This window comes from Scophthalmus maximus, chromosome 6, assembly GCF_022379125.1.
Source record: "Scophthalmus maximus strain ysfricsl-2021 chromosome 6, ASM2237912v1, whole genome shotgun sequence".
In the NCBI taxonomy this organism is placed as follows: Eukaryota; Metazoa; Chordata; class Actinopteri; order Pleuronectiformes; family Scophthalmidae; genus Scophthalmus; species Scophthalmus maximus.
Window position 1 is genome coordinate 9943750 of NC_061520.1, and position 144179 is coordinate 10087928.

Here is a 144179-nt window from a genome sequence, read left to right on the forward strand (position 1 = left end):
GATTTCTCAGAGCCATCTCTTTTCATCAACGCAAATCACGTCTTAATGCGATAATCGTTACGAAATCATTAAAAGATTCTGATCAGAGGTGTAACGCAGGGGTTGGAACAATTTCTCCTGCTGAAAAAAGTGCCTTTTATTCTGGCATTTCAGAACAAAAATGCTAATAGTTTCCATTATTAAAACCTCTCCTATGTAAGTCGTCTTGCACCACCGTGTTCTCGACCAATTTTTAGCTGTAATTTGTTTAAAACTCATTCATTCACACTCATACAGACAACATCAGTTCAACCAAACAGTCAAATTAGCAAATTATTTTTAAAATCATATTCATGACCAGAAAAGGAGGAATTAATCAGAAAGATAGTTCATTGAAATAAAAACCTCATGCGTTTGCATGACAGGTGATTGAAACAGCAGCTTTACAAAAATAATAAAAGAAAAACTCTTGGCGATGAAGCTGTGAGAGTCGAGTTTGCTCTCCTGAAATCCCTGAAATAAGATGCATCCATAAAGTAATACACCACACACCCACACGCGGACATGTTGACTTGTTTGCTCTCTTTCTGTCTCACACCCACACACACACTCAGATCTCTGGTGACAGCAGATGGACAGGTCTGTGATTACCGTCCCCACCTCTAAACCTCACAGGTATAATAGTCCCATTCCACCAGTCATTGTGTCGATACTGAGATGTCAGGCAGTGATGAGTGATATGACAAATTCAGAATAGAGATATGGGAGGGGGTGTCATGTTTCCCAGGGTGATCAACATTTCATTTTTTACGTGAGGATGAGCTGAAGAGGGGGAGGAGGATGGAGAGAGAGAGAGAGAGAGAGAGAGAGAGAGAGAGACAGCCATTATTTGTATGATATCTACAGTTTGTCTTCATTACCCATGGTCCATTGCTCTCCAGGATGTACTCGTGGCTCATCCATCAAAGGGTTGTACGGTGATAGATAGATCTAAAAATAGCCAAATGAATAACTGCAGGTGTAATGTAACCGGTCTCCCAGGAGAAATCTGCGAGGTGAAGGCCCTGAATACAATTAGAACCTCGGTGCTCATGAAGTCAGTGAACGAACGGCTGACCATGAGAGTTATTCATACTGACACTTTAGTCTACATTTGGGATTTCTGTTGACAAAAAAATGGACTCGGGAGATGTTGACCTACAACATCCTCTCAGTAAAGCAGTGAACTATTAACTTTTTGTATCTGAATGGTAATCTGCACACTAACTCCATGTGTGTTGGTTCATCAGCCGCCTTCACTACTCCCTGTATACCCACCTGGTGATCACATTTGTGTGTGTGGGAGGGGGGGGGGGGGTTTCAGCGAGGGGCTCTAAGCTGTTATTTGTCATTTGTCATTGCCTTCCAAAGATGATCTACACGGCTACAGGCGCAAGAGCTGAAGTCAAGGGTCATCAACATAATTGGGATTCATCCTCTGAGGCCCCCAAAATGTCAACACAACCAAGTAATTAATCTAATTGCTCACTTGTTGAGATATATTGTATTTCTGTCCAGACAAAACCAACGTTTCCATCTCTGGCGTCATGTTGCTAGCGCGGCGAAAAAAATTACTTGGAGGAGCTCAGAAAAAATAATGTGATGAGTAAAAGAAACCAACACTGAAGGTTTTACATGAGTTTGCTTGATGCCCTGAACATCCACAAAAGCGCTGTCACTTATTTTACCTGATTGGGTCCCGCCAATACACGCGCTTGACCAATGGCCGTCTCAGCTGTCAATCGTGGGGTGCATCCCCTTGTTTCAAAAACCAAACCAAACCTTACCAAAAAAAAATCAACACATGAACACTTGAAGGGGATGTCATGGTGTCCATCTTTATATACAGCACATACATCTTTATATCCTCCTTGTTCCAGCCCTCTGCCACATCCAAAGGAGGGTCTTGTTCAGTTCAAACGAGTCAGACGAGCGTCTTTGTAAACAACTCGACGGAATAATAGAACAAACTGGTGAAGTTCACTGGGAGAATGCGGTTTAAAAATCATGCAAAGGCAATATTAGCCTCGCAGAGTGTTCACATGTGTTGCTGCCTTGCTGGAGCACGAGCTCTTACGCAAGCGCCAGTCTGTGACAGTATTAATATTCAGCAAACCAATATCGACCCTCGCGGCTCTACTGGCAAGTGCGCAGGCCTGCTGCTGGCAGGTCTCACTCACTACTGGGTGGCCTGGTCGGTAGCCGCTCAATGCTCCTCCCTTGCCAAGCAGAGAAACCTATTGGTCTCTCCAAGGAACGCAGTAAGGTGGGGTCAGAACGTGTGTGTGTGTGTGTGTGTGTGCGCGCGCACATAAGGGTGTTTGCAACCCGAGCTGAACTGTCGCTCTCGTGATCTGATACTGTCATGCAGTTGTTGTGAATGTAAATATTACCTTCTGTCGGACACCAGACTAATTGTCGCGTGGGGATAAAAGAGACCCCTGAATTCAAGTGGCCTGAATGGATGCAGCGGATTGGCTGCGGCTAGTTTGTTGAACCTGAGTTTGGGGTCTGTTGTGCTCGGCTCTTTGTTTCGCATTTCCCCTAGCTTCTTTTCTCTTCCCTTTCCCCTCGCAGTTTCTTTTTGTCGTTGGTGAAAATTGTGCATCAATGCGGTCTAAAGCTTTCCCAGTCAAGTGACCCGTGTTTAAATGTTCCAGGGGCGCGTTGTTGAATTGCTCAAACAAATTGCTGTTGAAGATGAAGATGTGGGATGCTGTGTCCGTTGAGCTGGGGGTTTCTGCACTTGGCAAAGCGTTTCCATCGCGGGGCGCTGAATGGCAGATCTGGCTCAAGTTATGACTTTCTTCGTCTCTTGTCAGTCAATTTGAGTCCTTGTCTTCAGAGGGCTCACGTCCAGACATTTCAGGTTTTCAGAGGAATTCTATCCATTCAAATTCCCTCTATAGAATGAAGCGTCAGTCAAGACTAGCCTTCATGCTTACTGTTTTGATTCATCAACATTTTCCCTGTCTCAGTTCCAACACAATTGGCCGACTGATGCTGTTCTCCACGATCGGAATTCTCAACACATGTTCTTTTTCGGCACATATTAACCTGGGTATTCAACAGGATTCTGCCAAACCTTTTTCTTGAAGAGTAAAAATCACACCATAATAATCACAATGTCACAAAATGTCCATATGATCGTCAACAAACTAAAAAGAACACATTTTTGTATCAAGGCGACTGTTTGAACCGTTATTGTGGTTGCTGGTGATTTGTGTCATTCCTATTCAAATGTTGTAGGTTTTAAATATTAAATGAAAACAGAATTTCACTTTGGTGATATGATTTGCATCGGATATTTATCTTTTTAAGTCACAAACTGACTAATATTCTAAGCTGATGATTTCCTATTCTATGTTTTGCGAAAAATGCTAAAGTCTTGATAAACTGAAAACTTGATTTTGGTTGGTTGGTTGATTGGTGATTTTTAAACAATAATCCATAAGCCCAAAGAGGTGAATCTCTGCATTAGAAAACTGACCAACATTAAAAAAAACAGTGCATGGTGCTTCTGAAGACGCATGTTACATTGAGAATATTTCTGTAAAAAAGGGCAAATGCATGAACCGAATTGAAGCACTTTTCAGTCCAGAGTAAAAAGATATTTGCTACAGAGATGTTCAGGGACAAAATGAGCAGCGTTCACAAAACTGTGACCAAATACACAGTTACATAACATCATGTGAGAAGAGGGCGAGAGAGAAGCAGACGGACAGATTCATCCAGGCTAGCCTTCTCGCTGTCCTTCATTTTTCATATTGTTATTAGTCTCAATTTGAGTTATTAGTCTCAATTTTTATTCTCTCCACCTCGACCTCTCACATACTAGACTTCTTTCATTCAACCTGTCTAATCTCTTAGCCAATTGTCTCTCTCTCTCTCTCTCTCACTCACAGCTTCTTGTAAAAAAAAAGGTTTCTTAGCAACAAGTCTTTTTTAGTGTCATGACTGGACAGCAAAGTGACCCTGTCCCTCCTGACTCACACAGCCAATGAAACCGCTACTCTGTGCTCCCTTGAGAGCGAGGGCGGCCAATCACTTTGAAGCATCCTGCTCGTTCTGGAGTCAGTGGGCCAGAAGGAGAATGGTTGAGGAGAATGACCTGTCACTGTCATGTCAACAGACGGTGTCTTGACAGCCACTAGAAAACGTCAAAAGTCATTTTTTTGTGTACTTGACCCACACTCGTGACACTGCAGCTGTACGCAGCGCTGTGAGGACTAATAGATGGGATCATCAAGCAAGCAAAGTGCAAAGTAGCGAGAGGAATGTGAGCATGAGTTCGCTGAAGCCTTTTACTGTGCCTGCATGAAATTATCAAAAGTTTTACTATCATCAAGCGTTCCCCCTCCGATGATGTTGTACAGGGCAACATAAATAAAGGACTTGACTTTGCCTGAAAAGCACAGTGAGCGCTTGCCAGCCGCTTTGGGTGGCCATACTTTTTATGCAGGGCACTTCCTTTAAGCTTCGAATGACGAGTGACCCTTGCGTGAAGGGACTCTTAGAGACTAGGTCAGGCTTTTAGAGTCAGGGGAGTTCCTAGTGCGCCGGGCCTATCACGCCTGGAAACCAGGCGATCAACTTGTGTATGAGCAGACCTTACAAATCCTACAGACTCCCCCATTGAAGCCCTTAAGGAAACAAATGGTGTTGTTTTTTAAACAGCATGTGTTATTAAGACTTTATGACAGGCTGATCATTCATCATTAGCTGCTGACGACCACCATCCAGTGATTTTTGAATCAGGAAATCCATTCATATTGTACACTGGGGTGCAGAGTGACTTCTGGACGGAACAAAGAGGTGTGAGTTGGTATGCTGGGAGCAAAGCCCCAGGAGCAACTGCATTGACAAAGGGAGGCCAAACTGTTGACATCAATTGATGCATCAAACAGGGTCACTGCCGCTTTGATGACCAGGACATGACTTCCCACAAGTCTTGAACCAACAAACACCTGAGGAAAATGGAAGTGTTTAGCCTATTGCTGTAATGTAATTTGCATTGTTGTGTTGATGTTCACGCTGACTTCAGCCCATCACATACACTACACTTTTGGGGGCAATTACAACACGTGAAAGTTGAAAAATAACCTTGTGGCCAAACGGTGAAATAGTTTCTTCCAAATATCTCAAATAAAATATATCTGCGATAAGCTAATTTTGACCAAATATATGAACCTATTGGTTTGGCTTGACATTGTTTTTTTATCATATTGTGTTTAGGTATAAACATCAATGAATTTCTCACCATCTCTCTTTTGTCATCAAGTGGAATCTTTAAAGCCAACTTAAACTCCTGTGTTTAATCAACATCATAGATAAAGCAGAGGGCCGTGTGGCCACGTACCCTACGCTGTGGCCTACGCTGGAGTCTACGCTGTAGCTTGTTGTTCACCTCCCCAGACATTTAACAACAGGTTGCAGCGACGCAAACTGCAACAACTGTGATGGGTTTTCTTGACAGCGTGTGTTGTGCATGTCTCGCAGTGGCAGTCGCAATCACAATCACACAATTCACTCTCCTTTGGCCTAAATGAGGTCAATATTTGCACACATCAACTCCACCATTGTGTGCTCTCTTGTTCAAACTTCAACAGGATCTCTTCAGATTCAGTCTCAGTCAAGTGGCAACCCACTGTGACGTCACCCATTGGTTTGTGAGCTGACGTTCTGAAGACTTGAGTTTAGCATTTTTGACCAGCGCCATCTTGTTTTTCGAAACCAGAGGTAGGAGCAGGGGGTGGGTCTGACTGAGAACTTGTCCACTGTGCGCCCACCTACACGTGCAACCGTGCAACTATTGGACAGTACCAGCTTTCAATCACACTGTATCATATGCTTCATTGTGTACGGTGCTTTATCGTCTATTTCACTCTAAATGAGACTGCAATTTACAAAATGAACATCATGCTCTATTGAAGAAGACCATAAACTCCTCAGGAAAATAATGACGTTATATAGCGACTGAGAATTAGAGTCATTGTCTCATAGACTTCTATAGAAACTGACTTCTCTTAGCAAACAGTGAAGTCGCCCTCTGCTGGTGATTCCAGGGAATACAGGCTTCAGGCACTTCCAAATTGGCTCCACTTTCTGGACCTGGTGTATATACCAGTATATGATTGCAATTTTTTGAAGTCCTATACAGAGTGGCAAAGAAACACCACTGCCAACTAGTGGTTGGTGGTGTAATGGCAGAGTGAAACACACAACACGCATGCCATTGGCTCTTTATGATCCTCTGCAGAATTATAAGGCTTTTTAAACAAATACTTAAACGTAAATCAATGCAGAAATGTACCTCTAGAAGTGAATTTGTAGTAAGTTTGGTTTGAGGCAGACATTTGTTTCATTACTTTTCATTGGTTATCATTGGTCTGACTGGTTGCATACTGAATCTATGACTGTGAGGTACATGGACCTCAAGGAAAAGAGACTCAAAACGGTTGTAAAATAAGTTTGAAATAAATCCGAAAAGATATCAATTTATATCAGCTATCAGTCAAAACTGGCCATTGTGACACCAGGGAAATGGCAACTCATCTAAACATACGACCCAAAGTATAATTTCCTATATTAGAAAATAGAACATGTCATACAAATGTACACATTAGGGCCAGGCACAAGAAGAAAAAAATGAGAGGAGAAAGGCCTTTTTTTTTATCTTGCATGTAGAGAATAAAGTCGAAATGTCGAGAATAAAGTTGAAATACTTCGACAATAAAGTCAAAATGTCGAGAGTAAAATTGAAATACTATTTTGATAATTAAGTCGAAAATTGTGACCCGGAAGCACTTTTCAGCAGCACCAGACAACCGGATGTTGATGTTTTGTTAGCCAGTTTGCTCGCTAACGCTCGCTGCTAACCAAGTGGTAAAGTGTCGATATTCTTATTGACAGATTGAATGTGGAAGAAACCATGCGGGACAACGAGTGTTCGCACATGGACGTCGACGTGTGTCCTGACACGATAACGTTCAATTGCCATCAGCCGTTCATGAATTGTGCGATGCGTGCAGTCACCGGAGCTAGCGTAGCTTTGCTAACGTCAGTTCACGTGGATGTGCGACGGCTGAACTGGACTGGTAACACAACACGGACGTTGAGGGCTGTTTCCACTTTATTGTCGACATCTCGACGTTAATCTCAACATTTAATTATTTCTTCTAGAAGTTGTCTTTCAACTTTATTCTTGACAATTCGACTTTGTTCTCGAAATGTTAAGTAAATAAATAAAAATCACCCCCCTTATGTCTTCTCCTTGTGCCTGGCCCTTATACTCTTCCGTACATTTCAGCTCTGTTAAAGCAAGATTACTTTATTGTTGTACCATCCACTAGAATACCTGACTTCATTTCTACATGCCACAACAAGTGCCGCATATAATAACTATCATCGTTGTTATTGGATGGTCCCAATTTCTGTTCTGTTTCTAGACCGATCCATTTTACAGTATGTGCCAAAAGTCATCTACTTTAATCTCTAACGTGACATATGTGATTACTACATTGCGTTTTAATTCTCTGTGTTTTTGTATCAACTCAACTATCACCTTCTTTTTCCACCCGTCCTCTGCTCGCGTCACCTGGCTCGGTGTGGCGCCAAAAAGTGATCGTGTGCCAGGTCTTATACTGTATTCTTCTATGTCCCATTTAAAGCTATTTCAACAATCAAAGAGAGAGAAGGTAAAATAATGCACTCATAACATAAATTGCAACGATGTCTTTATTGTATACACAACCCATGTAAATTACAGTCATAATTATGAATCATTGCAGTGATATTAGACATACAAATGCACACAAACATTAAAAGCAACCGGGTCGTATTTCCTGTGAGCAAAACCATGCCTGAACACGAGACGTTAACGTGTCACAAAGACACATCTTCGACATGAATACGGACATAAAGGTGTGTCCACCATGTGGCCGTTGTGAAAGTGTGATCCACATGACGCCAGTTTCTGGCGGACGGTCACTTCTTGGCACCGCACCTGGGTCGGTGACCACGTGGCTCTCGTGCGCTCGGGGGCTCGGGGCGCAGTCGCAGCTTCTCCGTCGCCCGGTGCGAGATCCACCGCCACTCTGCCGCGTCTGCGATCTGCCATTGTGCCGACGACGAGCGACTCAGCGAAACCACTTGCACTTCAACGCGGATCCAGATTGTTCTCCGGGCCCCTCCGTTGACCCCCTCTCACACTCATCCCCAGCCCCCCTGTTCGGGCTTAACCGTCCCGCGGTTTGTAAAGGCGATTGTTAGTGCGCATCACCGCGGAGCCAAAGGGAGCTTTGCCACTGTTCCATAGGAGACTGGTGAGTTGGGCCACTCGGGTTAAATGTCTCCGATTAAATGAAACTGTTGTTTGCAGTCGGAATATTCAAGCTCTCCTTTGGTCTTTTTGATTGGCATGTGATTATAACTTATCATGAGTCTGTTGGCTTACATACAGAAAGTACATCATGAGGATTGGGTTGATTGATTGTTACGCCTTAACTTCGTTTTGACAAGTTATTAAGTTATTTTTATTCTTAGAATTGTAGTTGTGTGACATATAACTATTACACAGAAGTTTCTGGTTTAGTTAGAGTTTACTTTTTTTTAAAAAAAATCTGTACTCTTACAAGCGTCCTCTCTCTGGTTGGAGAACAACCATGCCCAATATTCAATGCTGTTCTATTCTATACCTTACTTCAAAACATATAATGAATGGGCTATCATAGTTGATTCCGCACTGCTCCTGTTTTATTTAGATTCGTGGCTGATTTAAGAGACATGCTCTGACTTGATTTGAACCTTCACACACACACACACACACACACACACACACACACATTGAATATTCAATGGCTGTGGTGATGCATTGACCGGACTGTCCCATTTCGACTCAAATTGTCCCATAAAAGATTCAACTTGAAGAAAGTCACTGAATCCATTTATAGTTATAGTGGTTATGTGGTCGGTCTCTTTTTTCTTCTTCTTCTTCTAAAATCTTCCATTTTTCTCTCTCTTTCTCTCAGCGGGCTGCCGGAGAGTCATGACAGCTGAGAAGAGTGGGCCGGTTGTAAACGGGAAACCAGAGGATGGGAGAGACACGGAAGGGTCCAGCTCCAGCCTAGAACATGGGCAGTATAACGAAAGGGGCCAATGGAACAACAAGATCGAGTTCGTCCTGTCTGTGGCTGGAGAGATCATCGGCCTGGGCAACGTGTGGAGGTTTCCTTACCTCTGCTACAAGAATGGAGGAGGTAGGGAGGTTTTCCTTACATGAAAAGAGAATGATGATGATGATAATAATAATGGTGTATTTGAAAATTGGTGCGCATTAGATAAGCTTCCTTGCAGGAAGGAGGAAATACGACTGGTCCTGTACGTGTAAGAAGGGACTAGCCAAATATTATCTGTGATTAGATTTGACCAATAAAAAAGAATGTCATTGTTAAAATGAACATTTCTGAACAAAAGAGTTAAGACAAGCTCCTTTATCTTCTTGGAGCCTTTATTATTTCATCCATTATGCACAATTGTGTCAATAAAGGAGACGGGTTCCCTCATTAGGCTCCATTAGACTGCACAGTATGGATCCTCCTCATAATCTGCAAAGGTCACCCTGCAGTATGAGTCTGGTGTCACATTGAGTGCTTTCATCTGAATTCTGTGAATTGATCCCTGCATGGGAATTTGCAGTATGCTTTCTCTTTGGGTTAAATGTTGAACTGTTCTGCTTTTGGACGGGTACAGATTAAGTGGTATTTCCCCCCGCCTCTCGCCCAGTGTCAGCTGTTATTGACCCCAGCCCCCTTGCGACCTTCAAAAGATAAGATGGATGGATAATAGATGATGAAGTGATATTCATGTTCTGTATGTATTTTCTTTCGTAAAGGTGCGTTCTTCGTTCCGTATGTCATCTTCTTTGTGTGCTGCGGTATCCCCGTGTTCTTCCTGGAGACTGCCCTGGGTCAGTTCACTACTGAAGGAGGCATCACCTGCTGGAGGAAAGTCTGCCCGCTGTTCGAGGGTGAGTACAGACTCACTTCATATTGATAACACTAATATTTAAAAAGAAAATTGGAAAGTAGTTGAGCCGATGAAACTCATTTCTTGCACACACACGTACACCAAATATTATCATCTAATTTTTACCAGTTTCTATCAACTGTACCGCCTATTGACTTCTACAGGTGTCTTACTAACATTTGTCGGTTGTGAAGTTTGCTGTAATTCTTTTAATCAAACCATTCACATTCAATTCGCACAGGCATCGGCTATGCGACGCAGGTGATTGAAGCTCATCTAAACGTGTACTATGTAGTGATCCTAGCCTGGGCGATCTTCTACCTCTTCAACTGCTTCACCACTGAGCTGCCTTGGGCTGCGTGTGGGCACTACTGGAACACAGGTAAGGGGGAAGGAACACTGGATGAGACTGATTTAAGATTGAAAACTCAGATGTGTCACAATCTTCATGTATATCTGCAGTATGCTCCAAAAAAAATAACACCATGTTGTTGTTATTTGTCATAGAGAATTGTGTTGACTTCTATGGAGAAAATGCCACCAACATCACAAACCCCAATGCAACTTCTCCAGTCATTGAGTTCTGGGAGTGAGTACACACATTTCATACCTCTATTTGGTTTCACTTAATCTTCATCTTCTGTTACAATTGCCTTCCATATAAAATAAATGAAATGTTGTGTTTGTGTTCGCAAAGTCACATTAAAAAACACACAATAATGCTGCCGTTTAAATCCACGGGTATAAAATATCAACGGAATGTCATTAATCCTATTGTAGTCACTAATTGTTGCCTAAAAAGTCCTGCTTTGCTGTCAATTTCTGCCACATTCTTTAAAAAGCTGAGCTTCCGGCAAATCCAAACTGTTTCACAGGACCCCCCATAACCTTCCCCCCAATAATTAGTCAGCCCTTTTCATATTTGTGTGTCAGCAGGCCCTGGTAGGCCAGCTGTCTCCCAGCTAGAGCCATGTGTGTGGCAGCAGATCAGGCCTTGTGAGTGTGTAATGCTGACCACACGTCCTGTCTCACTGCCAGTGGCCGTGTTTACACTGCCCGGTCAAATCTTGTTTTCAACCCACTGATGGATGAATCTTTTTAAATTATATATAAGTATCAAATCAGTGAAATGTAAATTATTGTGTGTATTATTGTGTCGTGTTCAAATTCAGTGATGAAAAATTTCAGATTTGAGCCAGCAACAAAAACCAAGTCCAACCAACATGTTGTTGGCAAAAATAATAACTAACCAAGCCAAGACAGACTGTTGTGTTTTTCTTTACTGTATATACAGCATTAAACCAACAGCAGTGTTATGTGTTAAACAAGCTGTGCTTCGCCCTCTGTATAAATTCCAATGTTGATTTTACTTTCCATCTTGACAATTAAAAACACAAAGATCATTTTAGATCCTTGACGGCCCTTGCTGAGTCTGTACAGCATGTGTGTGATGAAAAGACCAAAAATACATGTGCACATATGTGCAATAATATTACAACTGCATCACTAAAGATATATCAGCATTCACCCCAAAAATTAGCACACCCACGTTACAAGTAACACACCGATGATATGCTGCTCCGTACAGTCATATAATCAATTCCCCTACACTTAAGAGCACGGACAAGTATATTTACACACATTAGTGTTCACATCTTGCCCTTTCGGCTGACCAGGAAGGGACTGGGGGGGGTGTGTTGGACGTAGCCTGTGGCCGGCCACCAAGAACATGTCACGATGATCAATGGCTGGTCAGGAGCTGTGAGGGTGAACTCGGTGGCAAAGATTTGGCAGCGCCCACGTAACTCTGGTGGCTCCGACTCTCGCTTCTCATCCTCCGTCAATGCTTTTGCCTGGCTGTGCTTCAGCAAACAGGAAATCAACTTTTGATTCGCCAGCTGCTCGACAATCTACGACGTCATTATCGCTGATAACGTGGACTGCATCTGGCGTTCACGTACCTGTTGTAGGCACCTCACAGTACAAAAACCCCACGTTATACATACTACGGCATGCCAAAGTGTTGAACTTGACAGACATTTAGACTGGACGTTTTGCATTGTATCCATACTGTGATAACAAATTGTCACTGTGGTCAGATCCTGCAGGCGTGAAAACTATTCCCACTGAGCAGCACACTGAAATTTAAAATAAGCCATAAGCCAGCTGAGTATCCACAATGTCAGCAACCTGAAGACAGACTTGGTTTTGTAGCTTCTGTATGGCCAGCTGGTTCACATCTGTTTACCATGAGGATGTTGTTCATCTGGAGGCCACCAGAATGTCTGACAGCTGCTTTCTTGATGATGATTATCACAAAACACGGGGATGCAAAAAAAAAAATCATGGATTTCTTGTCCTAAAGGAGGAGTTCTGTTTAATCAAACCCTGAAGAGTGGAAGTTCTGTCTGGGGGTACAGAAAGCATTCACCAATATTCTTAAGGAAACTGCTAACCAGCTGCACAAAGACATCACTATTCAAATTGAGCAACCTCAAGCAAATATTTATTTTTCATCATCCTCACTGTGCTGTAACTTATTTAAACTTATCCCCCTCGGTGCCTTTCGACTCCTCTTAAACTCTGCGGAGGCTCCGTGGAGCTGTACTCCTTCAGCTTCTTCTGAAAGTGTCTACAACGTCAAACGGCAGCATGAATGAAATGACATAAAATCAAACTGAAATGTCTTCTTTTTTTTTTGTGCCAAAACAGACGCAGAGTGCTGAAGATATCAGATGGTATTGAGCACATGGGGGGAATGCGTTGGGAGCTGGCAATGTGTCTGGCCTTGGCCTGGTTCATCTGCTACTTCTGCATCTGGAAGGGACCCAAGTCAACTGGCAAGGTAAGACAGAGTAATGCATGTTTACCATTGTGTGTGTCTGTGTGAGTGTGAGAGCCTCATGTTTGTATTTCATGATGATTTCACGTTATATTGTATGTGCTTGTACCACTCCATCCAAGTCATGATGGAGGAATTTGCATGGATATGTCTTTTTGAATGTGTGTTCATGCTATTTTGGTGCTGCAAGTAAGTTTTTATTCCCTGGGGCAATTTTCATTTTTTCTTAAGATGCATTCAGACATTCACTGAAGTCCAGGCAAACCATCCTGAATTTTTCTGCAAACACAAATGTTTGCAAATGTTACTGTGGACATTTCTTTTTCTCGAAACATCTCCCGCCAGCCCAATCAGGAATTGTTCCCATTCTCTCCTGCTGCGTCGGTCATCTGTGCAAAACACACCCAATTTTCAGTTCATGTCTGAAGACAGCTTATGTGTAATGTGTGCTGTTACCACTCCATTCAACTCATGATGGAGGAACTTGCTGCTGCCAGTTTTATCTTACACACCACTTGCATTTCCCTTTCTTGTCCTCAAAACAACTCCCTCACAGGAAGTGGCACCGTCCACTTGTACCTTTTCTCCCGTCACCCTTTGCATTTCAATGTCCTCTCCTGGAGTCTTCTCTAGCAGCCTTGAGGAGGACAGTGTGGAGTCTGCACCTGAGAAACTCCTCTCGGATTCAATGAGCCAGAATGAGTAGAGACGGACAGAGAGTGAGAAAAGGAAGGAAGAAAGACACTAAAGAAAAAAAGGGAGAAGTGTGTGAGGAAAAATGAATGGGTTCACATTCTACATGACGGAGGAAAAAAAACTACGAGGCAGCAATGCCTATATCTCCCTGAAGTGTCTTTTGTTTGGCTGTGAAGTAAGAGGGGAGAATGCTTCTCCATGGCCGGGCTTTAGCAGCTGGTCCAAGATTGATTCCTGTATTCACTGGGGGAAAGGAGAGTGTTCATGAGGAGCATGCAGAGTACATCCCCGGCCTCCGCCTCTGCTGCCTCTCTCCCTCTCTCTCTCTCTCTCTCTCTCTCCCCCGCTATGAGAAATTAACCACAGCTCACTCATTGCAAGAGGGAGCTGCTTTCTTCTCCACAGACCCTGCGGCCCATTCAGTTCCGACTCCGCTAAGCTGTTTGCTTTTGTTGGCCGTGTTTGCCGGCCATTCTCACATCTAAGCCCTCCTGTTAGATTTACGGCATGGCAGGGGCGAAATTGACCGGCAAATTTGTGGTGGTTTAAATGTTTGCCCGTGGTGAGCGGGAAGGAGCATGCGGAGCATCAAAAGTTCATGTAGAGATTGGGCATTGTCCTTTTGATCTAATGAGGGACGGGGAGAAGCAGGGAGAGAAGATTTAGGATGTGTAATCGTTTTATTTGACAAATTAAAGGAGGGATCCGTTGGGCAGCAGACAAGTTTTCCCACACTTTCCCTGTAGGCCAGGCTAGGATTAACAGAGCTTAAAGAGGACAGTCTCATTAAGTCCCGTGGATTCTGACTGTTCAGACACTGCTTGGTTAGGATTATATGTATTTCTATAAAGATCATTCAGGTTTTTACAGTTAATGATGTTGAAGCAGAAAGTTTTAAAGATGTGAAAAAAGATTTACGTGGCGTCTTAAATCATAAACATGTTTGTCCCCACACTGTGACAGTGGACTTCTCTGGAGTTTGATTTAGTAGTCCACTGCTTCAAATTCTGCAAAGCTTGTATTCATAAAACTGCTGCTTGAGTTTGCACAGTGGTGTGACCAGTGGGTTTATGGGTAAGTGGTGTGTGTGTGTGTGTGTGTGTGTGTGTGTGTGTGTGTGTGTGTGTGTGTGTGTGTGTGTGTGTGTGTGTGTGTGTGTGTGTGTGTGTGTGTGTGTGTGTGTGTGTGTGTGTGTGTGTGTGTGTGTGTGTGTGTGTGTGTGTGTGTGTGCGCGTGCATGCGTGCATTTGTGTGTGTTTAAGCTGGCATGTGTGAAGGGTTAATTTTATCTGTAGTATGCGCACACCCATTTTTATTTTGTGAATGAAGTTTTGTGTGTGTGTGTGTGTGTGTGTGTGTGTGTGTCTGTGTGTGTGTCTGTGTGTGTGTCTGTGTGTGTGTCTGTGTGTGTGTCTGTGTGTGTGTGTGTGTGTGTGTGTGTGTGTGTGTGTGTGTGTGTGTGTGTGTGTGTGTCTGTGTGTGTGTGTGTGTGCACTTCTGTGCATGCTTCAAAGAGAAGCACATTTTCCCACACTGCCAGCATCACTCCTCTGGGCTTCTCCTGTTTAAGAACCGGGGCCAGATGAGCCTTCTTTTCTTTTCAGTCCCCTGGCCTGGCTCTGTTCTGTCCTGTTCTGTCCTCAATTGGACTTTGACTGGATGCCAGCGAGCCAGGGGATGTACGTTGCCCGCCTCTGCCTTCCAAGAGGCCAGGATTTTAGTTCAAGGGGGTTTCTAAGAGTCTTGAGATGTGGAGCACAATTCTGCAAATCCTGAATAGCTCAATAAAAGAGGGAATGTTGGTCTGATGCTTTGCGAGCCCTAGCTACTGTACAGAAGGTACTGTATGTGTGGTGCTCTGGTGCTGTGCATGAAATCCTATGAAACGTCTTGTTAGATTTGCTAGATGTTGTGATTTTTTTTGGTTCTAAAAAAAATCCACTATAGTTTTCACATTGTGACTATGTGTTCATGTGCACCAACAATAATTTCAGTCGCTGTCCCTCGAAACTTGTGTTGTGCCCTCTCACCTCCATGTTTTTGATATTCTTTTTCTGCATTGTCTTAAGTTAAGTGAAAAATGATTGCTGCAAGTTTTGGCAATTACTTATTAGCTGCTTGCAGACATGCACTGAAGTCCAGACATTTCCCTGAAATATAGGGGCTGTATGTGAGAATGCAAATGTCCACAAATATTTCTCTGGATATCTTCCTGCCACCCCCTGGTAAAATTTCTGGAGTGAGCCAATGTTTGAAAACAGAAGGAAAATCTCAGGAAAATCCCAGGCGAATGTTGAATGATCTGGAAGTGTTCCTGCTGTTGTGGACGCATGTGACTTGGACAATCTCCTGCTGCGTTCTTCATTTCTTAACAGCACACTCCTGAAAATGTCCGGAAAGTTGGGTTTCGGAGCTCATGTCTAAAAAAGGGCTATTGTCAACTTTGTTTTTCTGTTATCTATACATGAAATAATCTCTAAAATCTGTGTGTATTTCATGTCTGCAGGTCGTATACGTGACAGCTACCTTCCCTTACGTCATGCTGTTGGTCCTGCTAGTCAGAGGAGTAACGCTGCCAGGAGCATATGACGGTATCAAGTTCTACCTCTACCCAGACATTTCGCGTCTCTCGGACCCTCAGGTAGGCCTGGATGATCTGTATTTGTCTTCTACTGGGTATCAGTGATGGTCCTTTAAAATGTAGTGATATTACACTTAATAGCGAGTGTGGCGCCCTTTAAATAATGCCACCTACTGGCAATGAAAGTAATAGTCATTGTTATTTTGATACTGGTGTCACCTGCAGGCAGTTAGTGTTATTGCTGCAGCTTTACAGTAGCACTGCCTTTACCTTTTTTTATTTTATGAAGATACCAGAAAAAATTAAGTCAGGGACTACAGAGGTCATGCATCGGGCCACCAAGTGCAGTGTCATTGTTCAGCAGAAAATATGCTGCTGTCAGCAAAGCCCATACATTTAAATTTTAAAATGTACACGTAAGACATCCACAAACTGCAGCTACGAAAAATAAAAATAATCACTTTTAATGCGGTGGCACGTGTCAAGGTTTCAAAAGCTATTACCGTCCTTGCCGGTAGATGTCATGCACAAATTCTACAAATAAAGCGCTACACTGTAATTGCTATAACTTGTCTTGGTGCCGGGGCGACAGGTTGGACAGGAACTGATTATGTTGTGCTCATACGATGACTGTACTGATGGGAAGCAGGAGGGGTTAAAGAGAAAAGACTGTTGGGAATGCCTTAGTACCCCTGCCTCACACCCACCTGTCTGGAGCTGAGTAGCTGCCAAGGGGGACAGGTGTTGTTGTTGTTGTTACTCTAATCCAATAGGGGACCAGTCCTTTTTTACCACACCTATCACCATTCATGCACTATTTTGTACCAAAAACACTTATGTACGGCACACACACACAAAACAACTGCTTATTTTGCCATTCCATGCAGAAAGAATGATGTTTGCTTCTCCTGGAGCAATACAGTCAAAACATCTGTTTCATATAGTTTGACTGCCTTTATACTGATACCAATACTACTGTGGTTTTACACATAGCCAAGATTGTCATATAGCAAGGCTGGCACTTCTTGTCGGTGATGAGATGAGAGGTCTGAGAACCTGGTGGAGGTTGACACATCAGGATTTGAGTATAATAGAGGTGGTGCATTAACATAGAAGTCAAACTGACAGAGCAGACGCCTTGACCTTGTCTGGAAAGAAGCAGACAGCTCGGGTCGCTAGGCAACAGTGCACCAGAAAATTTGATTGGACGGGGGGTGTCATGACAACGTGAATTTAGACGGATGAAGAGTTTGAGTGAGAAAGAGAGAAGAGAGAGGGGGGCGGATGGATGGATGGATAAATAAATAGAAAGATAGATCGATAATCCCTGTACTCCTACGATGCATCTTTTATGTAATACATTTTTGTGTTTACAAAATGGGTGGCTCCCTCTCAACTTGCACATTGGCCATATTACAGAATTTCCAGAATCTAGAGGCTTCAATTTGATCACTGCTGTTCAGAGACCCACCCTGTCTTACCAGTGAGATTCACACAACCTGTTGCGCAAAAGAGTTCCTTCTGGTGACAGAGGTATGAAGAACATCGAGTATCATGACATATTACATTGTAGTGTAGCTATTTATAGATGAGAAATACAAAAGCAGACAATTACGCAGCAATACAGTTAGAAAGGAAGCCAGCTCTGTTTAGTTTAGAGTAAACCTATAAAAGAGTATTTGATTTTATGAATTTTTTGGGGGTCCACAACATATAGCATGATTACTGTGAGGTTATGGTATAATCTTTTGTGCTCACACAAAACGTGAAGTAATGAAATAAGTGGTTTTTACTTAAGTAAGAGAAAGAGAAACGGTGATAAAAATTGGACAGAGAATAAGTGAGGGAAAAAAAGAATCAACAAAAAAAGCATAACAGAGAGAGAGAGAGAGAGAGAGAGAGAGAGAGAGAAAGAGAGAGAGAGAGTGAAGGAGGTGATAAAGAAGCACTGCTGTTTAGCAGAGAAAGACTTACTTCTGACACCAGTGTTAAATTAGCTTCATCAGGGACAATCGGGGCTCTGTTCTGTTTTAGTGTGTGTGTGTGTGTTCCCCCCTCTTTTTTTTTACAACCCTGAACTCCATCATGCCTCCCCTCTTCTCTTCTTTGCCGTACCTTTCTCTCTCTGGCTTTCTCTCCCCAATTGTCACATGCTTTACAACCCGTAATTCTGTATTCCTCTTTTCTCCTGCTCTTTTCGTGGCAAAAGCGGTTTGTGCTACTTATTTAACTTTCCAAAAACAGAGAATGTCAGGATGTTGTTATCTGGTACACAACAGATCTACAAATAAGTCCTTTGATTTCTCAACCCAAAAAGTAACTTGTGCCATTCTGCAAAGCAGCTCCTGTCTGCAGCGACACAGAGGAGTGTCAGTAGTAGTAGTAGTAGTAGGAGAAAACAGGAGGAGTGAGAGGTCCAGTCGACATCACAGCTTCTGATTGGTACAAGTCTGTAACAAAGCCTCTGATTGGTCAAGTGGATCTAAACTGGTCGGCTAGAAGTCCGCTTAACAGTAGCCTTTTACGTCTTGAAAAACGGGATGATGATCATCAAAGTCATTCAATGTTGGATTTATCATCATGGACATAATTTAATAGAGTAACATATGCTAGTGCCCCTCATCTTCCCACCTTTTTTATCCTTAGATGAGACTGTACAGTATTTTCAAAGCTTGACATTAGGGTAAAAATCTTTTGTTGTTATGAAAAAAGAACTAATTAAAAAAAGGGTTAGGGTTTGGGGGGTTAGTTTGATGACAACTGGTTTGCACTGTCGTCTCACATCAAGAAGTCCTGGGTTTGGACCACCGGTTCAGTCAGGTTCTTTCTCTGTGGAGGTTGCATGTTCTCTCTGAGCTCGTGGATTTTTACCTGAGTGAGCCGGTTTCTTTCCTCAGTCCAAAGACACGCAGGCTATTTAGTGACTTAATATTTCCTGTAGGTGTGGCTGAGCGTCAATGGTTGTTTATCTCTATATGTCAGTCCTGTGATGCACTGGCTACCTATCCCAGGTTTACCCTGCAGCTGGCCTGATGATAAAAAAAACTTTGTCTATAAAAAATGTATGTGGTATTTTATCAACCCAAAGAATTGAAGAAACTCGATGCACATTGGAGACCAATACTTCACTTGGAGTTAGGACATAAAAATCACCAATACTAAAATGACCAAGTTGTTGCATAGCTACAATATGCTATCTGTAAAATTTCATCAAGATAACCGGTCTCATTGAATCTCTGTCCCATTCTGTATCAATTCCTGCTAACTGGGTAATGTACTTGCCTAACGCCCCCCTCGATTCAATAATGTGTTTTGCTTGTTGTCACTTCACTTGGTCATTTTGAGTAACATTCATTGACTTGTGTCTCAGAAGTAAAGTTGGGAGTGATTTTATTCTATATACACATAAAAAGATAGGGACGTGAGGAGCACCAAGAGTGATACATTTAAATCATAAGAACAATCTTACACCCAATGTCATCCAGCTTTCACACTTTAGAAAAAGATTCCTGGAGCCACAGTCTCAACATAACCAAACAAAAGCCGGCAAATTAGGCACAACATCAACAAGGGATTCTCCCTGAGCCTGGGCCTTTAAGGTTCCGCCGCACTGTGCGGCCATCAGCCGAGGGTGAACCAAAGGGAACATTAATGAACATTAGGGGAGAAAAGGCCTGTTCTTCCACAGGAACAGTCCTGTGTTTGTGAGGTCACAGAAGTTACCGTGGTTACTCCCAGGAGGGAGCGAGGACCGTGTTTTTGTTAATTGTTCCTCAGTGGGGAAATGAGATTAGTGGCTGAATGGTGATGTGAGAGCGTTTTCAAAGAGCCATGCTGCATTAAGTTTGAATTCGCTAGCATCCCATGCTATCCCGTGGGTTCTAGGATCCTGTGCTGCACGACAAACTAGTTTCATAATGCATTTTATTGCTGTCTCATTCAGGAATCTTACACGTGTAAATCCCCATGGTGACCACCAATAACAATACTTATAGGCTATGTAATCATGTCACTAGTGACTACAGTAAAACACATGCAGATAGTTGGGAATTGATTTATTTCATCCCACAGATTTATAATGAATCCCAATTCGCTGGAACTATGTAAGTGTTCATATTGTGTTCTATATTTTTAAAACAAGTTTTTTTTTAATTATTTGACCTCAACTGAAACTCACTTCACCTCTCTACTCACTATGCCCCCCTACTGCCAATCATGTTTTTGAGTTAGACAAGTAAGAAATATTGAATTTCTGAAGACGCCATAGCTGTCCACCATTTATTCCCATCAAACAGTGGAAAGGAAAAAAGTTAGTGAAGCGTAATATGAATATTTAGGCACTTGGAGACTTTGGAGCTTCTTTTAGGATGTTAATCCATGATTCATGCTGCTCCACTGTGTGCCTCTCAGAGGGGAAAGAAAACGGTTGAGCTGAGCCATAATTTCATTACGAAGTCACTGAGATGATGAAAATCAAGTAGATGAACGGTAACAAAAGGAATGTGGGCTTTCATTAGACCAGATGAAAATTCACCTCTTGACATACCATGGTAATCTCTTGTAAATGCGGAAGCCTATTCTATTCATTCAAATTCTCAGGTTTAATTAATTCCAAGGAAAAAATTACACAAAGATTTTTTTATTGTCAATGATAATAGGCTGTGAAGCATTAATGAAGGAGAAAATTAAAAAGTAAGCTGGATTAAGACAAAAAATCAGATGCCTTAAAAGTTTCTGAAACTTTGATTTGTGCGAGTGTGTGTGCATGTGCAGGCGAAATTGAACGAGTAGAAAGGGGGTGTGGTTTAGACTGACACCATTTAACCTCAGCCTCCTGTTACATGTCAGGACTTCCCCCTCTCTCTGTAAATATTTTCTTATATGTATCTTGAATGTCAGTCTCCTCTGTAAAGATGAAAATCCCTAAAAATAGCCTAAAAATGGCTCGGTGAGGTGTCACTGGATGATGTGATGAGCATGACACAGATGTGAGTCATATGCTGTGAACCACACAGTCACTGGATCTCAGCCCAATGAAGCACTGGTAAGAGAACAGCAGGACCATGATGAGTTCAGACACTTGGAGAATCTACATCAAGCGGCAATGAAGCTGCTCTGGCGGCAGTAGTGAGCCGACACTTTGCTGAAACACTTTCCTGTTCACTCACTCACCTATCTGTACATGTGCTGTATCTCTGTGGCCACTCTCCCATCAGGTATGGGTGGATGCAGGAACCCAAATCTTCTTCTCATATGCCATTTGCTTGGGCTGTCTCACTGCTCTGGGAAGTTACAATTCCTACAACAATAACTGCTACAGGTAAGAGTGTGGCTACTTGTAAATTGTTGGCTGGATGATAATAAAAGCCACCAATAGAGAAATAGTTAAAAAAATTTAATTTTAATCACTGTATATTTGTCAACACGAAGAATATGAGGACACAGGTATAACCCTTCTGGTGAAAGGTTTTCGTATTCCGTCCAGCGAGTGTGAACTCTTTCTTTCCGTCTTGCTCGTCAGGGACTGCTTAATGCTGTGCTGTCTGAACAGCGGCACCAGCTTTGTCGCAGGTTTTGCCATCTTCTCCGTCCTGGGCTTCATGGCCTACGAACAAAATGTCCCCATCGAAGCTGTGGCAGAATCTGGTGAGAAAACGACAGACAATGTGATGTCATGTTTCCGAATGGAGTATCGACTTTAGGAATTTTAACGTGGCCATGCACTAGATCTAAAGCAGCTACAGTAGACGAGAGAAAGCCTGTCTAGAATCGCTGTTGCTCCCATCCATCATATTCTGTTAAAATGGATAAACATAACCAGTTATATAAGTCCACATTCTTCACATAGGCTCTTAGACCACCGCAGTATGATTTATTCAAGTCAGTATGAATGATTTAGTGAATGTGACGGAGTGAGGGATGTGAAATGTTTGTCTTAGAGCATGGTGAGGACAGTGCTTAATGTTTCAGATAATATGTTTCTAAGGGTCTTTCACCAAGTGTAAGTGCATCACCTCAACTCATCTCATCTCATCTATATTTCCTTAGAGCAGGTATTGTGCTACTTTTGTGTCCCTGCTCTTACATTGCAGATAAACACTGATGCGTATAAAAAAATATCGGAATCTAGTAAACCACCACTTTGCTAATAATAAAAACGAAATGATAAATAATAGAAAAAAGTTCCATCGGGCCTAAATGATTTAGAACACCCCCTAAAATTAAAATTAAAATAATCTAACAGGGAAGGAAAAAAAAGGAAAAGTCTTGAGAATTACCACATAAAAAGTATCCCAGAGATATGAACTAAACATAAAATAACATGCAAAGACAACAACAACAAAGCCACATTAGAGAGATACAGTACAACAGTCTACTAAGGCTCCTGTGTATGTGTATGAAGTCAGTGATGTCCATCACGTGGCTTCACGTCCTTCTTTCAGCTCATTACACAAAGTATTAAAAAGCATTAAAAGCTTAAAAAGGCTATATTTGAAAAGCCAGAGCTTTGTGGTTATTAATGTTTTCAAAACTCTCACCTCACCTGCACTGATTTTCTTCTTCAGGTCCTGGTCTTGCATTTATTGCATACCCCAAGGCTGTTACGATGATGCCTCTGTCTCCTCTTTGGGCTTGTCTCTTCTTTATGATGCTCATCTTCCTTGGCCTGGACAGTCAGGTGAGACCTGCATGTGTCAGAATACTAATATTGCTGAGACAATTTGGCTATAAAAAGAAAGTTATAGGTTAGGAATTTGGGTAAAATCTGCAAGTAAACAAATGATGCTTGAGTTCCCTTGACTGAAGTATAAGTATGTGTTCATACAGGACTTAGAATCATGTGTGTCTATATTCCTTGTGTTCAGATTTGGCATATTTCATGAGAAAACATCTTGGCTGTATTCCTTGTTCTGTAGCGCTGATCACAAAGTCATTTGTTTGTAAGGGATGCTCTTACAGTGCATGTACATTATTGTAAATCACTTTGGACTTTAAGCCAAGAATGATTCATTTTAATTCAGTTCACACCTTTTAATTATCGAATTAGAACAGGATAATTTTTGGTAAAATATTTATTACTGTTTTTTTCAGCTAATTGCTGATGAAAAAAACTGCCCTCACATTTTATGGGGTAATAAAGACTGTTGTTGTCGTTCCAGTTTGTGTGTGTGGAGAGTTTAGTGACAGCTGTGGTGGACATGTACCCAGAGACCTTCAGGAGAGGCTACCGCAGAGAGCTGCTGATTCTCGGCATGTCTATAGTTTCCTTCTTCATAGGTCTCATCATGTGTATGGAGGTAAGACTCATAGTTACATCATAAAAGATAAAGGTACGACACATGAAGCTTGTGAGTGATGTTAAACTGCTCACAGTTTTCAGCAGTTCTGTTCTTACTTGTTTTGAACAGTTATGCTGTGGGTGACCAGCGGTTGGGGGAATGTAGCTATAATTAGAGTGAAAAGATTAACTACAGTAGTAATTTGAGGAATAAGAAAAAATCAAGTAAAGAGCCATAGATAGGAAATACACATGGTAGTAACAAAGAAGATGGAACGTTTACATACGTGATGCACTTCTATAGTATTTTTGTTATTTAACCTACTGTTTTGATACTCTATTACAGTTCATTGCTAATATGTTCTACTTTTTTATTAAAGTATAAGTTAAAATAAGTTTTTATTTTTAATTGTAAAAAAAAGTTTGTTTGTTTTTTACTTTCACATGCATAAATGATATTGATATTTTCATATATTTTACTTGCTTTTACCTTCATATTGTGTTTTTTTTATTCTATATAGCCATATCATCATCAACACCATCATCCTCATTATCATCATCATCATCATCATCATCAAAGGACAAATCTAAGATTAAATCCAGTCAGGTACTTTGCAGATTATTCTCATTAATCCCTTTAAATCGAACATTCAAACCTTTTGTTTGCATTATTAAAATAACTGAATCATTCAATCCAAAGTCTAATAATAAACTAAAACCATCCGATCCTGTGATCCACTGCCTTCGCTGGTTCAGTGTTTACGAAATGACCCAGTGACCGGGACACTGGGCACTTTTCAATCCTGAAGGTTCACAGTTACTTTACCCACCGAGAACAACATCTGTGTCACCAGCTCTGCTGTGCTTTTAAGACCTTTCATCTTAATGTAGTAACAATGGAGGAGAATCTGGTTCCTCACACTGTCAGGGTCTATCATCCACTAAAAGCTTTTCATCTCTCCATATGCACTGCACTCCATCCAGAGCCACTATAAACACACTCCACTGTTCTCTAGTGGGCCATAATTGCCATGAAAAAGAGAGAAAGAATTAAATGCAATGTATTTCTGATATTTGTTCTTTCTCTGTTATAGGCAGCTGCATTATCCAATGACTTGGCCTCTGTTTGTCATTGCACCCATCCCTGTCACCGCTACATGCATGTCGTTCCTCTGCTTTTACTCATCTCCCACCAGCAGCCGCACTCACGACTCTTTATTCATCTCTACACGCCAAAGAGCCATCATGAATAAAATGTCACAAGGAGCCTGGAGTAGGATTTAGCACAGTTCAAAAGGTCTTCTGGGAGTGTGGCGCAACACTTGGCTGAAGCGCAGGCATAGAGACAGTCAGTGAGACATGTCGACGATATTTTCTAAGCTGTTTGCTTACTGTTTTTCAGCTGTGATGTAACACTACTCTCAGATTCACGTGAGATTTTATTCATAATGGCCCTTTTAGTGGAGGCAGGGAGGAACAGATAAGTTGCCTTGAATGGATGTAGGGTAGGTATAGTGGATGATAAAAATGTGAGCACAACCAATCGTACCGTACTTAAACGTTTGAAAGAGTAGTTTGACATTTTGGGAAATGTTCCTCATATAGCTTTCTTGCTGAGAGCAAGATGAGAAGACAGATATCACTCCTACATCTAAAGGCACTTTCAAATCTGCAGCTACAGTAGAAGAAAGATAAAACAAAATGGTAGAAAACCCAGCATAAAGTACAAACTGATCAGATTTGCACATTAAGGAGCAAGCTTTAGAGAAGCAGAGATGCAGATTGTGTTACCTTTGGGCAGAGGCAACATTGATGTTTTCCTCTGATTTCTGTCTTAATGCTGAGCAAACCTCACCTACTGAATGTGAACACGAAAACACAGGATGCTACTTTATGACTCGAGGCACTGAGCCCTCATTTCGGTAAATTAAAAGAAACATCTGTTCTGGGTGACAGTGTCGATTCGGGCCATGTCATCAGTCTCTGACAAGCTAAATGAATCTCACCTGATCGACTTCATATTTGATGTTACCCCACGGAGTCTGATGCTCATGTGACAGAAAACTGACACCTGTCTTCTCCTATCAGGGAGGGATGTACGTCTTCCAGCTGTTTGACGCGTACGCTGCCAGCGGGATGTGTTTGCTGTTTGTGGCCATATTTGAGTCCATATGTATTGGCTGGGTGTACGGTAAGAGCAGAGACCCACACTTAAACATTACAAGAGATCTCAAAGCAGGGTTTTCCCAGTTTTTTATTTCTCTCTCTCGTCACTTCAGATTCACATTTGTATTTCTTCCATCAACCGAACAACTGTCAAGACATTTCCTCAAAGATAAACAGACCAATGTTCAAACACGTTATCGTGCTTATATCCTTCCAGCTGCAAATATATTTCTTCTCTGCCCTCTGCTGGAGAATAGTCTCCATGCAGCATTTACTGTGTTGAACAAGGCAGACAAATTCTATTAACTGAGATATTAAAAACACTATTATGGTATTACAGCCATGTGAAATGTTAGTAAGTAAGTAAATACAGTGCCTTCAAGTGTGCACATATCGTGCTTTAAGAAGTTTCATATTTGGATTTCATTTAAATATCAGTGCCTTTACATTATTTTTCACCGAATCCAAGCAAACAATTCGACAAGAAGCCCATATATACGAATTCAGTTCAGTAAATGCATTCTGCAGTGCAGAATGATGTTGAGTCCCTTGATACAAAGTTTCAGAAAGGATTTAATCTGCATCCAATCGGCTGCTCTGATTAGACAGGCTATATTCTGTCAAGAAAGATCCATCACGTCATTACTTCTGATGATCCATGCAGGAACTCTGAGTGACACTGAATTGCGTTTCAGGTAGTGACAGATTCTACACGAATATTGAGGACATGATTGGCTACAAACCTGTCTTCTTCATCAAATGGTGTTGGATGATCTTGACCCCGGGCATCTGCGCTGTGAGTCCACTGCAGACACAAAACCAAAAAGCAGCAGAAGCATCAACAACCGCAAAAATAATCAAGTAGATGAACACAATAGTGATGAGGAACAGATACATACAAAAATTGCTCTCATTCTTTTGAGTATTTTTTTTATGTTTAATTTGGAATAAAAATCATTGAATTTGCTTTATTATTAGTTTTTATTCATCTTTTTTATTTATTTTTATTCATCCTTTATTTTACCAGGAATATTCTTGCAAGAAGATTTCTAAAGAATTTACTCACCACATAGCTATTGCCATATAGCCAGTAACACTAAAACATACTGTTTTGGGATTCATGTTTTGAATTTCCTATTGCAATCAGGGGTGTTTCAAGGGACCTGGGGGGGGCAGACATCATACCGGGGCCTCGTAAGTGGTTTCTAACCATAGTGTTGTTGCAGTCTCCTGTACAAAGCCGATCCTAAAATTGAAGGGGGTTCTCACAAAATTGTCGTTGCTGTGGACTAATGTTATTCTGACAAAAGGTTCTGGGGGCCGCCTCTCAGCTCAGGGCCCAAGGTAATTGCCTGCTTTGTTGCAACACCCCTGATCTGCAAGGATATTCACTGGGCGCATCACATATGCAGCTTTGCTTAATCACTGTATTTCACAAAGACTATTAACATATTACACATTTATTCATTAACAACTGCTTTGGATTTTTTTCTCCACATGAATTATACATGAAGTCTCTACTGTGTGTGTGTGGCCTTTGGACTTACATTTACTAGACCAGTATTTATTACAGCAGCATACTGACTCTGAATTCAAAGTAGGCCATGTGACCTTTAGAAATAAGAAGGAATTTCTTTCTCACAATATAAATATAATGTAATTTTTTCTCTGCCACAGGCAATTTTCTTGTTCTTCCTGATTAAATACAAGCCCCTGAAGTACAACAATGTGTACACCTACCCCGACTGGGGTTACGGTATCGGCTGGTTCATGGCCATGTCCTCGATGGTCTGCATCCCTCTAGGGATGATCTGGATGATCTGGAAGACTCCTGGCACCTTCTCTGAGGTAAGAACACACACTAACAAATCCTTTATATATTAGAAAGTTCTGCATCAAATAATGAGGAAATGACAGGCAGGTAGTGGAAGATGCTCGGCTTTGAACTGCATGATCAGTGGCCTCAAACCAGCCCCTGTAGCTTCTTGTGTGAAACAAAAGAAAAATGTCCTCCGCTGTCCAAACCAAGCATTGCCTTGTTTGTTTCAAATATATTTTCTCAGACAAAACCAATAGAGTAGATATTATTTTCTCTGTCTTTCACTCTGCCATATTGCCCGTCACAAGAGCCTTTGATTATAATAACCTCTCCTCCTCCCTGTTTTGTTGCACTTGAGCAGAGCAAATTGTACACATTCATCAGATAACCTCCTAATTTTGACTTCATGGTGAACAATGTCAAATGTAGAAAATACAAGTTTGTGGCCTCATTTGAAAAATAATTTAAAATTCAAGATGTGGATGTTCTTTCTGCATTAGTGATTGAATATCAGGTACTTTTCAGGCCAACAAGTATCCATAACAGGGATCTTCAATGGGTTATCCTCCTTTGCAAATATATTGTAATATAAAGAACGTAACTGGTGTTTACATCTTTACTCATTCAAAACAAATATGGCCAATATCAGCAGACATTGTCCTGCTCGACTTGAATTGACTGCTTTGCATTTGGGTTAAGGTTTTTTAACTAATCAATTGCCTACCTTGAAATGAATGGGCCTAAAGAAAGCAGCAGCTGTATCTCTCCCGACAGACTTTCTCAGAGGGATTGTGACACAGTTGGATCATCTCCCATTATTGCTTGAGGTGGGGATCAAATAAACAAATTGCAGGTTTCTGATATGAGTAGACCAGTCCTGGCCTCTAGCCTTTGATCAACCTCAGGCATGGTGAAAAACAGTATAATTATATGAGTGATGTTTTGGTTTCAGGCTAGTGTAGGAATCTTGGTGCAAAGATTAAATTACAGTGGATTTCTTTAATTTTGTTTTATCTCTATGTTTCATTAGTGTAATTTTGACAGCTTTGTGTAGTATATTGATATCACAGCTGGTTTGCAAGATAGCTGGCAATTTAGTATGAAATTAGTCAGATACCTATTATTTAATATGACATGTAATTGATGTTGTAGAACAAACAAATCCCTGGCTTTGTGTCTCAGTGCTATCCTGTTAACTTGGGTTATTTCCAAACTGAATAACAAAGATGAAACTTGAAAAAATAACTATTATACTAACTGTACCCATACAAATTAATAAAAGGTAATTTGATGTTACAGTAGAGCAAAAAAACATTAATTGCATATGTCGACCCAATATTTGCTGGCACAGACACAATTTTATCCCTTATCATATGCATACATTATATTGCATATTACTGCTAGTAGAAGAAGCATTGTGTTGGGACAATGAGATTGAAACTTTCCTCTCTCTCTCTCTCTCTCTCTCTCTCTCTCTCTCTCTCTCTCTCTCTCTCTCTCTCCCTTCTCTCTCTATCTCTGCAGAGAATAAAGAAATTGACGACTCCCAGCCCAGATCTGAAAATGAGAGGGAAAGTCACCGGCCTCAGTCCTTATGCTGCCAATGACGCAAAACTTAAGGTTGATGGTAAAATATCCACCATCTCAGAGAAGGAGACGCATTTCTAACCGACCGCCTGTCTCGCCGACCACGCTGCCTGCCGTCTTGACAATAAATCCGACAACTGAAAACTACAGCGAACACACAACAACAACAACAACAACAGTATCCACAAAACAGGAAATGAAACAAATGCCTCGGAGTGATATTTTTGTTTTGTAAAAAAAAAAGAGAACAAGAAAAACAGATATCATATGATTATGTAGTCTGCTTCTGTTTTGCACAAACTTTGAATAACACATTGGTTGTTTTCATTTAATATTGTGACTATAGCAGGTGTTTCTTTTCTTCTCTAACATTAATATTTTTGAAATCTGTTTGATGACATACAGTATGTGGTTGAATCTTGTCCTGGTACCTTGTCAGTACTGGCCACACTACTGTTTGTGCCTTAGAACAATACCAATGTGTTGTGTTGTAAAAGGCTTACACTGTACGTTTATTGGCAAAGTGCTGTGCTTCTCTATTAGGTACTAGGTACCCAAATGTGACTATCTGAGATGTAGCATCTTGGGGACCAGTCTACATAGTTTTGTGTTTTAGAGGATACTACAGCAGGTTTTTGTACTGAGGCTGTAGGAGGGCACCAAATTTCCCAGGAAGCAAAACTTTGAGTTGTGCATAAAGGGCTGAAGCCATTGAAATCTTGGACGCTGTCAAACCCAGCTGTGGCTGTGAGGGCTGTGGATCCTTTTTAAGGCCTTCAGTGATTCTCGCTTACTTGAATTCAGTGTTGTTGCTAAGCAACGCATGCTTACTGGATGTAATTGAGTGATATTAATAGGTTATTGTTCCTCAAGTTAGGATGTATTGCGCCCTTCATGGCTTTGCAGATTTCCATGGCACTGCTCTTTGTGAGCAGATGTCTCTGCTCAGGAGATTTACAGTAATATTAAAGGACAGAAAAAGGTTTAAGCGATGTAAAATATATCCCCTCGGTTTTTGATTAATTTTACATCTGTTAAGTTTGAGCTGAATATTTGTACATGGTTTCAAATAGCAGTGAGTGACTCGCAGGCTGAGTCTAAAACACACCTCTCTCCTCCAGCTGCCCTCCTATAAGTCATGGATATCCATCATTTCACAGTAATTATGCTGAGTTTAACACAGGGTGACAGACAGACGTGCTTCCACCCCTACTTTATTTTATTTCCTGTGCCGCCTGTAGAGGAGAAGATGGACGCCCATCAGATGAGCTTTTCAAAACCCATCTGTCTTCTTATCCCCCCTCTTTTTATTCCTTCCCCTTGCCCCCTTCTCTCTTTTCTCCCTCTGATCCTCAGCTTGTACACCTCCTCCATCTTTTTCTTCTTCTATATTTGGCTTCTCTTTATCACATGGACAGCACAAGGCCTTATATTAAAACTGAAGCCACTGGGTGCTTTGTACTTCATCCCACAACTCTACATCAGCAATACTCTTGCTACTGGTTAGTGTTTCTATGACCTTTCCTCTGACATTGTAAAACCTAACCCAAACCCACAGCTTTTAATTTTTGCTGTCTTTGCAGGAGTGGAAGCCCACTCTGCCCCTGTCATTCATTTAATTGTGGTAGAGACAATGAGCTGGTCTCATTGATCAGATCAATCTCAGTCCATTACAGACCCATCAGATCAGCACTGGAATGACTCTTGAGCTGTCCCCTCTCCCTCCCTTGCTTTGTCCCGACTTTCTCGCTTCCCTTCCTTTCTTTCCTTTGTCCTTGTTTCCTGATGAAAATGCAATCAGAGGAGAGCATCTGAGGGGGTGAAACTTGAAATGTATCTCTTTACAGTTTTTCAGGAGGAGGCAAAGAAAGCAGGGGAAGTAATAAGGAATTGATGAGCTGGGGAAGTGCGCGATCGAGTAAGTAATGAGGGAAATAGAGGAAGTGTTCAGTGACTGAAGCCCCTCCTGTCTAAGCTGTGACATCCTCTTAAACATGTGATTGGTCCCTCTGGTGTGGTTGCATTGTGACATTGTCACCTCCTCACTGATGTTTGTGCAAGGTAATAGTTGTATGCCTTGGAAATTATAGCCTGCTGTTTAACACTGATTATGTCGATGTATATTTTTACATCTCTTTCTAGAAACCTGCGGTCTATTTCTTGAGATGAAACATGTTTAAAAAGAACTGCTGTAATAAAAAAAAGGAATACATCCCTTGTTTTGACTTTTGATATGCCGCTCAAAAGATCTTGTTATAGAAATATAATGAAAGGTGTTTTACTGTTCTGTAATGTACTACACACATTTTGGTATTCACAGAACACACGACTGTCTGCTTACTCATTTTTAAAAATAAATATTATGAAGGAAAACTGAGTATAGACTCGGGTGTGTTTTTTTTATTTGACTTAATCCTACTGTTGCACTGTGCAGTTATCCTGAAATAGGGAGATACTCTTAGACGCTGACATTTCCTTCTCAACCCCCTCGGAATGGTTTCATGACTATTTGTGAGGAAAACTATACTTAAAATCATGTGATCAGATAAGATAAGATGGCATTTTCCCAATTCCAAAACAGCAACTGGATCGTCAACAAACTGTTTCAAGATATAGAGCCAAGAAATATAAGCAGGAAAACACAACAGATAATGTTTTATGTATAAGCATTTTGTGAAACGAAATATGCACAAGGATGTAAAGGCCAAATGACTGAACGGATAATGGCGTGATATTAAAAAAATTGTTTTTAAACGTCAGTTGATATCGAATTCATATCACTGCATCTTGGCAGTCTTCTGTACATATGCGATCATAGATGTCATTGCTGTGGACTAACATTGTCAGCCACTCATTGGGGCCCCCTTTCCGCTCAGGGCTCCAGACAACTGCTTACTTTGCCTTCCCTGTTGCAGCAACCCTGGCCTTCACTGCAGTGTAGCTCCAGTCAACCTCAGCGTGACTGCAGGTCTAATTAGAGCAATAGGCCTTTTTCTTTTACAGGAATCACTAGAGATAAAGAAAATGAATGGTGGATGATGAATTCCATTTAGCTGCTTCAGTCTCAGTCATGTGTCTTACAACCTCCATCTGGGCGTAAATCTGACATTGTACCTCAATGACGCAGCTTCTGCCCTATTTTCCCCATAGACCCTTACAGAGATTTGCTGCATCACAAATATGTTTGTTGGCCTCTGAGTGTGTGTGTGTGTGCGTGTTTGTGTGTTTTGAGTAGCCAGTGTACATTTTTACGTGTGTATGTGCAGTCATGCGCATACATCCAACTGGCACTGTCTTGACTTGATCCCTGGATGATGTGAAGTTAATCTTCTTTTGTTGGTGCGTCGCGTTACTGCTGTATGAAAACTTCCGAGGACACTTAATGGGCTGAAAAAGTTTCTGGACTCTGTAGACAAGCAAACCCATTCAAAGAGTAAAATTAGGCTGTCAGTGGGGGAAAGTCAGTCTCTCGCAATTGCTGCTAAAGGACATTTTTTTAGATTTTTCTTTAAGAGATAAGACTAATCTAAAACCTTTATCTCAAACAGTGTGGTTGGCTGAGAGACACACGCTGTATAGATTATGAATAGAATTCCCCGAGGCATTTTATGAGCGACATGTTTTATTCCAGTTCTGGAAAGGAAAAATACATTGTCCACATTAAATGTAAATTTTTCTTCAAATTTACTCAATCAAACCATGTCTGTGAGGTGCTATATCTGAATTTTCAGTGTAAACTATTTGTTGTTAATATTTTGACTACTCCTAACATTGTTTTCAGTGTTTACGTCAAGATAGTACACTTCCAGACCGATAGGTGGCGCTCTGACGCTGCTGTGGATGTCATCGAGACCGCGGCGACAAGCTCTGCGCATGCGCAGTTCAAGAAATCAAGGACCTCTGGCGCGAGGCCGCTGTGAGTCCACAGGTACTGAAACACTGTTGTCTGTCGCAAACTCGCTTCACGGTGTAACGAGAGTGTTGTAGCGAGGGCTTCGCAATGTTTGAGCATCATTTCGAGAAGTTTGAGATGTGTAGTAAATGTGTTTAGCTTCCTGTTTGTAGCTAACTGCCTCTTTTCACGAACTCCGGACTCGCAGTTCGTTTTGTAGGTGTGCGCACCTGATTCAAGCACACGGGAGGAAACGTGTTCTAAAACATTGTTGGTGGTATTAGCCAGCCACCAGTGAGTAGTGTGTGAGGGACATGATATCATGAAATGATTATCACGTGCTTGTCACTGGCAAAAAAATGTGGCGGTTGTGCTGCGGTTAAGTGCAAGTGTGTGTCAAGCGTGCGCGCGCGTGTGCAGTGTGTGCGCGCGCGCGCGCGCATGTGTAGTTCAAAATGTTATAGGACTGAATGTGATTATATAAGAGACTGTAGGAGTGAAGTGAGTGTGTTTTGGGTAATTTTATTTTTGCATATGCATTTTGAGGTAATTTTGGTTGTGTAGTTAGGTGAAATTATTTTTGAATTCATATGTTATTTTCATTCGTTCATTTATCTGATTCCATTTGTCTGTGAAACAGTTCTGTATTCTTTCGACAGTCGTCGTGTGAGTTGGAGAAAAGATGTGACTTGAGTGTTGTAGCTCAGAAATAAAGGCGCTCTGGCGTGAGGAAGACGCGAGGCTATTGGTCTTCTCTCTTCTTAAACCCACCGCCACGCTTTATGTATTGGTTTACGAAATATAGACCTCCAACCGGTGAGAGCAAGGAATCATGTGACGTCTGTTGAGCGATGCCAAAAATGTCAACAGACGAGGGAGCAGATCGCCTGTGATGATGATCCCACAATGTCTGTGAACAAGTGTTGCCCTTTTTTGTGGGAAAATTGGAAAATATCGAGTACTTTGAGTCAAATGATCGTTCATCAGCGGCAGCCTTGGTTGGTCACAAAAGGAGCTTCTCTCCGTACCACGGTATAAACCCCACCCATTGTGAGATAATCGGTTGTGATTGGACTGGCACGTTTTCTGCTGGTGGGAAATCACTTCCCAATGGATGGGATCGCGACCGAGTCGGGCAGAGCGAGTGAAATGAGCTCCCAGAATTCATCTGGGTCCCAGGCTAGCTGAGAGTGGCTCAAAGGGAAACAATGCAAATGGAAGTAAAGAGCTGAATAGAAGAGTAATCATTTGCTGATGCCTTGGCACTAAAAGCAGCATTTCCAAAAATGAATATCGAATACATTTATCACTGCAGTTTGAACAAAGAGACAAACAGAACCAAACAACCAGACCACACGGTGAAATCTCAGTGAAATTCACATGAAGAGAAACAATCATGCAGACACTTGCAAGTGAGAGCGGGATTAGTAACCACGCCAGGTGACAGGCAGAGAAAAAATGAGACAACGCAAGCAGACATAACTCAATATACGATACAGAGGCAGTTACGCAATCTCACAGTGCTAACAGGCAGCCAAACGCGAATGCAGATTTACAGAAATGATGGCGACACAGACTGATACAGATGCCGTAAGACAGACGAGCAAACGAGCACGGCAGCAGATATAGAGGAGCAGTCAGACGGAGGGAAGAAGAGAGAAGCTGCACTCTTCCCTGTGGTTATGGAGAAGGCATTGCAGATTAGTTGACTCACGCACTGTGTTCTGGGGCAGCGCTTCGGGACAGAGCCAAGATAGAAACACACCGCATCATGGCCAAAAGTCAGCCTCGCCTAAAGATCACAGCAACCTAGATTCTTATCCTGATCTTTTGATAAAGAGCAAAAATGGAAAAATGTGCGAGAAAATCACTTCACTTGCACAGATGACACGGTGAATAGTAAACCAGATACCCATTCATTACACTGTAGGTTTCTTACTTCCATCGCCTTCTTGTAATTTTGATGTTATTCTGTGTTCATCTTAACTTCAAAGACAACCATTTATTCATAGTCCCACAGCAATTCAAGCTGTCATTATAGCAGGCCTAGGTTTAGTTTAATTTACTCCGAAATTGTGTCATTATATTCTGTTTGCACCAATCCTGACCAAAAAATAAACTTCTTGCTCAATGCAGGTTCAACCTCAAGTCGTCCACCAAAGCAGGGTTGTGAATTCAGTCCTCAGCTCCTCCCGACACAAAAGTGTCCCTGGGCGAGACACAGAACCCCATATTCATGACGAGTGATAATGGGTGAGTGAGAGGCAAAATTTTGGTTAAGATATGAGTGTAGCCATTAACTACGGCTCTGTGGAGAGGGCATGGACAAGAAAGAAGTACTTTAGCGAGATCTCGCAAAACTTTCAATGTGCTTCCGGGTCAGCTCAGCACGGCACGGAAACCAAACAACCGGACTTGGTTGTAATTTCTCAAAGAAGCTTCACTTATCCAAGAACCGAATAAGCTTCATGGATGAGGTGAACCGTCTTCAAGAAATTACAACCAAGTCCTGTTACTCCTGATTTGACAGCCTCTCGGAAAACTATGACAGGGATGAATGAGAATCTCCACAGACACAACGGCGAAATTAAAACAGCAAATTAAATCAGTGCTTGGCAGAAGACACGGTTGTAACATAAGTGAGAGACATCTGAACTATTCACGGTTTTGCAATATCTCGCAAAAGTACATCTTGTTTTTCTTTCTCCACGTCCTCTCCGGCGCTCCGTAATTTACCATTTTTGCTAGCGCGATGACTTTGTGAAAATTTGTGTTTTGTTCTTGGCTTTAATCTGATGCAAATTATGTCTTGCATTGTTGATAAGCACCCAGAGGCTGGACACGGGGGCAGCCAAGGAAGGAAGGAAGGAAATGCCAAATGCAGACAGGGAAGTTGGAGGAAAACTGTAATGATAAAGTGCAAACTCAAAGAGCATAGAGCAATCTGACATAAAGGAGAAATGTGGTAATGTGTAGAATACAGATGAATAAAACCCTGCTACTCTTTGTTACCTCACAAAATGGAGGGATTGAAGATAAGTTTAAAGGCACAGCTGTGCAGTAGTAAATACCAGTAAGGAGGTCAGTGATTGAGTTAGATTATTGTGAGACATTGTTTTGTTACGGCTGATTCAAAAAGGTTAGACAATGTAATTTAAAAAATACCCTGATATGTGCAGTATGAAAGCAGGAGCATAAAACTTACCATACAGTGCTTTTATCAAACGGCTCAGAGCCTGAAATCAGCCAGAGGTCACGTTATTCATTAAGTATAATCATTTTTTCCCCTTTTCATCCAGTGCTGCTGCTGCAACATGAAACCAGGGTTGTTCTTTTAATTTCAGCAGGGGGCAGCAAATCCCAAACTACCATGACTGACCAGGTGAAAAAAAATCTAAAAAAAATAATGCGTGTGTGCTTTTACATGTGTGTTTGCACACACATGCAGAATAAATATGTTTTTATGGGTGGGTGTGTAAACATACATGTACATACATTCTGGTCACGACAATATTTGTGTGCACAGGGAGCAAGTGTGTATCTAAACTAATGGTTTGCATGCTCAGGGCACCTGACATGACATCATTTAATATTACGTATATTTCAGCCGTGCATGCTTGATGCTGACAACCTTCTCTCCCCCGAAGAGCACATTACATATGCCATGCTCCGCACACGCATGTATTGAGTGTCTGTGCTTGGTATGCAGGCACAGAGCCTTGTCAAAACAGAATGAGAGACACCCGGAGATTGGATGGCCAGTGTTGGGAAATGGATGGGTGAATTGAAAAGGCAAAAAATCAGAGGCAAGAGCAGGATGGGGGGGAAAGGAAATGGAGAAGGAAGGGGCTGGATTGAGAATAATCTTTTGAGTAATAAAAGGAGGCAAAGCAGAGAAAATGGTTTCCTGCACCTGGTGAGAGAGAGAAAGTGGAGAAGCTGGACAGAAAACTCTGAGGTCAGAAAGGGTAATAATGTTCATTGTCCTTGGTATGAAATCAGTACACACTGCTCCCAACAGCAGCTGAGGAAAGATACCAGCAGCATTCGACTCCTGTTGTTTTTAGAGAAGAATATCAAATTAATATATATGAAATATATATTTTGTGAAGAATAAGTTAATTATTTAGAAAGCATAAGAAATACACTGTAAATAGCTATTAGTTGCAAACAATCAATTATTCATTTTACATGTTATGTTTGGTTGATACTGTAAGTGTGTGTGTGTGTGGGGTGGGGGGGCTATATACACAGCCGAACAGGAAAGTGGGCCACGAGAGAATTAAAATCAGACCCTGAATAATTCTGGAAAATCTGACTTGAAAGAGAAGTCACAGTTTCTGTACATCTGCCAAATAAAATAGCCCTGAAAAATATAACATATACCAGTACCAGTCTCGACAAGCAGGTCAAACTCTAGAAAACCAGCATATTACAGGAAATATTGAAATAGATAAAGAAAATATCAGTGTGGATAGCAGCTAGTGGCGAGGTTGCAGGCGACCTCACCCTCCCTTTCAAAGCACATAGTTGAACCTCTGATGTTTATAAAATTAACGTGTTAATCTTTGCGTTAATTTTCAAATATTTAATGCGTTAAATAATTTAACGCATAAAAAATTTTTGTTGAAAGAAACAGGAAGTAGTTTGAGCCTATGCTCTGTGTTGTGCGGAGGCAGAGAAATAACTTGACGTGTTAACATGTGGTTACGTAGTCAGCTCGAGGTGCAATCGTCATCTATTGCAGTGAAAACGCACAACGAGACAGATAAGAGCACAGAAAAGGCAGAAAATATGATTGAAGAGTGTTGTTGTGGTTTCCAGGTTGACACACTCACTGCCCGTCACATCACAGCTTACAGGAGATGGCACCCTGACGTGTCTAGATATTTAACCTGCTAGATATCTGGTCACGTTGGCGAGGCCTCGGTGAGTCACTTTGGCCTTGATGGTTTTGTTGGAAATCTATAGTTCACAGGAGAGAATCTTTAGACATTAGTATTTGAATTTAAATACTTCCTTTGTTCAATTTTGAATGTGCAGTCTCTGCTGTGGAATCGTTAAAGTTCTCTGACACAAATGTAATGAAATACATTTAGATGATTACACATTCTGTCATTTACCTGTCCCGTCCTTTACTTGCTCTGTAATTGACACATTCATTTCCGCTGACATTATAGAGTCAATGAAAAGCTATTACACTGCATGGTGAACCTTGACCCACATGTCAACGTTTTCTTTGTATAATGTGCAGCACACATTAGCATTGTGTGTGTGTGTGTGTGTGTGTGAGGTAAAGTGTGTTACAGGGGTAAGGGTGTCAACTGGGACCCGACTCGGCACCTTCTTTGAGTTCTCAGTTCATGGGTCAGAGGAGAAGATGCCTGAGGACACTCCAGGCATCTTTCTCTCCCTCCATCGCCCTCCCTCTCCTCTTCATTGGGCAGTAAATGAGGTGTAGACTGGGATACTCGGCAGTACCAGCATCTATCATTATCATTACCAGGATCTTTGATGCAATTGGAAAACGTATATTATCAACCAAAGGAGCAATCCAATAACAGAAATTTTCATTTTGTGTTTAAAATTTAAAAAAAAATTCTACCCCATGTTGTAAACAAATGGGGCAAAAACACTCATGAGGCCTTCTTACTTACAGTATCTATTCACTCCACAGTTTTTTGCTTCGTTGCGATGCTCACTGATGAATAGTGGTGAAATGGGCGACTGACTGCGTGATTACAGGAGGGAGGGAATTAAGGCAGGCCATTTAGGAACCTTTTTATATATTCTATGCAATTAAAAAGTTTCCATAGTCCATAAAACACTAAGTCAGATTTCTTTTGCTTGACCGTTTGTGATAAATGTGAGTAGGGGGGATTTTTTTTTGCTCTTTCATTTCTTATTTTTTAGATCGAATCAGGCAGAAATGAAGAGAACGGAAATAAATAAATAAAATAAATCACAAAAGATTGTCACAGGCATGAAATGTATTAAAGTGACCATGATTGTTTGTTCCAGGGTGTGATTATGAATTACTTCGCTTTATACTACATGCTATCATGTCCATTTGAGCTCCATTTGTATTGTACAGCGTACATGTGCACACGCATGCAGCAAGTGTATCTGCCCCAATTCATGTGCGTTTGCTTGGTCGACTCAGTGTGTGGTCTACATCCGTTGGGTTGGCCCTGTGCTGCACGGTTCTGCAGTAATGGGTTGTGGCAGCTGTGTAATTTCTGTCTATTTATCCCTGACCTTGGAAAACTCTTCCTCTGCAGTGCAGGTGTCATTTGTAAGACACATACACCCACACGCAAACAGCAATAGAGGAACAAACAAACTCAAACAAGGATTTTATGTACACAGCTACTCAATTTTATTCCCCTCACACAAACACAAATATTTAAACATTCGTAAACCAATTGGCACATGAATATCCACTATGAACCCCCACCACCCTCCATGCACACACACACACTGGGTGTTAGTAGGTCAAGTCACCATTCAGGGACCAGCCAGTGACAATGTTTCTAATTTCACTGTCAAGTAATGCTGGCTGGTTGAATGGGTAACTGATTAGGTGGAACACTGTGGTGTAAGTAGAGGCTCAATTTGATCTTGTATGCCTTGATTAATAGTGTACATGTAATATGTATACCCATTATGGACAGTAATATTAAAACTAATCTGTTAGTCATCATAGGTTCATGTGGTATCCTTGTATGTTTTAGATTTACTTCTAAACTTTTATTTGTGATCAGCTCCAAATACTGGAAAGTACCATTGACTGTGTATATTTAAAGCAGAAATACACAACTTTTGGCTTTAACTTGACATTATCAAAACTGATGGCACTGTGTAATGGCGACAGAAAAATTGACACCATCCACTCTTACATTGGTTTCCCCATAAGTCTTGCTTTCAGCCTGTTATTCTCTCCGGTGCGCGGACACAGTTTCGGAGGGAAAATGCCGACTCGATTTACGGCACAAAGGAACTGCGATTCCTCCATTGTGTAACCAAAACGAGGAAGAGAAAAGCGTTCTCCTGATATCTATGACGAAACTATAATACCACCTGGAACCACTAGGTGCACACATTTTGTGTGTTGCTCCTCTAAGACTGTTCTGTTTTTCAAGTGAGTTTAGTCAAGAGCTTTTTTCCCCCACTAGAGCGACACTATTAAGAATTCAATAATATTAGCTGTTCATCGGAGTTGATTTTATTGCGCCAACGGCTTTTCTCTCTTTCTCTTACTGTTGAAATTTACCGTCCGACTTTCCACCTTACACACTTTTCTGTCATTGATCATCGAAACAGTCAACACCTTCTTAGGCGTGACCACCATTATCACACCTCCCACTGCTTGAACTGCATTTACCGTACGTGTGTGCCACTGACACCAGGTCTGAGGCGACCGCTGACGGCAGGAGAGCATCAAACCCAACAGAGAAGTTGGTGGTCAACCTTGTCTGTATCTTAAATTATATAATTATGTCCTGTTTGACAAGCGATTGTTCCACTGCCTCGTGTCTGTGGACGTGGTGTTTGTGACCACTAAAACTAGGTCCATCACTTTTTTCACCCACTGCGACTGTGTAGATCAGAATTACAGTTAACATGCTCCCTTTTCACTAAACGCTGTTTACATCAAGATCTCCTGTTGAGTATTTTGTTGTTTCCTAGGTTTTTTGTGTAGTTTTGAACCAGAATTTTACAACCCTACCATTTATCAATAACTTCATACGTGTGACAAGTTCCCCTCTCACCATCCTTTACTGCTCTAATGTTCTTTTTATTGTGCCGCTCATGTTCCATTATCCAACCCCCAGAGGAGCATAAAGGATGTGTAACTGCATTGGACTTCAAATCCTTAGTACCAAGTGTTAATAAGGTTTTCCAGCAACACTGGTTGTACAGTATCTTTGCGCAGTCGTTAAACTCAAATCAATATATATATATATATATTTTTTATTATCCTTTCATACCACGTATGCCTTAGCTGGAAGCAAACCACTGTTTTGTGAAACCGCTAAAGCTGATCCCCTGGTGTATAACAAGAAAACACAACCACGGTCAGATCCCTGAGCAGAGTAACCAATTCCTTTGTCCATTTATTTTTATCTCCATATATTCATGAATTGAAGCCATACATTTTTAGTATAACAAGACATTATCCAATCAACTTTAAATATGTTCTACCAGATGTGTCCTTGAATTCTTTTATTCTGCCCAGAGCAAATTAGCAACTTTTAGCATGTCCATCCACATCTTTGCAACAAACCCATCTTGACAGCTAGAAGTGAAAATCAGGTATTCACTTATCAATAGTGCACACACCAACAGCAAATGCAGTTGTATTATTTATTCATTCATAACACAAATTGTTTCATGAAAAAAGAAGAAGAAGGAAATACAACATATTTAACACATAACCTACAAGGCAAACCTCCTCGCCACGAGTGCATTTCAGGTTATAACCATGTTTGGTTTTGCCATTTGAATTATGCTTCAATCAGATGACCTGGCGTGACCAAGGCCACCTTGTATGGCAACAAGAAGACAAGTTTAGCTTTGTCATTTGTTGTTGTTGCTGAGAAGCATCAGAGCTCTGGGCCCTTTGTACACAACACCAACATCAGCTGGAGGATTTGCTTGTTACGTCGCTAAGCCAATCAGCCCCGTTAGATCAGGAGGTGATGATGAGTAGAGAGAGGGAGGAGAAGTGTGTGTGCAAAGGAGAGAGAGAGAGAGAGAGAGAGAGAGAGATGCTATCTGTCCAAAAACACCTCTGGCCATTCTAAAATGAAACTCCTCATCATGGCTGTGACCTCTTGCCCCTGTTGTAAATCACAGGATAATTGAGGTTAACAGTTTAATTTGACCTTTCGAAGCGTCTGCGTGGCTTCTGCTGCAACCTTTCCTGCTGAACTGTAAAAATATACCTCTTGAATATTCTTATCTTCAGCTCCAGAAGGGTTGTAATGTGAGGCAGTGTATGAAATCCACGCCACAGCCAGAGAACATCACATGGAGGGAAGGTACAAAGCTTTAAAAAAAGGGAGTTCTCTGAACTGAGGGAGATATCAGTGGCAAGTGTCGCGATTAGAATCTTTTCCTCTGTCACCCTCACATGAAACAATGCTCAGTGTTTAGTGGTTCTCTCTTGTAGATATATACGTGTCATCCAGTGCGTCACATTTTGCGAGCTTACCCCCATTCACTTTTACCTCCGTCCATGCCGAGAGGACATTACAAACTAAATCTACATCCACCTTTTAGACTCTCTGGAGAAACAGTGGTCGGCCAGAGGAGCACTGGAACGCTCCGTAATCACAGACACCGACCCAACCTGGTCAATAATGTGTGGCACAAAGAACACGCGCGCACACATTCACATGCACGCCCTCAGGAGTCCAGGGACTTGAAAACATGCATGTCAATGCGTTTGGCTGCAGGCACAGACACCTCCCTGCGAGTCACTGTTCCCGCCACCCGGTCCCAGCGCAAAAACACCTATCGCTTAGAAAGGTCACCATGTGACGCCAGCAGCGGGGAAAAAATAAATGAAGTGGTTCCTTGGGGTGGCATCTGTCATGAGGTTTGGGAATGCGTTGTCCTTAGAGTGTGTGTGGGTTTTTTGGTTGTGATAACCACTTGATAAATTATTGTTGTAAAAAAGTAAGATACTTTATAGTGAAGAGTGTTTCTGCTTTGCAGAAATCTATGCTAAAAAGCAATCAGAAACAAAGTATATTGAAGAAAATGCAGGTTGCAAAAATCAAGTTTTTCTTTTTCTTTGATAAGTTTGATGATATAAATTGTCCCTTTAATCTTCCTGAAACGCAGAAGCACCCAAACTGATGGCTTGCAGCTGTAGTGAGGACTCGCATGCATCGCAATGTGAGTGAACCCTTTTCATGGCGACCTGCACAGCCACCTTTTACACCCACAGTTTCTCTTCTATTCTCACTCTCACGGATTTGCTCTTTCTTCCCCTCTGTTTATCTCGCTGTCCCTCTCTCTTGCTGTCTGCTGTCCTATTTTTATCTCTTTTTACCTCTATTTATACATCTTCTCTCTGAATAAAGTCTGATTAATTTGAATTATCATCATGAGACCAGATCCCTGCAGTATTTGGCAATCTGATTAGAACTGCACTGTCTGACATGTTGTAATATGTCGAGCAGTGCTATTCAACAGACCCAATGGAGGGACACTATGTGCAACATTTCCCTTTTATATAATCTAAAATACTTTTAGCACTCCACAAAAGGATGAGCTTGAGTGTGAGCCATTTTTGGAAATACGTTCCAACACCTGTCTTTGAACTCACACATTAACTACGTCAAATAAAAGGGGAAAAAATCATTGTACGAGTAATAGGACTTTTAGGTGGAGGTTGACATGAAACACTTGAAAAGACTTCACCGGTTGGAGACTGGAGCTTTCTGTCCCACCCACAGTGTCTGTGCATAATTCAACTATTATCTGAAAAACGGAGGCAAGGTGGTATGAGTGTGTTTGTGTGTGAGAGAGAGAACCGATAGCCTGCAGATGGAGTGCCTCCCACAGTTGTGTTCAGCAGATATGAAATTATTCCACATACAGTACGGCTGAAGTAGAGCATTTACTGTACATCCCCGCATTGGCATGTGGAACACTCTAAAGGACATGCACACTGTGCTATATTTTAGAAAGGTGAGAGCTGATTTTTTAACATGGCTGGCAAAATGTATGAAATATTCATGAAATAATTTTTTTTACCAGAGACGGAGATTGTAGATTAAAAGAGCAAAGCTCATTTTGCTGACTGACTGTTTAAACAAAAGATTCTGGATTTGTCAAAGGAAAGTCATGTCCAGGTGAAATATTATCAAAAGCCACTTTGAAGGTACAGATTCAAGTTTTTAACATTGAATTATTTTACACCTTCCCAGGAAATAGTTTAACTTTTCTGATGCATAAAAGAAAAGGATCAGGGCAAAGGCGCCGCCAGTCTCAGTGCAGTGAACCTTATCTGCCTGGTCAGAGGGAGCAGAGCTGGATGGCAGCTTCACTTCAGGAATATTACTTCCTCTAGAGGTTCATTTTTAAACCATTTATCTTTCTTACTTTGATACTTGGTCTCTCTTCCACCCCCCAGTTCTAACCCTCCTCTTCTCAACTCTCTGTGTCCATTTGTGATGTTCCCCTTCTTCAGTTTCCTCGCTTGTCTTCTAGTCACATGATGAATCACATGGTGCAGTTTTGCCCCATTAATGGAGCCCTGTCACATAACGACTCACCTATCGTCATCAAATCAGAATAATGAAGGTTATTAGTCATTTTGCCTCAGAAACATGCTTTACAAAAAATTCAAAATAAGGCATTTCATGTATAGTTTACCTCTTCATTCCTCATTTTCTCACTGGCTCTTGCATACATCCCCTGAGATGGAGGAGGAAGTCTATGGATCTACAAGCAATGCTATAGCACATTACCCAAATTCCCTATGCCTAATGGTGTGTCAACATGGATAGACTATTAATGTATAATGATGTGCTTTGTGATAACGAGTGGATTATTTGGTTTTATATGCCATGAGTGGCTGCACGGAAATAACACGGGGGGGGAAGAGAGGAGGCTAATTCGCCCCTAATTCGATGCCCGAAGCGGTCTTATCTGTTTTGTTCTTGTGTGTATGAAGTGCCTCTCCTCTCCTGTGAGTGCAATATGGTGAAAAGCTATTTTAGACCCCGTGGATGCAGTGCGAGCATCACATCCTTTCAGATTTCCTCAGCACACATCAGATTGTGGACAATTTATTCGTTCTGCTTAATTTTGCTGCACACCCCATGCATCAGCTAGTCACTTCTTCTGTTCCTCCTGCGCTGCTATCTGACGCAATGGATTGCATGTTCATCCATGTGTGCCTCGTTATTATAGGTATGGATTCACTCAGTTTAGATTGGCTGTAAGTGATAGTTCATTGTCTAGTACACTGACTCCTCGTGAACTCTCATCTCGTGAGGTTAATTGAAGTGGGATGTATATTCACTGCAGAGTCTTTCATGTCTCTAGTTATATATAAAGTTATGGACACTATCAAAAACAAAAATAAGGTTATTTTTGTTGAAAGTGAAGGTGTGTCACATCTGCTGTTTTCCCTGTAATTTTGACATCAGACAATTGAAATGTGAATGTTTCAGACTTCTAGGTTATTTTATTATATATATATGTTATATTTGTTCCAATTTTCAGCTCTTGGTAATTTCATATCTCAATTTCAGTTTGATTATTGGCATCATCATTTCATTCTTGATCAATTCATGATTCAAAATCATAGAACTATTTTCATTGCAGTGTGTGCCAAATTGGCCCACTAGTCCAAGTTTTAAAATTATTTGCAATGATTTTGAAACATGTTAAACTCTGGGTGTTTGATGTATTCACAAACTAGTAAAACAAATTATACATTTAAAAAAATATATTTTAGTAATCTATGAATCGATTCAGCATCAGTAAATTCATATATGATTTGATTTGGGCGATTTTGTGATGTTGCGGGCATGTACTATATTTTAGCAAGATGGAGCTGTGAAATAAAGTAAAGGCTTGCAGGAGATTAAACAATAACGGAAAAAGCATTCTGATAACATGCCATGTATCTTATCTTGGAAAATATTTCATTTATATTTACAGTAATATGCTACAATGACGTCACAAACTGCGTCAGAGTCAGTCTGTCGTAGAGACAGCTATTGCAGTAATCGCTCTCCTTGAGGCTATTCCTTATTATTGCGCATCTGCAGAGATGAAGTGGTGCACAAGGATGAAAAGATGCAAATTCTGCTGAACCCTCTACTGTGTCCTGTCTCCATAGGGAAATGGGGAAATGGCCTGCATTTATATGGTGCTTTTCTAATCTATCGGCCAATTACAGGACAATGTATGTCTCACTCTCACACATATTCATACAAACATTCACACAGTGGTGAAAAAGCAGCAGCAGTGTTTTGCTCAAGGACACTGACAAACCAGGAACCTTCCAAAAACACAGTTGCATATATCTAAATGTAGCTAATCCAAATGTGTCTTTGTCACTTATTTTTTAAATCTACACAGAATGCCCGCAAGGGAACTGAATTGTTCAACTGAAGTCATCTTCAAGTCAAGTGATATTTTATCCAAAGTAAATTTAAATAAATTGTTAATATTCATGTTTTTGAACCCATTGTTTTCACAAAGCAGCCATGCACTACAGTAACCTTTGTTTCAAAAGAGAAATCATTCCAAAGTGTGGATGTCAATCATTCAGTATTCGTTTACAATCACAGTATACATCACATGACTTAGTGAGGCAAATTGATTTTCCCATTAATTGTAAAAGACAGAGAGAGAAATATTCCCAATCTAAAATTCCAGCACAAGAAACTATCATTGATATTCATGGATATTAGCACTGAGAAATTGAGAAATCCACTGTAAACTTGGGGAACATATGAATTGATTGTGAGCTTTTACAGCGTCATGGATGCTTCACTAGAGGCTACTGATCAACAAATGAAAACAAAAAATAGTTATTATACTACACTATAGCTGTAAGCAGCATTATTTTGACCAGACTGCACTGTAATTTGATTATGTAGAATAAAATGGAACATGTAACGTTGCATATGATGTTTTTTTGTGAACTAATTAAGTTTCAAAAATGGATATTTAGGGGAACTGCACAGAAGAATTTCCAGGCAACATGTGTCATGCTGCTTATATGTAAACTTAAAAAAAATAAATATATATATATATATATATATATATTATATACTGTACAGTATGTAGGCTTTTTATATCAGTCTATTGTGAAACCATTTATCTTCATCGTGCTTGGTTGATGCAATGTAAAAATAACAATTGGATGAAATGAAATGTGTACGTGATGAGATGCAGCAAAGAACAATATCACAAATGACTGATGTCTGATTTTGGCCTCAAAAATATTACACATTGTAATGTAAACTGTTTTGTACTATACACTATCTAAATAGTGCACAAGAAACAATGTCCTGACAATAACTTTTAATTTTTAATGACACGATAGTGGAATAAAGCTAAGAGCTTGCTGTCAGCATTACTCATCGGCTCTAAAGAAACATGATTCTAAATGTCAATCCTCATGTGTGAAACTTTTTTTTTGTCAGTATATACAGTTGTCCAGTGTGGTTATTAGCTGGGGCCACTGTCCTCTTCTTACCCTTTCTAAATGGCAGTGTGACGAGAGCTGTAACTCCAGGACTAATGAGTCAGCATCACGCATCAACTGTGTTCATTTGAGGTCTTCATCTTACCCTCCTCTCTCTCTCTCCTTTCGTCGTTTTTTTCTTAATTTATCATTATGATTAATCATTACAATCTGCTCTCCTCCTCCTCCTCCCTGTGCTATGAGTAAAGCATGCCAGTCAAAGCCTAGTAGGCAACTGTCACTGTTCATGGTAACCTCTCAGTGATGTAGACATGCAATGGTTAAGCCCGCAGCAGTGCCTATTAATTGTCAGATGCCTGTTCCCCCTACAACCCATCCTCCTGTACTCTGTTTCCTTCCACTATCTTTGTTCCTGTAACTCGCTATGAATCAATTTTGTCTCACGTTGTCTCTTATGTCCAGTTTATGTTGTTCTTCATTTTTTTTTCTATTCTCTCTTCACAGACCAACTGCACATTATTTTCCTCCCAAGTTCCTTTTTGCATATGCTGCTTTCAGAGCCACTGAATTGCCTTTTGGCAATTTTTTCTGACTCTCCTTAATTTTTCTTTTGCAACCCTCTCTTTTCATCTCTCCATATCACTATGCTTTTTCTCTCCTTGACCAACCATTGCTGTGGACCAAAGGAAGTGAATATGAGTAGCTAGCTTCAACATAGGAGATACATTTATTTTTGTATCAAGATATCCTCCTACAAATTCACATATTTATACTTTTGGGATCTGCTGCTTAGGGCCTGTTCTTGTGCTGCCACGATCAGAGCCTCAGTGCTATCCATCATGCAGGCCCTTTCCTAACCAATGATAGGATTTCTTGATGTCAGCCACTTCCTCTATCTGTCAATGATACATCCCTTGGAGGGACTTGGTCTTCCACAATATTTTCGCATCCTCCTCATCATCCTCTGTCTTCTGCAGCCTGAGGCACTCTCTTATCAGTTCATCCCATGGGGGCCATCTTCCTGATGTGTTTTTACCCTCTGGAGGTATTTGATTGGGGCTTATCTCCCAGCATCCTAATTGTTGCTCCCACTGACCTGTAGGATACCCATGTACTTGTAGTTGTCCTGTATGTTTGTTATCCGGCCTACTGGTTATTCCACCCCATCTCTTTCCCACCATGCAACCAGTCCAAACGACATCCCCCGATGTCCTTACTGTAGATCCTGATGTGGTGCATCAGTGAGAGGACGTCTTGTTCAATCCTGGCGAACAGCTTGATGTCATCCATGAATAGCAGGTGGCTGATAGTCACTCCACTTCTGAATCTGTATCCATACCCACTCTTTTGGATGATCTGGCTGAAGAATTTCAGCAGCCACACTCGACAGTGGCTCGTGTGATGGCCTTGAACACTTACAGTGTTATTTTCCACAACTACATTGAGTTCTTGTTGAAGGTTATCAGTGCACTGTCTGCCTTGTATAGCACTCTATTATCCATGTGTGGGGCATTGAGTCGTAGGCTACCTCCAATCTAATCTTTTCAACCTTGTGGCCAGTGGCTTTCTTGGCTTTTTCTCCAAAGGGGACACTCTAAAGTGCATGTGATCCTATACCCAAGTATCTCCAGGATTACTGTTGTAGTGGCTTATTGGTTTCCATGAGGGTGGTAGTGATGAAACTGAGTAACATATTAACATCTGCAAGTATCTCTTCCAGTGAGTCTGTGATCATGTCTAGCACTTTTGCAATCTATTTGAAAAGTTACTCGATTAGTTTTGAATTAAATGAAAGGGCTCAGTGTTGTTATATGTCACAATATATTACACTATCTGGCTGCACCCCTTCATACGCCTGTAGATACTTCAGGCAAGGTTAGCTCAGCCCCTGTGTGTGTTCTGCTTCAGCTGGTGGCTCAGCCACAAAACACCCGCTGGAACCTTTTCACTTGTCATTGTCAGTGTACATCACAAGTTAGCCAGACAGACAAACAATCCTGAGAGCCATGTCATAGCACATCTGCTCCTCATACTAAATGTCTCTTTAGAGGCTCTGAGATTACGAAACGCCTGTCTTTTTGTCAAGATAACCAAAAGAAACTGAAACAGAAGGGAACAGATTTCTCTGGGAATGACACAGATCTTGCACTTGGCTGGAACCAGATGAAAAATGCATGCTAAAACCTAAGAAAACTGTACAAGAATCAGTGGGATAAAATAAAAATAATCATACAACAACATCACCATATAATCAAAAAGTGTTACTTCTTATAATCGAGAGAGAAATAGATCCAATTTCATTACTTATTCCTTAACATGGTTGATTCTGTTCCCCCAGTTATTATGCAAATTCAGTTTCCTCATACATATTCTGCTAGAATGTCTTGTGACTAGAATACATCCATATCCTGAAGAATGAATCACTGCATAGGGCAGAAAGACGATGTTCAAAGTAACAATTTGTCACACTGATTATCATTTATCTTTCTGTGATCTGTCTTTGCCATTAAGCTGTAATACACAACCATCCTTGATCATGGACTCAGTCGTTAAATCACTGATAAGATTATAACCTACCTAAACTCCAAGTGTGAGAGTGTTTGATCTCTTTTCAACCATTATTTCTTCTCACTGTTTCTTTGTTAGGACAAAGAAAGATTGAGCTATTTTACCACTTTGTTCACAAAAAACACTGCAAAAAATATAAATGCCAATTGCATTATTTAAAAAAATACTACTACTGACTTGAAAAACGAAAGTGCTATGTACAAATATGTACATATAAATATAGAGTCAATGGTCAATTGTTCTCTTTTAAACAACAACGATAATGAGTTTCCCAACCTTTGTTGTTGTGTCTTACCCTATTTTTTTTTTTTTTTTTTACTTCTATTTAGAGCTGATATGGATGTTTGTATGTATGTATTTTAGCTTCACTTCCCTTTATTACTATCCCAAAATAAATTTGGATTGCAGGCAGGAATTAACACAGGTCAGGGAATTATTTAGCCTTTCTCATAATAAGATACTCAGCAGTTAGCATTGTCATTATGAATAAATTGGTGTTTTAAAACTAACATATAATTTGATTTGTGCCACCTTTTGGTTGGGCCATTAAGTCAATATCTCCTCACGACTACTAATATGATCCGAGGACATATTCATTCATGTAATGAACACTAATGATAATTTTATAACATGTTTTTGCAAATGCTTGATCTTCATAACAGTAATACTGTAATGACGGTGCAAATAATTAAGTCAGACATAACGTACCAGGCTGCACTGTGTTCCTCATTGCAAAGTGCAAAGGCAGAGCCTTTACGACAAAAGAGGAGCAATATCATTTTGTTGCACCACCACAAAGTTTTAAGTGTCTTTGTCTCTTCATCACTTGTTCAGAGTTTGGGGTCGATTGATCTGTTGATGGATGGTGGGGATTGTGTGTTTCTGCCTTCATAGATATGCTAGCATAGTCATCAGTCATGCATCTGTCTAGTGTCTAAACACTCAACACAATTTTCACACATGCTGACAGAGACAAGGACAGTGATTTCATCATGCAAAGCTGTGTTGACCACTACAATTCCCTGTCCTAAATGCAAAGGTGGAAATCTGTGCATCTGTCCTTTAATGTATGTCTATCCAAAGAATAATCTTTCTTTTCATTAGAAAAAATGTATTCAAACAGACATACCAAAGCTAACACTGCAGTGCTACATGGCAGTTGTTTTCCAACAAGATCAGAATATGATGTCAGAGTAATCCAGGGGCCCTTTCAATAGTTCATTGAAGACTGGTGGATACGTAATCAGCATTTGTGGTCCTCCACAATGAAACTTTAATATTAAAAGCACTCAGCAATCCTCCACCTATATGCTGTTTCAACAATTCCGGGATCCAGATTTGGATCCCAAAATGTATCACCTGTTCCTGTGCCTGAGACCTATCTTTGAAAAAATAACCTCCTTGGCAGGGGTAAAAAATATAAAATGCACTGATTTACATATGGAGCAGAAACCTCACCAGAACAAGCAATTAGAAACAGTCAGACTAAATGGAAAATACTAGATTTATACTCACCTTCCCCTTTCCACAATTATTTGCACGCAACACATTAAAAAACACCCGATGGCTTTAGCCAACACAGAACACAGAATTCTGCTGCTGGCTGTGCATGCAGTGTCCTTCACGTTACATTTTCTTCAGCACTGATGAACAACTTTGTGCATGACTCTCTTTGAGTGCTTTGCTGATTTATGAAAGTGTTTGTCTGCAGAGTGGGGTTAAAGTGTACCACTTTCTGACAGCTACATGTTAGTTGTAATCCGTGTGTGTTAGAGGAAGCAGGCTCCTGGCTTTGTAGAGAAAAAAAAGCTCTGCTTTGATCGACAGAAGAAGAACACCAACAACAGTTTGTGTGTGTGTTGTGGTTCACAGCTGTCCACAGCGCCTGCTTTGTTGCTGCTGATCGAACGGTTAACTTACTTAACTTTTACAATACGTGCACTTACTAATACTATTTTAATGATAATTATATGAAGTGTGTCTAGTGTTTGGCATATTTTGCCAGCAAATCACAGACATTTCAGTTAAGTTATCAATGCTGTGGTTATGGGCGCTTCTAGTATTTTAATCTGTGCTGTTTCTGGCTCCGTAGTACGGAAGGGGATTAGGTAATCCAAACAATAACTGAAGCATGTATTGAATCCCAGCATGGACATTCATACTCTTTATCAGTTCAGTTACACTCAATCTCAACTACCCAACGCCATTGTCTTTAGTCAACATACTAAACATTTGCCAACCATCACTTTTACAATTTGTGCAGTTTATCTTACAATTATTCATCACCTTTTTACACAACTCATCTGTATGTTCTGTCCCCCTGTCTGTGTGTGTGCATCACAATGGTGTTGCACTGTCTCACTAATCATTTAACCCACATCGCAGGTAGTGCATCCATAACTCGGCAACACACGCTGGCTTGGTGACGTTTTGTTTATTGTAAATATTAAGGCAGACTTGGTTTACAGTATCCTTGGTTACTGTTACATGACATACACTGGCTCTTACTGTTTTTCCAGGTCTAATAGGAAACCCTGGTTAGCCTGAGGTGGAGCTGTCCACTTCACTGTAGTGCTGAAAGTTATGCATTACATTACATTCATTTGCACCATAAGGACTTGTTTTCTTTCTGTTCATTAATACATAATCAAGGGTACAACTTGCTTAATTCATAGCGATGTATTTGTGTTTCTAGATATGAATTCTGTACAATCAATAATTAAGAGATCTAATTTTAGAAGTAGCTGATGTCAGTGAATGTGAATGCCTCATTTGGTTTTAAAAACTGGATTACACTTCAATTGGTGGCACATCAATTTTTGATAATTGAAAAGAAGGTGACAGGATGCTATCATCATTTAAGTATACTTAGCATGTAGCTAGTATAGGCAGCATAAAGTTTTGTCACGGTTACTCAAAAAAACTTAAGGAAATCTTTTAGTTTCCCTCTTCCCCCCTTCCGGTGGTCTATAAGAAAACAATATTTTTCTCTGTGAATTATTTCTAAGAACTGAAATTCTTCACACCGATTGAAGAATATGTGACAAATTCTACAAATGAATTTAACTTAAAAACCCAACGTTACTTGAGACCAAGAAGTTATAAATCCGTCAGTGATGTAGGAGGCTTTGCTCAGTCTTAATTTTCTATTATTTCCTTGAGTGGGTGTCCATTATGAGGGCAATGACTGGTGGATTGGCACCAATCATCCATGTGGCAATCCATTCATTCATCACCATAGAAACAGCCTGGGTGAATAGGGGATAAGTAGGGGAGCATGGAGAGATTGCTGACACCTGCTCTCCCCACACACACACACACACGCACACACACACACACACACACACATTCTTTAAAGCAACAAGAAATGTCCGCATGTTTTATTTGATTTTCGTAATTCTCAAGGTGAGTATTTGTTCCTTTTCTGTTCTTTGCACTTCATTAACCCAAAACTGTCTGATTTCACATTTTCAGACTATACAGCAAAAGATTCAACAAGACTCTTCTCCAAATGTTTATGATGTAATATCTTGAGGAGAAATTCCTCAGTGTCCTACAGACATGTCCAACCTGGCCACAGCTCCTCGACTGATGGTAAATGGTTTTTGTTATTGTTTTTCTTTTCTAACCGTCCTTATCGAGAAATTTGTAGTGAACCAAACAACTGAGCTGCATATTTTTCTTTTCCCCACCACATCGCTCTTTCTTATTCTTCTTGTTCCCACAGATGCAGCCTATGAAAGATGAAAACTCCTGGTTTCATCATGACAGAGTGAAATCATAAGAGTGAGGTACAGAGGAAGTGAACAGAATGTGTGTAAGAAGAGGAGAAGACCGGTGCAGCATTGATGAAGCTGCATGTCTGACACACTGTTGCCTCTCTGTTAAATGATAAATATTTCAGGACGCCCTGGTAAGTGAACCAGTACAGGTAAGCTCATGCACAAGCAGGAGTAGTAGGCTGAAAGTGGAAGCACAAGCAAACAAACACTCCAACACACGGTGGATCAGTTTGTGATGTGATCCACCAGGGGACATGGGAAATGTATTCAGCTAATGATATCAAGGGAGCAGCAACATTTGCATTGCAAAATATCACAGAAAAATGTTCAAACTCACTGTCACCTTGGTATACACGTCACCTTTTAAAGCGTCTAATGGAGCAATGCTACAGGAAAAGCTCAATTCACCCCCCTGAGTTCACCCCAGAGGAGTTAGTGGTGTGTAGAAGGTGTGTGATTGGTTCATTACACGGCCAATTATGCCGAACTAACCTACACCAGACATGTGAGCAGCAAACCCGTGGTCCTGCAAGGATAACAAGACGAGAACTACACTGCACAGGACTTACATGAAGACAAGAAGGTTATCTTTGGGTTTTTTTCATATTTTTTCATAAATGTGCTTCCTGAGACGCCATTTTTAAAAGAGTTAAATATCCAGTAAGAATTCACCCTTTACATAATCACATGCATCCAGGGATTCATAAGCAAGCAGACTCATTTAATTCATTATGTGTTATCTCAAACCTGTTCACATGAAAAACTTACTTTGTTGTTTTGCACCAGAATGTCAAACATCTTAATGTAAAAATGTCCAGATGCCATTTTGGTGGATGCTTTGATTCAAGTGATTTCTTGCTCCATGTGAAAATGTAAATTAAAAGGACACACATCAGAGAGAGAGACATGGGTTAGAAACACTGATTGCAACAAACAGAGTGGGAGGGGTGGTCACAGTTTGGCACCTGCCAGAGATGCTAACACGCAGAACTCTGGAGGTCCAGTATATAAACAATCTGAGTTAAACAGGATTAGATTATCACGAGCAACATATTCCAACTGTATATGAAAAAGCCTCATCTTGGGAACAATTAAAAGTCTGTCCTTGAAATATATATATATATAACGCAAAGACTTGGATGAAGAAAAAGGTTACAAAATGCAAGACAATAAAAAGTCCCATTTCTCTTTACTGCACATTTTCTGCGGTCAAATATGAAAACAGAAAAAGGTGGGTCTGAGATAGAGTATATCACACTGCTGAATTCCATATTGTTTATCTCGTTTACACTAACAGTTGTACAATATACTGTGGCATTAGTTTTTGGATATTTTAAAATAGTTCTTAAAGAAATAATGTTATAAAATCAAATTAAAAACTTTCTCTTCTAATTAGCATCTTGCTTTTAATGACCGGCAGACTGCCGATCGTATACTGTACGCTGCCACTGATTTTGGAAATCGTGAGACCATGAACGTCTACAGGCTTTAAGCTGCAAAACAACATAAAGCATTTGATGGAGCAAACCAAATTCAAATTAACCTCTGGAAACCTCATCTGAGGATTCATTATCGGCATTCTATAAAACTTAACGAGGCCTGTTTCAGCAGCTGCTGCGGCTGGAGGAGCGCACCGGCTCTGAGACTCGGAGGCAGCCGCCTCCGCCTCCTCTGCTTCTCTGTTTTCAGCCCTCTCCCTCTATCTATCTGGCTCCTCTGCCCCAGAAGTCGAGCCTTTGCATCAGCTCTTCAGAGGAGGGTGTTGGTGAATTCTTGGCCCTCAGTTCACTCGGATCTCCGCCTTTTTTTCCGCTCAGTCCGGATGCTCACGGCTGCATCCTTCGCCTCAGAGAACTTCAGCCCATCGATGTGCCGCTCATCTTCCAAAGAGGCAGGCAGTTAATGCTTTATTTAAGTCCAAGGCCCTTCTCCAACTCAGTGACCCTCTACCCGCAACTACAGCTTGCCTGAACACATTTTCTTTATATTAATTATTGATCAAAGGGATATTCCCTAAATCCCAGCCACCAGGTTGTGCCTGACCTTTCTTAAGTGACCTTGACCTTGACCCTTTCCCCCACAGAGGTCCAGCTGGATTTGGTCAAAAGACCAACCAAGCAAACAGCTTACTGCTCTGTTGCCTAGCAACAAATCTGTGAATATAACGTTTATCACAGCGGGGATTTGCATTTAAAATGTTGCGTGAATTGAACTAATTTACTTTTCTCCACTCGGTTGCTTCTGAAAATGTTGCCCACTCATTTTTTCCCCATTAAACCCATAAACCTTTTCACATTTGACCCAGTAATGACATAATTCAATATTTCTGATGACTATCTCAAATTACAATTAAACGTCACTGTAACCCTCCAAACTGCAAAGGAAACAAAATGGCAAAAGCAATATCACAACCTCCACTCTTTCTTCTCGCTCTTCCTTCCTCCCGCTCTGTGGCGGCGGCATCAGCGGCCATGTGACGAGGATGCAGATTCTCTCAAAGCCATTAAGTCTAAATATCAGTCCTGACTTTCGGATCACATTCTATCTGCCTCGATTACACTGACTACGGGTAACAACCTATAAGAACAGTTTTGTAGAGATGAAAACTACAAAAAGACGTCCATAGAAATGTAGGTTGATATGATAAACGAGTATCCCATAAAACTCCACCCTTGTTCAAGTATGTGACAGATGACTATTACTATTATAATACTAATACAATACCATAGTGTCCAACATCCTGGTTATGGCTCCGTCCACCGAGGCCTCTCTCAGTCCAGCGAGCTTGTCCCAACTATGATTTATAATTCTCTAGGAAACAACAGATTGATGTGAAACATTAATACAGTTGTACAAGCAATAAAACTGTCCTTCATCATAAATTATAGCATAACCACAGGCCAAAAGTGTATTGATATTCCTATAATACAATCCACTAACCCCCTGGACAAAAGGAATAGTATTTTTGTTTTGATTTACAACGGCAGGTCAACAATTCCTCTGGTGTTCTCAGACAAAACTAATAGAAATCAATATTTTGACATTTAACTGTATTTTCTTTGAGATATATATATTATATATATATTATATATTCATATTCAGTGTTATCCATTTATTTTTTCATTTCAAATAAGCACATGGAATTAAATCATGTGGAAAAAGATGACTCGCAGTAGAATGACTGAGTTTTGTGTTGACTCATATTTATCGTCTGATGTGTTTTTGTTTATCCTTTGCCAGTTTGGTGGTTTTGTGAAAGCTTCCCAGATTAAAAAGGGCTCTTTCTCATCCTTTGCACGTATACTTTTAGCTTCTACCTTCAGGGCATAACAAGCAAGTGCCACAAGAAATGTGTACAGCATGTCATATTTTATATTTGTTCTCATTTATAAACTAATGCTTACTTTTCTTTTTTGTTTTCACTGTCATTCCTGGTATTGCATTGTTTTACGCCATTATCTTTTTCACCCTGACAAAGAAGTTCCTAACTTAATAATTAACTTTCATTAACTTTAATCATGTAATTCTCTTATACATATATACAAGGCGATTAATTTCAAACTGTACAATGAAATTAAATATTGATCTCATAAATAAGTGTAATAATAATCAGCCCTGAAATTTAAATATGTACATTATTCATGACTTTTTAACCATGATGTAGTTGTGGGCTTATGAATCATGACTAAGTTTTTTGTACAATCAAATACAGTGCCTTCATCAAAATGTTTGCACATCAGCTCTGGTAGCCCTGACATCTTTCACTTCTGACACACAATCCAGACATTTTGTATAATATCCAATTTGTACATTTATTTGAAAAATTGTAGCACAGTGTGACAATAAAATTTGAATTTTCAGCTCTCGAGCGACGAGAGGAGCTGCTTCATAGTGTTAAATCACCTCTCCCACTCTTGAGCAAAAGGTCAAACGTGGGCACATTTAAAAATGCCATATCTCAGTAATTTCTCAAAATTATCTAGACATGTGACATGTTTACATCTCTGCTCTCTGTAAAGACATTTAGCAGTGTAGAAGTATATTTTTGAGTTGAGGTATCTTGTTTGTGTACCTCAGTGGTGCTCTCTGTCATCACTAGTTCTGTCTCACAGCGCTCCAGCGTTTTCAGGCCTACATACATTATCACCATGGCAACCCCCCCTGGAGCTGGCCACACACAGTTGATGGACATTTAGTCATTACACAGCTTCTGCGGTCCTGCACCCCATTTACACCCGCCGTTAAAATGCATGATGGGCGAATGAATTGCAATCAGATGGAGCACGACCACATGAAAGTACAGGTGTAAAGACGCATTGAGGACGGATTGTGATCCAATCGGGCCGAACCGTCTCGGAGGTGGTGGGCGGGACGCACTGTTAAGTAGCCGAATACAAGTGTAAAGAGTAAGACCACATCACGGATGGCAGCCATCTTCTTCTCTCCTTTTTATTGTTTGTTGTTTTTTGGGGGGATGTGAAAATGTAATACGGGCAGAACAGATTAGATTTTAATCGGATCTCAGCATGGACAGGTGTGAATTTAATCTGGTTGAAATCACATCTAGATACGATCTGGTTATAAGAAACACATTTTAATGCCAGTTTATCTTGTGCACAAGCCCCACAATCCCACTATGATGTCCTCAGAAATTGCATTTTGTAGTTATTAATTATTACTTAAGTAGAAACACACCGGATGACAGATGTCTTTGGAGTTACTTGTGTTGCATGTTTAGTAACACAGTATTTACTCTAATGTCACACCAAGCGCAGAGTAAAGAGTAACTCTAGATGACAGTACACAAAATGTGCAGTAATAATCTTCTAATACTTTTTCTATATGAGGATTTGTATTTAAATATTTTACTTGATGTAAATAAAATTGCATAGCCAGGAATTTAGACATACAAATGGTACATCTTCATATCCTTGATTTTTGCAGTAAAATAAGTGCAGAGCCTGCTGCTGTGCAGTACAGAGCTCTTTTGATTGCAAACATAGGAACCCCATGCTCTGAGCAATATTGACCTTTTGGTGTGAAAGCCCTGTTAGCCGTTTCTACACGACAGGCGTTTGAGTGGTCGAATACTGCGTACAGTATATTCCAAGATTGACAAAGATAGATCTGGCACCTATTGCTTATGTAATAACACTTATATTTTGAAAATTGTCAAGTTGTTGTAGTAGAAAAGGTTGGATGAAATCCAAAAACAGACCACAGATGTGCATGCAGCTCTGCTTCTTCTGCTTTGGGTTTCTGCAAGTACAGGGCTGCTCGCTCATTAGTCAGTGTTTGCAGTCCACGAGTACAGCCACATATTTTCAGCATGCATATTTTGGGCTAAAGTGGGATCACTCGCTCCAACCGATGAGGTTAAAATCACACAAAGTAATCAGTATTTTAATGGGGAACTATTACAATTGGCTTCTGAGAGTCACCAATCACATCAGATCATCATAATCACTTGTAAACCTGAAGAGGTTTTGATTCAACCATGAAGCAACGTCATTTAATGTACTTGCTTTTCCATATCTGCCCTGAATGTGGAATGACCTCATGTAATGTGCAACTATACATAACATTGACTGGTGTTGCTTTCTGCATCTCCGATGTTGGGAGAAGAAGCCTTTCAAATACATGTTTGGAATGCAATGTTCACTGTGATGTGTAAATCCTTTTTTATTTTTATCTATTTATTTTTGCTAAAATAATCACCACCTCCTCAGAATGCAGTGCTCTTCACTTAACACACAATCACACAAAAAACGGTCAAGTGAGAGGTGGCAATGAATAAACAAACAATGGGTAAATTACCATTAATTACCATTTTAATGCATCATTTTTTCATTCATAAGCTCTTTCATTAAAGTGTGTAAATAAAAGCGCATTAGTGACACAGACGTGGTCACATAATGGGCCTGTTTAACATTCGTGATTCTAGAGTCCACCACTTTAGCTGAGATTGAAATGTGTCCCACTTTGCATGGATGGTCATAGTTTTTTTTGTTTCCCAGAGGATGTAATCTACTCAGATCAATGACCGCTGACTCTTCCTCTTGTCTAGTGCAACCATTAGGTTGACTGTTGTGTTTTTAGTGAATTGTTTAAACAACTAATGGATTGATTACTATGAAATGTGCTACAAAACTTCATCAAAAATCGAAAAAAAACTTTCTTTAAAACTCGAGTTTAGCATTTTGGCCAGCGCCATCTTGGTTTTTTGAAACCAGACATTAAAACCAGAAGTAACCATATTTGGAGGAGTGGGGTTGGGCCTAACTGAGAGCACGTCCACTGCACTTTCACCTTTACTTGCAACCATGCACCTATTGGATGGCACTAGCTGTCAATCACACTGTATCCACGCTCCAATACATACCTTTTTTTATCTTCTATTTTACTGTAAATGGGACCATACGCCGTGACTCCGACTCCCTCCCAACCTTTCAGTCATGTCTTAGAACCCACCTCTTCTCCTCTTTTTTTTCTTGTTTTGTCTTGTTTTGTATAAGCGCTTTGGGTACTCGAAAAGCGCTTTATAAATCCAATACATTTTTATTATTATAATTTACTAAATGAACATCATGGTGTATTGAAGAACACGTGAAACTAGCAATTGAGACCATAAACTAATCAGCAAAATCTTTACTGACTCAAAATCAAGTTGAGAAGTATGGTCATTTTCTCATAGACTTCTATAGAAACTGACTTCTCTTTTGCAACCGGTGGAGTCGCCCTCTGCTGGTCATTTGAGAGAATACAGGTTTCAGGCACCCTGAATTGGCTTCACTTTCCGGACACAGTGACTGTGACTATTTTCATACACAGTCTATGTTTGGAACAGGAGCTTTAACAGAAACGTCTCCTGCCATGCTTAATATTCACCCCGTTATTTACATGATGATACGGTGAATTTAATATGACATGTGGCTGATATCACTCATGGAAAATACGACCTTTTGCATCAACAGTGAGAACGCACATTGACATGTTGTACATGTTTCTGCTGCAGCGTGGTTACCTTGTGCTTCCCTGGTCAACAATACTGTGATAAATCATGACAGGGGTCAAAACAATGTCACGGCTCATTTACAGACGATACATCATTCATCAGATGTCTACCGGCTTGACACGTCTCGTGATATTTAGGCCATGACAGTTACTTAATGTTAATTGATGAAGGAAAACGACTTGCATGAATTTACAACCAGTTAATGGTCAACTGATGGTTGCGTTTTGAATCACCAGTAATTCTGGCATTATTCCATAAATATTGTTTAAGTTACCGACAGAAAAATCTAGTTTTCCAGTATGGCTGCTGCTACTTTTAAAGATGACACTACAATACAGCTGAAGTTGGCTCAGCAGGAACATTTTGGCATTGCTTTCCTTCTTCCTTCTTTCCTCATCAACTTCTACATTTCTCCCTGACTGTGAGAAGAGTGAAGGAGGCCAGTATTTGTTTTTACTTTGCTACTGTGTTTTCACCCCCCTCCCCCCCCTTTTTTTTTTTTTAGAAATGCACCCTGGGTTCTTTTTGTGAATCACCCGGCAACAGAAACATCACTTTGTCTCCATCTTTTCACTGCAAGCGGAAACGTCGCGCCAAGGCTCCTCTGGAGAGGCCTAGCAGCGTCCTACCTGACTGACTTACCAATGAAGAGCCAGACACAATCTGTGGGTCTGCAGTGTTACACATAACTGGTCCTGACAACAGTCCCTCCCTCTCTGCGCCACCCGAAAAGAAGAGAAGCTTTTTAGCCTCAGGAGACGTGGAACAGCGACGGCATAGGGCCCTGTCTGTCTTTCTGTCTCAGACCCTGTCAGTCTTTATCTGTTGTTCACATGCACAAACACACATTCATTTCCATAAGCTCTCAAGTGCAAAGCCAAAATACAACAATGCACCCAAAAAAATCTTATTCGCTTTCTATTGATTGCCAAGCTTTGAAATTGATTTGGAGAGTGACTGCAGGTGATTCCTGCACGTAATACAGGTTCAGAGATAAGAAGGTCTTTCAATGTGATAATGCCATAAGACTGTAATAATATGCAATTTTGTTGATGAAGAGACGGAAGTATTTTTTGTTAGGTTTTTAATCTGTTTGGAGAATTCTCAGGATACAAGAGGTCAACGGTGAAGCAGTGGAGTGTCTGCTGTCTCATATCGCTGTCGCAAAAAGAAAATGAGGTACGTTTGAATTTTTACCTCCATGGTTGGTCCACTTTTAATTGTCCAAATAACTCAACAACTGTTTGATGGATAGTCATAGATCAGATTCACATTCATGCTCCCTCAGGATGAACTTTAATCCTTTAGGTGAACCCTTAACTTTCCACATAGCAACATTGTCACATCTGAACTGAAAAATGTCAAATACTTTGGTTCATGACTAAATGATTGCAAAACGTATGACATTCCCATCTGCCTCAGCTGTATTTCACACACGGTGAAACAGGACAAACACTACCTGGATTAAACATACGCATGTTGTATTGTAAATGCAAGTATGCTCAAGTGCTGACGTTAGCACTTAGCTCAAGGCTCAAGTGCGGTGGATGTAGACTCCTAGTTGTGCAAAGACATCCTCTCCTCACAGCTATGTGTGCATTCATTTCCGTTTATCAACGCACAATATTTGTTTTGCATGCATTTAAATATATCCTGCTGGAGTTGCAGTTTTCCGAAAATGTACACGTGGGACGAAGTTTTTCATGTTTCCATCACACACATTTGTGCAAATCCTCGGAGGAACACAGACAACGAGAGGGAAGATATTTGTAAAGGCATCTGTAAATGCATGTATGCTTGCATTACAAAATGCATCTGTCATCGTTATCGCTGTCATCATCACCCGCGTCGCCATTTTGTCGTTCTCACATGAGCGATGATCTGCTCTACAGTCTCGGAGCATCATGTTTTGTCCCCTATGTCTGAGCAGTGAAACTGACAGGGGGGACAGCTGTCTGGCCGAGTGTCTGCCTGTACTCTGCTCTCTATTACTACCACCTCCTTCTGTAATTACAAGCTCCACTGCACACAGGCTCACAATCAGGTGGGGCCCGGGCCACAAGCTCAGCTCCACCAGCTCTCGTCTGTGTGGCATTTTGAATTCCCCCCATACGAGAGCTGCGGGCCAACAGGAGGCTTTTTGCACATCAGAGGTGCCACAGCCTGCAGGCCAATCAGCCGGTTGGGATTAGAAATGCAAAATTTCGTTTTGTATCATTAGAAGGCTAGCTCACCCCTCATTGGTTCACCATCTGGGCATTCATTCCTTCTCTAGCTGTGGTGGGGATTTTCAGTAGTACCTCAGTCGGCGATGCAGAGCCTAAAGCATAGCGGAGGGAAAAAGATGGGAGGGAAAGATTTGAGGTGAACACGGGGGGTAGCACGGGAAGCAAGATAAATAAGGAGTTGTGGGGGCAAAGAAGAAAAAGAAGAATATAATCAAATGAACAGGAGAAAATGGAAATGGTTGAAGGAAGGCATCGTGGCACTCTGGACACAACACACAGTGAAACACAGACCGAGATAAACTTGAGGATTAATATTATTATTCATCAATTATAACCAGACAGAAACTCACACAAACGCCGGCACACAGTGTCTCATATAACAAAAAACTAAAATGTTATGAGTTTTCTAGAGAACAAAGAAACTCATCTTGGTTGGTCAGTACGTCCAAACATATATGTTTCTATAAAATGGCCAATGGCCAGATATACATTCACATCAAGTTGCAACCCACCGTGACGTCACCCATTGGTTAGGGAACTGCCGTTTGACCAGCGCCATTTTGTTTTTTTTGCAACCAGACAAAAGGGCGGGGGTGAGTCTGGCTGAGAGCTCGTCCAGTGCGCACCCGCCTACACGTGCAACCGTACACCGATTGGACGGTACTATCTGTCAATCATGCCGAAGACACGCTCCAATGCATGCCGCGCTTTGTCGTCTACTTTACCCTAAATGAGACTTTCATTTACGAAATGAACATCATGTCGCATTGGAGAAGACTTGAAACTAGCGATTGAGACTACAAGCTCTTGAGGAAAATGTTCACTGATGTTATGAATCAAGAGAATAGGATCATTTTCTCATTGATTTCTATGGAAACTGACTTGTGTTTTTTGCAACCAGTGAGTCGCCCTCTGCCGGTGATTCCAGAGAATAAAGGCTTCCGGCATTCCGTATTCCCATTCCAGTGACCATTTCCATTTATTATATACAGTCTATGATTCATATCATAAGAAATAGGAACCTGGGGGACCCAACCTTCGGACACCTAGTGCCACTCAGCATTACCATGTCGACTCTATGTGATTGGGTCAGAGTTGAATCCTTGGAGAGGAATTAATAACCAATCAGAGCGAGTGTGTACCTTATCTTACATTCACCGTTTTTGTCACACTAATGTATGTAATGCATCCATAACAGTGACATCATGACAATGACATTGCATGTGATGTCACCTTACATTAAAATGAAGCTTCACTGGCTTCAGTCACACATCTGTCATTACCAAAGACATAGGAAGATTTTCTTTCCTTAAACATTAACATTGGTTGTATCCTTACTCAATGTCACAATTTAAAACCTTTAGCTGTCAAACTCCGAAAGAGTCTAAATCTCCCAGTGAGACCCTAATAATTTATTCCGATGCGGGGGTTAAAGTCTGCTTTGAGACTGATCATTTGGGATGTTCCACAAGGGTATTTCCTTTTGGAAGACGGCGGGCTAAGAAGATTATAAGCACAGTTTTCAATTTATCTCACACACCCTGACTCCCTTTATTGGCCGAGACCTTCCTTATCATGTTTTGCCAGAAGCTACAGAGGAAGCCTTCGGCATCGCCCACATCTGCGACTTTGGAGTGGATGCATTTGATGTATAACGTTATACATCAAATTATTACTATTATTTTTACCCTGAGTGTGGCCATTTTTCTGTCTTTCTTTTCTTTTTTTTCACACAATATGTTTCCCATTAATTATCCAAAATGTGGATGGATGGACATTTTAGAAAATTGAAATATGATGGAAAGAAAGCGTGCAGAACTTGATGGAGTCCTCTGTAGAAATAACTTACAGCACAAGCAAGTTGATATCCAAATGTTACGTAAGCTATATGAGTCTTGGTGTGCATCAACTGGCCCTTGAGTGAGTGAGTCAGAAGGGGGGTGGGGGGGGGGGGGGGGGGGGGTTGCTAATGTTAAAAAAAAGAAAGAAAAAAAAGACCTGCAGGAGTAAGGATATAAAACCTTGAGACAAGAGGATGCTCCGCTCTCAAACCCGCTGCCATCTCAGTGGTGGAAATGTTGGCGTTGGGGAGGGTCGACTTTGAGGTGACATTGGCGCTGTGCAGATGAGAGTGAGGATCCTTTGCGCTCCATGTTACGTCCCTGCTCGCTTCAGCTCAGACGGCGGCAGCTCCTTTCCCCGTCTTCTCTCCCCTCCTCTCTTTCAGCACCACTCCCTTAAGGACAGCACCTCGCTCTCGAAGACGCATTTTGTCCGCCATCCTCCCCCCCTCAGGATCGTATGTGCTCGCTCGCTCGCGAAGTTTCCACATCGGTGTTATCCTGCAAAAGTGCGAGGAAGTAACTTTTCCTTCAAATTCGGATTTCCCCAGCGGGAAAACACCGTGGCGAGGAAAAACATTTGACTTGTGAGTATTCCGTTTGGATTTGAATAGAAAACAGAAGTGTGGTTTTTGTGTTCGAAGACGCATGGCTTTCAAACGAGCCACGGAGGAATTTTGGCACGACGCACGCAGATGCGCTGAATTTGGCAATGTGCGCCTCACTCGACGGCGACGCAGAGTTGTCTCATGAGGGTCAGTGGCGCATCTGATGCGCGAGTCCTGCAGCCTCATGCTCGAAATGTGTCAAATGTAAATTCTGAACCCGGAATATTCACAGTAGGTGTTAATATGAAATTGATTTAATATGAATATGAAAAAGAAGATCTGAATGTAACCGTGTTGCCCGGGTTTGCTCCTCGCAATTACGCACGCGGGGTACAGAGGCGCGCGCTCCAGGTTCCATCCACGACGTTTGGCGTTTTTAAAAAAAGTTTTCAAATATTATACTAACATATATTTTAAATGAAATGGCCTGGCGAAAATGGTGTTATTACGTAAAGGCCATGTCTAGCTGCAATTTAAAATGAATAGTAATTCATAAGAAAATGAAATATTTCACCTCTGTCCTGATGAGAATGTAAATTCAGACTCGGTGACTTATCGTCACTCCAGGTGATTCATTAGACACGATCGTTGCGTCGGACTCCTAATTCTGTTTCACTGCTCTTCTCTTGTGCCCTGGCAGTGGGAAGTGGGCGATTGGATTCAGAGCCTCATGAATCAAGGACAAGAGCATGGCTCTAAATTCCTCCTAACATGCATTCACTGCAGGCGATCAGAAGTGATTCTTATTGCATGAGAAGTCTTTATTTGATCCTGTGGGGTTCACGGATCGTGGGGCAGATTTTTTTTTCTTCTCCCCCTCCCTCTCCACCCTTGAAGAAATGTCATGCAATTAAAATGGATGCATGCACAATAATCCTGTCAAATATATAAATACTGTTTTCAGTATTATTAATAATATTATTCGTGTAAAATGTCAGGAATTTCTTTTTCAAAATAAGTAATTTGGCAACATTTTTATACTTAGAAAATTAATATACATTTTTCAAACAACTGATGGTTGTGTAAATGCGAAATAAGTCATTCCAGTAATAAACTGAAATTCAGGAAAATTGTTTTGTTTTCTATGGTGTTAATTTCTTTACCAAGTAGAATTACGCAAACGAATCCTTCATCATTTTGATTTGACATTCCACCTCAGACAATATTCCAAACAAGTACATTTGCAAGATAAATGATTTGATCTATTTGAGGTCCTCTGAATTTTTTTTTTTATTCATCACATATTTATTTGTGTTCCCAGGGTCGCTGGAGCGCTGCGAAGGTGCCTCTGCTTCTGCCCATAATCATTCTCACTGCCCCGATTATTCGCCCCCGCTCGGCTGCTGTCTGCAGGAGCGAGGTGTATACGCGACGGAGAAGCTGCTGTCTGTCTGGACCGGTGCTGAAACCCCCTCCTCTCCACTGGTCAGGACTAACCGACACTCACAGTGACCATGGCCACCAACGGGACCAAAGCCTCGGACGGACACGTCTTAACGGAGACTGTGAATGACGCGCCCACCACCGCCGCCACCACCACCACCACCACCACGCCAAACGACAAACCCAAAACCCTGGTAGTGAAAGTGCAGAAGAAACAGGACGTACCCGAGAGAGAAACGTGGGCTGGGAAATTTGACTTTCTTCTCTCTTGTGTCGGATACGCAATCGGACTCGGGAATGTCTGGAGATTTCCTTATTTATGTGGAAAAAACGGAGGAGGTAATCTGGAATTCTTGACAATTTTCCTTATATCCATACACGAAAAAAAGGAGTGCAAAGATGTCGACATGAAAAACCTGCCAGTAAACTCCCGGAGGTCTTTTAATTTAGATAAATCTTAAGTGTACCCCCTCTACCCACCCCACCCCCACCATGGCAGCCATGCGTAATTGCGCACAAACGAGAGCCCAGGCACTGATCTGGGCGCAGTGTGAATACCAAATGCTCCTTTTACCAAATATCTCATCTGGATTATGTTGCATGTTAATAGTTCATGGTTCACCTTCACTTATACACCTTTACCTCTCACCTCTCATTCAGGGGCCTTCTTGATTCCTTACTTTTTGACCCTCATATTTGCTGGTATGCCCCTGTTCTTTCTGGAGACGGCTCTTGGTCAGTACACTTCTATTGGAGGGCTTGGAGTGTGGAAACTGGCTCCCATGTTCAAAGGTAAAAGGCACTTTTGCGTTATCCCCAAGGCCCCAAACTATGTTTGTTAATTGTTATGTTAATTGGCCGCCTCATGTAGGCCATGTAGAATTTTTCCGGATTTGGGGGCCTTGTAATTGCGTAATTAAGAAAGGTGTATTCCCCATTAACAAAGAAAAACAAAAAAACAAACAACTTACAGACATTTTTGACTCTTTCTTTATTTCAGCAAGATTTAACATCATGCGTCTACTCTCCTGTTGTTTCAGGTGTGGGTCTGGCTGCTGCAGTTCTGTCCTTCTGGCTCAATATCTATTACATTGTAATAATTTCCTGGGCTCTTTACTATCTGTACAATTCCTTCACTGCTGTGAGTATTTGATGTTTATACATGTCCAGGGTGTGTTTGTGTGTGTATGTGTGTGTGTGTTGGGGGGGGGTATTCTTTAAGATCTCACACAAGTGGCCCTTTAAACTGGAACAAAGCACAGATATTTATTTTTATTTACATCGTAACCCTTTTAGTCATGTGCCAGGTTCTGTTTGCCAGTGCCACTTATATAACAGTGCACAGCCCCTAACAGAGTATGACATTTATTACTTCCTTTCCCACATAATTAGCGCCTTACACAAGGTATTGATAAATGCATTTGGCGATGAAGCATTCATTCCTGTGAGAAGAGCATGAAATCGCAATGTCCCAAATGAGTATCATGGTCTTGGCTGCTCGACAGCCAGAAAGAATGAGACCCGAGGGTGGGAGAGTGGTCCAAGTAAAAAGAGCTGTCTGTGTGATTTTTTTTTCTTCCTCTTTCTTCCTCTTTCTTCCCTTTTTTTTGTTCCCTTAATTTTCAGGATCTGCCATGGCAGACTTGTGGCAATCCCTGGAACACAGACCGCTGCTACACCAACTACAGCATCCCAGACACCAGGAACCTCACCAGCGCCGTGGTGGAGTTCTGGGAGTAAGCTGAACACAAGGGTCCTCTTAGATCACAAGAACACTGCTCCGTTGTGAACCAGTATTAGCGACAGAAAGGTCGTTGCCCCTACTGTGTGTAATGAAGGGCCAGTTCAGGGGTCAAAGTCTGATAGGGCCATCTGCATTTCAGACTCTGACCTTCCTTTGATATCTATCCAACCCATGACACAACTAGCATGGAAAATGTGCAAATACAATTAATGGCGATAGTCGAAACCAAGACAAAAAAGTGGATGAGTGACAAAAAGACTATAGATGTGCCTGAATGCAAGGATGGCTTCCTTTGACTGGTGGCCCTTTAAAAAGCTTTAGAAGTGAGAAAATACAGGCCCGGCTCTTTGTGAATATCCAGACACGTGCATATTTGTGGATGCTCCCATGCGTGCTGCATGTTTGAGATAAAGGATGCATTTGTGCATTGAAGTAAGGCCGCTTTACTCCTTCCCTGCAGACGTAACATGCACCAGCTGACCGATGGCCTGGAGAAGCCCGGGGAGGTCCGGATCCCGCTGGCCATCACACTCGCTATTGCGTGGGTGCTCGTCTATTTCTGTATCTGGAAGGGGGTCGGCTGGACGGGCAAAGTAAGTAGAAGAAGGGGACGAAGACAGAAACAAAAAAAAAATCTGTTGTGGAGTTCAAATTGCACAATATAACTTCATGCGTCATAGTCTGCTGCTCAAGGTCACAGCATTGACACAATGACATGTTGGATTAATATCAAAAAAATGGAATTAAGGATTTTTTAAAACCTTGATGTATCTACTTCTAGTTTGTTTTAGTTTGCTATTAGTGTAGGATTAGCTTGAAGATCAAGATGCAACACCACCCCCTACAGAATATTTTACATGCAGTTTCCCTTTTATTCTACACTCATAAGCACATGTATTTTACACAATGGGAGACAGTGCTAAGCTCGGCTCTGTGAACCACAAAATTATAAAATTCTCATTCTTTTTTCTCCGTGATCTTTAATGTGTTGACTCTGACAGAACAGTGTATAATTAGTTCTTATAAGGAGTCCAATAGCGCACAGGGAGTGTGCTGAACCCAACCGTTCTGGGGTCATCTGGCCTCTGGGGAGTGGCAGACTAGGTCACCACTGCTCTGCGTGGGTGGCGCCGCAGTGACAGAGCTCCTTGTCGAGTTGAACAACTTTTACAGTTTTACTTCTTACAGTTTGGTTGCCTTGCACGACGAATACTCCGAACACAATATTGCCTGTAAGTTTTTGATTTTAAAAAGTTAACAACGGCCTTTGTCCCTTTGTGTCCCTCAGGTGGTCTACTTCTCGGCCACATACCCTTACTTTATGCTCTTCATCCTGTTTTGCCGTGGCATCACTCTGCCTGGTGCAATTGACGGGATCCGCTTCTACATCACACCAGACTTTGCAAAGCTCAAGGAGTCTGAGGTATGTCTCTCCGCTCTCTCTCTGTCGTGCAGGCCCAGATGTTTAAGAGAAGCTCCAGTTGAATTAATTTTGACTTTTGGGGCAATGTTGCACTCACTGTAGAGATTGCTTCCCTGCATCTGATATTGTAATAAGTCACTGGGTGGAGAAAATACTAATCCAAATAGATGCTCACTAAGCGTACAGTAAAATCGTGATACCAACCCTCATTGACAATGTCTTCAACAATCGCTTTGCAAGGGCAGCAAATATATAGCCATGAAAATATTACTTTTAGCATGTTTTCCAAACACTTTTTGTACACATTTATTTCGTAAGATGCAGGCTAATTAATACTATAATCTCAAATAGCTATTGAAAGGCTTAAGTATATTTTGAAAGACGGTGTCCAGAAACAGAGACTCCCACTGTATTCAGTGTTTGACGGATTTCTTTTAGACATTGCCTGGTTTTTTCTTCTGTTAATACATAACTTAGCTACATATTAAACTTGAAGTAGTACATGACACGGGGCCAGATCAAGATGGGATGTAATGGGATTAGGAGTGGATCAGGACTAAGTTTGCAATACAAGCACGTAGGTGTTACAGTTTCCTGCAACAAATATTTCCCCCCAGTTTGTGGCAAATGAGGCCACGTCACAGTGAGATTAATTTTTTTCCCACCCATTGTTCAACTGTATTCAGTATAAACTTTGCTCAATGCCTGTGTCCAGACCTGGTTATTTATTAGTTATTCTCTTATCTCTGGGTGCCAGGTGTGGCTGGACGCTGCCACTCAGATCTTCTTTTCCTACGGGCTGGGATTAGGTTCTCTGATTGCTCTCGGCAGCTACAATCCCTTCAAGAACAACGTGTACAGGTAGGTGATTTTAGATATGTTCCAGTTCCGGTTCATTTACCGCTTCAATTAAACATTAAACATTAACAACACATTTTGACACAGTGTTTCTTAAAAACCAGTGCAGACACATCCTATATCTCTTCATTTTTAATGGTGACCGTGCAGACGTCTCTTCTTGGGATTATTTTTGGTATCCTGGCAGCATAGTTTTGTCTATTTTGGGACTATTGAGCCTCAATCTTTACCATGTTGTTTCATGATTTGGGCTGTACCTCCTACAGGGTTAGGTTTGTCACAGCCAGTGTCACATTGTAGGGTAAACATTAGCCGGTAGCGCAACAACTATTGAGCCTTGGTTACAACGGCTCTGAAACTGCTGGAACTCACTGGCATTTTTTAGAAAGAACGGGTCAAATTTGAATGTATTCCACCGCCGTGCTGCTGCAGGATGCAAAATGGCGCCGTCCCTTCCCCCCGCGCCTCTCGACAATGTGTGACGGGTTGATAAGGAATTGATACAGGCGTGACAATGGCTGCCTTGTGCTTTGTCTCCCCCCAACAGAGATTCTATCATTGTCTGCTGCATCAACTCCTTCACCAGCATGTTCGCTGGCCTCGTCATCTTCTCCATCGTGGGATTCATGTCCAATGTAACAAAGAGACCCATCGCTGATGTGGCGGCCTCAGGTAATTGCAATCAATGTTGAAACTCGATAGCGACAATAGGCACGACGGGCAGGAGATATTTGCTACCGTGCACAAATTTGCCCTTGAAATTGCTGGGTTTCTTATTTTCTCATCCAGTTTTTACACCGTCACGTTATGTCAGTTCTCGTTTCGTGTTTATTAGTGATGAAGAAAAATTCTCAGTGGTTTTTCAATGCTCTCAATCCTTGTGTTAATACCCACTTGTATTTTAAGCATTCTTTTTTTTCTCCCAAGGACACAGATCCAGTAACTTCTTTGATCCAGTTTTTACAATTATTGTATTGTAAGAACTTTACCTTTCATTTTGTGATATTTCATTACTCATGCAACGTCTATATTATTTTATTTATCCCTTGTCAGGGCCTGGCCTGGCGTTTTTGGCTTATCCTGAGGCTGTCACCCAGCTGCCCATCTCTCCCCTCTGGGCCATCCTCTTTTTCTCCATGCTGCTGATGCTGGGAATTGACAGCCAGGTAAAGATGACAAACAAAATTTTCAAAAATTATCCAAGTTCTTACTTCTGGACCATAGTAGTATATATCAAATGAATGGAGTCTTTTGCTTCTGGGTGGAAACCTTTATAAAACATTGTTATTATAGTGTTACTTTGTCTTACACTTGTCATAGCATTTGACCGGATGTTTTTATCATGACAGCAGTGTATTACCTAACACTGTTTCGACATGACTCTGCAATCTCTCCAGTTCTGCACCGTGGAAGGCTTCATCACTGCACTGGTTGATGAATTCCCCCGGGCTCTCCGAAAACGCAGAGAGATCTTCATTGCTGTCGTCTGCCTTATTTCCTACATCATTGGACTGTCCAACATCACCCAGGTACATTCCTCTTTCTCATTGGACAAATCTGCCAGTTCTCAGAGACTCTACTGGCCAGTTTGTTCAAGAACACTCAAAACACCAGCCGGGTGGCGGTTGGTAACTGTTGACATATTCAGAATAGTGTGTCTACGTTTTCGTTAGTTTATCAAGCACCAAACTACTATATAAATATAATTTGTAGGTATTTCCAAGCATTTGTGCTTGTATATTTTTCATAGACCTGTCCCACAGAACACCAGTGGTTTGACCTCATCAAGTGACCTATGATGACTTGCAAATGCAAGAGCATTAACTCAGCTTGACAAACATTCACCTATTTATCTTCAATCATTACCTTAATGGGGCATTATGAACTATGTCCATCGAAAATATGGATCAATGACGGTTCTTAATATATCAATCAACGTTTTTGTCCTACTGTAGCTCTCTCCCGACATCGATTCAGTAATTTCTACTAAACGAAAATGCAACTTGGACCATATTTCACAAGATTGTCATAGACTCTAACTTCTCGTTTCCAGGCTTTGGTCCGGCAAGTCAAAAGAGACCTTCAAAGTACTGTATGCCATACGAAATTACAAGCAACTGCTGCACAATGTACAGCTGCTTTTTTTTTCTTAGGCATTCTGAAACTAAAAGTTAAAACCAGTGCATGTTTGCCTTTGCACAAGCGCCATAGGCAAACATGTCCCTCTACTTCTGCTTTTTCGCTTTCCCATCGTGCCATAGTCAAGCTCCGGGCTGGTCCCTGAATTGGCCTGACTGTGGACGAACATGCATCGTCGTTGATGAAAGGTTTAATCGACACTGGCCCTCCCTGTCTGCGCTGCACTTTCACAGCAATGCAGCTTCGACAAGGAATCCTTTGCACTAGTTCTGTCCTCACCAATGAGCTGTCACGAGCACGCACCAGCCACAGCCGCTGGTGCTCTCGCCTTCAATGTTGTTCCACTTTAGTGGTTCAGCACTGTCCAGTACATCCAATACCACTGCTGATTATTCTGTTTTTTCTCCTTCGTCTGTCGCATCCCCTTATTTTCTCTTGTTTTCCTTTTCTTCCTTTTTTACAGGGTGGACTGTACGTGTTCAAGCTATTCGACTATTATTCAGCCAGTGGAATGTCCCTGCTCTTCCTGGTCTTCTTTGAGTCCATCTCAATTTCATGGTTCTATGGTGAGCCACACTTGTGTCTATCAGTATATTTTTTTTTTTTCAACCTAAAAACAGACACAGAAACATAATGGATTGTGGAATGTACCTATATCTCCGTACCAAGATAACAAATACAGGATTCATTTGGTCTTTACTTCTGGTTCCAGGTGTGGACAAATTCTATGACAACATCGAGGAAATGATCGGCTACAGGCCGTGTCTGTGGTGGAAGGCCTGCTGGCTCGTTTTCACTCCGCTCATTGTGGCTGTAAGTGTTATTATTTGTGGCTGACACTCCAACAATGTACCAGACACCAAAGGGAAAATATCACCTCATCAAGGACAATATTAAGGCTTTTGAGTGTCCAGCAGAAGATATAGAGTATATTAAGAATGACAACAAAACTTAACTGACTACTTTAACTGACTGACTGCATTGAAATATGAGCACTGTCTCACCATACCGTCATAGAGTAAAGTGCTCCTGGTGAGGCTTAAGGTCATTTAAAGAATTTAAGTCTTTTGATAACATCTTTTAAATGTATTTTTAGCTAGAAAAATTTGTAAAAATCAAAAGAAATCACTCATATGCATGCATGTATGTGATGTGTCGACTGGACACATGCGCCATACCACAAAATTGTGAAGTTCTACAGTTTTGACTGCATCCAAAACGACGAGCCTAAAGTCTTTTTTCCCTTTGTCCCTTGCTTACACAGGGGGTCTTCTTGTTCAGTGCAGTGCAGATGGTTCCCCTCACCATGGGTGACTACGTGTTCCCGTCCTGGGGTCAGGGGGTCGGCTGGTGCATGGCCCTCTCCTCCATGATTCTCATCCCCGGCTACATGGTCTACATGTTCCTCACACTCAAAGGCACATACAAAGAGGTAAGATCACTCACCAATAGTTGATGCAACAACTTTTAACAGTCGGTTAAAAATACATACAGATACACACAGAGAAAATATCATGACACTTTGGCTGGTGTATTGCAGTAACAGTATGTAGCCACAGATTTTTCACAGAACATATGCATCACGTACCCACATCTGAGCATTTCACACATCGATTAGCCGGTTTGGATTTTAATCTGCGGTCGGTATAGCGTGGCAGGCTCTGTGGTGAGACTTTCAAGTGGATTATTGGATATGAACGATTTTTTTTTTTTGCTCAGAAATATTCTTACATACTGGGTTGCAGACCGATCCAACACAGGGACACAGTGGTGTTGTTTAGAGGGGCGTTGATGTTGTCTGAGGCTAAAATTATATATTTTAAATGTGATACACAAGCCCTGAGGATTTATAGAGGCGTTTTAATCAAGATGGGAAGCTTAAATGAACCTTTGAGTTTCAATCTGTGGAATATTTTTTTTTTACCAACACAGTCTGATCCAGAATTAATATCATTTTCCATTTACAACATTTGCATGTGGCTGGCAACAAAGCAGTACCTGAGATGTAACTGAGCAGCCAAAGGACTCTTCATACTGTTCATGAAGAATGTTCGTTTTAGCCCAATTGGATTTTGAGTTTTGCGCATTAAAACTGCACCAAAGGCAGCGTGAGCCGATGGTTTCGCAATGAGCAAATACACAGTTGTTCTGGGAGAAGATGTGATGAAACGCCAAGGAGAGCGATAAAAGGATTAGTCAAATGGAGTTTCTAATTTGTTCACTCGAACAATTTGAGATGGCTTTTTGGCTACGAAAGCCACTGAGCTCTCAGTGAATAACATTGATTTGTAGGCAGCAGAACGGCCCACCGCATTTTTATTGATCTAATGATTCTAATCAATGGAAGATAATACCATTTTCAGGCGTGCCATTTACATTAAGAGCCTTTTTGATTTGCAGTCATCCACTATGTGTTGGATAATAACCTTATATATCCATATATCTATACGGCCCCGTGGTGACAGATATGCTGTAGCTTCGCAGCCTCCACTGGCGGATTAAATGGGCCATAATTGCAGACAGCGCGACAGAGGCTGTCAGGGGCGATGTGCAGGTGTCAGATCCTGCAGTAGCATCTGATCGCTGATTGTCTAATTGTAGCAATCAGCCGGCTGATTAGTGCTCTGCACCGAGGCGCACGCTTACTTTCACAAACACTCCTTGTAAATGCCTTCTATGCCGCAGAGCCCGGGTCCATCTCCAACCACAGCCGAGAGCATTTAGAAGAATTATCAAGTTTGAGGATGTTTTGATTTAGATTTTGAACTAAACATTTTGTCAGTGTTTTAAATAATGTCCCTTATTCTCCTTTTTAAAATACCATATTGCAAAAAGCCGTATGAGTACACACAACCTCATATCACACGAGGGAGCCTGTCCGAGCCCCAGGCTATGCATTCATCGAGCTCACAGCTGTGCAGCTGGTGTGTTTTCCGTCGGCTTATGGGTTTGATGACAAACTTCACAGCTGTTGAGTTCCGACTAATGGCATACGAATGTCTCATTGTATTTAATTTTTTTTTTAAGCCGTGTGACATCAGTGGTGTTAACACTCCTCTCCACGTTTCTCCCCCGTGCAGCGCCTCCGGATGATGATCAAGCCTGTGGTACTGGTGAAGGCTCAGGAAAACGGGCCGGACCAGCAGACAGAAAACCAGAATCAGGACCCTGCCAACGAGGAAGCCTACATTTGAAACCTCCGCCTGTTGCTGTTTCAACAGCCAGACTGGCACAATACTACATAAAAAAATGTAATCACGGTTGGGAACGACCACCAGACTTCTATGTCTGCTTTTATTCACCTACCTCCTGGGGACACGTGAGACCAACCTGATTACACAGTTGTTTTTAGTGGGTTTTCTGTTTGTTTATTTGTATAATACAGAGTTATAAAACTTAAAAAGGAAAAACAAACTACCCAGCAAAGTTGTTGTGATATTATGAATTTCATTATGCAAAAAAGTGAGTCTTTTTAGGAAAGGAGACGTGACTTAGGAAATTACTCTATATTGAACATATAATTTAAATTTGGAGGCCCACGTTGATTAAATAGTAGGTATTGTGCTACTTTGAAGATATTAATTAATCTACTAAAATACAATTACTGTACAAAGAAAAAATATTGGTAATTGCATTTTTGCTTGTAAATGAATACATACATTAAATGAATGCAGTGTAGTAGACGGAAGAAAATGCAATTTGAAAGTATGTAAAAGTGAAAATTGATCATTGTCCGATTTAAGGCAAAGAAAATCTGGGAATGTGCAACAGGTGAGGCCAAAACGGCTTGTATGTGTAAAATATGATTTAGTCAGACTATCACTCCCTTGCAGGATCCTGCAGTTTGCCTGAAATGTTTACCACCCATGTCTGGGGCTACCTTTGAAAAGCACAAGTAAAGTATGGAATTTGAAGCGTCCAGCTTTTTCTTTTTCCTTTTTAGGCTCGATTCAAACCTGTGGCCATAGCAAAAATAACTAACATAGCATTACATAGCAAGAGACTGTTATAATTGTTTCTTTGTTTTCTAAAGAACAATAACTTTGTATGTTGTCTGAATCTTTTTTGTAGAATCACTTTTAGGTCGTTTTTCTATATGTGAGAGTGAGAAGGACCAAAATCATACTCAAGTTTGAAAAGTTTGGTGCAGACCGTTGACACGCTGACTATCACTGGATTAAATCAAGCCTCCCCTACTGCCTCACCACAGCGTCAGGCTTAGCAAATGCAGCATCCGCCTACAAGCACAATTTGGATCTGTAAACTACCACCTGTAACAATAAAGGTGTAGCCATTACAGAAATCCCACGTTTGCACTGTGCGTTCAATATTTCTGGCTGAGGGGGATTATTTATGGATTATAGATTTTCCTTTTAACAACCAGTTCAGTGGAAAGAGAGAGTTGTGTTGCAATAAGCCAATGCTATTTCAGATCTGCTGTGTATTTTAAACTGTGAATGATTAGGTTGCAGGGACTGCAGCATTGGAGACTTTATTATGGATTTCTATGATAGCTACCACTATTCTGACAGGAACCGTTTACTTGTGTATCTGTTTAGTAACCCACTCCTCAGGAACAAAGGTGGATGTGACCAAATTCTCTCAGATACTACCATTTTACGCTGAAACAATTAATGCTGTGTTTTAAGAAAAAAAAAAATGCAACTAATTTCAAATTTCTGCCATTTTCTCCCATTTATCCAAAATGCTGCATGAAGCAGCAACGAAACACGAACACTCAAATCAGCATGTACGTACTTGGGCTTCCTCGAAAGCTGATCCAAATAGTTGCCTCTTTTTCTGTGTGCTAGCATCATTTCTTTCAGTGTAAGTGAACAGTGATGGCCTTCACTCAGTCATTTTAGTTGAAGCCATTGTGTGTTTCTGTCCTGTGGCAGGTGCAGATTTCTAATATCAGACTTGGCGAGAGAAAATGGCTGCAAAAAGCACTGTTAGCACAACAGGACATAGCCAGATACTATATAGGCCAACACCACTGAAACTACTCCTTTATAGGGTAAAGGAAAACCTATTATTACATATCATACATATTGGCGATGTTAAAATATAAATGTAAGAACCGTCTTTGTGACAGACCACAGATATCATCGTATTACTATGAAGAAAGATGAAGAAAATTTGCTTCTGTGGCAGCTACGTGCGACAGGAATCCCGTTATTTTTCTTTTATCTATGTTTTTCTTTTCAAAGATATGTGAATATAAATGTGCAATGACAAAGGGTTCTGTGAATTTTGTATAAAGCTACCATACTGCAGTTTTCTCTCTTGAATGATGTTGTAAACTGGACTGTGTAATACATGTATCTGTGAATGTCCGTACACCTGAGTTTTTCTTTTCTTTTGTCTAAATGTTGAACAAAAAAAAAGGTGATATTATTTGCTGTTTTCTGCAATAATATTATTATCTCAGAAACTAAAGCACATATCTCTCTCAACTGTAAAAAAAAATATATAATTACAATAACAGAATAGAGTAATAATAAAGATAATAATAATGTAATAGAAATGTCTAGTAAGAGAATATTGTTTTGTATATTTTTAGCTGTTTCATGGGCCTAATGTAAAATATTCTATGTAAAAAAAAAATATAATAAATGTCTTTAGATGGTGTTATATGAAAAAGCATGATCGCGATGTATGTTATCTGCAAAAATAAATAAAGACCTATAGATTATAACGTCTGTGTTATGTAATTTTTTTTTGGATGGGTACGCCATATTCTGAGGGCATTTATGTCCATTCAGTTATAACACATACAAGATATGATTTGTACATGCCAAAATGATAATTGTGAAAAGTATAAACTGATTTTTCTTTTTGTTAAATAGGATGTGACTCTGAATAGCTACAAGCACTGACTTAAAAAGTATGGAGATGCTCTTCAAACACGCTCTCTGCATTGTTCAGTGAGATTGCACACGCGTCACGCTGATGCTCCATTTACTGCATAAGTGGAAACGAATATGCCGTTGGCTCCGTCACCGTGAGAGATGTTCTCTGTAAACTTAGCTGATAGTTTTTCCGACAAAATGGCTCGAGCTACAACAGTATGTGACACCTGCACTGAGAGCTGTGCCAGCGTCGACGCTGTAGTCGTTCTGGCTGACGGCCAACCCCTCCCAGTCAAAATGCACCATCCACCTCCCTGCTGTTATGCAGCAGTAAGTCTACATTTGTCCTAATCCAGTACGTAGAGAGAAAGAAATCAGCAGAATCTGTATTTTAAGGTGTGGAACATAAAAAAAGGGAAGAGACTGTAGTAAGTAATGTCTAGCTCACTGCACCACATGTCTGTGCAGGCATGAGAAAGTACTTCAACCTCAATGTATGCAGAGCTAAGACTTTTAATTAGGACACATCTCTGTTGGCTCTTCACCCAAACATTTGTTAACACTTGGGAGTTGTATTCAGAAAACCCTCACGGAACAGATGAGAGCGTGTGATGTGACCATAGATTTTCACTGTTTGCGGACTTGAAATTCACTCCCCATTTAGCAGAGATTAGGGAGAGACAATTTAAAAAAAATTCCACCCAAGGCCCAGGGTGCGTCAGACAAAGGTTATTAACATGCTTGTTAATACCTGAAACACCATAGACACTAAAGAAGAAGAACAAAAAACTCTTTCCCTTATCTAACCAAGACACATCAAGGTCACACCTCCAATCTCCGCAGAGCATCAAACATGTACAGTATATTGTGAGGCACATTGCTCCTAATGTTTTAAGGTTCTTTTTTTCCTCACTGTTTTCTATAGTTGGCCGTCTTGTACATGTAGAAAGATAACTTGTAAGTCTTTTGTCTCTTTTTCCCCCCGATTGTTGCCTCCAGACTTTAATGGAACACATTTGAATATGTGAATGACAATGACACTATTACCTGAAGGGAAACTTAAGGCTTCATGAATTTGGTTTTTTTTGTAAACAGACATTCCGACAGGCTCGCCCACTTGACACAGTGATTGGCGGGGTGTAATAGAGCTGTCAAAGATCGTGTTTAAATGCCAATGTCAAGCTGTTTCTTTTACAACTACTTCAACAACTACTATCCACAAGGAAAGACCGCTCAAAACATAATCTTTATTTCCACGCCTCGCGACTAGAAAGTCATGCCACAGATAACACAGCTTGGTGCAGGAGTTGGAGGGGGGCTGATTAAATGGTGTATGAAGAGTAGCAGCACGTTGTTGTAGCCTTGGCATCAGGCGACTGCAACAGTTTCCAGTCGAGCAGTGCAGTATGCAAGCAAGAGGCTGAGCAGAGCACTGACGGCTAATGCAAGAAGCCATTGCAGATGTAATACAGCTAATATTTAGAGGCACACGAGAGGAGCGGCAAACTCCAGTTATCTGCCCGAACGAGCTTAAAAGCTTTGCTCCCTTTCAGTCAGTCTAATCACGTGGAACAGATTATTATGCGAATGCAGAAATATGTATGGAGTTTGTGATTGGTATACGGGCTATAGGGCAAAGCAACTACAAGCCCAAGGCAATCGGAGATTGGGCAGTGCCCATGTAGCACCAGATATCACGTGAAATCCTCGGTACGTGTACTCGTGGCGCAGTCGTTGGAGGCATTTCTCGAAGTAACACCTCTGTCCTAATATCTCCCCGCTTCATGAGGGGAACATGCCGTCTTATGCATCTTGTGAGCTGATATTAGTAAATCTGTAAACCTTACTGTCACGTGCAAGTATGAGGGATCAGACTAAGCTGGAAAACAGTGAGTGTGGTAATTTTCATTGACTCTGATCATGTGAAACATAACCACTTACGAGGAATAATACCATATACAAATACAAATATTACCATGGGTCTGATTGTCCGCCTGAAATCAAAATTAAAAAAAACACAGTCAGTATGTTTAACCTGACCCCAGCCTCTGATGTGTTACTCAGGGTTAATATTTTATGAACATTCAAAACCACTGATACTATCGAATAGTGAAAGGTGCGTCTGTACATCTGTGAGAGGAAGAGGAGGAGGAGAGACGGGGTGATTTCATACCAGGTCAGACACACCCTCAGTTGTACAGTGGTGCATGTGTGGGTTTGTGTGCACGCCAGTGATTCAGCATGTCCTTGTGATTATGCTTATATATATATATATATTTATATATACACGCACACAGACACACACATACACACCAGAGCATGCGTCAGGGGTAAAAGTGTTAGTTGTGGCGATGGAACAGACATGAGCGGAGCAACTCTGACAGTTCTAGTCTAGCAGAGGTAGCAGCGGCTCAGAAGTCGGCTCCGGGGCCCCAACGGCACACACACTGTGGAAATGGTAATCTGTTCTCTCTCTCCCTGCCAGCCTGGACAAGGCTCCCAGCAGCATGCGTACCCTCCAATCGCATCACAATCACTGGACGCTAACATGCGAAGCACAGTGGAGCAAAAAAAAAAAAACAGGAAGAAGAGGATAATTATTCGATTTTTTTGAAAAGAAGAGAAATACTCTGCTGACTCTACTTATAGCTCCAAGGTCGTATTTTTCCATGGTTGTTCCATGGAAAAGAGGCAGTGAGGTTACGCAATTGACTTTGTATCATAGCAGACTGTATAATGGGTAAACTTTGCGATTGGAAAACCAGCCACGAACTTGACATATTCTTTTCTTATAGCAATAATAACCACATGTGACGGCGACGACGCCATTTAAGACACAAAGGAACGGCGCTTCCCGTTGCGTAACCAACAACAAAGAAGATAATAGCGTTATCCCAGTATCTATCCTCGGTGATGGAAATGGCAGATGGTGGAACAGCCAAATTGACAAAAACAACTCAACCTCGCAAAATAGAAAAAAAAAGAATCCCGTTGACTGAGGAACAAAGACAAGTGAAGAAGGAACGTGGAAGAAAAAAGAAATGAAACGAGAGTGAACCTCGGACGGGCCCTCACTCTGAGGAGAGAGGCTTTAAAGACGAGATGCATTTTTTTCTTTCGTTCTACTAGATCAGTAAAGAACACAACCAGCCTACTTATCCGGTCCCCCCCCCCCAATTGGGGATGCTGCTGGCATTGAGTTAGCCATGATGCTTGTGCGGCCGTAAGTTAACGCCAGGAGCCAGAAAACGAAGTACGAGTTTCAATTGTACAAGCTTCTTTGTCCTCCTGTTATCTCCAAAGTGGGGTTCACAATTTCCTCAGGAGCTCTGAGGAAAAGTGCATCCTCACAGGTGTCTATTGAAGCGTCTTTACGTCAGTGACCAAACAATAATACCACCGGGAACCACCGGGGGCAGGAACATGTTGTCAGTTGTGTCTTTGACCAAAACCTTCACGTAAACTAGAACTGCAACAGTTAATCGCTTCATCGATCAGTAATCGATTACTAAATGAATCGCCCACTATTTTGATAATCGATTAATCGGTTAAAGTAGTTTTTATGTGGAAAAAAATGTTCTTAAATGTGAATATGTTCTGGTTTCTTTGCTCCTCTATGACAGTAAACTGAATATCTTTGGTGTGTGGACAAAAAAAAAACATCGTGTTGGAGGTTTGGGAAACACCATGGACATTTTTCACCATTTTATGGACCAACCAACTAATCAATTAACCGAGAAAATAATCAACAGATTAATCGATTATGAAAATAATTGCAGCCCTGCCATAAACCTCACCAAGTTGCTCTTGTCTGTAAAGCCAACGAAGTTTAACTATTTCATAAAACTAAATTCAGAAAGCCCTTACATTATTGTTGTGAAAAGCATGGAAGAATGACACAGCATATCATCCATCGTTTGATTTGGAGAAATGAGTTTGGAGCAGCCATTACACAGAACCCCAGCTTTTAAAAAAGGCTATCTAGTGCACCATACTGCCGAGCCTTTCCTTTACCGCCGATCTCTTTCACTCCAGCTGACCAAAGCTGAATCGGAATATCAGTGAGCCGTCATTGCTTTCTTTCTGTTCACCTTTACAACAGGCCACTGATAGCATATCTGCTCCCAGCAGACCGACAGACAGACAGGCAGTGAGGGGAGCAAAGGCCCTTATCGCTGCCTGCCATATGATGGGATTAGCTGGAGTGCTGTCTAACAAAGCATTAATGAACAGTTTTAATTGCCTGCACGCAAACCCTGCCAAGCCCTGCTTTCACTGCGCACACACACACACACACACACACACACACACACACACACACACACACACACACACACACACACACACACACACACACACACACACACACACACACACACACACACACACACACACACACACACACACACACACACACACACACACACACACACACACACACACTTGCGCTACAAGACAGGACTGTGACGCATATTTGTCCCATCTGAAATGACGTCCAAGTGATACAGAATTTGTAGTCCTCCTCAACAGACCATCGCTGCTGTCATTTCGATCCACTGCTGCACAATGCGACGGGGCGTATGTTTGAAGGCATTGATTTGACTCTAGTCTGGATTCACTCCTTCACGGCAATACACACTTAGCTGAAATCAATAGATGCTTTTGATTATCTCGTGTTGCCATGTTACATGTGCGGCCACAGGACGTGTGCACTGCTGCGACCTGAAGACCACTCCGATTACACCAGGACATTTTCACCCTTTCGATTGAACTGAAATTCTATTAAATTCAAGCTGTATCGGTCAGGGGACTGAAGTCTTCGACGGTATGTGGTGAGGGGGCATATTGCTCAGTAAACACCCCAAAAAGACTCTTGGTCATTTGGTCTATATCTGCCTAGAATCATTTCTCAAGGCTACACTGGCTATGTGCTTTGTATAACCACATTGGCCCCAAAAATAACTAGTGGAATAAACCTCAGATTAACAGACTAAGAAAACCGAAGGAGGGCAATCTCCGCCACAACATGGAGCTAGAACTTCACCGCTTAGCATGCTTGTAGTGAGCAAAATGAAAAGAAGAGAACCAGCCTTGTAGCTCCCTACACTTTTGGACCCTAATGTGCGAATATAAGGTACAAAAATCATGGTCAGCAGCGCCTGGACTCCACAAATTACAATAATAACCAGGCAGATGGTGGCAAATTGTTTTGCTGGTCCAATTGCACAGCGAAGGAAAACACAGCAAGTCTCTTGTGACCGCATAGGACAAACAACGGCCGAAAAGGCCAAGGCCCCGCTCTTTTCACGGATTTTGCAGACATAAAGTTGACATAGGGTCCTGAGAAAATGTGAACGAATGACAACAGTAATACCAGGAATAAACCAGCTTATCGTGAAGTAATCATTTTTGCATCAGCCATACATAATGTGCAGGTAAGCAGCAGCATGAGGCCTAAACTAAACGCCGTTCCTCAGACCCTTTCTGTGTTTCCGTGATGAATGGAGACAGAGGAGGCCTGTGTGACAAAACAGGGAGTGTGACTTCCAGCTGGAAACAGTTCCTTTCTCATGCCACAAAAGAGTAAAGAGCCCAAAACAGAGCTCAGCGCTCATTCTCCTTGCTCCCTTCCTCTCCTCACTAAGTCTCTTACGGGCTCTTCCCCACATTTCTCTTCTCCTCTCCTCTCCTCTCCTCTCTTCTCTTCAGTGGGGTTAGTAATTGCCATGCCAAAGCCTCAACCAATGAACCCTATGAGTCCCATGTCTTCCAGTCTCTGGGGGCTTTTGCCACGGCACATTTATCACCAAATGTACCAGGGGTGCGGTGGTGCGGTGCATCTCAGAGGCAGCCCGCTTTTTCTTGTGGTATCTTTTTCTAGAAACGGAGAGGGAAAATAACAGGACAGAGTATAATATAAATGAAAACATACTGTATACTTCGACTTTGGAAGAGATGTGGTAGCAACTTGAAAAGTTATACGTCTTTTTTATTGCTTTTGGACGCCCTGTGCGAAAACCTCAAGGGGAGCAGAAATAGGAGATTGTGACTGACTCTGAAAATCTTATTATTGAATGAGGTTTAATCATCATTCCATTTGCTGTCAAGGACCATCACCTAATCAGCCCTGTTCTCCCTAACTTAGCAAGGTTACTAATGGGCTCATGTCTCTCAAGAAACATCACGTACTTGACACCATTTTCTGAAGAGTACTACAAACACAACAGCAAGGAAAAGGCCAAAAAACACATTCAAAGTATATCTGTTCTGAATGAAACAAAAAGAGAGAATGAACAGATCTATACCATGAACAAAAAAGCAGCTATGTTTGAAGGATATAGCAACATTGGAATATAGTAAACCCGTCAACATATTAAATCAATATGGAAAGTTTTCTTTGCAAGCAACCAGTCTGGTTGTATTAACACAGTCTTACCGCCGTGCAGTTCTGAGGCTGTTCTTTAAGACAAATGCAATTTTACATTAGTTACAGCATACTGCTGATCGTAGTGTGTAAGTAAGTTGGTATGTTCGGAAGTTTTGGAAAAATTAAAATTTTGATCCGATGATGGCACAGGATGATCATCACAGTTATTAAAATTCATCGTGAGAGGGATATTTTGCGGCTGGTCACTGCAGGCAGAGAGAAAAGAGGATTAATCTACAGGAAACCTCCAGTGTTGGTGCAAAAGCATGTGCCATCCATGGTGTTGAGAAAGTGAAAACTCCACTTGCTGATGGTAAAAGCCTAGAGGTGCCATAAAATCCATCCCAAGCTAAAAATCCACATACAACTCACAGTTGTCGCTGAGTATGGGCTGTAAGTCACACGACAATATTTGAGCCAATACCCCCCCAAAATATTTTCCACTCAAACTGAGATGCCTCAATTAGCTTCCTACAGCCTTTCAAAACATCTGTATAGAGAACACAAAAGTTAGGAATGAGATTGAGATGCTAAAAAGAATCCCTCCTTGATAAATGTCCTCTATGGTGCAGCGATTCATTGCTCAAGAACGCAACATCCAACCACGGATGCATCATATGTCAACACCCCCCCAGTATCTCCCCCTCCCTCTCTCTCCCTAATGCTGCTTATGCAGAGAGGATGTTATGCCTGACTGCCCTCGGCTGTCAAGCCGTGTGCCACACACACACACACACACACACGCACACACACGCACACACACACACACACACGCACGCACACACACACGCACGCACACACACACACACGCACACACACACACACGCACGCACACACACACACACACGCACACACGCACACACGCACGCGTTATTTACAGTATAATTACTTCCATGACAGTTCGGACGCAAGCCCATCACTCAGTATTATCAAACTGCTGAGGCACGTAACAGTCTATATATAATACATATGGAAAAATCTATGGGTTCTCTTACAGTTCCACACACACGGCCGATAATACACGCCCGCTGTAATCCAGCGGATTTCTAAACACACGTCATCACAGCAAAAAAAATATTGGCTGATGTTTTGTTTTGGGACTTTTTCCTCCCCCATTTGCGATTCAAAATAAAAAAAAAAAATCAGGAATTCATGAAGAGACTTTCAATAAGGCAGAATTGCCCATCAGCACAAATACTCTTTCCTTTTCTTCCATATCCATTTCTATTCAAATTCAGGCTGGTGTGCAGAGTTTTGCAGGAAATGGCAGGCTTGGGTTTCTAAAGGCCACAGTTGCTATGCAAATTCAGTGTGGATGAGTGATTGCACAGACACTTTCCCTCTCTCTCTCTCTCTCTCCTTCTCTCTCACTCCCCATAACCTGTGCCACCGGAGCAGAACATGCACTTGTCTTTGCATCATGCTTCGATTTTTAACGTTGCCGACGGGCGTGCTGAGAAAAATCGGATGTAATTAGGTGGATGTTTGAGAGGCAGTTGGATCTTAACATGGGTTCCACCACCCGACACGGTGTTGAATGCCGGGAGCACATCTCCTGCAGTCACTCTATGTTTGCAGACAGATGTTCTTTGGGGCCCCCTACCCCATCATGAATTTGTGGGACAGAAGCACCGTAGAAGAACCGCATTGTAGTTTTTGTACACATTTGACAATGTGATCTGAAAAGACGTTTGACAAAAACCTTTTTTGTCTCGTTGTCTCTTGTGCTTTGGTCTGCTGCTTGTTTCCCTGTGTGAAGCTCCTAATCGTTGTGGTTTCTTTTATCCGTTTCAACGTGTAAATTATTCCAACTCTCAAAGCAAAGATCATTTGACCTTAAGAAGCACTTATCTCAATCCAAACCTCATGAAGTCGTTCTGGTGCGACCCAAACAAACCATCACAGTTCCATCACCATCATGTTGACAGAACACCAGAACATTTAACATTTCAAACTGACAGTCAACATTTGTTTTCAACCACAATGTTTCTCTAACCCTGATACAATTGTTCCAACCTAAATTCTACAAGTTATTATTGTATTGCAAGGATATTGAGAGAAAACATTGTGAACATTTTGCAAATCGGCAGATATTGTAAGCTAATTGTCAATTTTCCCACATATTACTTAAAAAAGTAAATCTGGCAGAATTATTATCGCTGCCGTTGAAAATTTATTTCATATGAAACAAATGTTTTGCGGGGAGCTTGTTTGTTAATGCTACATTTGCAGAGATGGTGGAAGACAGCAATAATGTATATAAAATATTATGGTCAAGGGAAAATGTGTTATGCAGTTCATGCCTTATTCTTTGGTTGATAGAGACCATATTGTGTATCTAATAAGAACAGTATCACCACTAGTTTATCCGATACTTTTTGGGCATGACTAAAACTCTAAACGTTAAAATTAAACGTTATGTTAAAGTATTACTATCCGTCTCAGCTGAGTACTGTGGTTACATGGTTCAACTTACGTAGAAGAACTTGAGACTGACAAACACAAACAGGACATTCTTCAAGGAAAAATGGCAGAGACAGATTACAGATTAAGCGTGCCACATCCAGCTCTGTAACTCTCCTCTCTGTCTCCTTTCTCATGGTAAATGCTTTGCTTTCCTCTGTTTGGGGAAAATAGTGGGAAACAGTGAGTCGGACTGGAGTGCCGAGTGCTGGAGTGGACTGTTAATGCCGCTCAATGAATTAAGAGTCGGTTATGCTGGTTTACCATTTGAATGACTGGGAGGCTTGGGAAGGTGGCGAGCTCTGGACACAAAGACATGCTTCACAGCCAGAATGCACTTGGGTTCACATCTACATGTCTAAATATTTGCTTCCAGGAACACAGGATGTTGTTGTGCTTTCGGGGAGAAAGACATCATACTGTACAACGAGACTGAGTTTAATTTCTCATTACAAGTCTAATTTGGTTTTACAAATGGCTTTATTGACTCAATTCTAACAAAACAATTTGAAGTTGTATTTTTAACTTTTTATTAAATTAAATAGTTTAAACAATACATTTTTGTATTAAAATCAGGCTAACGTGCAATTTTGTTATTATTTTTTCAACAAATTCTTCCAAAAGTTACCAAATTAAGACACTTTTCAACGTACAATAATCCAATTAGGAACTGTTACGGACCCAGGTGAAAAACAAGCGTTCTTCCGAGTCTGTGGCACGGACAAAGTCCACTTAGTTCAAGAGGCGGAGCAGTCCACCGTGTTCCTGCTGTGTCTGTTTCCACTGGGACTCCTGCACATGATAAAATAGTAAACCCAGGGGAATGTCAGGTGCCCTGCAGAGCTACTTGAAGGCTCCAAATGTGCTCATAGAACTCGGGTGCCATGTGAAACCACTCATTCTTTTTTTTCTAGGCACTTTTTTTTAGTACTGAGTGTGTTTTAAAGGTTCTGATTCTACGTTGTAGGGAACAGGATGGTTGTGTGATGGAAAAGTGAATAACGATGGAGGTGGACACTTTCTTTCCCAGGGGGCGCTTTCACGCACCTCATAATCAGATTCCTTATTCCAAAGAGTACTTTGAGGAAGCTATTTATAGAAACCAATGTTCAAGTCATATTCCAGAATGATTATAAATTAATATAAGAAATTCAAAAGGATGTGATGAAATTGTGTCCCTTTTCCAAATTAAGGCCATGGAGGCCATACTACTTATTGGGACAGGGAAACACTTCCGTCTTCTTGGTTCAAAGACAGATCATTACAACACAAGCCCTGCTACCAGTTATCGGCTGGAGGTTATTTAACTTTAGGACAATTCAACACTGAACAAAACAGAAGACATATTGGCTCAAGCAAACCAAAGAATCTCATGACCCCTACCCGAAACTTGAGCCATTTTAAGAAACCTTTAAGGGACTATTACAAAAATACAAAAATGAAGACGTTAAATATCTGCATGATCACAATAGCAGGAGCATGCTGCTTACGCTAATCGCACAATTAATCATACAGGCCGCTGCATGTGTCACATTCTAGAGCAGAGCACTCTTTTCATTTTCACAAAATTCCCGTCTCCCACCATCCCCGCTTCCTTTTTCTGCAGCGGGGATATCTCCAGGCAGTCTTGCAAGACAATGGTGCACAATTGCCCAGAGCAAAAAGCACCGTGGCACTGACAAATGTAGTTTTTACTGAGAGGGAGACATTATGTTCTCACATCAGAGTTAAATACCTCCTATTTATCTCAGCCAAGGCAAGCGAGAGAAAAGAGCAAAAGGGAAAAGGAAGGCAAAAGGGAGAGAGACAGTCAGAGCGATCAAGACAGACAGGGAGAAAAGAGGGGGAAATAAGCCGTGGGCTGTGGAGACATTGCGAGACGTTCCATGACAACCGCACCGGAGGATTCTCAACCATTTCGTGCTAGGTTCCAATTACGAACGTCACATGCCAAGTGAGGAATTGCGCAATAAGAAGGTGTAACTGCATAATGACCTCTAGCTTATTTCTCACACAGAGACGAATGGACGAGGCTATTTTGTGCATTTCAACCAAAGACATTTTCACATAGTGAGTCACATTGAAGGTTTTAGGTCCAACGTGAAATGTCTCAGCAACATGTTTCATTTCTTGCATGGGTAAATTCAATGGTTGCATCCAATTTGAAGCTACCTTGAAGCGTTTTTTTTTTTCAAACCAGTACAAACGTGGAATGTGGATGAAGAAGGTTATATCAGCGAATAACCAAACATTAAGCGAGTCACAGCAAAGTAACTAAATAAAAAAGGCTAAATACTCAGAAGTAATTAGAGGATCTGTAACGAACCAACACACCCATACGTACTGAGTTTGGGCCACAACATGGAGTAAACGACAAGTCCTCCAACTCATACAACGAACTATGCCGTATGTGTTTCCTGCCCTCTAATATGACCAAATTGACCGTTTCCTAAATTAGCGCCTCTACTGGTGACAGGAGGGTACGCCACAAAGCATTATATTTAATTTACCAACGCATGGTTGGTGAGCTTGTCAAGGTAAGGATTATGGTTTTGGTTAGAGTTGGGGTCACATTGCAGAGTCAACACGATTACTTTACAGAATATGAGAAAATCCATTGAAATACACAAACTTGACCGATTTACCAGGTCTACGGTTGTCCACCGTCGTAGTGAAAAATGGAGACGTGAGAATTACAGATTTTGATGTTGTCTGTTTGCTATTCTCTCCTTGTGTTTGTGTATATTTTATCCTGGTGTCTCCCTTCAGGGATCATGCGGCCGTCGCTGGCTTTAGAGCTGGAGTGGGTGTGGGTCAAATGCAGGGGACAAATTTCCCCCCATGGGAAATACTCAACTGAAGCCTGGTTTACCACTACACCGAAATTTGCAGGTACATCTACACGGTTGGCTGGTTTAGTGTAAGGTTTGGTGTCCAATGTGCAATCCCAGCAAGCAAGTCAAATGCAATCGTTAAGTGTTGATGACACCATGTTTACTGGGGTTGACCTCCCGCCCTTTTCTTACTACCCCCTGACTCATGAATCAAGGTGTTTGTGGTGTTCGACCACTAGTTTGGAAAAGGAGTCATGTTGGGGGTTACTGGTTATTATTTTGACCATTATGCTCTGCCTCAACAAGTCTTTGAATTATAGCTTTCTTTGCTCAAATTCGAACTGTCGCCCATAGTTCTATGTAAGAGAGGTGTTACGTACATAAGCAACCCAAAACAGAAAATTGTGTTGAGGTTTAGTGGGAGGGTTTTGTTTCGTGTTTTCACATTTAAGATTTAAGCCCCTTTAAGTCAAAGACACAACATGATGATGAACATGACCGGGTTGTAAACATGTTGATCAAACATAACAATAACAAAATAAAATGTATAGGGATTCAATGAAACCACAAAGATTGGTACATATGCACATGTATCCTACATTATAATTCTAAATGACATTTATGACAAAGAAAAGCTAAATGTATCTCGCTTTGTCTCCAAACAGGTGACATGGAAGCGAATGCCAGCCTGGAAGGCGTGACTTGATTTTCTGGAGCAACCAATTTCACAGTGTAACCATAACATGAATGACTGTCTCTGTGCTCTCTCGTTTGTGAAGGTTATGGAAATAAGACTGAAACGCTTCACAGACACGGATTCCGACTGTGTGTTTGGTTGCTCTCCAGCAATCAGAGGCGCTTCTTTCTCCTCGTCTTCCTCGCATCTCTGAAGCCCAGCAGTGATTGGGTCAGTCTGGCCTCAGTAAATTACAGGGGGGGGGGGGGGGGGGGGGGGGGGTCACTTCAGGTTCAAGGTCAGTCAAGGCTCAGAGGGAGGTGGAATGGAAGGGATTCAGCCCCATCGCCACCTTTCCCAGCCCCCACTGCAGGAGCAGCCACTGTGATTGCGGATAATTACCTCTGCAATGTTTGATGTTTGGGTCGGGGGGGTCTACGGTGTTTGTGTGTGTGTGTGTGTGTGTGTGTGTGTGTGTGTTTTTCAAATACTTGCCCTGTTCGTCTTTACACATTTCATAAGTTCAATAAGATCATGTATGCTTAAAATGTAAAATGATCAGTACTTGGTTGAAATATGAAGCCAGTTCTGATCATCTTTTGCCATTTTAAAATTTTTAATGGATTACAGGGATTATTTGTTTAAAAGCAATGTCCTGCAGCTATATTCAAACTGTTATTCGGGTGCAACTACTGTATATAAATCCCACCAAATATACACAGTCCATTTCCAGGAAAACTAATATGTGGAAAATATACAGCATTTTACACAACACCCATTTTCAGCAGAGAAACCCATCTTTTATAATCTGTGTCACTGTGTTAGAGTTTGCAAGGCTCTCAGGGCTTTCTGTGAGCTGAGGCATAACGCAACAAGAGCTGGAGGCAATGGGTATTTGAAAAGAAAGCTCTGATAGTATTCAGTCTTCAGCATTTAGGGCATTTCATAGAGCAGCGGGCACTGGGGGGCTGGAGGAATTAATCCATGGCCTCTTTCATAAAGTTAGTGAATGCCCTGAGTGGCGCTAGGAGAAAAGCACAAGGCCCGGCAGCTTTGGGAACTGATGATCCATGATGCCTTTATGCTGGGCTGGTGTGCATCACTATGCCTTCTTCTTCTTCTGCTTCTCCCTCTTCATCTGCTGTAGCTTTATCTCTACTGACGGAGAGAACCTGACTACAATCCGTGAATACAGAGGAGCTGTGTAAGTTATTATCGGAAAGCATCTGCTCAAAGACCCTCACGGCTGGTCTTCACAGCTCACTAATGCACGGCGGCGTCGAGTGTTCACAGCGAGGTGCATTATCCTCCCTGGAAACACTTCACAGTGCTCGAGCAGTAGCAATGTTTGATATGCTGTTTGAAACAATCATCTGCTTTCACTGTGCATGCAGGTGAACAGTGAGCTGAGCGCACTTCCAATAAAGCTTGATTGGATTCACAAAAGTATACAGTGGATACGTTACATAGTCCCTCCCTCCCTGGGGTTTGCTTTTCATCCAGGCATTTTGGAGAACTTGCCACAGTTCCTCATTGTTCTTGCAGCATTATGAATTGGGAAATATAAACATAAGCAAAAAAAAAGCACATTACTCATACTGTTGATAGCCTTATATTGCAATAGATAATCATGGACTTTGCAATTAAATATTGAAAATTTCCCATTCACCATGATGATGTAATCTGTCATTTGTAATGAGCTTGTAACCCCCCCCCACATTGACTTCACCCTGTATGGAAATTGGTCAAGAAGATATTGGTATTTCATTAAGCTGCGGAGCTCTGTGAACACTCCACCTTCCCCCATAGCTTTTCTATTTTCTGTGAATTTCTTGCCATGTCTGATCGCTTCAGATTTCTCTTTCCGTCCCTCTCGCTTTCTCTTTTTCTCCCTCTCTCATCTTCCCCTAAGCACCAGCGAGAAACCCGCCACAACCTATTTTTATATGATAACACAGCAGAGAGGACGACAATGGCTTTCATGTGAATGTGCACTTGGCATCTGCGTGTGCTGCTCTGAACAGAGACCCTCCTCCAAATTTCACTGTTTTTAGATCCGCTGACCCTTTGCTGCTGGATTCAGAAAACACACCAGGGCCGGCAACCTCTTCCATGCTGCGAGGCTTACAGTCACAGGATGACAAGGTGTCCTCCAAAACAGTTCACTGGCAGTTATTGCCGCCATCACAAAACACACAAAGACAAAACACTTCCTTTCACGGTCTGTGCCCATTGGCAGAATGACAATGATATTCGATAAGAGTTCTTTGTGGTGTGGTAGAGGCTCTGTTTAACAAAAGTCTATACCAGTCAACTGTGCTTCACTCGAGGAGGATACACTTCGTTTCTAATCTGCACAACACGATTTCAGCCTGGTGGAATTGTTAGCTGACATAAGCCATTTCCTTCATTTCAAAGGGTTTCTAAAGGCTGCAGCGCACACAGATCCTCAAATGCCCCAAAAGTGGGAATGAGGAGAAATGTTATTTGATTGTTGCTCAAATAGCAATCAGCACATGGGTGTAAGTTTTTGTCATCGTGTCAGACAACCTTATATTCTATGGGTACAATCTATTTTGCTTGTTGAAAAGGTGATGTATTAAATACAAAACTGTGTTGTGAGCAAAGGCAGTTTTCACCTTTAATGAAATTGGTCTCGCTGGAGAACAGATCAATTCAAAGCCAGTTATGTTCAACAACACATCAGTGAACCCCACTCTGTTTGACTCAATAGTTTGGGCCCCATGGGACGTAAAGCATAGCATAATTATTTCATTTTTCCATTATCACAAAGTAGTAACAAAATTGACAATTAAATTTGTCTAATATGCAATGCATAGACATAATCATGAAATCAGCAAATGTGACCTCCCAATGCCGGAGGCGCAGCAAGTCAGATAGCGGCACTGTTCGTTTTAATGATCTCATGCTGCAGTTAACTCATTACTCTTAATATTGTTTGCAGGCTGTTGTGTGTTCCAGGCTCACGGGACCTTTGCTTCAGGCCAGTGTGCAGAGACTGAAGTGGTTGGAAGCCACATACAGTATGACATGGAGTGGACTTGTCACTTTTTCTAAAGTACATATTTTCAAGTGGGCCTTGGCTGGTCAGGGCAGATCTTATCCCAGATTCTTATGATGAAATGTTGTGAGTCACCAAAGAGCTGCCAGAGGTCTCTCGGCGGACCGTCTCCCTAAATCTGTTCAGCCAGAATCTAAACTAAATTAAAAGTTTCCAATGAAAGGACTTATGTGTCAGATGTGTGGTCAGCCAACAAGTGTCTAATCAGTTTTGACTCAACAGCAGACCGTGCTCTTTTCTCTGGTAATTATGTAAGGTGGGATACGTGTTGGTGGGGCACCAAAATCTGAGCCATGTCAAATTTCTCTTTCAAAGACATTCAAAACAGAAATCATGTCCTCAGAGGTACATCTAATCCACTCTATTGGTGCCATGCCTGTCATACACTTCGCTACTGTAAGTCACACATAATAGGCTGAGATGTCACCTCAGCCCTGAGTGGTAAGACTGTTTGTGCTAAAGTCTGCAATAATAACAACTTGGAAAAAAGCAAAGGCTAATTCAAAATAATGAGCCATGTGTGGCGTCGCTCTTGCTGGCATCACACCTGCTGAAATGAATCAGCATATTATCTCCAAGGCCGTTTCGGTTCAGTTTAAATACCTCTGAGGTCTATAATCTAAAAAAGAAGGAAATTTGTCTCTTCAAAGCTCTAGTGGACAAGTGGCATTATACTTTTATAAAACAACATTCTTTTCTAAACATTCGTTGTTTGCTTCGTCGTTAGTTCTTTCGAACTTATTCAAAGTGCATAGTAATTAGTACCTTGAAGAATCAAAAATGTTGAAACCACAAGAAATAATGCATTTGAGTTTGAGAGCTTTAAACTTTTCCAATCCTCCAGTTCAACAAACAGTCTACAAAATCCGAGTAAGTGTATCACTTCCTGATTTTTGCCAAATGGCTTGTTGTCCTGAGACCAACAATTTGTATGAGGTTCCTTGGATAACAACTAACCATACACCTATCCCTATACAAATAGCTGGTCTAGGGACAGTAGCCACCTTGCAAAATCAGGACGAACTAGAACAGGTTCCACCAAACATTGGCTGTGACAAAGTGGGTGAGAACACTCCATTTGTCCCTCTTCTCAGTTGCCATGTAGCATACAATCTAACAATGCTTGTTGGATAATTAGTTTCACTATGATTTCTCCTTAAAGTCACAGTTTGCAGGCATACACTATCCCAGGTTTGTTTATATCATAGGTTACAATTCACATATCATCTTCATAAAATAAGTTTAGGTTGTGTTTATTTGTTCAGTTTCTCATCAATGAGTCTGTCCTTCTGTTTGATACTCACCTTACCCACCATGTGTTCCAGGGACAAAAGGAGGAAGGGATGGAACACTTCCTGTGTTTATACCCTTGGTGACATCAGCAGTGATGTCACTGGGACAGACCATTTTTGAGGGGAGGTGTAGTGGGTTTGAAATATATTGTTCACTTCATTATTGATGTATTATGGAAACAAAATCATTCATTGTATGTTTTGCAAGGAGTACTGCAAGACACCTTTACAACTTCAGGTGAAGTTGTAACCTCCATGTCCCTGCTTCCGGAGGAGGCGTGGTTAGCAGGATGGAGTATGCCGGGTTGGCACCTGTTAATGGAAGGGGCTACTTAAGCAGTTGCCTTCCTCTCCTAGAGGGAGGACATCAGTGTGTAGCCATGTGCACGGTAAGTTTTATCATGAGTTAAGTTTTGTTCAGTTCAGTTCTGTTAACTGTCATTTTGTTTCTTTTGTTTGTACTCTTTTTGGGTTACACCTGTAACATAGGACCGGCATTTCGAAAATAAACACACACCGGCTTTAGACAATGGGGCTTTTTTTTCTTCTTTCTTTTTCACAAGAAATCCCAAGATACATGAAACTGCGCTAAATGACCTCAAGGTGTCCAAGAAGTGTCCAAAGTTAGTGAGTAAGCCCCTGCTGCCTGCTTACTCAGTGAACTGTTGCAGAAGGAGACCCCGAGCTATTAAAGGTTACGGTTCTCGATGTTCCCTGGGCCCTCGTCAAGTCTCAGTCCCTCAATCTGTTTAGTCACTTCTTGCCTGGTTGGATCTCCCTTTGATTATTCACATGCCAGAAGCAGTCTTCACTCTGTATTCGGTTCTCAGCACTCACTTGGATTATTGTGTGGAGAGTAAAAGTTGCTAACTCTCAAACCTCGAGACTAACCGGAAGATTCTATGGATAACCCTGCAGTTAGGTAAGTGGAGCCATAATTATATTTTTATTGATGGTTTGTGTATACAATTTAAATACATGATGACAAAAATTGTCATTAAGGAATGATGGTTTCAAAACACGCATGACCTGGCTGGCAATGGCAGTAAGGTAAATAGCACATATGCATTTGAAAATGAAATGAACCAACAACAATGAGGTGAGAGGCGCAGTTGTAGATGCTCTACGTCTTTTCTTTTAGAGAACAAATGAGAAAAGGGTTACAAGTTTCAGTGTGAAATTTTTATTTTAGAGTTTAGATGTATCAAAACAGTGATTAGAAAGTAGTTGCTGTAAAGTGTTAACTGCTGTGTACAATGTTATGTTATGCTTGGGTCACATGGAGCTTTTTCTGAAAAAGTATACATGTTGTGGTTTGTTTATGTTTTTCTACCAATATTTTACCAAGCATGAGCTTGGTCACGTTGTTTGTGCCATAGAATTCAAATTAATAGAATTGACATAGTTACATAGTAAAGCCATATAACTGTTGCATCACTTGGTATTAATATTGTAAATTTAAGAGCTATTGTTAAAGTCACACTGATCCCAGTTATGATATTTGGATTGTTGAGTGACCAGCATCCATTCCATTACAGTGGGCCCATTACACCGACGGAAAGGTCAACACTGTACATTGCCCTTGACGTGCACACATACCAATCCCCCCACCAGCTCTTGTGTCACTCATCTATACTCACCCAGGCCTGAAGCCCCAGCAATATAGGTCATTTATTGCATCCATGTATTCTGATTAATAGGGCTTTATCATATGCAATGCAGAGAAGTGGGCTAGCTAATTCTGATTCCCCTACACAATGCAGTGTCTGATATTTGTGAATGTACTTTTGGTCTGTGTTCCTGTCTGTGAACAGACTCTCCTGGATCCCTGGATCTGATTCAGTCTCCAGTGGACCAGAGGATCCAGACTAGCCTGACTGCCTGTGACTCACGGGGAGAGAGAGAGAGACTCGAGGATATGACCTCAAGTCTCCCCTCTCTCCATCTCTCGCCATCCGTCCATCCATTCTTAATGGGGTACTCTAACCTGGCTGTTTAACACACATTAATGTCAGAGCTTCCCTCAGCTGGAAGTCTGGCTTCGGAGGCTTTGGGCTGTAATAGCTTGTTTGGATGGCATTATAATATTTTTTTAAATGTCACAGATGTTAAATAGGATTTTATATCAGTATATTTGTAGAAATGCTTTAAGTTCATGTATAGTTCAGGGACTTTGTGTATAACGGGATTTCTGATGAACAAATGTAATTTGTTAAATACAGGTGTAACTTGTAAAATTAATAATGGCTTCATTCTACATGTGTGAACCAATGACGGGGCTCTTTGCCTTGTTCTCGCTGGTTTGAGATTGTCCTCACAAAAATGACGACGTCAATGTCATTTGTTCAAATGGAGGGGGGGATAAAAGCTGTGTTTATGGTCTCCTGACAAAGGTGACGGCCACAATGAATTTTGGTTCAGCAGAGCATGACAGACACAGCCGACCCTTGCCCTACCCACAGTAAACTTTGATTTCTTTTAACCATTACTGTGATCAATCGCACCAATTCTCAGGTCCCTGCACTGACCTCCGCTGTTCAAAGTTATTCCCAGGGGCATCGCAACAGTATAAGAAAAGCAGGTAATAGCCCGGGGGCCTACACTGAGGGGGGGATTATATTAGCCATCCACAGCAATGACAATTTTGTAAGAATCCCCTTAAGTTCGATGATGTGGTTTGGTATCATTTGTTTCTCGGAGGTGGGAGGTCAATTTGGTTTGATGTACGGACCCCCATGTCCCTTTTGCCTCGGCCCCCAAAGTGAAACGCCCCTAGTTATTCCACTACTTTTCAATAAACCTTAAGCAATAATCAATATTTTAATATAACATCTTTACCTATTTAGTCGTTTAGGGTGTCTATGTTTTATCTTTTTTGTATTTGTTATCTGTGTTTTAAAGTATTATTCTGGATTGCCTGTAACACACTCCACAATTGAGCAGTTATTAATCAGTTATCAATCAGTACACCACTGTTTGATAACTGATTGATGCAATTGTGTTTTGGAATATTGTTGACCATGGAAATATGGAAAGCTTCACATAAACAATATGAAATAAGGTTAAATGGAAAATGAAGCAATGTGAAATGAATCTTATGTTATAAAAAAAACCTACAGTTTTACATCAACCAGCCTATTTTTTCTGCATAAGCATATTCCTTTATCAATATTTATTTCATTAAACAATGTAAAGTTTAATGTATGTAGTTGAAATAAATGGCATGTTGGCATCACAGTGAAAAGCTGTAAAGCAAATACAAATCCCATGTAAAAAAAAAAAAAAAAAAAATTACAAAATGAACTACACAACCCAGAGTAAGCAGTTAGGTAAGACAAGTTCCCATGTTTGTTTATCTATCAATGATGAATATCCATTTACTGCAAAATGAAATGAAGTGGTGCTTGGCACTGAAGTTCATTAATCTGTAACGAGAAACAGTGTGAGTGGTTATAGAGAACACAGCTCCCCGCTGTTGAGCGGTTCTGGTTGGCAGGCATGATGATGTTAGTTTAACATAAACTTGATAATATTTTCCCCCCGGAGGCGCTGCAAAATACTTATGCTTCCATCAGGAGGGATTGTGATGAAACTAAATCTAAATGATGTTGACAGGGCTTGTTTATGGTATTTTTTTTTTCTTCTTCTTGTTTTATGGTTCAGTCAGATCTGGGGTATTTGGACGATGGCCCGCTGGCTCAGATACAGTACAGAGATGCTTGTGTGCAAAATTATAACAGACTAAAAACGTCTGGTAAATTGTTCAACAAAATGACTAACTATAGCCATGTCTGCTCATTTCTATCCCCTTAATTAGATGCAGTTTCATGTGCACATACAAATAATATTGAATCAACATTACACTCCAGCCAAACCTATAGTGGTTAATTATGCAAGAAAAATAACTAATAGTAGAGTTTTGAACTTGAACCGCTTCATGTGGCCCTACAGGAAAAGTCAGGGCGCTCTGAACTCAGTAGATAACTTCTCTGGGATATTTCACTCTGAGCTTAAGTGGTGGACAGACAGACTGACATTCTGTCAGTCAAATTCAAAAATGGATTCATTAAAATATCACAGTACTTTATGAAGCATCTGTGGACAAGTGGACTGAATTATTGGGAGGTCAACAAATCATTTTAAATGAAAAGAGATTTTTATCAGTTCACACAGCTCCAAGCATTATTGAATTCAAGATTTTGCAGTTGTTGTTTTTCTGCCGTTCTCATGCTCGTGTTTGATTAATTTTCAAACTTTGACTTCCACCACCCAGGCATGGGTACGGATACTCTGGTGTATTCAGGGTTGAGTAGAAACCAGCCATTAATCTAACATTTTCAAGACATGTCCTTTGTGTATCAGAGGGGCCAACTGGCTGCCACGACCCACACACAGGACACACACGAATCCCTGTGCTACTTCAGTGGGGTAACCTTCCATGAGCCCAGCAGTTAGTAATGTGTGTTATTGTTCCAGAGAGAGACGCGGGCTCCCCTGGCACCCCTGCTGAATGGCCTCCTTTGGTTTGCAGCAGGTTGCTGCTCCCACTCAGGCCTTATGATTAATGGTTCACCACCATAAATCTAGGTCACCAACGACAGCGTTATTATACCATTATGTGAGAAGATTGCCATTGTTTATATTAGGGAAAATTGAGTTGTCTGTCTGGGAATATTTATCATGCGTGTAGCAGAGCAATCATGCGTTGTCGGGTTATCATAATGGGTCTATGAGTATAATGACACTGTATATTATGATAAGGTGAGAAAACAAAACACATAAGTACCCTATTTGTCTCAGGACTATTCTACTATCTGAGTCTCCTTATTTAGTTTCACCCTCTTTCACTATTGTCAGTGCAGTGTTGACATTCTAAGCTTGCAAATGTCCGGTTAATATTTTATTCTCAGTCAGTCAAGTTTTAAAGTAGAACATTTTTACTTTTCAGACATAATAGAATTTACTTATTTGTTGTTATTCTTGCACTTAGCCTGAACATTCTGTTAATGTTTAAAAACAAGTACTTTTCTTCTAATGCATATTTTAAGATTTTAACATTTATATGTATGTATGCACAAAATATATCAGTTAATCAGCTTGTTTCGAATGTCTTTCAACAGCAATAGCAACTGTTTGTTACAGTATGGTTTGTCTTCTTATGGTACCAACTATAAAAGTGGAAAAACCTGCTTTATTTTCCATGTAGCTTACCTGATTATTTTAGGAAATTGCCATAAAAACAATCACAGTGATTTGTAATATTGAACTCGTCAGCTCAGTTTAATGTAGGTTTTCAGGGCAAAAATGATTTAAACATTTTCAAGCTTATAAACCTTGAACTTTGCTTGCTTCTTGTGCCCAAAAAAAATTAGTGTGTATATATATATATATATATATATATATATAATGAATATCAGTTAACAAATGTTCTTCTGAAATAGTAAAGCGTAAGATGCACTCAAAACCAAAAGATGCTGCAATATTGAAACAACATATATTCCTTTAATGAACAGGAGTAATCTAAGACTGATCATTCAAAATTCTTCAGGCTTGTAAATTGTGAGGCCCAATGGATGTTCAACATCCATACAATTATGATTTCTAAGTGTCCAGTCTTCCCATATATTGGGTTAGTGAACCCGTGCACAGCCTAATCATTAAGTAAAAAGAATAATGAGGATGCTGCCATAGAGAGAGGGCGATATGTAGGGAGCTTCGATCCCCCTTTAAAAAGCTGTGGGCTACATAATACCGGTGGTTTTCAATCATGGTCCATTGAGTCTCGAGAGTCTGCTGGTTTCCGTTCCAGCCAACATCCAACAATATGGCAGCTGATTTCACTGATTAAAGTTTCAAAATGACTCATGGAGCGCGAAAGCTTTCAGTGCAATTTGTGACATTTTTGAATCTATTTCAGATGTTGATTTTCTTTTTTTACTTTAAGGTCCAGTAGGAGTAGGATTATGGTGGATCTTTATTGGTAGAAATGCAATATGATATTCACAATAATATATTTAATTCTTGTATAACCACCTGAAAAATGAAACATTGTTGTGTTTTCATTACCTGTGAATGAGACCTTTACACTATATCTTCATCTAGAGCGGGGTCCTCCTCCATGAAGTCCGCCATGTTGCACCTCCATGTTTTTGCAACCATCAACCCAAACCCTCACTGTTGGGGGCCTTTTACATCTGAATATGTATGTGTGTTACCTAAAGGCCACCGTAGGTTCTCTACACACTTTGGAAGGGGAGGGTAAAGCGAGGGGTGATCAGCTGGTTGCAATTTTTAACCTCACCACTAGATGCCACTATATCTTACACAATTAACCTTTAAAGGGGCAGCAAGCGATTTTGGAGAAAGATTGTTTCTCTCTTTGTTGTTGAAATTAGACCACATTGCAAGCAAAAAATGTACATGTTTATTATTGTCACGTTACAATGGCACCTGTCAAGGGGTGGGGTTATGTGACTGGGTCTTGTCGGGTGTCCTGGGTATGCAGTGGTTGGTACCCACAAAATGTGGTATAAGGAAGAACCAGCAGTCCAAATCCACAAAAGTACTCCTGTACCATGAATTCCTAAAAAAGTTCAATCTGGCTATTACAGAACAACTGTCAGAACACACAATGCATCGCAGCTTATACTTTGTATGAGCCTGTGTAGCCACAGACCTCTCTTCACATGCTGATAAGCATTAGAACACAGGTTCTAATGTGCCGTTAAAGCTGCCAAGGCTGTCTCTGTAGTGAAAAGGTCTCTACTTATTTGCCAGAAATGTATCATTGAACACTTATACCTTTCTCATTTTAATATTAATGGAGCCCTCCAGCATCTCCAGTAACAGGCCTGTGAGTGTGTTCCAACATCGTGTTTGACCCTCTCTCAATCCAAAGGGTTACGGCTTTTCATGCTTTTGTAAAAGCTATGTGAAATTTAAGGATTTTTAAATTTAGGATTATTTAGTGTAAAAAAAAAAAAGTCTTTGAAGCTGAAGGTGTGGAGAGGTCATCATGAAGTACTGCAAATTGTGGGCGATTTTGTGTTGTGAGAATAAACAAGCTTTTGACCAAGTAAAACTAGGAAACGACAAGTCGAGATCATTTGTCAGTGCATGCGGGCTCCATGGATAGGGGCAAGCGAAGGTCGAGCAAGCCAACACACTTGGGGTTTCAGAGATGGCTGTTATGCTGTTGTGTTGAAGAGGACAGACTCAGGTCAGTTCTTTCATCTCTAAAGAAAGAACTGTCTCAAAGGCTCTTTTGACTCTCCATTTTTTTACAGCATCACCTCCCCTGCCCTCCTGCAGTGAAGGCTCATGTGGTCTCTGACCACGGGCCATGCTGACCAACAAATTATTTTGGAAGTTAAAAGGTCCGGACATAATTTTTACCCCTCTGCTCCCTGACCTGCAGGATAGCTGTCACTTCTGGTCATGTTCACTTTGAAGGAAGTCTGCCTGCAGAGAGCATATCTCATTGTCCTCTCTTTAAAAATAACATCACAGCCCAACCAGTGACCTGAACATCAAGAGGGTAAGTTATGCATGTCCCACGTTAGAACCAATGAGGTGACTCATCACCTGGACATCGAGCGGGATTCCAACTTCAAGCAAAACTCCTCATTGCTCTCCTACACAAAGTTTGTTGCTCATTGTATTACGTCACCTGACTTCCTCCTTTACGCCTGTCACACTTGCTAGAGCCGCAAAAGAATGTGACTGTGGATTATGACAACCTGCTTTCACAGACGACCAATGGGCTCGCTCCTGTTGTCCGCCGGAGGCAGACGAGATTATGTAACAGCGCCATGGAGACGGGACGGTGAATGGGTCAACGAAAAGGAAGACTACGTGTCTGACTATTTCTTGGTTGGGACTGGACAGTCTCTGTTTGTTTCCGGGGCAATGGGTTTTCTTCTTTGTGCTAAGAGAAGTAAGTTGCTGCAGCTTCATATCAAGCACACGGGCATGAGACATGCTATCTTCCCATTTAATGAACCAGAAGTGTAATTCACAAAATATCACACATTTCCATCAACAAGGTAACTTTGATCCACACCAAAATGTTCCCTAATCCTAATCAAGATTACCACTGTCTAATCAGTAAATTGTTTTATTTTTGTAATGGTTATTTGAAACTGATATGAAAATGTTCAAATTCCTATTCACTTTTAATGTCAAAATCCATAGTTCCTGAAATGGCCGACCACTCCGCAGTCTGCACTTGCACTATTATTACAGGAACTTTGCATTGTCATCATTCTTCTGAGAAGGCGAATCTCACATGGAGCTAAATATTACACTGCTTGTGTAATTGCTTACAAGAAATCATCTGAAATCCATCTGATAAACAGTCAACATAACATATGTTGAGTGCTGTCCTGAATATCACGGGGGGGGTGGGGGGGGGGAGGATCTGGATAACAGCAACATTGTTGAGGTGAAATAAATGCAAAAAGGTTATGATGGAGTGTTTCCTCTGGGCTCAAACTGCCGCTCACAAAACACAATAAATCAAACTGTCAATCTGAAGAACAAAGTAAATTTGACTGCACAGTAAGGATCACTGACTCTGATTGCGTAACAGGAAGAGTACAATTGTGTGTTTGTGTGGGAATGGGGGGTTCAGAGGGCCATATGATATGTTTTTTTCAGTAAACAGAATAGAAGCACAATATTGTGTAAAATAACAGTGTCTGCTGTACATTTGCTTTGTCCACTTTGACCATAAAATGCATGGATTTGTTACGTATGAAGATTTTTAATTCTTTTACAAACTATAGCTATAGACAAACATCCTACCAGCAGCAGTTCAAAAGGTTTTGATCTTATCAGATGATCTGATTTCATGTCACTTGATGGAGCAGATGGAGTTCTACAGTTGTCTGGTCACTGAACGCTCCACAATTGCTACTCAGAGGAGCTTCCGGTGAGCTGAAACGTGTCATTATGAGATTTAGGTTAATATTGTTCCCCTATAAGCTTTGCTTCCACAATGTTATTCTCTCGGCCACCGGGACGCTTTTTTTTTGCGGAAAATGGCGACTCAATTTACTGCACAAAGAAACAGCTTCATCCCTTTTGTGACCAAAACAAGAAGAGAATAGCCTTCTCCCGGTATCTATCCCCATGGAAAAGGTTGACGGTGGAACAGAACGGAATTGACAAAAACAACTCAACCTCGCAAGAGGAAAAAGAATCCTGTTGATGGAGGAACAAAAGCAAGTGAAGGAGGAGACTGGAGAGAGCTCTGAGGAAAAGTACCTGCGTCCTTACCGGCATCTTGCTGCTGCAGCGTCTTTACGACAGTGACAAAAACAGTAATACCACCTTGAACCACAAGGGGCACCGAAGTAGTCTGTTGCGTTTTGAAACTCTGCAGCTCTAGCCAAGCCGCTGATGACATATTCAGCAACGAGATGATATTTATTTTGTCGGACATAGATAGTTGTGCCAGGGGAAAAAATAACTACTCTTCTAGTTCTGCCTTTCATTTTTGCATTCCAACTGTCTCATATCACCTCGCCTCTGCATAACTATTCCTTGTGAAATGTTATAGTCAACGACTATATCGAATTAAAGTCGATTCTTGTTATAGCCCATAAAAGTTATAGTTTATTGTCAGAAGAGAGAAAGATGGAGTGATAGAATGTGGCAGAGAAGCCACAATAAGTACACCGACAATAATCACTTTGTCTCCCCATACAGTCTATACATCCCTCTAATGTCTTCAAACATCAATAACATTTGACGCTATTATCCGTCATTTTACGACATTTGTCACAGTGCTCTGCCAAAACACTCCTTTTTTTTAATGCAAAGAAAAACACACGGGAAATGCATTTCTCCCCTCCTTTTGCCCCCCTCCCCATCCCTTTTCAAACGCTACTGTAATGAATTGGCATGAATGACAAGAAGGCAGTGTAGTGAGAAGCCTTTTTCTTGTCTCCATTAGCAGGTCCTGTGTTTCCAGCGAGCATCAAAGAGAGAGGAGCAGAAGAACGCAGGGGGGAGAGGGAGGGAGGCTGTAAGCTTCAAGCTGCACACAGAGATAAAGACCAGACATATCTGTGTGTGTGTGCGTGTGTGTGTGTGTGCGTGTGTGTGTGTGTGTGTGTGTGTGTGTGTGTGTGTGTGTGTGTGTGTGTGTGTGTGTGTGAGAGAGAGAGAGAGAGAGAGAGAGAGAGAGAGAGAGAGAGAGAGAGAGAGAGAGAGAGAGAGAGAGAGAGAGAGAGAGAGAGAGAGAGAGAGAGAGAGAGAGAGAGAGAGAGAGAGAGAGAGAGAGAGAGAGAGAGAGAGAGAGAGAGAGAGAGAGAGAGAGAGAGAGATTAGGCTGACTTTGACTAGCTGTGCTCCATTGTGACAGCAGCTCCTAAGAAGCTGCACACTGCCACATGATGGACGGGGCTTGGAATTGCACAGATAACATCTGCCACCCCCCTCCCCCTCTTTCTCTCCCCCGATTTTTCTTTTGCTGTGTAGTGTCTGTGTGATGATGTCTTTTAGCCCCAGGACGCTCAAGCTTTACAAATTTGTGTGACTGGAAAAACATGCAGCATGGGCACTGAAGGTCACTGGCTCTCGAAACTGTGCAATTATATACATTTGATGCTTTTCCTGTGTGTGTGTGCGTGTGTGTGTGCGTGTGTGTGCGTGCGTGCGTGCGTGCGTGTGAGACATTGAACATTGTGTTTGTGCTGTGAGAGAAGGACAGGTGCACAAGAAACATAAGACGAGGACGAAAGACTGAAAGGGACAAATGGATAAACTATTCATTATGAGGAAGAATGAAGCAGCCTGACAGATCAAATGAAAGAAAGAGCCAAGTGAGGATAGGGAGGTGAGACATTCCAGAGATGAATTTTAAAAAACCCCATCCCAAATAAAAGCTCTTCTTCTTCTTGTTCTCTCAGAACAACTGCATTAGACGTAACTGTACAACCCTGTTTAAGAGTTTTACTGCTGCGCTTTAGTTGAAATGACATAAGCTTGCTTCCCCGGTCAGAGTTTTTAATGTTTGACTAAAAACTCTTGCTTAAGCCCTGCCATGCCTGACCCTCCTCATTACCTTCATCGTTGAATTAAATCAGCAGCGACACTGAAATAATTCCGCAGTGTAGCCACGCAGTCGCTCCAATGAGCTGTGTCCAAATGCTGCTCTGCCTTTTCCTCGTACTTGTCTTATTTTTCCCTCATAAATGGTGATTTTATTAATGTAGCGGGTTGAATCAACAACAATTACCAATCAAAAATGTTGCTATTTGAAGAATCATTGTCAAAACCACTGTTGGCCGCCAGCCGTTTATGGGGTGCACCATCTCTGTGATTCAATCTGCTTCAAGATGCAGTTTTAGCTAATCTGACATGAAGTCCATCTTTTCAGATTTAATGCGAGGAGATGTTGGAATATTTTCTGCTTTACCAAAGAATGAGGAAAAAATGTTTGCCTCGACTGTACACAAGAAACGGTTTATATTGTACCTTATTTAATAAAGTGATGAGGGACCTTTCAGTCCTCAAACTCAAACCTTCCAAAAATGACAAGACGTAGTGAATGCCTATAATTAATTTTGTATTATCAACCCACCAATATGACAAGGAAGAAAAAATAGGCCTGAAAGATGATGTAGAGGCTGCGCAACTTCTCTTCCAAATCACTGCCATCTACAAATATGATGCCAGTCAAAAATCATAAACTCCACTCTCTCCCAGTGTCATTTCATTGTATCAGTGTCATCGTGCCTCCTCTCCAGAGGCTCATCATATATGGCTTCATCAGTGGTGTTGAGCTCAGAACGGAAGTCTCTTTGCTTGAAGGCACATTTCAGCCTGCCACCAATCGCGTGACAGCGGATGAGAGTCGGCAGTGAGCGAGCGGCATTAGCATCGCCAAATCAAGGAGGCCTTGTGCTTTGAGGAGAACGTGCACAACGGCACGGAGAATAATACAAAGATTTAATATGAGATGGTAGGGTTGGATTTATAATATGAATAAAAGCTCTTGTGTGCTGTTGAGCAAATGCAGCCTTATTATCATATTTTTCTTCACGCATTTTAAACAAAGATCATAACAAATACACAGTTATTTGTGATATCGTGTTGCTGTTAATAAAGGGTTTTGATTGTCTTCAGCACTTCAACTGCTCAAATATAAACTTTTAATATTTCATATGATAAAGTCACAGAATTTTAGACATTGTAAGAAGAGGAGTTGTTTTGTTTTATTTAACTTGGGGGGACGAGAGTCAGAAACAGTCATAAGGACCGTTACAACTGTCAAGGCCAAGGAAACATCACTCTGACGACACAAAGATGTAAAACGTCTCTGCCGGACATTGAGAGTATTTTTTTTTCAACTCTCCTTCACCGTCTCTCATCTCTTCAACTTCTCTTCTTCAACTTAACAAACAAATAAATGCGTCATGGTTGGTATAAGGACGATTATCTTTTTTGAAAGGGAATTATGTGCTGTATGTACATACAACCATGGCAAGATCTGACAAATCCACTGGAGTTCAAACAAAGTAGAAAGTGTGTGTGCGTGCGTGCGTGCGTGTGTGTGCGTGCGTGCGTGCGTGCGTGTGTGTGCGCGTGTGTGCGTGCGTGCCTGTTATTAAAGCCCAGAAACTGTTAATGGGGCCTGCAGGGTCTTGCTGTGTGTGCATCCATTGGCATGTGTTGGAGGTGCATGTGTGTACAATGCATGGCTGTGTGTTGCAATACATACGTATACATGTTTGTGTGTGTCTAAGTGCGTTCATGTGTGTGTGTGAGAGGGCAGGGCTTTTGTCTGTGTGCAGTGCATTATTCTTCATTAGAAACAGATGAGTGACTCTGTCTATTCCAGGACTGCCCCTGGGTTCAAGTCAATCCACCACCCAGGCACCTACACACACACACACACACACACACACACACACACACACAAACACGCTCACACACATTCATGTTATGCAAAGTGTCTGCAGACAGTCAGATGCTCCGTAGATATTTGCATTTCGGAGTTGTGTCTCAGCCAACGTGGCAGACAGGACATAATAAGGTACATGAACATTTCAGTGAACTCTTGTTATTCTATAACTCATCTAATTAATAACAGACGTAATTCAATGTTCAACTTTGTCAGAATGGGAAAAAATGTTCTGATAAAAATGTCCTACGAGTGATTAAAGTTTGGCTTATCTTGGTTTTTGATCATGTTTGAGGTTTAAATTAAAATTACCCATCACACTTGGTCTTTTCATTAGGCTGAGTAACAAATGGTCTCAAAATGAATTAGCAATCCAAACACATTTGCAATAGTTAACTTGAACGAAATTCCGAATATCGCATTCATCCTATTTCTTAAAGTCCTTTAAGTCCAGCTAAAAAAAAATCCAAATCCCCAGTCAGTCAGTTTTCATTCAGACCAGGTTTTTCTGAGGTGTAACCGGGAGGAATATAAATCAAATTTCAGGATGGGTAGACTTGCCTGATGAGCTGCTTTCTATCAGACGGATTTGACTGAATATTGCCTGCCTCCACGTCGCTGGCTATTTGCTGGGATGGAATTATCCAATATGCGAACACCTCAACATTTCTGCTTCGTCAGGGAGGATAAAGCTTTTGGTTTGTTTGGTTTGCGTTTTTTTTTTTTTTTTCCTCAGTCAGAATTTTTCATGTGTAAAAACTAATTTTCAAATCGTCAGTATTCACCGTGATATCTCATACCAGGATACTAGTATATCAGACTGTACAGGGATGTGTGTTAAAAACTATAACAGCTATTAGAATTATAGGTACCCATAAACAAACAGAATACAGTATCCAGCTGTGTGCATTAAAGTCAAATCATGTATTTACAATAGGATTCCTCCAAATAAAGACAAGAGTTGAATTTGACTCCTGTAGCCTCCACTCCATTTTCAAATTAGCAACGCTGTAGAGAGAAAGAGAGACAAAGAGGGACAGTACGGAGAGGGCAGATTACATAAGTCCTTCACCTCACATGCCTGACTATGTGACTGCAAAATGCCCAAGAGACTGAGGGATGGAGGACGGAAGCGAGAGGGGAGGAGGTGGGGGAACCGGAGTAAATTGGAGAAAATTAAGTGGAAGAGGGGAGAGAAGAGAGAAGAGGGATTTGAGCGAGGGAGACTAGGCGGAGTGAGATGGAGAGCGAGCAAGAGAGAGAGGAAGGCTGATGAGAGGTTTATAAAAATGAAAGTGAAGATGATGTAGAGGGCGTATGAAGTGGGCCTCTGTCATTCTCGTTAATGCCAGTCACCTCGCCTCGACGACGGCAAAAAGACTGCCACCAGAGAGAGGACTCTGATACGCAGTCTGACAAAAGCTCTTATCAGATGCAAGCGCGGCCTGAGAAAACGCTGACGTGCCAACAAGATGTGGAAAACATGTCCGTCGGAAGGCGAGGACAGATGCAGTGTAGCAGAGAATGTGTTTTGTAATTTATTTAAAAAAAGATTTTAATCTCATTTTGGAAACTGCTGCATTCATCATGCACATTTGAATTTAAAAAATGAACCCACGCACTTTAATTGATGTGATGAAATGTAGCTTCTCTTATTTAAAAAATAAAACCATCCAGCAACCACATCTGATTCATGCAGCACAGCTACACGGTGACAGATCCAAATCAATGGTGCCTGTAAGGATTAGGAGTCTTGCTCAAGGACACATCAGAAGGACAAATGCTTTTTTCTCAATGGCTCTGGTTAAGAGAGAAGCTTGCTACTGACTATATTAGATATCTTCCCTTTTATGCCACTTTCTCAAACAGTACTACATATCAGAATAACATACCTACTGCACTACAAGTATTTGTCAGCTGCAATATAATAGAAGCGTGCCAATTTCAATTTGACATGCAAAACATATGAATATGATGCATTGTTATATTTCAAACTCCCCAAATTAGAGTTGAAACAATTAGTCTATGAATCAATTGATCAGAGAAGAAAATTAAAATGAATCGTTTCGTTTTCTCATGAAGAATAGCCAAACATTATCTGATCTCTGATCTCTTCTCTAATGAAGTGACAGAACTGGGCGGATAAGAGCAGCTGCGGTGAAAGAGGCAAGGAGGTGTCAAACTTGGCAAGTGAATCTAGAGAAGAGAGAGCGAGGGAAGGATTTATGACGAGGATGGAACAAGCGGCAATACGGGGATTGAAGAAATGAAGGTCACCCACACTTCGCTCAGAGGACATCCCGCCGTCTGAATGCAGTGATTGGCATCCTTCAGTCTCCGTCACTGTTGTTTTTAAGGTTCACCTCTCTCGTGTGTTTACAGACGCTGAACAAAAGGTGGCAAGGTCAACTGCGAGTGCTAACGGCAGAGTAAATCCCACATGTGAAGGGAGATTAGCCGAGAGATTTTCTCCTCTCGTGATTTTGCAGAGACACTGATCTACTGGTGAGTAGTAAGTGGATAGTGGAGATTATCAGACTGGCCCTTCAGTTTACAAAGGCTTGACAGAAGGTTATGCAGATTCCGCAATGCTAAAAGGAGCTTTGGTGGGTTTTATTAGCTTGTAAATGCCCCCACATATTGCCACATACGAGATGATCTCTTTGAAGGAGAGTTCGGCGTTTACAAACCTGACCAGCAGATGTCACCGCTGACCTGCAAAACGCCGAGGTGGCTTCTCCAGCGTTGCTATGGCAAGGAACCGCAATGAAAAGAGAAATGTAATATTGTAAACCCAGTAACTGTCCTAAAAAGGACACATTCAGGACATATTTGGTTTTTAAATAATTGGTGGAAATCAGTTGCTCATATAATAAAACTGATGATCCTGACCAGTGATTGACTCCCATCAGGAACATCTGGCACAATTTGAAAAAACCTCACACAACAGTGCAGAGTAACTGGCCTGTTCCTTTCCCCATACCATCTGTAATTACAGACCATTATGGGCTGCCACAGTACAGATCGACCTTAATTACATAAGGAAGACCTTTGATGCGCGCGCGCGCACACACACACAGGGACATACTCACATCCACTGTGCATCCACTGTGCATCTACTGTGCATGCATGGACACGCCAAACAGGTGCACGCACACTTTACGCACGCAACCAGATTCCTCACACACACAGCTGTGGAGCAGAAATAGACAACCCGTGTCTCTGCTCCACACTCATTTCACATCATGCGTGGCTCAGGAGACAGATCCAGATGAGGAAGTTCCACTGATTTCAAAGTGCTGGTGGTCCGGTCCCTGGCTCCACCACACTGCATTTTGTTGTGTCCTTGGGCAAATCCTCCAAGGTCGCTCTCTTAGTGTGTGAATATGATCTATGTAGATGCACTACTTCTATCTTCTATGTTTTCTATGTCCATCTCTTCATGGAAACTCATTCTTCATTCTTTTTTCCCCCAGACCAGGCAGATATAAGCATCCAGGCTGTTTGTAAAATAATGTCTGTCTTATGAAAACAGTACGGCTGCCCATGTAAAGTTTGTGGTGTGTGTAAAAGTTGGGATTTTCCCAAAGGGGTCCAGGAGTTCAAAATAAGGACATCTCCCACTGCTCTTCTTCAATTCAGGTTACCACGCACGCGCACACACACACACACACACACACACACACACACACTGTTTTTCCTGTAGGCAAGAGCAAGGGGTTTGGTAACACTTTATCCTTTTGTCCCAGTTATCTGAAAAAGATTTTGTTGGTGCCTCTCCTGTTTGTGTTCTCAGCTACATCCTCTTTTCACGGACATCTGTGAAATTCTGATTTCATTTTGCGTAATCAGTGCAGCTGTCCACAGAGGTTGTGTAACCCCCTCACACTTTATACATACAACAGTGACTCAGAACTGCTGCCGTTGTGCCGGTGACATGTTGTTGTTTTGGAAATGTGTGGAAAATGTGTTATTCTGACGGGGCAGAAGTGGGGCAAATGATGTTAGGGATTTTCTCAGGACACCAAACTCCAAAAGAAGTCATTCGTGTCACTCTAACAGATGCAACAAAACCCACAGGAGAGGGAGGTTAGAAATTTCAATGAAGCACAGTTAGTATATACGCCTGCATAGCTCAGAGGTCTGATCAGTGTGGTAGTGCGACTGAGAGTCTAAGAATCAAAACACTGACAAACTATTTTTTTTCCCCACAGCCAATGCACATTGATCAGCGTCACTCTAAATGTGTCAGCACTTGGCAGGAGGATAATAACCCTGTGCATAGCCAGAATATGGGTATTGTTTGTGTGTGTGTGTGTGTGTGTGTGTGTGTGTGTGTGTGTGTGTGTGTGTGTGTGTGTGTGTACAGAATAACTCAACAATGCATGGACCAAAAGTTCACCAAACGTGGTGGGAATATTACTTGGAGTGTATCTCCTGAGGATTAACTTTTGGAGCTGATCGGTCAAAGGTCAAGGTCAAGATCAAAAACAAACATGGTCGGAAAAACCTTTTTTAAATTAATTTGATTGAAGAGACAATCTAAAGCATAGATTTATTGTGTATAGTTCAAAAATGCATTTTTCAAGGTATTTCTGCATCCTACAGGACTATAGACACAAACTAAAGCTTATATAGATACAAAAATAATTAACATCAATATGTTAGGAATGACGCGATCATGCCATCACTAAAATGTAATACAGTGAAAAATGCATTAACCTTTGCAACCAATATCGTAACATGATCTAAAGCTTCTTTAGACTAGCCAATCATGGTATAAAATTCTATCGCTGCATTACTTTCTTGTGTTGTTTTTCCTTTGACGTGATTATAAATCACTTAGGAGGCTTAACTCCTGTTGTTTTTTAATGTGCTTTATGAATAAATATGACTTGACAAAGCTCAGAAAAAGAGTACATTTGTTGTCTCAAAGATAATGGAATAATTAGATCTGATCTCAAACTAATGGGCTAAGACAGAATTATGACAAAGCACAGCTGCTCCCCGCCTATTCCTTATTGCTCTGCTCCATTTGTTTTGCAAATATTACTAAATGATTTTTAGATGTTAGTAAAAAGGTAAATATTTTTTACAGACTATGAAGGCATCAAGGTGTGTTGTGGAAAAAATAATTCTCATAAGGACCCTACTCTGATTAAGCATGATGTATTTTTCACAATAACAGCAACAGTCCCAGATTCCGGATGTAACCCTTCATGACACTATCAGGCTCACCTCTTGATTTCTAAATACGTGTCTAATGACAACTTTTAGACACACGTATTTCCAAAGTAAGAGCTTTGTCCGTATCCTCGGTACAAAATCCGACACGCTTCCAGTGAGTGCTGGACTCGGCCGAGGTTGCCCCTTGTCATCGACCCTGTTTGTGACATTCATGGAGAGGATCACAAGGCACAGCTGGGGTGAGGAGAGTGTCCAGTTTGGGCACCTCTGAATTGCGTCCCTGCTCTTTGCAGAACAATGTGGTTCTGTTGGGTTCATCAGACACTGACCTTTGCGTGTGTGCCGGGGTGATTTACGGTCAGCACCTCCAAGTTGAGGCCTCGGTTCTCTTCTGGAAAACACTTTGATTGCTCCTCCCAGTTGCTGCCCCGAGTGAAGGAGTTGAAGTACTGTGTCTCGGGTTCGGGCATGTTCGAGTTGGAGAGGGACGGTGTCCGCAGCAAAACAGGCGATGTGCTATGGACCGTTGAACCGAAAGGCCAAGCTTTCTATTTTTCAATTTCTGACCCTCACCTATGTTCGCAATGGGACCGAAAAAAATAGTTGAGCGTGGATACAAGTTGGTGAAAATAGCTTTTTTCGATAGGGTGGCTGGGCTCAGCCTTAGAGATGGCGTGAAGAGCTCAGACATCCAGAGGGAGCTCAGAGCAGAGCTGCTGCTCCTTTGCATCGCCAGTGGAGGGGGATCAGGCATCTGATTAGGAAGCCCCCTGGGCACCTTCCATTGGAGCTTTTCCGGTCGGGTCCAGCTGGGATGAGACACTGAAAGGAGACTGAGAGTAGGGGTAAATCCAGAACTCACTAGAGGGCATCTGCTTGTGCTTTTAAGGGCCTTTCGTGTGTTTCAAGTACGGTTGAAAAAGTTGTGAGATGGAGGAACCCAAGCACACAGGCAAAGTTAGGCCAATCTAGGAAATGGTTGTTGATTTGTGGTGATATCATTTAAGGTTTGCTGTGATGGTGCTGCTGTTTTTTTTGCTGTTTTTGTGTGTGTGTGTGTGTGTGTGAGTGTCTGTGTACTTTGGTTATCCACTGATACTTCCAGTGCATCGGCTGGCTGGTGCAAATTCACCTCTATGCATATATCAAAGCCCATAGCCACATGTCGCAGTAGGATATTGAATTACTGGATCAGCTGCAATAAAGCTGTAAAACAAACTCCGTGAAGTGATAAGGTCGAGCGAACCCTCCCTCTATCTAAACTTTCACTTTCTCTGTGCTAGTGTAACACTACTTCTCTGAAACATCAAATAAGCATTTCTGTTTTTGCAATTTTTGTTGGTAGCTAATTGCATTGATTATTCCTAAGGAAATTATTGAATTGCACTTCATGCATATATATATATATATATATATATGTTTTATTATTATTTTTTTTTTCTTAAGCTGTGATATTACTTAAGTCCAAAACAGACTGGTGTCACCCCTACCAAACTGGTAATCTTTACATAAACCCACTCATTGGCATCGGTGAGATGCATAGTGGACATTAATGGTCTTCAAAGCAGTGTATATAAAATATTCACACAAAAAATAGATCCCTTTTTTTTTTTAAAGGAGCCCAGAGGCTTTTAAACACAAAGTTGTCATTGTCAAAGATTTCACAAAGACATTTCTTGTGTAAAGTTACTTTTACTTTACAGCAAACCAAAAAAAATCACACCGACACTTCTTGTGGTGTACACTGACATACTGCGAAAATGCTGTCACTGACCTTTGGGGTCACACGAGGTCAAAGACAATCAGAAGGAGATAATCATAACAGAAGAGAGAATCACAACTTTTTCCCACCACAGTCATTTCCCCTCATGACGTGAAGGAACTTCAGATCCTGTCTCTCACTGTGTGTAGGTGTGACTGTCACAGTGAATCACTGCCAATCACAACGCGCCACTTCATCAGGTGAAAAATTCAATCTTGAAACAATTGGTCATCCTTTTTTATGGCTGAGCAGATCGAGTGGTTTTCCAAAGTCTGAGAGTTCAGTCCAGAAAGAAAAGAGGAGAGAGAGAGAGAGAGAGAGAGAGAGAGGTGCAGGGGGGAGGGAGGTAAGACCTCTCATACAAACCTCTGATCTTCACTCGTGTTCTGATATTGACCCGGAATACAAGCTGGAATCAAATTAAATAAGGACTTTCCCGGGAATTTTCATGTTGAGTGGTAAGTTTGAAAATATCGACTTTTTAATGGAAAGTCGCGCATTATACTTTTCTATGCAATTTAATATGAATTGCACGGTGTGTGTGTGTGTGTGTGTGTGTTTTGGTCGATCGTTTTTCTACCATCGTTATGCCGAAAAATAAGTTTCCACGTGTGATCTTGCAGCGGCTCAACAGGTTGTTCTCTGCGCACCGACCTGCAGACATGTTTCATCATGTTTCATCATGTTCGATATGATCGTCCGGTGCGCGAGCGCGCGGGTACTGCGCGTGCACGCTCCTCTTTTCTAATGAGATCAGACAGACAACAACGGTCATTAAAGATAATCCCGTTGAACAGTTATTGTGTGATATATAGGTCCTGTCCTGGTGTCAACATGCAGCAGATCTATCTCTGTTATACACCCCCCCTGTGTTTTGTTATTCTTTGTGAGTAATGACTAAGGTATATTTGTGTTGCTATAGTCACACAGAATAAATCATTATTTGTGTTAATTCACTTAAAGCTTCTTATGGGAGTCAGTATTAAATGTGTGTTGTTTTGGTTCACCCTTCATATTCTTGCATGATTGTAGTCTTGAATTGTTTCTATTTTTATCAGTAATTCAATGCTGATTTACTATTATTAATGTGCTGCTGCCATTGTCTCCGCACGGTCAAATGAGTTGTAACCAAAAGCCGGAAGGGTTTTCGATAAATCCGCCGGATGGAGACAGCAAAGGCCAACAGTCTGATCGCATAGCACATGGTTAGTGTCACGTTTTCTGTCTCTGGCTTATGTATTTATTTACTTATTGAATCGGCGCAGGCAGTGAGATGTGAAAATAGGAGGGAATCTTTGGTGCCGCTGCATTGATCCATGCTTTGAAAATATCAAAACCGTGATGACAGTTAGAGTGAGTCAGACAAAAAAACCTTTCAGCCCGCGTTACTGCTGTGAGCGATTTGTGTTTTTTCCCTCAAATCACTAAACACTTGAGCTTTTTTTTCTGTCCTCCTCCTGAGTCTGTGTCATCGGTGAGTAAGCAGACACAAAGACATAGATTGATAGATAGATGGATGGATAGATAGATAGATAGATAGATAGATAGATAGATATAGACATAGATAGATAGAGATAGATAGAGATAGATAGCAGCCTCCTTTGTTCCAGTAACAGTTTGTCGTCTGCTGTGCAGCTGATGGGATTTGCCTCCCCCTTCCCTCATCAGTGTTAAAGAAAGCCAGCTGGACAGTGAAAGAGAAGGAGAACGAGAGACTATAGCCCTCTGGTAACGTATATCCGGACAAAAAATTACCTTTTTTTTACAGAACAGTCGTACAACTTGAATTAAGGCAAAGATAGAAGAGAAATGTGACAGATTATAAAAGTAGTCTGTAATATTCTTTATGTTTTCCAGGTATTAACAGTGTGGATGTACATGACAAATGGACTACAGGTCAACACGGATTAAGCCTTTTTTTCCAGTTTTTAAAGGGTTACTTTTTCTGCCACTGGTTGTTAATGCTGCATGTGTCGAATCTAAACGGATCAGAACCCCGCCTGGTTAAAACCCAGTGGCTCATGCATGTTTTGGTTTGAAGCGGCGGTGGACGACAGTTTTACACAATGTGACTGGATCTAGAGGACGCCAGGATGGAATCTGGTCCGTCACCGTCCGCGGACCTTCTACACCTCAACGCCAGCAGCTGTCTCAATAGCAGCAACAGCAGCTGGAGTGGCCTCCTCGATGGCGACTCGCTGAGGATCAATGGCACCCTGACCGCCCATGAACGCCTCCACAACGCCCTGCTGGGAGTCTTCCTGGGACTCCTTTCTCTCCTCACCGTCTTCATGAACCTGCTCGTTCTCTACGCCGTGAAGCGGGAGAAGAGCCTCCACACTGTGGGGAACCTCTACATTGTCAGCCTGTCGGTGGCAGATCTGATTGTAGGGACCACGGTTATGCCTCTGAACTTGGTGTACTTACTGGAGGATGAATGGAAGCTGGGCCGGGCTGTCTGCCAGTTTTGGCTCATTATGGACTACGTGGCAAGCACAGCCTCAATTTTCAGCTTGTTCATCCTGTGTTTGGACCGGTACCGCTCCGTCAGACAACCGCTTAAGTACCTGAAGTATCGAACGCGGGGGAAAGCCAGTGTGATGATTTCCGGTGCCTGGCTGCTGTCAATGATGTGGATAATTCCCATTTTAGGATGGAGGTCCTTCACACATGTGGACCTTAAACCTGAGGAGGAGAACAAGTGTGACACAGATTTCCGCTTTGTCACTTGGTTTAAAGTTATTACTGCTGTCTTCAACTTCTATGTGCCCTCCATTTTGATGCTGTGCTTTTACACTAACATCTACTTGGCTGTGAGACAGCATCTGAGAGACAGGGAGAGAATCATCCATCCAACCGATTCATTTGGGGAAAATGAGAATGGACAAATTGTTAAGACGCCAGAGAAAAAGGACTCCAAGTCACCCCAGAGTGAGTGCGAGGCTCCGATCAAACTCTTTAAAAACCATCGCTTGTTGGACCACAACACTCTAGATCAGACGTATTCCCTGGATGAGCCTGCTCAAACCAGAACTGCACCTTCCACATCTCACAGAAGAATTGCTGTGAAGTGCCAGAAGACATCACTCCTTGCCATGACAACACGACGACTCAGAATGGCCCGAAAGGCCAAAAGCTGCTCCTTGGCCCCTGAAGTGAAGCAGCCCGATGCCGAGATTCCCCTGCGGCGACCCTCGGCGCCACCGGACGAGTTTTGCTCGGAGGGGAATTATGAGCTCAATCTTCAGGCATCTTTAAATGAATGTCACGTCACAGTGCCTAACTCGGTTAGCGGCGTCTGTGATATCAGTCAGGTTTCGGACGTGCAGAGGTACACGTCTGCACTCTACAGGAGCTACGACCTCAGTCACGCTCTGCCCTGGGCCGACGAAGGGGTGGAAGATCCAGCCATCGCGGTGACTCTGAGACAGACATGGCAGAAGTTTATCGTCCAGTCACGTCAGCGAATCCAAAGCCTGAGGATCCACAAAGAGCACAAAGCGGCCAAGCAGTTGGGCTTCATAATCGCTGCTTTCTTGTTGTGTTGGATACCGTACTTCATAGCTTTCATGGTAATGGCATTCTGCAGAGAGTGTGTGCACCACGACCTTCACATGTTCACCATATGGCTCGGTTACATCAACTCCACTCTCAACCCCTTCATATACCCGCTCTGCAATGGGAACTTTAAACGGGTCTTCAAAAGTATTCTGAACATTCGTTTGTGACGGGAAAATAAGTAAAATACAAATCTGAAGGAATCTAGATGCTGCTGATATTCACTTATGAGGACGTGACTGCCAAACAATGTGGATTTAAACCATACTCATATTTTAAAGTGTCAAACGTTTGTGATTGTTCTTATCTTTGTAATATACTGAACTTCTTAGACTCATGATAGCTGATGAATCTGATGTTATTTATCTTGTCTATGTTGTGCTACAATGATAAGTTGTGTCTGGGACCAGAGGCCTTTAAACTCAAAGGAATTTGATCTCAGCACTGAGGAAACAGGAGCACAAGTTGGAGACTTTGTGGTCCAGAATGAAGGGAAACTATGTCCAAAATGTGTGTTGTTGTTTTTTAAGAAAATCTGTTGCCTTATTTATTTTGTCTTTTTTGCACTGTCCATGTAGACATTCAGTGTGGTTCAACAGGATGCTAGTATAATTCTTACAAGCGCTGCCATGATTTTTGAAAGTATTGTTTTCACTTGTCACATTGTTTTCTCATCTGTAAAACAGGAAATGTCCAGGAAAAACACTTATCCTGGCTCTTGTCTACTGAGCAGATAAGGGATCTATACAAATCTGCTTTTATTTCACCCGACTTTCTTAAATAGTGAAAAGATTTAAATGATTACATATTTTTGTTTATCAGATTGAAGCCATTATCTTAACATTAATAAACCAAATAAATCTCCTGGTCTGGTTTCATGTGGAATAGGTGAGTGAATCAGCAAATGCATTATGTGAGGAATAAAATTTTCAACTAGAAACTGAACAAAGTAGAATGTCACTCAGTAGAGTGCATGAGCCCACCAAGGCCCAACAGACCCTTAAATTCAATCAAGTAGGACCACATAACACACACTTATTGATTTGAGTCCCTTTTATATGAAATTTATCATCAGGATCCATGCAAAATGCCCTATTTCTCAATGTTGGAGAAAGTGAAAAAAAAAATTTTTTTGTCTATTTGTCGAAATCCACAGCTAAATTGAGTTGGTTCTTTTTTGACCCATGTCCCATCGTTCCAACCAAGTTTCTGTAGTTTTTGTTTAACCCTGCTGACAACTGATGAACCAACAAACAAACGGACCGGGGTAAAAACACAACCTCCTTGGTGGAGGTAATAAGATATAAATTTATATTGAAATAAATTGTTTGCAGTACAACTAAAAATTGGCTGTATGTCTGAATCACATTTTCCAAAACACCACTGCATGGCAGCTACTTCAATCCTATTATCAAACTGCAGGATGATTGTTTTTCCTCGAAAAAAAAAACCTGCCCTTTCGGGAACTGATTGCTAAGCTTTTCACATTCATCTAATCTATGCTGTGTTGTGGGACCTTTTCTGCAATTAGCCAATGGGCATCAAATGTCATTCTACAATGCCGCAGAAAAAAAACGACTGAATTTGAGACTCTTGTAATGCATTGGTATTGATTAAATCATTGGGAACAAACACCCAGAATGCATCCTGCAGGCTCTAGCATAACAGAACAACACACAGTGTGGCTGCCATTAGAAAAGGCCATGTATACAGTGAAAATAAAGTTATATGATGATGTTACTAACATTTTACCATGGCCACAATACCAATGTGTTCAGAATTTCAAAAGCAGTCTCTTATCTTCAGTGGATTACATTTTACTCATTTCAGAGGCCGATTATTCAAATTCTAATATGTGAAGTATAATGTTTGATTTTGGGTTGTCGTAATACGTTAAACTGCCATGCTTAACTCCAACACAAATGTGGATCAAGAAACCCATAATGTTTCCTGTGTACAATGAACTCAGACTGGTTGTGAGTCACTACTTAGCCAAATCAAACAAATAAGAGGGGGCTGGAACTGAGCTGGAAGGGGTGATGATGTGAAGAAGCGCGTGCATGATTGCACTGAGTATATCTCTGTCAACAAAATGGAGCCAGTGTCAGGCTGGTATTCAGGAAAAACACGGATGTTGTAGATATCACAAATCAAAGCTATTACATTCTGCTAGTTGGCACAAAAACAACTGCACATTTAACATGAATTCTGTCTAATTCATGACGGTGCTCTCATCATGTTTGTACTGGCCAAAGACATTTTTTAATGGTCATGTAAATCTTATAGATATTTCTACGTGAAGGTTTTTTATTTATTTTTTTTTTTTTTCCCAATTTGGAATGTTGCAAGTTCCCACTGCTGTCTAGCCTCATTAACTTCCCTCAAAGTTGTATTACTGGCAGCAGAGAGCAAAGGATTTGCTCTTTGTACTGTTGTATAATAAAGATGAGTTAATTTACTTGTGTTTTAATGATGCTCCCTCTTATGACAACCAGAGCATATCTGCCATTTGAGGAATGGAATTGAGGAAAAAAAAAAAGGCCAAAAAACCCTCACAGTTTTTCCTGTGGTGCTGTAAATTGACTAATGCTGTTGCTAATCCGTCTTAATGAATTAAGGGGTCACAAAGAGACAAAGGAAATCAAATTGTTGTTTGATTAAACACAACTTTCCATTGGAACATGCACCATGATAGCCCAATTTAAAAATAGAACATTTAACAGTATGGACTAGACATTGTATTGTACATTTGTCTTTGTACATTGTTACCTGTGATGTTTTTTTTTCGATTAGTGTTACCCGCCTAAGGACTATGGATTTAAATTAGCATTTTTGCAGTTTACAATCTGTATTTTATACTGATGTTGATTAAAGTGAATTGTCCTGATCAGATGAACAAATAAATAATAGATATGAGAAATATAAACATTGACACAAGCTCCCACTACCAAATAGAACCATTAGATTACAGTAACACAGGATTTAGTGGATCCTTGTATTTCAGTAGTGCAACCTACCAAACAAGTCTCTACTCAAAATAATTGACACCTTTTGGGGACCATATACTGTCAGGTCTTCGTAACTCGGGCAATTGGCCACTTTCCTAATTATTAATCCAGCCTTGGCCACAAGTACCTCTACATTTGTTAATCTTCACTTCTGTGTATGTACTGTAGTCGAGCGTACCACTAGAGTCAAGTCAATTGAGTGTATAATCTGTACAACATGCATCACCCTATACTTAGACCCTTAGATCACAGCATTATTGAAAACAATTCAGTTCTTTTATAGTTGCTGGGTCGCCATCAACAGGAAACAGCCTTATGCTGGTTGTTACCGTGGAAACAGTAAAAACATCACCATCACAGCAGTTACAGTTGACCCTGATAAACCTAATAGATATTTCACTGCATGTCAGAGAGAAACCCCAAGTATTACGTGTGCAACTGACCAAACAATAAGCACTGTATTTCAAACTATTATTAGTTGTTGGAAGAAAACCTGCCAAGCTCCAGTCCAAGTCCAACAAGCGATAACATCATTACCTTCAGTGTCAGCACTCATTTCTTTCAGAAAGTGATTCAGGGAGGACCTCTGCACCTTTCACCTTTTCATCTTCCTGTATTTAGCGTGTTCCTTATTTTCTGGTTGATTTATGGTACAAGATTTATAGTTGGGGATGTTTGTCTTAAAAGTGCTCATCAATCAGGCAGTTATACAGGATGCCACACTGAGGTTGGTTCAATTTAATTCGCTGTGTTGAAACTGTTCGCTTTGAATGGTTGTGTATAAATGGGATTTAAAATTGAAATAGACCCATAACCCCTCAAAATGTCCTTCTACGACCCTATGTGGAGGTTTCTGAGGTGGATGTCAAGAAGAATTGGTGCTAACTTGTGTAATAAATACTTTTTATGTGATATGTATAAAAAACGGGTGAATGAGGGAAATTATCTGACAGTCAAATCAGATGCACCACTGCATTTATATCAATGGCTATCCTGCAAAACGGGTCCCATTTTATTCTCGTGAATATTCTAATGTGACGTGTGCAAGTTTTTTTTAGAAGAATACACCTTGATTTGATCATGCAAAATAAAGGTGTATACAGGGTTTGACATCATTCAAGCAACAGTATGATGGAAGCCATTTAACATTAAAAAAGATTGTAGTAGATATATTTTAGAAATTCATTGGACAAATGCTACATTTTCTGCAGACATTTTGCCTATTTGCTTTATTTATATGGCTCTGGGGAAAGTAATGACAACAGAACTGGATCAAATGAGGCCAACTTGATTTTTGTGCCTATGAAAATTAAAACAATAATAATTGAATTGAATATAAATAACCGTATTACTTTAATCCCTTATCAAGCCTTGTGAAATTAATTACTAATTACTGAAGAAAACAAATGGTGGTGTAGGTGATGGATGCAATGTAATCAAATGTATCTACACAAGCAAACTGGTTCGACCAGCAGTTGAAAGTATACACACGTCACTCACTGTTGGATGTGTTGCCTTATTTCACTCAACCAGTAAATACGACTCAGAGAATGTCACTGAACTGAAGATGACCTATGGCTGCAGTCAGGTTCACTGTGCAGGTACAACCTCAGCTGACATACAGCAAATTCAACTCTAGTTTCAATGCAATAGTCCATTTCACCTTGAGAGATTACAAGACAAATCTCTACAATTGTCATTTGTAATTCAAGGATACTAGCTGTAGCCAAGAGTTAATTAAGTGTTTTTTTTATTTATTATTAATTACAGTGGTTACATCAGACTCGTATTACACATTTGACATTAAGAGGCTTGGCTGCAAATGTAATCACTGCCAGATTTATTCTTGATTGTTTACACCAAGGACTGTTAATAAAAAGTGGACAGGAGTTATTTTTACCCAAAATCTTGTATCAAGCATTTTCAGATGACATTGTTTATAGCCCTGTGAATAAGCCACACCGACGCTTCATCACTTCTGTCTCAGAGAGGCCTTTGCCAGCCTGTGGATCAAAAAGAGGGACCAGTGCAGTTCTTCACCCTTACTCAATAATAAGAATAAACGTTTTTAATATTGCACTTTTCACAGGATAAAATGTAGATCAATGTATTTTACATGAAAAATGAAGTTAAAACAGAACAGAAACAGAAAACACAGCATATTAAGATAATAAAGGATACAAAGTGACCTTAAATGACTTGTGCTTGGCATTATATGTAAAATAAATAAATAAATACCAGTTTTTTCTTTATTACTTTGACTTTCCAATGGTAGGGGAAACACTGAATTTGATATCATCAAGTCAAAAGAAGTTTGACTGTGCTATCAGTCCCTCGGCAGTGTACTTCTGAGACGACCCCCAATTCATTGTCTTGAAGCAGAGTGCATTCGGAGCCAGTTTCTGATTCCCATTCAACATTAAGGTGAAACTGGGCGCGCGGCTGCTTGCTCACTATCCCGGAAGTGTTTCGAAAAAGGTTATTACGTTGGGCCACATATTTCACCTGATGGGAAACCTGATGGTTCAGATCCGACTGAAGCGTCAACACGCGTCGCTCGCTCCCTCCCTCGCCGCCGCTGCCTCACATCCTGGTTCCCACCGGTTCGGTCCGACATGAAAAGAAACGGCGCGTACAGGTTCCTGTCCGTCTTCTCGTGCTTCGTCGTCTGCGCCTTCTTGTTTTTATTTTGGTCCTTCATATTTTACTCGCTGATGCGCGCGCCATAAAACCACGCGACGACGTTCGTGTCGCGCTGAGCTAGCCGACGGTTAGCCTGTCGGGCTAACTACCCACAGTGCACTGCTTTATTGACAAGTCACCGCCTGTCACATGATCAGCCGCACCCGGAAGTGAGGATTTCTGGTAAGTAAAGTCGCCTTCTTCACATTTTGGGTTTTTTTTGGACTAAGAAAAGCGTGTCTGGTTTATTTAACGTCCACCTGAATGATCTGGGTTGTAAGACGGTTTTTCGTCTTGTTGTGATGTGGCGATGCCCGGTCGTGTTTCTAAGCGTGAGGGGGAAATGAAGCTGCTCCTTTGATCTGTGACTGTTTTGCTTTCATTGCACAATAGCATCACAAAGTGTTAAAAGTCCTGGTACACACTGTGGAATCGAAACATGCATTAACGTTCCTGCGAAGCTCCAATGTGTTTAAGGGTTAAAGTGTTTCTCTGCTACATGTTTTCCCCCTAGTAATAAATCATGCTAATAAAACAACAGTGGTTCGACTTCATTTTGTATTTTTTTTTACTTTGATTTGGCCCCAAAAAATTATGAAATGGTCACATCAGCAGTGTTAGATGTCATCAGCTTGCATGTGAAGGTAATATAGATTCATCTTCTCACATGTTAGATTAACTGATCTGCAGTTAACTCTGTAATATGTCAAGAGTAATGACAAATTATTGTCACAAGGTAGCCGAAAGAAACGTTTAGTGCGAAAGAATTAGTCGATTATTGATTACCTAATTGTTTGAAAAATATATGGCAATTGGTGATTGACCAATAAAACCGTCATGAGCCATGATTGCCAATAGTGTTGCTCATTCCTGCTTCTCCATCTTCTTCTCTGTTTTATATAATTGCAAACTGAATATTTTGGACTGTTGTTTATAAAGAAAAAAAACAGTATCACCTTGTCCTCTGGGAAACTGAAGGACATTTTGGAATAGTGTCATCAGAGAGGTCATGAGCTCATGAATGAATTTGTTTGTTGTGTGTTTTTGTTACAGCTTTGTCACAATCTCTCACTGTGAATTTAACCTTCATTCGGTATGTGCGTCATCATGACAGATATACAGAGCCTGCGAGGAACCTACAGCTGTTTCATTTGCACAGCTGGTAACCCGTTGGCGAAGTTGTGATGGCGTCTGACACCAGGGGAGCGGCGGACTCTGCTGCAGACCTCAAGCTGCAGTTTGCTCCCTTCAGCAGCGCCCTGGAGGCAGGTTTCTGGCACCAGCTCACTCAGAAGAAGCTCAATGACTACAGGTTGGACGAGAGCCCCAAATGTATCAAAGGATACTACTACAATGGTGAGCAGCGTGGTCAGACGGTGTCATTGTAACGATGGCTCTCTCCAGTTGATGTTTTTTCGCTTCTTTTATGCATTATACGTATGTTTATATGCAGTGTCACACATGCTGCTCTAGATCAGGATGTTTTAAATTACAACATGACTTTCTGCTTTTAACACTCATTCACATCGGTGTCCTATAGGTGACCCAGTGGGTTTGCCCACACGCCTGACTTTGGAGTTCAGTGCATTTGATGTGTAAGTATGATGCACTATATTTCCTAAATAGCCATTACCCTAACCCTCAGTTCGTCTGTCGCCTGGGGGTGTTTCAAAGCATAAGGGGATGCACATATAGAGACCCATATGCTGTTAGTAATGGTATATTTATTTTTTAGGCTCTTAAACATTATGAAATGCATAATGAAGTTTTCATTTTGATGAGAATAATGACTAGGTGAACTCCCCTTTAAAGTTCATCAGCCAGGTTAGATAATGTTTGAAATAAAACATTTTATCAGCCCACGCATCATGTCATTCGTAAGCCTGCAACAAAGCCACTGTGTTCACGTGAACAAGATGTAGCATTTACATGACGTTCGTTCAGTTTAATGAAAAAAATGTGTGGTGATTTTTGCTGTTAGGGACGGTCCGACCCCAGCCCGTTGCTGTCCAGCTGTTGGAACGCTGTACAACACCAACACACTTGATGCCTTCAAGACCGCTGATAAGAAGGCTCTGCTGGAGAAAGAGGCCAAAGAGGTGCAAGACAAGCAGTGGAAATGTTCCCACACAAACACAATAATGTGAAATAGACATCAGAAATGATCACACAGTTTTGCCATAGAAAATCAAATGACTGTAATATATCTTCTCCTGCTGTCTTGTAGATATGGGATGCCATACAGTCTGGGGCTGCAGCGAAGGACCCTTCCATCCTCTGTAGATTTATTCTGCTGACATTTGCAGTGCGTATAGACAGTATTTTTTATAAATCTGTTAATTCCATATAGCAGTGACATTATGTATGACTATCTTTCAATTTTTCTTTCATTTTTTTTCCCATTTTTGAAATCCCATTTTTTTCAGGACCTGAAGAAGTACCATTTTTATTACTGGTTTTGCTTCCCTGCTCTCTGTTTCCCAGAGGGCATAAAGATTGTCAAGCCACCTTCTGTCCTCGATCAAGTTTTCTCAGCAAAACAGGTACAAATTATTATTATTAGTATTATTTTTAAGACTGAAATTAATGTTTTTTTAAATAAACTGTTAGCTGTTTTCTATTGTTTTTTATGTTAACATTTTGATTATATTCCCATTTCCTTTTTGATTTTCTCTTTCCTTAGACTGTCCAAACATTCCCTTGCCCTAAAATATTTATTTAATACTAATATTCTGTTTAAACGTGTACAGTTCATAACACAATATAATTTGGTGAAGTCGATCCGAGTAATGAAAAAGCCTCTTTAAAATAGAATCAGAATGACTCATGAACGGCATGACACCCCCACCACCCCTCATTGTCTCTTTACCTCGACGTACATGATTGAACAATTTTTCCACTTTGAGGCAAGTTATTGACCGTGACTTATATTTCAAGTTCATTTCTGTAGATCTTTATCAACAAATTGGTAGATTCATACTTGTGTATTGCAAATTATGTTTCAGAAACTGTTAATGTCGGATGTCCCTCCTTTTATTTGTATTTGTTCGGCTATATTTAAAAAAAAATTGGATTACTAAGAAAAAATACATAAATTCCGGAATTTAGTAAGCTTTTTTCAGCCATTGCATTGTATATGTAACTTAAACTGCCATGATATCCTTTCATTGTTTTTAATTCATATTTACAATATTACCATGTATTTCAAAGTTGCGTATTTTTTGCCTCTGTAAGACTCGTGTGCTCGACAGCACCACAAGGTATCATAAGATATTTATATTTTCTGACTGACTTTTTAAAAGCTCCATATCTGTGGGAGAGTGTGTTAATGTACAGAGTGTCCTATACATATTGCTGAGGCCTCATTATTTCTGACTCAGATCGCAGCCTTGCAGGAGGCCTTTGACGACCTTTGGATCAAAAGAGGGACCAGTGCAGTTGCTTACTTCCTAATGAAGTACACAGATGACACTGTTCAGTTGGCTCCCCTTGGGGACTGGGACACATTCTTCACTGACACTAAGAAGGTAGTCAAGACCGTTTTTAGTTTGTATTATGCGTTGGTTTTTTTGTATATGTATTTTTTATATTTCAGAGAATCAGATACAAACATTTTTGCAGTTAGCTCAGCACAGTGCAGGAGATGTAAAGTCAGTATAGTATACATATAAGATCAATACAGTATGATCATAAAATATCAACCAAAATTTTTCCAACTATTTGTTGATTCTATATGAGTCGAGAATATTTGGCCTTTTTTTAAATATGTGAATGATTTCTGCTATATTTCTTAGAAAAACATTGGTGCCTCTACTGTAATTTGAATGGCTCACCTCAACCGTTTGAGTCTGTTGTGTAACATAAACACACTCACATGCACACATTTTAATGTAAACAAACCTTGTTTGGTTATTCTAGGTAACTGTGGGTGTCTATGATCCATGTACTCTGTCTCAACATCCGGGCTGGCCGCTCAGAAATCTACTGGTCCTCTTAGCGAACCGATGGTAAACGTGACTGTGACTGTGTGACTGTGTGACTGTGTGACTGTGACTGTGACTGTGTGTGTGTGTGTGTGTGTGTGTGTGTGTGTGTGTGTGTGTGTGTGTGTGTGTGTGTGTGTGTGTGTGTGTGTGTGTGTGTGTGTGTGTGTGTGTGTGTGTGTGTGTGTGTGTGTGTGTGTGTGTGTGTGTGTGTGTGTTGGAAGTCCTCACTGTGCATTTAAGAACGCACATTGTCGAGTATTTCACTATGAATGTTCTTCAGCCCACATTGTGTAATTTATTTTGGCACATATCCACAAAGTGAAAGACAGGAAATCCCTCCTTAACCGGTTTCCTGACTCTAAAGTGTCGGGGTCACAAACATTGGTGTGATTGTGGAGACTGAAATCAATGTTTGAATAGCTTTGTATTATTACAAAAAAAATATCTAAGATTACAAGGTTTTCTGTCTTGCTCAGGCTGAAAGAGCGCAGTCTAGCTACAGCTTGGTAATAATGATGTAAGCGTTTAGCGAGGGAGAGATAAACTTGATTAATTCCACTTGTTCCTTGGAGAATTTCTGAGGCAGAGCATGCTGCCACTGTTAAGATTGTGTTACATGTCTACAAAACTGTGTTACATGTCTACAAAACTTAATATTTTCAATATTTATCCTAAAATTTCCCAGGAAGGCAAGATCCATGATCATTGCAGAATTTCTCCATACATTACTTCTGTGCATACAGAAAAATGGCCTAAACCGTATATAAAAATGGACACAGTCACCGGGTCCGGAAAGTGAAGTGCCCTAAAACCTGTATTCTCTTGAATTACCAGCAGAGGGTGACTCCACTGGTAGACTCCACTAAATCTCTAGTTTCAAGTCTCCTTCAATACAGTATCATGTTCATTTAGTATATTATGGTCTCATTTAGAGTAGAATACCGTCCAATGGGTGTAGGTTGCAATTGTAGGGTGGACGTGCAGTGGACGAGCCATTGTATTAATACCATGGATTTGTGTTTTGAGCAGCAGGAACATGTTTTGTTCTGCCATTAAAAAGTTGATCGAGGAATTTAGTGGCAAGACATTAGGAGGGATTTATGTATAATTCCAGCATTAAATGTGTTTGGTCTAGTTTGTGTTGCCATCAAGGCCTGAAGCATAAATTAAACGTTAAAATGTTGCAGTACATAAGTCACCGAAAGTTGGATGAGTCACCTCGTTGCAGAAATGTTGGTGGTACACAGAAGCATTTGCTTGTCTCTTGCTGAAATATGAACAGGAGAAACACACGTTGGTGCGTGTCATCAGATTTATTGCCAAACTTTTACTCTAAGAAATCCTTGTTATTCTTGCATATTCAAACATTTACACAACGATTAAGATAAAGAGCCATATGCTAAACTTGTCACTGAGGCATTTTAATCCCATCTCAGCTGAAAGATTTTAGCCTCTGCAGTGTATTTACATTGCACCACATATGTTTGGTTTGTGATGTAGTCAACATGGCATGAAAATGTACAATTTCATTTTCAAATACTGAAGTCTGACAGATGGAAGATATAAAGACAAACAATATTCTGAGATTGCAATGTGGAAACAAATTCAAAATTCTGATTAAATTTAGGGAAATATAAATCAAAGGATACTGTCAGCCAATCATGGAAGAACCTATTGCCCTAAAATAGTTCAACATTAGAAAAAAAATATAAAAACACATTATGACGCTGCATCATCATCATCATCATCAGCGAAGAATGTAAAAAAGTAGCATTGGATTTGGTGTTTCACCTTTTTGAAATACTTTTCTCTAGAGAGCTTAGTGTTGCTATTTAAAAAATATATTTTTGTTGAATAATTAGTTAAACGGGGAACTCCCATCAATGCCGGGTTAGCAGTGGTGTTCTGTGTTACCAGTGGTTAATCCACTGAGAGAGTTCAGCCTTAATGCAATGTAGTCAGAGTCAGTTTTAATCCAATATAAACTTCAATCAATCTTGCGCTTTGACTTCGCTCTCTATCAGAGATAAACATGAGCTGTTGATACTGGCCACGACGGGAGACGACAGAATTACGGTGTAGCCAAGATGTCTCTGCTTGTTTGACTGGAGTTTGGACGGAGCAATCCGCCCAAGTCATTTAGTACCATATTAGGGGAAATGTGATGTGACTGTATGTGGATGTGTGTTGATTTTATTGTTTTGAGTGCTCATTTTTCTGTCTGTTGCACTACAGATGGAGGGAGAGCAGTTTTCATGTCTATCAATGGGAAATTTTCATAATGTCACATGATTTTTAGTTATAGTTCCTTTTTGTATGGATTCAAATCGAATGTGTGCATAGTTTTATTTTCACTGTTCTTTATTCGTGTGTGTGTGTGTGTGTGTGTGTGTGTGTGTGTGTGTGTGTGTGTGTGTGTGTGTGTGTGTGTGTGTGTGTGTGTGTGTGTGTGTGTGTGTGTGTGTGTGTGTGTGTGTGTGTGTGTGTGTGTGTGTGTGTGTGTGTGTGTGTGAATGTGTGTGTGTGTGTGTGTGTGTGTGTGTGTGTGTGTGTGTGTGTGTCAGGGGGTCTAAGCTGGACACAGTGGAGGTGCTGTGTTTTAGGGACAGAACTCTGCAGGGAAGCCGCTCCATTCAGCACAGCCTCATCTTCCAGGTCAAACTACCTGAACTGTCCAACAACTCCGGTAATCTTGTTTTTACCTTGTGTGTGGTTGTATTTGTGTGTGGTTGTATTTGTGTGTGTGTGTGTGTGTGTGTGTGTGTGTGTGTGTGTGTGTGTGTGTGTGTGTGTGTGTGTGTGTGTGTGTGTGTGTGTGTGTGTGTGTGTGTGTGTGTGTGTGTGTGTGTGTGTGTGTGTGTGTGTGTGTGTGTGTGTGTGTGTGTGTGTGTGTGTGTGTGACAGTATGTAACCTGAGCCGTTTTCGGACAAATGGGACATTTCTGTGAAATGTCCGGGTCCAGACATTTTGCCATTCACACATGGCGAACGCAGCAGGAGATTTCCGGAACATTCTGTGGCTTCTGGGTAGAGCATGCAGGAGGCAGGACATGATGATTATTCCACTGCTGAAAGCACTCTTTTTGTTTGTAGTCATCAAAACACCCCCTTGCTTGCTTTTTTTCTGGAGATTTTCCTGCTATATTCTCACATGGGCTAACTTGGGCTGGCAGGAAGAGTGGAGGAAATGTCCGGACCAATATCCGAAAACATTTACGTTCTAACATACTCCTCCGCATAAGTTCAGGAAAATATCCGGACTTCAGTGGATGTCTGAAAGCAGCTTTCATATGTCTTTGGCTGTACATCCATTTCTACCTGCTCGTCTGAATGTGTCTGCACTTCTACGGATTTATGTGTATGTTGTTGCTGATATGAAACCGCAGTCTTTGTTCACTCTCCACCGAGGCTACCTACTTCCTTTTCGAGACGCACCAATCTCCCGCTGCTTCTCCATCATTTATGAATCTGTTGGAAAAGCCATGAAGGTAATTTAAATGGTAATGGCAGGCTGGAAAAAATGGCTAGCTCTGTGATCTGTGAGGGTTTTGTTAAGTTCAGGTGAGGTGTCTTTATTTACCTCAATCAACCCCTTTAGCACATCATGGGTTTTAAATAACTCGCAGACAATGTATTCATGCAACAAAATTTTTTTGTGTTTGCTTTTGATGATTAGTTGAGTTTTTAGGACGCACCGACACTGCCTGTTTAATTGTCATCCATCACTCTGAAGTACATCTTATGCTTAATTTGTTTTCTCACAGCGTGTCCCAAGAGTGTCGGTTGGGAGAAGAATCCTAAGGGTGCCATGGGACCCAGGATGGTGAACCTCAGCGAATGCATGGACCCTAAAAGGTAAAACACACACTACGAATGTGTTGCGGAGTAGGAGGTGTGACTTTGTTGGCTGTCGCTGACAGTCTAACTCTGTATCTGCTGCTTCCAGGCTTGCAGAGTCCTCCGTGGATCTGAACCTGAAGCTAATGAGATGGAGGTTGGTTCCGTCCCTCGACCTGGAGAAGGTGGTCAACATAAAGTGTCTTCTACTGGGAGCTGGGACTCTGGGCTGCAATGTCGCCAGGACTCTAATGGTAAGGTCGGAAAAACAAAGAGACGGATGGACAGAGAGATGAAAGTACACAGGAATTTGACATACTATTTGTTTTAAGAAACATAATATGTTATAAAGGTGAAGTATTTGACCACTTGTGTCACTATGTCAGGCCATGATTTGATGATATTTATATCTGTTCTAATAGCAGGACGGACACATAGTCTACGGTTTAGCTCCCTATGTTAGTCTGACCTAAACAGGAACTTAGACTCGTTGCAGCAATGTTTGTTGGACAGTGCTGTGCCTTCATATTTATGAGAATCTCTGAATAACTCAGACTGTCAGAAAGTATTACAGAAAATAGGTGTTTCTGAAACAAGGATAATTAGCACTGGGGAAATCGTCTATTTTTGCACAAAACTCAGCTCCACCAGTGAGCCGGCTCATCACAGCTTAAACAGACATTTAATGCTGAGTGACACTAAATTTCCACAGACTCTTTAAAACTGAACCAGAGAAGTTTCCTGATGTAAGTGGGAGCTCAACTTGTTGGAATAATCTTAATAATAATAAAATCAAACCTTTGCTCCCTAAGGAGATAAAATGATAGTTTGAGCAACGTCTGTTATCTGGTGGAGAGCTAAAGGTGTAAATAAAAACAGATCACTGTCTGAAGTGATATTACACCTGGAGGACAGGTGTAATACTACATCTTGCATGGAAATCTAGAGAGTTAACCAGTCACATTAGCAAAAATAAGAAAAAAATTATTGCTTCCCAAGAGCTGCAGTCTTTGACATAGAAATAATCAGATATCTGATTATTGTGTGTAATATTATTGTATGTATGGATACCGTTGACATTCACAGAACATTCAGAAGTACTCATTTTAAGTTTAATGCCTTGTAAAAGTAGAAGCTCCGGTGATTGTCAGTGAACCTCTGCCAACTGGCAACAGATTTTGACAGATTTTCACGACTCATTGCTGTGCAGTCAACGGTGGATAAACTTGATTGATGTCTATTATTTGCTCTGGGGATGAAAGCAGCGCTGTCTCAAGACTGATGGGACAGAGCCTCCACCCAAACTGATCTGCAGTCAAACTGATTCCTTCTAATCTTACCTCCTCCCTGGCCACCCCCAGGCCCTGCATCGTGTTCACTGGCTCAGCAAGGCAAAGAAGTGTACCATGAAAGTCGCTGTGTACTGTAAATAGTTTACATTGTCTTGGTCATTTACATCAAGTTCTCAATGAACTTGTATTAGATTTCTTTTTTTTATTTTATCCCTATACAGACCAGACAAATCAATATCTATTTCCTCTCCTGAGCTGTTGAAATGCAATGCTCATTCAGGAGCTCTGTTAAATCGTTAACTTGACACAAGATTAACTTTTCTCATGGTATTTTTTTAGATTTATGGTGTGAGTGAGTCAGTCAGTGCAGAAATAAAAAAAACAGCTTGAATTACTTGAGGTTGTTTTACCTGCACAATGACGCATCCGTTAATTCTTAAATAAAAGAGGAATCACAAGTGTTTATTTTGAAATACGCACTGGGCACTCAGTGCCTCTCACAATCGCTGCTTCAGTTCAAGAAATGGTGTGATTTCAAAAGTATTTCAGACAAAACCTGACTGAAGATGTGGAAATGTGTTTCCTTTGTTCTCCAGGGATGGGGAGTGAGACACATCACATTTGTAGACAATGCCAAGATCTCGTACTCCAATCCCGTGCGGCAGCCGCTCTACGAGTTTGAAGACTGTCTCGGAGGAGGCAAGTCCAAAGCCATGGCTGCTGTCGACCGACTCACCAAGATCTTTCCAGGCGTGGTGAGTACTTGAAATAGTAATAAAAAAACTGCTCAAACTGTTTGTTAATATGACATTTTTGATGTCACCTTGTATGCGAGTCCATCCTTGCTCCTCTGAGATCATATCGAGAACAGTCATCCAGCTGCAGAAATTTATTTTTTTGCTAAATCTAACCCCTACATGTTTAAAACGATTATTTTTTTTTTGTCTAGACTTATAATCATATTCCTCTTTGATTGGTTGTGCCTGAGATGTGATGACCAAACCATCCAGATAATGAAGAGTGGTGTTACTTGCATATTAATACCAGTGGTTTCATTACTTTTTTAATTAACGAGGGGGTTCTCTGGAGAGATATTTCACTAATTCTCTAAATGAAAAATCAGGCAAACACTCACATCATCGCTCTGTTTTCTTTTTGTAAAACAGGGCACTAATGAAGCCATTTGGAAAATTAAAGAGCGAATGCATATTTATGATGTGAGTCATTTGTATACCTGTGCTGTCATGTGAGGTTGTTTATTTCTAATAGAAGCTACAAGCAGTTCACATTGAGATGATTCAATTTACTTTTGCTTGCCTTCCCAGGGTCACGTAACAATGTGATGACGGAGGTCAAAAGGTTAATAATAAAAGCTAATTTGCTTACTGCTGCAAGAAAAATAGGGGCACAGCCTTTTTTTCCTTGTTTGCATAACAACTATCATGTAATTTTTCATACTCCTACCACTACTATTAAATACACTACTCGTGTAAATCCCAATAATTATGACCCTGTCACATCTAATAATAAAGACGTGTGTCTATTTGCACCTGGTTTGAAAATAGTCACATGGCACATATATGGCTATTTACACCTGCTCATCAAATGCTGTCTTCTAACAGAAAGGCTTTCAGAATTAGATGAGTTCGGAACAGTGTGTGACAAAGTCCAGTGGTCTCATTTATAAAACTGTGCGTAGGATCCTTACTAAAAGTGTACGTGCGCCGAAAAATATTCAGACTTATAAAACCGTGCGTACGCACACCGGTGCGCAATTCTCCCTTTATAAATCACAGATCACCTACAAGTGTGCGTACGTGAATTAGCCTCATATCCCGCCCTGTACATGCCCATTTTAACCATAAATAGTCAATGCAAATCACCTCATGAATGCTGATCCGTATATTAATGACCCTGGCATCCAATTGTTCTTTCGATCCGACAGGGGAGGAAAAAAAAAACACCTCACTTCTCAGACACGGACATATACTCGCCTGTAGGGAGGTGGATGACAGAATTTCTTTTCATCTTGTGAAACTTTTGAAGCATCACATTGAATTCCTTTGAATCTGTGATATATATTACGTGGTCAGTCCTGTGACAGGAAAGCAGACTGCAGTCAGTGTGAGTTGTACCTAAAATCACAAAGAGAAGGCATCACAGAACTCACCATTCCCTACTGTTTCCGTCTCCTCATCCATTATCTGTCACAGTCTGAATCACTCACTGTCTGACGGGACGTAGTTTGCCTTGAATGCGGTCAGATTGAAGCCATTTTAAAGTTACTGGCCGTGCGAAACTTGCTAGCTCAACTTGGTAATAAGTTTTTCCTGAGATGACAATACAACGGGCCAGGATTAAAGTGTCAGAGACAAAAATACCTGTGATTCTCCTTTAATAAAATGCACATATGTGCACAAATTCACAACCACTTACAAATAATTGCTGTGCCATCAGCTTGACATCCGAACCTGTTTTATGTCGGGAATTTTTGGGGGGAATAAAGAAATGAGATGTAAGACTTGATGGATGGTCCTGTGCTGACATGATGTGTCTGGGCATTTTGTTTGTCTCTATACGAGCTGCATCCATAACTCCCTTTCTGTTTTCATCAGTGCGAGTGGTGTGTGTCGACTGCTCTCTTCCTTTTTCCAAAAAACAAGGAGCATCAGGTGCCAGTGTGAAACAAAGAAAGAAATGTGAACCCCTGAGCCGAAAGCACCGAAACGCTTTAATTGATTGTGATGACCTGGTTCAAACAAGGTCACTATATTGAAAATGTCAGAAGCAGATTTCCTATTTTGTCTGTGGACAAATAGTGCCTATTGACATTTACAGGAACGTTTGTAGTGTTGACACCAACTTTTTCTATTCTTTTTTTTTTATCATGAAATTTTGTCAACAGTCAGGTCAAAGCTGGTTGCAAGACATCAACAGGGATGTTATTGGACTGACATGAAATGCTGTTTATCCTTTTGGGAAGGGATTTTTCCACAGTGGAATCCAAAATGATTGTTTCTTTTTATTTTTCTGCGGTTGCAGTTCGAGGTTGTGTAAACTGTCTCCGCAGCCTGAATTCACCCTCTGAAAGCTTAGCAACACTTACGTCACAGTGAAATGTAAATTTTCGGGACTTGGTTAACAGCTCCCACTCTTGAGATGTGGAGAGTGAAGGCTGAAGCCGCTCTGATTCAGTCAAATTGGCATTTCTTCTTGTTAAGATCTCACACCTCTTCTCTGCCATTCTCCATCCTTCCCTTGACTATGAAATTACTCTTGACATTTGTGTCGGCCTCACTGTCGAGTCTGCACCCCTGTTGATAGTCACTAATGTACCGGCTGGGCACTGGACAGGGACGACATTGAGTTACTGAATGCAAAAAAGCCTCAGTTTAACCTTTTCATTTTACCTCAGCATGTTTTGTAAAAAGTTTTTTATTTATTGTTTGTGGGATTGGAAGTGGTTATTCAAGATTTATTTTTCATACTTTGACTTATACAGTTGATAAAGGGACACTGGCGTCAAGTCAGCTGTGGTGATGATGTGATTACACAATATACTGAGGCAGTGTTTGATGATACTATGGTCTCACTTATTTGTCTAGACTAGTGTCCCCCCCCCCCCATACAACAAAATACACAATCTTTGCCCCAAAATACAGCAGCTGATCGGATCTTATTGTTCTAGAAATGTTCTGAAAAGTCTGCAGCCCAAATCAAGATAACATGACACACATTATTTCATTATATACTGTAGCTATAGAAACCAGTGCCAGGAAAAAAAAAATCTTTTTACTTAAGAGCTTGATTTAGACATGAAGTGTTACTTTAAGTGAATCTTGCTCATACGCATGTTACTCTTTGCAAAACATGTAAAAGACGCAGCAGTTGATGTGAATATGTGGCTGATGTTGACCCACCTAAAGGTGATGAGACATACCTATCAATAAGAGAAAACATTCCAAACAAAATGTACAATTTGGATGTTTGGAAGTGACGACTCATTTATTTTAGTCAAGTTTGGATTTGATTTTTATCAGATGTTAAAATTCAGTAATTATAATTGACATGTTAGCACGTGCACAAATAAAGCTGGATTCTAACGAAAAAGAGAATAGAATGGTCCATATAAAAGAAAGTAAGAAATGTATTTAAGAATTTGCAAATGCCATGGAGTATTCAGCCTCAAATGTATAAGAAGTGCCTTTTTTTCCCCCTGCCTTTGTCTCGGCCCTATTTTCCATCATCTCTCAGAATTCAGAGGGCTACAATATGAGCATCCCCATGCCCGGCCACCCGGTGAATTTCTCCGAGGCCACTCTCTCCCAGGCCCAGAGGGACGTCGAGCAGCTGGAGAAACTCGTCTCCGAGCACGATGTGATTTTCTTACTCATGGACACAAGGGAGAGCCGCTGGCTGCCGACAGTGATCGCTGCCAGCAAGAGGAAGGTAGGAGGGGACGTCGTACAGTATGTGCAGTTAACACAACAGTCACACTGTTGCTCGCTACGGGGATAGGGGTTAAATGTGGGAGTAATTAAGGCTGCACTCAAACGATGAATCAAATGATGACGTGCAATGTGAAGGTTGGCGCTTACAGTGACGAACGCACATCAAGTTATATCTTAATTATATATTTTTTACCGTATGGCACAGCGTTGCTTCTCTTGTCAGCCTCGTTTCCAGGAGGGATCTGGTCACTGAGTGTACACTGTCTGTCCAGCACCAAGCCCACATCATGCAGACAAAGATTCATATTATATTATTTTCATCAGGTGACCAGAAACATAACACACAAACATGTAAATGAATGCTTGTATTGTCTTATACCGGCTAGACTTTTAAATTAGTAATTGTTTCATACCACTAATCAAATAAACTGTATAAAGCAGTAATAAGTCAGGGTGGGGTTGTTGTTTTTTTGGAGTGGGGTTCTTCTGAAGGAGGGAATCAGTCAAAAGTTGATAACTGCTCAATACATCAGTTCAGGATTCTGACATAATCCGAACCACCTGTCTAAATAATCTGTATTTGAATCTGCAATAATGAGATTCTTGAGAGTTCTGAGCACATCATTGATGTATCATCAGTGGCCCTGTTAGTTGCCCGTTTACAAATCCAGCAGCAATATTAGTATTCACCTGGAGTTGTGTTTCTGACCACCTGACAAATGTACTGTAAGTTCAATACGTTCAGCTCCGTGTTTGGTCTCACCATCTTCTTAGAGAAATATCTGGCAGCTAAATGCTCCACTACGTTCAGCATCTACACTTCAGCTGTATATAATGTCCGCTTTTTGGTGCTGAGCGGGGAATGTACAGTAAGTGTTTTTAAGGCTATTTCACTGAACGGTTACCAGGTACAGTACTGTGGCCACACCCGCGTGGTGGGAGCAGCGAGAGACTTATGACCTTGTTCGATCTGTAATATTACACTAAATAAAAGGAAACCGAGCCTGAAACTTTCAACGGACAGTGCAGAGTTATGGAAGGACACATTTGTGACTTTGTAACATAATTTTTGTCTTTGCTTTAAGCTGGAACCTCAAATTTGGAAACATCTTGATTTCTCTTCCAGGAAATTGCCAAATAACATTGGCCACATTTTCTGTTTATCTCTTGGAATTGTATTAGTTGCCAGGCAATGTTAGATCTAGTGAGCATTGTGTCAGGAACTTGTGATGCCTCCAGTGATGTCACTGATGTAGCTCTTACACCACTGGACACAGCTAACTGTTTTTTGGGCTGCTGATTAGGTTTTTCTGCATGGCCTGCTCAGTTGGCCATTTGTGCCGTGGGGCTGTTTCAGACACAAATTGGCTTTACAATTTATTTCCATCGCATCTGTGAAAGTCTAGATGTTTATAACATTTGAAAGAGCCCATTATTGCTTTATGCCATTGCTTTCTGAAATGAATCAACACATTGCGTCCCTCATTGTTTGTGTAAACAAGCCATTTAGGTAATTTGATTTGGGTGAAATGTGCCTGTGTGTGTTTAGGACAAATGGAAAACATCCCCATTCAGCCAAAGCTATTTAAGATCTTGTATTGCCTCTGCTTTGTACGAACCTTTCCACACCACGATTTACCATAACTGTTGTCTCTTACTCTTCAGCTAGTGGTGAATGCTGCTCTAGGCTTTGACACATTTGTGGTGATGCGCCACGGGCTGAAGAAACCCCCCGTCAGTCCGAATGTTTCCGCAAGGGGCGACTCTTCCCCTTCCTGCTCCTCTGCCTCCTCTTCGTCCTCCACGCCAGCCGGCTCCGCGCCCTCCGTCCCAGCATCCTCTCTGTTCTCCAACATCCCAGGACACAAGCTGGGCTGCTACTTTTGCAATGATGTCGTGGCCCCAGGCGATGTGAGGGAACACACACACACACACACACACACACACACACACACACACACACACACACACACACACACACACACACAGCTCATTTACTAACTTCATGTTCTTAAAACAAAACACAAGAAAACTGAAGAATAAACTGTATGAGTCTTTAAATTTCTTTAACGAAGAACAAACCCTTCTTTTAAATATTAATCGATCAAATGCCTGCTGTGAAGATAATGAATGAATGAATGAATGGAAACCTATTATATGATGTTTGAAGCAAAATGGTCACTACAATGTCACTGATACCGTCATATGATGATATATTTTCGTATAACCAGCTGTTTATGCCATTGCTTTCATTGTTTTATTTATTTATGTAATGATTCTTTTTTTGTAAACAGTCTACCAGGGACCGGACTCTGGATCAGCAGTGCACTGTCAGCAGACCAGGTCTTGCCATGATTGCTGGAGCCCTGGCTGTTGAGCTGATGGTGTCCATTCTGCAGCACAGTGAAGAGTAAGTCAGTAGACTAACAATATTGTGGGTTAGTTATTAGGAATCATAGTACTATGGGTACTGGTCTGGCCATACAAAATTGTATGGGGATGAAAAGGTAGGAAGGGACCCTAGGGCCAATTTCACAAAATAAAAGTATTTTCTTTTTTTGTTTTGTTTTGTCCTAGCACACACTCACATACATAGACGTTGAATCTCACAAACACTCACTAACATCCATTTATAAAGCAGATCTTATCATATAGACAATATCATGTAGAAACAATTCCAAGACTGTGTTATGTAAATATTCATACAGTTGCTGGATGGAGTTACTCTCCTGCCCTGATGTTAACCTGTGCAGCGTCTAGTACATGTCACTTCGTCTCTTTGTCACTTCGTCTCTTTGTCACTTCGTCACTTCGTCACTTTAGATTTTTTCCTGTCGCAGCCTGAGGTATACATCACTCAGGATGGTGCTGACACATGTCCACTCCATAGAAAAAAGACATTTGGGATATTTGAGGAGTTTTAACGAGGTCCTCAGAGGATCAATGGCAGTGTTCGAGGTTGTGTCTCCTGAACTTTCAGTAAGCTTCATGGAGCAGCTAAAGTCTTACAGGTTGTACCTGAACATAATTTGGTTGTTGCACAGCTCTGTGAATTCTTGTTGTTTCTGTGTTTCTTTAATTCAATCTTTTATTTTTCAGTGATTAAAGTGTGTGTTCATGTTGCATTGGTGTGTCTTTGTGGAAATTACTGCTTGTTTTCGTGAATGTCGTTCTAAAGTGGCTTCTTGCTGAGCCTGATAAGACAGCCTTTTTTTTCTTTTTTTAGTTTCGGTATATTTTAAGCCGTTACAGAGCTCCTCTGTCTGTCCCAAAAGCTTAAGAAGTAAAGGATAGCAGAAGAGTTTTCATGTACTGTACTTTCTGCGATTGTGTTGCCCCTTCCTTTACAACAGGATTGCCCTCTCTTGCGAAGGCCCTCTCCGTGTTCTTGTTTTTCATTTCATAGCTGTGTTTATTCCTGTCTCCTGTCTCTTTATCCATTTTTAAGGCCCTTACAGTGGCTTTCATATGGAGTACCTTTACTTTCTAACAATCATGGGCTTTGTCACATAGGGATTAATGTTGTGGGAGTTTGACAGACATTTCTTACTTTGCAAAACCATTCTTAGCCAAGTGTGAGTTTTGGTATTTTTATATATTTTAGATATTTTTCAAACCTGGCTAGATATACTGGTTAGCCGGAGCTTTTAGATCTCATTGAATTGCTTCAATGTTTGAGGGAACTACAAATCTCTTAGTTCTCCAGGGAGATTTAGATGGCTTTAGGCCGAAAAGAAAAATGTTGTACAGTTCTATTCATGAGCAAAATAGCAAGTATAAACAATATTTTTCTCTCTCTCTCTCTCTCCTTCCAGAGGCTATGCAGTGGCGAGTAGCAGTGATGACCGAATGAATGAACCTCCCACTTCGCTGGGTCTAGTGCCACATCAGGTCAGATGCACGCTCGCACACACGCACGCACGCACACACACACACACACTCACGGACACAAACACACACACACACACACACACACACAGACACACACACACACACACACACACACACGCACACACACACACACGCACACACACACACACACACACACACACACACACACACACACACACACACACACACACACACACACACACACACACACACACACTGAAACTCACTTTCATGCTTCCCCATCAAACTGAGGTTTGAGACAACATGGCTGTCCCCATTTTGGTTTCACTGTAGTTGCATCAACTAGGTTGTAGCCTTTAGGGATAAATGTAATGTCCTGCAGCGTCCTCACCAATACAATTTATTGTATTCTAATACAACATTTCTTAATTGAGAATATTGTTTGTCTGCATGTTTGTGATTTTCTGGTTTTGGCTTCATGTCTTGCTTCAGCATTCTGAACAAGCTCTATACACCTTGCCTGCAATTTTGGAAAAAGCAGGGAACAGCAATGATAAAAGTATAGAAGATAGATGATTGCCTGGTTGAGTCTCACAAAAAAGGCTGGATTGGTTCGGTTTTGTTCTGCAAGAGAAAAGGCCAGTTTCAGTTTGTAGTACTCTGTCATCATTGACACTGAAAGAAACAAATACACCTGTGATGTGGTACGGTGCAAAACAGCCCTGCCATAAAACAATAAATACCACTTTACCTGCAATTCAGTCCCATACCTCACTGAAGATGGTTTTGTTGTGTTGATAACTACTGTATACTTCAGTCATTTGTGTGGCAACTAAATTTTGTGGCACGACTGAAGTTGTACTTGTAGTGATGCTTTATATGGACAGCATTATATTGAATGTTCTTGTAATGTTGTGTTATGATCTTTTCTCAGTACAACACCACTGCAGATGCAGTAACTTAACTTAGTTCATTTTTCAGCCGTTGTGTCAATTACATTACATTTTCAAGGATTTCTGTTTTCGGTCATTGGCTGTGTGTCAATGAAACACATGAAAGACAACTCATGCATCCCAAGAGACTTCACATACAGGTGTCATAATAAAGAGAAGGTTGTTGTTTTTTTAACCTTGAACAAGAATTCCCTCAACTGTGAGAGGAAGATTGAGATCTTTTAGGATATGGTTGCAGATTTAATGGCAAGAAAAATTAAGTGAGCCCTTTGGAATCACCTCTATTTATGTTACTTTAAATGTGGTCAGCTCTCCATCTAAGTTGCATTAATTAAAAAAAACACTCTATGATAACACAAATCATCATATTGTTCTTGTTCATATTAAATGCATATTCCAAGAATTCATAGTCGGCTGGGGGGAAAAAGTGTGTGAACCCTCAGCTATTAACATCAACGAACGCCAACTCGAGTCAGGAGTTAGCAAACCGGTGTGAGTTAGAGATACTTTTACTTCTGGAGACACTCGGAAAAAATCGATCTCAGTTTAGATATTCAGCAGTCAACATTTAGACAAACTCCAAGTCCTGTGGCTACTTCTCCCAGGCCCAAAACTGAAAGCTCAGTGGGGTTAAAAACAACCCCAGAGCAACAGCTAGAGGCTGATAGGAATCACTGGAGCTGGTGAACATCTCGGGTCATAACTCTGCCATATGCAGATCATTGTCCATTGTTCTCAAAAACAAACATTTACTGAGTCCTGAAATTTGCCATACAGCAGCTTGACACTGCCGGGAAAAGGTTTTGTGCACTAGAATACTTTACTTTCTCCAAAAGCTTTCAGTGCACAACTGAAATTGTGATTATATATTCTGGACTAGGGTGCTCACCAAATAGGCCGCAGCTATCCACACTGCCCACTTGCTTACTGAATGCTGTCACATACTCATCTCGCCACTGCCATTTGCATCATCATAATCAGTATTCATCACCCTGAGCATCTGAATTTCTTCTGTTTGCTTAACTATTGGTTTTTCAACCAAATAATCCAGAGAAAAATTACCTGCAAATAGGACGGTGTGTGCAAAGGAGAAGGAATGAAATAATGATGACCATAGAGAAGTGTTGTGTAAATTGTGTGTGTGTGTGTGTGTGTGTGTGTGTGTGTGTGTGTGTGCGTGGGGCTGTTTTCTGTAGTGCCACAGTGACAACCTGTGGAGATATAGAAACTGCATCATATTTTAATTTCTTCAGAGTGATTGCACTGTAAATATAAGGTTTAAATTTTGTGTATAGAATAAAGTAATAAAGCAAAAGTACAATAATGGGAAATTTGAATGAGAGAATTCTAGGTCAATCGTGTAAAACATGTATGAAGAATATGATCCTGTAG

At 41.1% G+C, this 144179-nt stretch overlaps 4 protein-coding genes and 2 long non-coding RNA genes across 11 annotated transcripts in view; all 6 read left to right on the forward strand.

The window, feature by feature from the left end:
- The first annotated feature begins 7700 nt into the window (after nucleotides 1-7700).
- On the forward strand, nucleotides 7701-31391 carry slc6a11b (solute carrier family 6 member 11b). Of its 3 annotated transcripts, none has more exons than XR_004793503.2 (15): nucleotides 7849-8342; nucleotides 9048-9275; nucleotides 9911-10045; nucleotides 10286-10426; nucleotides 10552-10633; nucleotides 12757-12889; nucleotides 16089-16223; nucleotides 21380-21483; nucleotides 21685-21809; nucleotides 22730-22842; nucleotides 23324-23461; nucleotides 23964-24049; nucleotides 25531-25633; nucleotides 26304-26404; nucleotides 27286-27424. XR_004793503.2 is itself a non-coding variant. In XM_035631758.2 (15 exons), the coding sequence occupies exons 2-15, from the start codon at nucleotides 9065-9067 to the stop codon at nucleotides 29093-29095; spliced, it is 1836 nt and encodes a 611-aa protein (XP_035487651.1). In that variant the 5' UTR covers nucleotides 7865-8342; nucleotides 9048-9064; the 3' UTR covers nucleotides 29096-31391. The 3 variants fall into 3 exon arrangements, 2 of the variants coding, with proteins under 2 accessions (XP_035487652.1, XP_035487651.1); XM_035631758.2 differs by lacking the exon at nucleotides 23964-24049 and adding an exon at nucleotides 28952-31391 and having other exon boundaries at nucleotides 7865-8342; nucleotides 27286-27456; XM_035631759.2 differs by lacking the exons at nucleotides 25531-25633; nucleotides 26304-26404; nucleotides 27286-27424 and adding an exon at nucleotides 24537-25519 and having other exon boundaries at nucleotides 7701-8342.
- A 1514-nt stretch (nucleotides 31392-32905) lies between these two features.
- LOC118309533 lies at nucleotides 32906-37037 on the forward strand. The gene is made up of 3 exons (XR_004793504.2): nucleotides 32906-32942; nucleotides 35043-35159; nucleotides 35732-37037. It is a non-coding gene; the product is annotated as an uncharacterized LOC118309533 (long non-coding RNA).
- Nucleotides 37038-42757: 5720 nt separating this feature from the next.
- Nucleotides 42758-56850, forward strand: LOC124850066. Its single transcript, XR_007030864.1, has 3 exons — nucleotides 42758-42812; nucleotides 53134-53253; nucleotides 53387-56850. It is a non-coding gene; the product is annotated as an uncharacterized LOC124850066 (long non-coding RNA).
- Nucleotides 56851-64715: 7865 nt separating this feature from the next.
- slc6a1b (solute carrier family 6 member 1b) lies at nucleotides 64716-78378 on the forward strand. The gene is made up of 15 exons (XM_035631761.2): nucleotides 64716-65112; nucleotides 66395-66855; nucleotides 67177-67308; nucleotides 67557-67657; nucleotides 68143-68252; nucleotides 68721-68853; nucleotides 69549-69683; nucleotides 70441-70544; nucleotides 71089-71213; nucleotides 71595-71707; nucleotides 71939-72070; nucleotides 73144-73246; nucleotides 73393-73493; nucleotides 73945-74112; nucleotides 75761-78378. Exons 2-15 carry the CDS (start codon nucleotides 66588-66590, stop codon nucleotides 75872-75874), a joined length of 1839 nt encoding a protein of 612 aa, XP_035487654.2. The 5' UTR covers nucleotides 64716-65112; nucleotides 66395-66587; the 3' UTR covers nucleotides 75875-78378.
- Nucleotides 78379-115376: 36998 nt separating this feature from the next.
- On the forward strand, nucleotides 115377-119593 carry hrh1 (histamine receptor H1). 4 transcript variants are annotated; one of them, XM_035632627.2, is made up of 3 exons: nucleotides 115377-115626; nucleotides 116804-116896; nucleotides 117026-119593. In XM_035632627.2, exon 3 carries the CDS (start codon nucleotides 117262-117264, stop codon nucleotides 118894-118896), a length of 1635 nt encoding a protein of 544 aa, XP_035488520.2. In that variant the 5' UTR covers nucleotides 115377-115626; nucleotides 116804-116896; nucleotides 117026-117261; the 3' UTR covers nucleotides 118897-119593. The 4 variants fall into 4 exon arrangements, with proteins under 4 accessions (XP_035488520.2, XP_035488521.2, XP_035488518.2 ...); XM_035632628.2 differs by having other exon boundaries at nucleotides 116837-116896; XM_035632625.2 differs by lacking the exon at nucleotides 116804-116896.
- A 4531-nt stretch (nucleotides 119594-124124) lies between these two features.
- Nucleotides 124125-144179, forward strand: part of atg7 (ATG7 autophagy related 7 homolog (S. cerevisiae)) — a 55692-nt gene continuing 35637 nt past the window's right edge. The window contains exons 1-16 of the mRNA XM_035631463.2: nucleotides 124125-124599; nucleotides 125531-125772; nucleotides 125957-126011; nucleotides 126398-126515; nucleotides 126644-126721; nucleotides 126843-126959; nucleotides 127797-127943; nucleotides 128335-128423; nucleotides 130967-131088; nucleotides 132167-132257; nucleotides 132349-132493; nucleotides 134128-134286; nucleotides 137786-137980; nucleotides 139648-139893; nucleotides 140277-140392; nucleotides 141798-141873. Of these exons, the coding sequence (XP_035487356.1) occupies nucleotides 125601-125772; nucleotides 125957-126011; nucleotides 126398-126515; nucleotides 126644-126721; nucleotides 126843-126959; nucleotides 127797-127943; nucleotides 128335-128423; nucleotides 130967-131088; nucleotides 132167-132257; nucleotides 132349-132493; nucleotides 134128-134286; nucleotides 137786-137980; nucleotides 139648-139893; nucleotides 140277-140392; nucleotides 141798-141873 (1926 nt within the window). The 5' untranslated portion in view covers nucleotides 124125-124599; nucleotides 125531-125600. The remainder of the gene's footprint in view (nucleotides 124600-125530; nucleotides 125773-125956; nucleotides 126012-126397; nucleotides 126516-126643; nucleotides 126722-126842; nucleotides 126960-127796; nucleotides 127944-128334; nucleotides 128424-130966; nucleotides 131089-132166; nucleotides 132258-132348; nucleotides 132494-134127; nucleotides 134287-137785; nucleotides 137981-139647; nucleotides 139894-140276; nucleotides 140393-141797; nucleotides 141874-144179) is intronic.

Coding starts and splice junctions, on each gene's coding strand:
- slc6a1b (XM_035631761.2), top strand. CDS start 66,588: ATGGCCACCAACGGGACCAAAGCCTCGGACGGACACGTCTTAACGGAG. Junction 69,684..70,440: donor CAAAGCTCAAGGAGTCTGAG/GTATGTCTCTCC, acceptor TCTGGGTGCCAG/GTGTGGCTGGACGCTGCCAC. Junction 73,494..73,944: donor TCACTCCGCTCATTGTGGCT/GTAAGTGTTATT, acceptor TTGCTTACACAG/GGGGTCTTCTTGTTCAGTGC.
- hrh1 (XM_035632627.2), top strand. CDS start 117,262: ATGGAATCTGGTCCGTCACCGTCCGCGGACCTTCTACACCTCAACGCC.
- slc6a11b (XM_035631758.2), top strand. CDS start 9,065: ATGACAGCTGAGAAGAGTGGGCCGGTTGTAAACGGGAAACCAGAGGAT. Junction 10,046..10,285: donor AGTCTGCCCGCTGTTCGAGG/GTGAGTACAGAC, acceptor CAATTCGCACAG/GCATCGGCTATGCGACGCAG. Junction 16,224..21,379: donor CGCGTCTCTCGGACCCTCAG/GTAGGCCTGGAT, acceptor CTCTCCCATCAG/GTATGGGTGGATGCAGGAAC.